This window comes from Calonectris borealis, chromosome 13, assembly GCF_964195595.1.
Source record: "Calonectris borealis chromosome 13, bCalBor7.hap1.2, whole genome shotgun sequence".
Classification (NCBI taxonomy): Eukaryota; Metazoa; Chordata; class Aves; order Procellariiformes; family Procellariidae; genus Calonectris; species Calonectris borealis.
In genome coordinates, this window is record NC_134324.1 from 9,804,271 (window position 1) to 9,934,581 (window position 130,311).

The 130,311-nt window shown below is 45.5% G+C and overlaps 2 protein-coding genes across 4 annotated transcripts; both read right to left on the minus strand.

Moving 5' to 3' along the window:
- Positions 1-9,898: 9,898 nt before the first annotated feature.
- IL13RA1 (interleukin 13 receptor subunit alpha 1) lies at positions 9,899-28,469 on the minus strand. The gene is made up of 10 exons (XM_075162066.1): positions 28,232-28,469; positions 23,578-23,735; positions 21,550-21,685; positions 19,584-19,704; positions 16,637-16,821; positions 16,111-16,262; positions 14,733-14,865; positions 14,173-14,269; positions 13,497-13,581; positions 9,899-11,869 (listed from the first exon to the last, which is right to left on the minus strand). Exons 1-10 carry the CDS (start codon positions 28,308-28,310, stop codon positions 11,750-11,752), a joined length of 1,266 nt encoding a protein of 421 aa, XP_075018167.1. The 5' UTR covers positions 28,311-28,469; the 3' UTR covers positions 9,899-11,749.
- A 3,179-nt stretch (positions 28,470-31,648) lies between these two features.
- Positions 31,649-118,362, minus strand: DOCK11 (dedicator of cytokinesis 11). Of its 3 annotated transcripts, none has more exons than XM_075162068.1 (54): positions 118,194-118,362; positions 99,280-99,396; positions 98,965-99,054; positions 98,158-98,240; positions 96,928-96,997; positions 94,315-94,410; positions 91,221-91,355; positions 89,798-89,975; positions 89,268-89,347; positions 88,627-88,710; positions 86,419-86,559; positions 84,535-84,744; positions 84,030-84,152; positions 82,990-83,072; positions 81,278-81,400; positions 81,020-81,096; positions 79,718-79,902; positions 79,543-79,608; positions 79,284-79,376; positions 78,756-78,879; positions 77,974-78,095; positions 77,426-77,509; positions 75,981-76,070; positions 74,367-74,485; positions 72,064-72,133; positions 71,861-71,986; positions 71,219-71,290; positions 70,683-70,829; positions 70,153-70,236; positions 69,602-69,713; positions 65,753-65,931; positions 63,761-63,877; positions 62,995-63,070; positions 62,590-62,693; positions 60,443-60,554; positions 60,248-60,314; positions 59,696-59,743; positions 59,416-59,493; positions 59,048-59,190; positions 58,267-58,382; positions 56,317-56,454; positions 50,548-50,730; positions 49,785-49,898; positions 47,833-48,048; positions 47,694-47,751; positions 46,123-46,229; positions 45,010-45,132; positions 43,994-44,107; positions 42,026-42,172; positions 40,750-40,960; positions 40,218-40,408; positions 39,454-39,554; positions 38,360-38,498; positions 31,649-35,758 (listed from the first exon to the last, which is right to left on the minus strand). In XM_075162068.1, the coding sequence occupies exons 1-54, from the start codon at positions 118,293-118,295 to the stop codon at positions 35,636-35,638; spliced, it is 6,291 nt and encodes a 2,096-aa protein (XP_075018169.1). In that variant the 5' UTR covers positions 118,296-118,362; the 3' UTR covers positions 31,649-35,635. The 3 variants fall into 3 exon arrangements, with proteins under 3 accessions (XP_075018169.1, XP_075018168.1, XP_075018170.1); XM_075162067.1 differs by having other exon boundaries at positions 77,426-77,512; XM_075162069.1 differs by lacking the exon at positions 59,416-59,493 and having other exon boundaries at positions 77,426-77,512.
- Between the last annotated feature and the right edge of the window lie 11,949 nt (positions 118,363-130,311).

Below are 130,311 nucleotides of genomic sequence, written 5' to 3' on the forward strand. Positions count from 1 at the left end.
GGGAGTAGGGGTCGAAGGTGGCTGCAAGAGCCCTCTCTGCAAAAGGGAACGTGGGTCCTGCTGCTGACACTGGATGACTCTTGAGTAATGCAGCCGTAGGCAGCTCTCACCCACTGCGCTCACTTAAAAAAAAAATTAAATTTCAGGAGATGGATCTGTAGGCAGCTCCTGGCAGGTGTACACCACAAGGGCCCCATCCACCCATCTGCTCCCCTCTCACCCTTGGGCTGCATTTTGCACCTCGGCCAAGCCCTCTTCTGGTCTCTCTGGGTTCTGCTCAGTGCCTGCGACAAGGGCTGTGGGCGAGTGGAGAAGTGGGAAGAGCAGGAGGACTCTGACACAAGAGCAGGAGGTTGGTGGGAGGCTGTAGACCAGGGACGTTCCCAGACGGAAGGTCCCTGTGCTCTGAGAAGTTCTTGGAGCTGTTAATCCCTCACAGCCAGACATCCCCCGGTTTATTCAAACACTGGAGGGATGCACTCCCTCTGCTCCTCCACCAAGCCAGGCACCCACCATCGGCCCCAGTGCTGGCCATGCCCTGCAATATGCACGAATGCCTTGGAGCACACCTGCATCCCCCCGGGCACTCTTGCACGCCCATGAGCACATTGGCCCCGGTGGCGTGACCGGCCAGAGGCTGCTGGGTGCCTGTGCATGCATGGGGTGGGGGGCCAGGTGTGCGCACACAGGGGGTGCAAGGGCACGTGCAGGGGCGGCCGGGCATGCATGGGGGGGGTCCTGGGCATGCACAAGGGCGGTCGGACATGTATGGGGGAGTCCTGGGCATGCACAGGGAGTGCTTGGGCATGCATGGGGGGGTGGCCTGGGCATGCCCGGGGGTGGCCGGGCGCGCAGGGAGTGCAGAGTGCAGCCTGTGCCGGAGGTGACAGGCTGGGAAGGGACAGGGTAGCCCAGGGAGGACCCGTTTGCGGGAGACTCCTGCCCCCCAGTGCCGGCTCCAGGCAGCGCCGGGCTCCCAGGGCCAGCCCCGCCCTGCCGCGGCTCCCGCCCGCGCCGGCTGGGGGGGCGTTGGCTTCGCAGCCAAATACCTTTTTAAACTTCGGTTTAACGAACAAAACCAAAACCCAACACCCCCCTCCCAAAACACCAAAACCGAAACAAACACCCAAGAACCGCCCCCCGAAAAATACCCCACAGCCATAGAAGCATCCCGAACGTGTGCGTGACAGGGACAAACTCCCCGCGGATGACACTAGCTCTGTCCCCCCTAAGCTGGCCGTGCCTTCTGGTCTCACGGCTGGTGACAGTGGCACCCCCCAGGCCTGTCCTGCCGCTCTCTGGTCATTAGTCACCTTTGCACTCAAGTTTTACATTTCCAGTTCTTGTGTAAACCTGAGGTTTTCGGCGGTGCGGGGGGTGGCTGAGTGCTTCCCCTCCTCTCCGGAGTAACTTCTGGACCTTCTGGCCACTTTCAGCTGATTTTGAGAAGCTGAAAAGGGTTCTCCATGGATCTGCTTCTACCAGCTTGTGAAGATGGGCGAGGGATGAGCGCTGTGAATGCATCCCAGGCAAGGGATAACAGCACATCTACCTGCCAAGGGGCCGTCAGGGAGTGCACAGGGTGAACCTGGGGGAATCAAGGCTTCATTCGTTTCAGTGCTCACAGCCTTTTTCTTTGGCATGGAAAGTATGACACCTTTCCCCTTGTCTACCCTCCGAGCTACGAAAATAAAATGTAACAGGAGCCCAAGCTCTTCCGAGGAGCTAGTTATCCTCCAGCATTAATAACTACAGACAGACATGTCCAAGTTGCAGCTGGCAATAGCATTGCCTCAGAGTATCTGTAAACAAGGTGCAGGTAACACCACGGCCTGCCAGGAATCTTGCAGTGTTTGACATTTTCCCAGAGCTCCATGTCCTGGAGACAAATGGCTACAGCCTCTGCCTACAAAGCAAAGCTTTTACCTTCCTTGTTATTAAGGGAGAGCCAGGAACTGACCTGATTGCACCAAAAAAGCAAAGAAGCCAGGAAAAAAAAAAGTATCAGTATGATGTGTCCCATCTGTATCTGTTGCATCAATCCTGATCAGTCAGTTTGGATTCTGTGCTTCTGGAGCTACAACATGCTAAAGCTTTCAATTTTACCCAGATTTAGCTTTAAAAATAGAAGCTTTTTGGTTTTTCTTTTTTTTCTTTTTTTTTCCTGGCGAAGTGGAAGGTTTTTCTCCTGCTACTCAGGATTCAAAACAGGACAACAAAATAAAATGCATTGTTTTAGCTTACACACAGCAGCGAGTTTCCTTAACTGTTTCTCTAGCATTCATTCAGAGGCATCTCACAACATTTAAGCAATGTAATAAAAGCATTAATTGTGTGCCAATTCCTGTAGAGGCCGCACACAACTCACTTATAATAGTGGTAAGGGCCTTGGTAGGAGGATCTGCTAACAAGTCTGTCCTTGTATCATGAGCTATGCATGCTGAAGAAAATGCTTCTTTTGCAAGCTTATTTCACTTACCTGACCTAGCAAGGAATAAAAGTGGAAACACAATTGCCAAGTCAGGAGATAAATGTAATAGAAGGACGATATAAGCAGAAGCACATTTATAAAATCATTCAGAAAATGCCTTTGCTTTGTCATGTCTGTTATTTAAATATGAAGAACCGTGGTCATATTCCAGATCATCCAGAAAGACACTTCATGCCCGTTACAGGAAGAAAATTTCCCCCTTGCACACTGGTGTTCAAGAGCTGGGTCAGTACAGACGGGAGGAAAAGCTGAAAGGCTGGGAGCAGCCCTGCCCAGGGGAGAGCACCCCAGGAGATGCTCGGGGAGGAATCGCGCGGCTGCAGCAAGCAGAGACCAGCTGCCTCCAGCTCCCTGCCCTGGCTGGCCCATGCCGCAGGCTGAGCGGAGCGGGATGTGTGCTGGCTCCTCGGCCGCTTCTCAGCTGAAGGAGCTGGGAATGCTATAGCTACTTCTGCTCTGAATCAGCCAGCATCGCACCCCTTTCTGGGCTGCCTAAGGGAAGGCAAATAGCTTGGCAAAGGTCTGCTCTGCACTAGTGACAAAGCTCTCGGCTGCTTCCTCTTCCCAGTTGCTTAAAAAAAAAAATATTTAAAAATTACATTTCCCAATCCCAGGCAGGGTGTTACATTTCCTCAAGAGGAAGCAACGTTGTATGACAGCTGAATCAGCTCTAGGTTGTGTAAACTACAACTCCGTCACCCAGAGAGAGACATCCACTCTAATCCCAGTGTTACTAACATTCACAAATCTGCATGGACCACCTCGTTGTTTGGTAAATTCTCAGCTCTGGAAGTCTTTGCTTAAATAAAATGAACACTACAAAACCCATGTGCATTAAGATGTTGTTGCTATACAGCTTTCGCACTTACAAATAAAATAAAAGGTTGCAGGTGTAAATAAGACCATTTAAAGACCAGTATCATGAAGTTGGGCCCTAGCAAGTTGAAAATGTCTTACTATTTACAGTGCATCTTACATGAGCACAACAGAGCCCTGAACCCTCTGGCTGCTGTTTGAATTTCAAAGTACACTTCCCATTTTTGTTCTACTTCAAGAGCACAGCAACAGAGCAAAAAATTTGATTACGTGCACTTTCAAATATTTTTTTTAAACATTTTTAAAATTACCACTGACAAGTGTGCAAAAATACATGGCGTGTAAAGAAAACAAGCCAATAAACTATTTAGGAGCGACATCGAGCCACCTTTGAGTGCAGTCTGCGCAGCAGAAAGCTGCGTGTCAGAATGGGTTGACGTGCACGCTGGCTCTGCCTCCCCACATTCCCACCAGGCACTTGTACCATATTTGGTAGAGTAATGAGGATGGAAGACCAGAAGGAAAAGCCTGGCTTGGCCGGCAGCTGACAATAAAGCCTGTTTTGTATATGATGTAATTTGTGGTCGCTGTCTTGGTGAGCGCTGATGCCTTTCATGTGCTCCGAGCATGCCTGGCCCTCCAGCCCTCACCCCACTGGGGATGAGGCTCTGAACCACGGCTTCCAGCACAACCGAGGGCATGAAAGCAACAAGCTAAAATGAGTCCTGATTAACAGGGGACAAAACAGACAAGAAAAGAGCCTTTGGATACCCTACAAGCTAAAGGAAGATGAAGTGCAGGCTCATGACCAGATGGGAAAGATCAGAACGAGCTGCAGCGAAGCTTGGTGCTGTCAACTTTTCTTTTGTTTTAGTCTTTACAAAAAGGATTATCTATAACCAGAGCAAATTAACTTTACAAGCAAACAAACATACATCCAGATGAACAGGCTGGAGAACATTCAGATAAAGTGGATGTCTTCAGGTGGGCAGGGCCTTATTAATCCTGCAGTACATAACGATCTAAACCCTGATGCAACCTGAAACCCGAGGAGTTTTCTTTGAGGCCTGTAGAAAACAGGAGAAGTCTTTAAAAACTGAAGGACAAACATCATGTTTGTCTTCAGAAAGGAAGCATCCAAGAAATTATTGGTTCATTTGTCCAGTTTTTATCCCTAGAGTAATTCTGGAACAAAGTAAACAATTTTTTTTTATCCCTTCTTCGCGTTGTTTACCAGCATCAAGAACAGTTTGTGCCAAACCAATCCAGTTTCCCTTTTTGATAGGCCTAACATGTGAGGCAACATCCTTCTAATCAGCTTGAGGAAATACAAGTTAATCGCTGAGATGGGTATGCAGCTAGCTGAAAAAAAACCTCTTAAAGAGCACTTGACCGCCCAGCAGGACGGCAAATGCTGCTCTTTTGCAGGAATCTGTCAGGTTAGCAGCTTTATTCAGAGTTTTAAACAATTTAATCATGTGAAAGAAGGCGCTCCATGGATTGTATCAAAGGAGGAATGGTTAGAAAGATGTTCAGGGACACAATTAGTGTATAAAAAAATCGCAGCAGTGTTCCAAATGGCACAGCAACACGAGCGACAAAAATGCAATCCAATAAAATTGTTAAAAGCATTCTTCTTAGGCCGGAGAAATCAATTTTGCAGTAAGGAGTGACTGACAGGGCAGCAGCGTTGCTAAAAAGCTCAGAAATCGTAGAAAGCTACAAACTGAGGAGCAGCTATACAACAATCCGTTGCCACAGAAAGAAGGAGAAGCTACTCCTTCTGGATGAACTTGGGGAAAGAGGACTGAGGGACAAATAAGGCAATTGTTCTGCTGGTTCGGGGATGATGCAGTCTGGCTTAGATAGCAACACACTTATCTCTAGGGAAGACCAACAAGGAGGATGAACGATTTAGAAAACATAACTGAGAAGATGAGGTTGAAAGATTCAGGCTTTTTTTTTCAAAGCAGAAAAGAGCAGAGACAGAAGTCAAGGCAGCGTGATCAGAGTGCAAACCAGATGCTAAACAACCGTGGTCGCTGGCGAGGGGAGGAAGGAGGAGAAGGCAATTTAATTTGCAGCAAGATCAATTTAGGTCAGTTGCTGGGGGAATTTTCTAATTAAGGAGAATACAGCAGTGAGACAGAACATTTGGGAGACTCTTTCACTGGAGATTTTTTTACAAGTTGGACAAACCTCCACCAAGAGCGCTCTGTCCTGGCACTGCTCAGCAGAAGAGCGCAGGGCAGGTGGTACCATGACAACTCTTCCAGCCCTACCTAAGCTTTAATAAACAGATGATCAATATCATTTAACATACATCCCAGAAACAACAAAAAAATAATGTTTCACACCTAATAAAAATTGCCCAGTGTTTCCAAGGCTGCAGGATTTTTGCTCCAAGCCAAGCTCAAACACAGCCCTTAAAGTCCCGCATACAGAAAGGCAGGTACCCTTCTCTCTGACTGATACGTTACCAGCTTTTCTACCTTTTATTCCCCCTAGGAAAACAAGAGACAAAGTCTTGTAGGCAATAAAAGCTCTATGAAAATCAGCTGTGGAAAAATGTCAACTAATGGCTCTGCTTTAGTACCTGCCGATGTAGTCAGGGTTATCTACAGTTGAATATTCTCCTAGAACATGATGGGATGTGAAGTTAAAACTAAATAGCCATACCCTGAATAACTTTCCCTGTAACCGACTTTGACATTTGAAGGACTGAGCAGTTTCACACCTTTTAAGAGTACCTAGCTGGCATTTGTGAAGTTTCTACACTGACATTTTGTGTGAAGGAAGGAAACTAGTGAGGCTAAGAGGCTTTGAAGTGCAGGAGGGAGAAAGGTTCCAACAAGCAAAACAGATAGACACAAGTTAATTTTGGTGCTCCCACTGCCATTGTCAAAAAAATCAATTTTTTGTTTCAACTTGCTACATTAAAACAGGTTCAGAAGAAGTGGCAATGACATAGCTAAGTGCCTTAAAAACACCTCATTTCTGGTATTTCAGACTTTACAGAACTACACGGTACATGTGCAGAGAGCTCTGAGACAGCAATTGCTGATAGCATGGGATCTAATCCATCTTTCATTAGATCTATAGGAAAGGATGCCCATTGCACACACCAGTTTGTTCCTAGCATGAAGCACATACTCAGTGGGGTATTCTTTTTAGCACAGAATATGTAGGGCCAGCTCTACTTTTAAAGCAAGACATTAGTCTAACTCCTGGTTCAAGCTGCTCCTAACTTTTGATCGAGCTTAGTAAATTCTGTCCCAGTTCCAAAAAATGACAGCACTTGAGCTTAACAAAACCTCTTTCTCACTAAGCTTTCAATCTCATCATGCTCTTAGCCAAGTCCATATTAGCAGTTTGAGCCAAATTAAATAGAGGAAAACTTCAGTGTAATAAGCTAAGAGTATGATTACTGGAAGTACTGGTTAACTGGAAAGCATCTCTTTGTAGATGCTTTGTGCAAGAGTCATCAAAATAATTGCAGTACTTTGGCAAAAGCCAAACAAGGAGCAGAGAGTATTACTAGAATACGCTGGCTGTTCTACAGCTCTGCGGTGACAGCAACGATCGTCTTTCCCTGCTGAGTTATTACCTTCAGAAGACTACTTGGCAATAATCAGAGTACAGCTGTAGAAGGTACGCTTCAGCGATAAACAACACAAGGTTTACGAGCAAAGAGAAAGGATTTCTTTAACCTAACCAACATAGTTGGGAACTGGGGTTGTTTAGCCTCGAGAAGAGGAGGCTGGGGGGAGACCTCATCGCGCTCTACAACTACCTGAAGGGAGGTTGTAGCGAGGTGGGGGTTGGTCTCTTCTCCCAAGTAACAAGAGATAGGACGAGGGGAAATGGCCTCAAGTTGCGCCAAGGGAGGTTTAGATGGGACATTAGGAGAAATTTCTTTACTGAAAGAGTGGTCAGGCCTTGGAACAGGCTGCCCAGGGCAGTGGTTGAGTCACCATCCCTGGAAGTATTTAAAAGACGTGTAGATGTGGTGCTTAGGGACATGGTTTAGTGGGCATGGTGGTGTTGGGTTGACGGTTGGACTCAAAGATCTTAGAGGTCTTTTCCAACCTTAATGATTCTATGATTTTATGATTCTATGATAGTTGGAGAACTGAGAGCAAAAAAAAACACCCCAAAAAACATCAGCGAGCTTTCAGGCTCTTACACGCTACAAACCTGAGGCAGAATTTCCGGACCTGAAAGAAAGTTTTTCTCTTTCCTGTGCCTCCCACCCAAACCCATATTGCTTTGCTGTGGTGATAGTGTGGATTTAGTTACATCAAAGTGATCTCAAATCTCCTACTTTCACCATGATTCAACACAGCTAGCAGGAAGCTCATCCAAATAGAGAGATTTTAATCTGGTTTTGCATTTGGATTTGAAGTATTATCTAGAAGCCACATTTCTACAGCTGGCAATACAACCGAGAGGGGTTGCTCCCATAAAACATTTTTTTGCAAATGTTGAGTAAAACTGAAGTATTTGAGAATCATCTTGATGAACCTTAATAACCCTGGCAGATCTGCTCCTCCCAGCTCCACCGTGCCCATTCCTGGACCTGAAGATCTCAGCTGCTGCCCGACCATGGTGCTGGGGTGAGAAGAAGGGAAGGAGGTTTCTGCACTGCCCTGACCATACCCGGGTTCCCACTCACCTACCTCCTGCTCTTGCTTGGGTGAAGGAAAAACCCTCCAAAACTGAAAGTTTCTTTTTTTTTTTTAAATGAAAAAATAAATCAACATTTCCCTTCCAGGGGAAATTCTGAATATTTGAAGTTCCAACTCAGAAGTAAGTTTATTGAATACTTTCCAGTGAATGGAAATACCCAATCTGTGAATAACTCTACCTAGTAAGCCATGAATCTACCTTGAATCACCATGGCTTACAATTCGGTGTGTTCATCTATTGATTCCTTTAAAGCTATCCAACTATGTCATGGCATTCCTTAATTGAAATAAATTAAAATTCACAAAAAAAAAGTGTTTACTTCTTCTAGCATGCCAAATACAGAAAACTTAATTTATATAACATGACATATTAAAATAAGAAAAGCTCACTTATGGGGAGTAATTAAAATCATTATTGCCACAAAAACTGTAGAATTGGAAAAGAAAAATCCAAATAACTTGCTTTTTAACTTCACAGTTTATTCCTTAATTTTGAATGATCTGCTCACTGAACTGAAGGGAACAAAGTATACTTTCTTTGAATCTTTCGAAGAAGCCATTTCTAATGTATTTATTTGGCACTTGAACACTTTGGGTCCAAGCAACTAGGTAATACCTTTCATCAGTTTAGCAACCTGGCATTTTCAATGACTTCAGCAGCTAACAGAGACATAAAATATCGGAGCCACGTTTGGTAAGGCTACAGCAACCTCAGTCAAATTCCAGTCTGAGAATTTATTAACTCTACAGTGTTATGAAAAAAACATGCCAATGTAAGAAAATAGCGTGGCATTGAGTACACACGGGGTGAGAGCACAAGTCTTGTGCACAGCTCCATCTCAGTTTCATTACCCCAGCCAAAAAAATTACAGTTGTACCATTCCCCACTGATGGCGTGGGCCGAGTTCACTTTTGAAAGGGAAGAGGGCAAAGCAACACTCAGCTTTTCTTCTCTGGGTTCTGCATGCCTCAAACATGGTTCCTCATTAACCCACTCCACCTCTTCTGTCTCAGTGTATTTTCTCAACCCAAGAACGAAATGCCATGCAATTATATTGAAAAACATTCAAACGTATTTATTCATTCTTTAAACAAACTTACAGATCAAGTAACTGCAGTGAAGAACAAACAAATGATAGCACAACTTGGAAAATTTCAAGCTAAAAAAACCCCCCTAACCATAAACAAGACACATTCAAGAAAATGTACTCCGACACTTACTTTACATGCCCAAACGCAGGCTCAAGAAATCCATCCATTAGGAAGTGTGTCAATCACTGTTCTTCAGGAAACAAAGAACTACCCACAACATTTCTATATAGTGATCTAAACCATCCTCTGCATTTAAGCGTTCCTTTTGGCCTCGTACCTTCCGCCTGTTTTTTCCACTCCTTTGGCTTTATGAATTTGAGTGTTTTTTTTTGTTTTTCAAACCAGTAAGCTTTGGTTTTATCATAAAGACCAAAACAAAAGTCAAAAGAATTTAAGGTAAAGTACCGAGGATCATCGTCGTAGATTGCTATACTGAAAGCCACAAAGTTTTTATTATACTGTTATGCTTACTTACCTTGAAATCATACATTTCTGTTTGTCTAGTGGTGTACGATGAGCAACATTCTAGATGAGGTAGATTTGAGAAATATTTATATTGCTGTAATGATATGAATGTTGTGGGGGACAGGGAGTGAAGCTGGCACAGGAATTTAATTACCCTTTCCCCCACACTATTCCTTTACCTCTGGAATATCAAATAGTGCTGCTAGCTGACTTTGTATAACCTGAGTTTTGTTTTATCTCACTGAAATCCCTGAGGCTTTATTCTTGTTTTGTCTCATTAACCAATTTTTATAATGTCTTTTTTTTTTTGCCTGATTGTAAGTAAAAGATTTAAGCTAATATGGGATCTGCTAGTTCTGCTACATTTCTCCTCTCCTTTCTACCACCCGTAATGAAAGGTAGATAAGAGATGTGGAAGAAAATGTGTATGAGAGGCTCAGGGGGACTGGGGAAAGAATTGGATTTATTAAGAGAGGGTGGGAATACATAAGAGGGTAAAGGATGTAAATCTGTAGCTAAAAAGCAAACGCCATTAGTTCTACTTCTCACAGAACAGTACGTTCTAAAAATGTACCATTTCATTTCAGGTATTTGATTGAATTGACTTTGAGGACAGGGCTGAACTTTAAAAGGTTAGTGACTATAGAGTTTGTTCCTAGCAAACTTCTGAGGAGGTCTCTTCCCAGTCTGCTAAGACCGTCTGTATCAACGACTGATGTGTCTGCACTTAGCTGGGAGGAGCAAGAAATTCCTCAACACTAACCATAACCAGCTTGCGTGGGTCCCTTTCTGCCCATGACATTACTTTCTGCCTCCAGCACAGTCAAGGTACTGCTGTTAACACCCTTGCAGCACAGGGTAGAAACTAATGCTCAGAATTCAGCGCACAGAAATGTCACAGTTGTGCCAGAAAACATCTGTTGAGCTTTGCTGGGTAAAGCAACCTCAAAACAAAACCATCAAAAAATGAACAAATCACTTAATGATTTTACAAAAAAAAAAATAGTCATCAAGCTGCTGCAGTAAAATACAGAAGAAATTCTTTTTTAAAAGTCAAATCAGCACCTTGTTTTAAATTGCTAAGCTCCTAGAGGAGAAGCTCACATCACAGCCTCATCACTATGGGAAGAATAACGCTTATCCCTTAGAAAGCAGGCCAAAGGTTGTCATCCTCTCCTCCCCCAAATCCATCAGCTCAGCAGTAAGGATGGGTCTTGAAGTCTTCTTTGAATTAATTTGGTTTCAGTGGTTTAGCACTTGCTGATCAATTTGATCACAGCTCCTTAGACTCATGCATCCATCCTGGTAATTTTGCTGGACAGACTCAGGATGACTTAGCTTCCAAAAATCAGGTGTTTTCGGGCCAATATGGCCAAAGTAGAATCACAGTCTGGTGAGACTCAATACAGTTATCTGCCACTGCACAACACAGGTAAAAAATTCTATTTATCATTCTAAACAAAGTCTAAGTAACTCAAGAAGTCCATGAAGGCAAGGCATCTGAGGACAGGCACTTGAAAGGATAAAAAACTAAGCCTTTTCTATGAATACCAGCTGGAAAGCGGAGAGGCTTTTCATACACATTTTTAAAGAAAAAACAACCCTCTTTTATGGGGTTTGACCAGGCCACAGCACGTCAACCAGAAGTGTAAGGTCAGTCCATAAATGCCCTCTGGAAAGTGCCCTGCCCTGGAGCGTACGAAACGGGCCATCCACAAACGGTCCACGCTCTGGCAGCCTACCTGGCAGCAGTTCCGCGTAGTAGCACTAACGAGCCATCTACTGTAAACGAGCCTCATCTCACCTGCTGCAAAATCGAGCCAAATACTTCAGAGAAGTCACAGTACTTGCTCCAAAGTACTCATTTACAGTCTAATGTGAGGCACAAACACAAGTGCAAATGACAAGTAATGGGGCAGAGCTGGCTGGAGCCAGAACGAGGGATGCTGCAACACAGTCAGGTGGAAGTTATGTACACGCTCATCTCAAATGATCCCAGATGAGTACTTCTAGCGGAGATGGAGGAATGGCCACTGTTAGTGATGTCTCTTCTGAGCATCAGAGAAGCAAGGCTCAGAAAGGACCCAGCGAGGTGACAGTTGGTGAATGTCTTGCCGGCCTCTTCACATCTACATTGTCACCTGAGGTACGGGAGCAGGAATGAAAGTTTCCTCATCTTCCACTGGTAAAGCAGAGTTTATCGGTTTTCTTTTTCAGAATTAGCACACTCAGGAGCTTCTATTACAATTAAAGAATGATTTTCTTCTTCCTTAATTAACCTGTCATAAGCATTCACAGAATCATCCTTTGCACAGCTCTGAAAGAGAACAACAACATTTTTAACAGCGCTTCTTCATGGCGAGCATTATTTTTTCAGCCCAATAAGACAGACCCGTTTCACAACGCATAGCTTATATTACAGTGAAAACGCCAAGGTAGCTGGGCAACAAATTGTGCTTATTAGGGTCATGGCTTAGGCCCGATTGGCAGAAGAGTTGTCCTCTCTGGAGACAAGGAAGAACTGAAGGTTGGCCCCCATCTTAAGAGTGCTTCCAACTACGGCTAACGGGTGAAGCTCAGGCAGGAAGATAGAGAAGTGAGGATAAACACGTTTAGTAGAGTTTTCACTGAGACCCTGAGCACATAGAGAATATCAAGATAATATTCAGAAGCAAGAACATAGCGTTACTTGGGGCAGTAACAAAGCACTTGTCAAAGCACGACAAACTGTTACAGCTACCATGCTTATGATCCTCATGGCCAAGAGTCCCATCTTAGTCCCATAATGACCAATACATGCTGAAATAGTTATCCAAAAGGTAGTAAACTAGGAGGCCAGATCCATGCTTTCCACATAGTTCTGGTTTATTATTAGGTGAACTCGGAACACTCCTGTGGAAAAAGGGAGTACTGGATTTTGGACTCTGACTCCATTTGCAATTGGGAGGCCACAAAAGGAGACTTATTTTCAAAAAGTCAGCGATTCCTTTAACTCCTGTTCAGCTGAGAACATCCAATGCACATGCAGCACCAGACACCCAGATAGTCATTATCCTCTACAAATGTTTCACAGGTGGCATCAATTTTGAGATGCCACAGGGAGTCAGAAGGTCCCTTCCATACAAGGACTCTGTTCAGAGAACAACATATATTGCCTCATGTCCAGGTTTGAATTAGGGCTTGTCAGTGTACTTCCCTTAGGATTTTTATAAAGAGCTACTGAGTTAGATTTGTTTAGAAATAAGAGTTTCCATAATCAGTATTATGTTTATTTTTTGTGAAAGAAAGGCCCATAGCAAGTCTTTTATCAACCAAAGCTTGAAGCAGCTATAGTTAGTTTTGTTCTTCAGCCAATGAGAAGCTCAGTGTCCTGATTTACTTCATAGCTATGTGACTGTGATAAATGTGAAAGTGCTAAAAATATAAGTTTCTGGAAGTCAAATATGAATAGCTTTATTTAGCATCATAATATAAGCAACTAGCAGAGAAAGACCTGAGCGTTCAGGAGAAGTAGTTTAATGGAGTTGCAAACAAACAAACATAAAACCAAAAAACCACCCCCCCCCCCCCCCAAAAAAAAAAACCCCAAAACAAAACACAACTTAACAACCAGAACCGCCCCCCCCCCCCCCCCGCAAAAAAAGCCAACCCTCAAACCAACCCAAAACACATTTAAGGGACTACTAGTCTGTGAAATAACAGAATAATGCAATTCTACTAATGTATCTAGAAAAGTATATGCAATTTGAGGGGAAAAAAAATACCCCTCAGGTTTGGGTAATTGTTTCTGAACAACTCTTACTATGGTAAATACTTAATCTTCATACGATATACTTACTTATATACAGTTGGTTTTAAGATAGACATAGGTACTAGGAAAAAGAAAATTGGAAGCCTAAGATTCCAATTCAATAGATTAGTTGGCCCAACAGCTTCTTACTAACCTGGGAATCCTCATTCTGCTCTCCAAACATGCGCTTAAGAATTTCTCTAGGGTCCGGGATTGGCGGAAGAATTAATATCTTCAGTCTTCAGAAAATTAAAAAGAAAAGCTTTAGATGAAAGATGCATTAATTTAAAAATCACCATTTCAATGTCATACTTGGGTGTGGTCAAGAAAATCTGTGGAATCAGCTTTGGCATCACTGGCCAGCTTTCATTCTCTGCAACTGTAGCCCCATTTCTCATTTTTACTCCCCAAACCAAAAGGAAATGGGAATATTCACACAGACAGATTCTAAATAACTTTCACTGTTGACAAAGACAGCAGCAAAAGTAGACTTTAAAGTAAAATATACTATATAAGCTTAATTTTGAATTTGGACTTCATTGCTTAAAGAGAGGGGATGCAATAGCTGTGCGACAAGAATCTACCTGTAAGCATACATAAGCAATGTTACCCAAGTGCAACCAGAGCAGGTGCGTGATCTATAACCTAATTCCAATGACTGAGGCACAACGGCGCTGCCGTTTTTGTTATGCAGTGCGAGTTACGGATAAAACAGCTGCTACTGAAACATGCCACATCACGGGCAGTTACCTGGAAGAGAGTTGAATTGTAACGTGGGTCAAAGACCAACCAGGATTAGGGATTGTAAGGAAAGAGAGATCGTTATTTACCTTTTTAGATAAACTAGTAGAATTATTGTAGATACTGCTACTATTAATGGGATGGTGATTATTAAAACCAAATAGAATGTAGAGTCCGCCTTCTCACCTGGAAAACAAAAATTGTACAAACTTAAGGATATTTTTGAAGGCTTTTTAGGAATAATGACAATGAATTAATTAATTCTCTAACTAATTCACAGACTGAATGTTTTTCAAATACACTAGCACTAGGCAAGGACTCATTTTTCAAAGCATGATACTATAACGTAGATACATTTGGCAAGAAAATGAAAACCAGCGAGACTCAGGGCTGAAAAACTGAGAGCACTGGAGAGGGGTTATTGCACAGCTACACGGAGGGCAACCCCATCAACGTATATATACCAGTACAGGCAGTAATTGATGGCACTGCTGAAGGCCTAGAGCTCTCTTGCCCTCTGTTCACATAAAATTAAATAGATACATAGGAAGATGATCTTCAACTCCCATTTACTTAGCAGACAAAAGGTATTAGACACCTTACAGATGAAGAATAAAGTGCAACAAATTGCAGGAACAATAGTTCTCACCAATACTCTTTTCTTCACTCCAGTCGCTACAGAGCTTGCTGCTGTAACACTCGGGCTTTGGTTTTGCTCTCACTTTGAAGACGTACTTGCTATTAGGATCAACGCTAGGAATTGACGTATAATTATTTTCAACCTAAGGTGAAAAGAAAAGGTAATTTGGCTTTGTTCAATTACCAGCGTATTCTCAGTCACTTACAAGCCCGTTTCCATTGTGCAGTTAATGTATTCTGAACCTTGTGACGGAAGATCTTTTTGTGAATTCTGAACTTCATAGAAAAGGACACCGTAGCATTTAACCAGCACAGACTGCCTAAACAGATTCCAAAGCTAAGATTTAAACTTATTCACTGCTACATCTATTATACAGCATTTGGCACCAATGATTAAACTAAGACTCAGAGTCTGGAACAGTGCCTTTTTTTTTTTTTTGGAGGAACATCTGTGATTTACACTGCCTTCCCCTCCCTGTCAGGGCAGCAATGCTGATGCAACTTTGGCCATGCAGAAGTCTTCTGTGATGCCTCTACAGACATGCAAACACACTAGCTGGGATCAAACTTCACTTATTTTTGATCCAAAATGCCAGTTTCTTGAGAAGTGTTGATATTACTGGATTTTGCTAAATTTGGGGTAGGACAAACAACTAAATATGCTCCGCAGGAGAAGACTGCCACCTTACTTTTAAATTTATCATGTTGTTTACCATTCTGACCAAACAGTACAGTCAGTTTGGCTACGCAGATACAGGCATGAGTACATCCAGACACTGAAGTCAATGCTTTTTATATGTACACTAAAATCAGTGTATCTAAGAGTGCACACCTTTTTCTTCCCCCGCATCCTCAGTCTTTTTACTCCCTTGCTTTTCTACATAACATTCTGTGTTCTTGTGTGCTCACACAATCAATTTTGCTTTATGGTAATCAAGTCACGTCATTCAAGAACATCAAGAACAAGGTAGTCATCTGACCGAGCGCAGACCAACGACAGGAACACCCAACACCAGCAGAGCAAAGTCCCGTATTGCTGAGAAGCAAACAGGTATAGGCACTGCAGCCCATTTCCTGATAAGCGTTGTTTAGTTTAGTGTATCTTTATCGGACTGTTCTTATACGTTACTGCTTTGCCACAAATGATGGCAAGGATTCAGAAGACTCGTATGAATTGCGTTGATATTACTACCAGAAACCTACTGTATGGGAGAAAAATCTTATGTCCACACAACACTTCCAGCTAGTGCACCAGACCCATTCACATGCAGCATAGATAATTTTTCAATTTTAAACAGCAAATATTTGAGTTACTGTGAATATCAACACAAATAATAAAAGATATATAGAAAAAAAAAATCAGTTAACTGTAAGTAATGAAAAATTACTCTAATTATCTGAGCTGTGTCCAAGTCACCGTTGTGATATTCAACTTCATAAAATAAACAATTTTCTGGAAAGGCGTCCGATTCACTCCATTCTACATATATTTCATCATTAATCTTTGACAGTGTAACTCGTCTTGGTGTAGCAGGTTTTACTGAAACGCAAAATGGAAGCATTAGTTAAAAAGTATATTTCACTGCTTATAAAAATTGTTCAAGTCCTGTATTGCATAATATTATACTTATACCAGTTTAGGAATAGAAAGAGGAAAAAGTTAGCACCAAAAAGTCAAGAAAGAATAAAAATAACCAAAGAATAAGAGTAAAAATCAGTGGAAAATGCCCCCCCCCCAAAAAAAAAACCCCAAACCCTGTCTACATAATTCCCAAATCAAAGATCAGTAGAAGAAGGGAGCGTCTAATCATGTTGTCTCATCCACAGCTTACGCGGTGCAAGCTTCTCAAACACAACGATATACTAGCAAACTACTTTTTTTAATTATTTTGTATAATGTGGTGTTAAACTTACCAAGGGTGGTAGGATTTTTACTTGCACACACAGGCCTAATTTCTTCAGAATCATCTCTAATCAAAATACTTATAGCTGGGTAAGTATTGGTGACTTTTGGGAAGCTAAGATTGAAAATGCATCCAAAGTTCCCTTGGTGCACAGAAAAGTTGTTGCACTTCTTACTGTTTTTCAAACCATCAAACCTATAAGAATAAAATTTTTTTTTTAAAATTCAAAAGAATAGGACAGCAAGGGGCAAGCTTGTTTTTAAACCTGTTACAAATTCTAAAGACTGATCTTGCATTAAAGCTGTGCTATAGCATATATAAAAGTAAAGCTAAGCAAAGTAAGCAGCTTCTCACTTATCTCAAGCTTTAGAAAGAATATTATTTTTGTAAAGAGTGTCAAGTAGCGGAAAGAGAGGCAGGTTTGCTTTATATCCAAGCACCAAAGATAACAGCTGCTTTCAGCTTTGGTTCATATTTTCCACATGGGAAAACAATTTCAAGGAAAGAAAAATCTTTAGAAAGCAAACTAATTTGGATCACTTCCCCTCAACAGAATTTCACTTCCATGATAGAATGAGCTGATCAATCTCCTTCAGCAATGCCTCAGGTATCGCAGCTCTTGCTTGAGACGGTCGAGTTTCTCCTATTGCCTGCATTTGCTTTTCAAAATGTCAGTATTCACTTCCAATAACAGAGAAGCTATGACAACCTTCTTCCTTGCTTCTCTTTGTTCCCCAAGTCCCAATAAAAATATGCCAGTAGCTTTTCCTCCCGAGAAAACTGATTATTTATTTATATATTTCAAAGTGATACAGAGTAAATCAGAGCTTTATTTAGGAGCGACTTCACATCTCAATATACAGAGGCTGAGGAAGCCAAAACTGCCTGTCCTTTTTTCAGGAGAGACCCCTTTTTTATCCACCCTTCTCACCTCCCTGCCCTGGGGCTGAGGAAGACGGGAGGCATTCAGAGCAGGCAGCACCCCGCCGAGGCATCGCTCCGCTCTCCTAAGCCTCCGTTTCAGCAAGTATTGCTGTGCACTGACTGGATTCGTTCGTTCTAAGCTAATGGCATATTCATGTTCACTATGCATGAAAAGATAGGGTTTTAGAGGAAAATATCAATGAAGAAAAATATAAAATGGAACTAAGCAATATTTTTTTAGGTCATTGTTCAGTCATATCTGGGGGGAAAAAAAAAACCCAAAATAAAGATGAAAAGCCCCAAACACACAACCAAAACCAAAACCTCACCTGCATTATGGAAAATGTATCTTTCAGTCCAAAAGTCAAGTGTTTCCTTAGTTCTCAACTTTAAAACTAGAAAAAAGAGTCTTTTTCTTTCTAAGCAGCATGAATCAAAACACTTTGCTGTCACTGCAGCTACATCTTTCATTAAAACTAAGGGGTAAGTTGAAAATATATAGCTCTAATTAAAGCATTATTCCAGTAAATATCCATATACCCAGAAATTCAGATCTTCAATGCCTCATTGGCACTGTTCTTGTAATAAAGAAAAAAATTATTTGAGTAGCAGTTTAGAGAGAGAACAGTCCTCCCTGCATTTAACTAAAGCAGCAAGTTTTCTGCTGTTTGCTGTCAAAATACGTTAAATCGAACAGTTAGCCTGCGAGACTGCCACTGGAAAGGAAGAGGAAAAAGTTTATTTAGTCAGTTCAGATAAGACAGAAAGCTGATGTAAAACTACAAGGGGCTTTCAGAAAGAAAACTTCAATATTTCTACAGAAGCTAATGCAATCTGGCATTTCACAAGCCCCGTCAACATGCAGAAGTATGCAGATTAGCGCGCGCAGATCTTGCCGCCAAGTTTGTGCTCACACCACAACTCTGTTCCTTTGGAACAAGAGTCTATTTACGGCAGTCAGCTGGCAAGCGTGGATGATGATAAAAAGATGTCCTCTATAACTTCCAAGGCAAATTGGTTATTTATGACACAGAAGATACAAACAGAACTACTGCTAAGTGTTATTAATGCTTTCATACCACTTTCCAATCATTTAAGAGCTGACATATACATTAGTGAGTGATTCTGACTGAAGTGGCCCATGTTTGTTGGGCTGCAAAGAAAGCAATTAATGTATTGATACTGATCTAGCTCAGTTCTTAATTCTTCCCTCTTTGAATCCACAATTAGAAAAAATTAGAAAGCAATAGCAGTTATTTTTAAATGGGCTACAGAAGCAGCCAGTGGTTCACATAATAGTTACATCAACGTCCCAAAAAGACTCAGCAACAGCAACCTCTTGACCCTTCAGCAGTGAAGTTTTCTGTCGGACAGGGCCCAACGCTAACTTGTACACAATGCCCTGGGACCTTTCAAAGCAACAAGCAGCAGACAAGCAGCTGTACTGCGCCCAGCTCTGGAGCCCTCAGCACCAGGCAGACATGGACCTGCTGGAGCGGGTCCAGAGGAGGCCACAAAAATGATCAGGGGGATGGAACGCCTCTCCGATGAAGAAAGGCTGAGAGAGTTGGGGTTGTTCAGCCTGGAGAAGAGAAGGCTCCGGGGAGACCTTACTGCAGCCTTTCAGTACTTAAAGGGGGCTTATAAGAAAGATGGGGACAGACTTTTTAGCAGGGCCTGTTGCAACAGGACAAGGGGGAATTGTTTTAAACTAAAAGAGGGTAGATTCAGACCAGATACAAGGAAGAAATTTTTTACAATGAGGGTGGTGAAACACTGGCACAGGTTGCCCAGAGAGGTGGTAGATGCCCCGTCCCTGGAAACATTCAAGGTCAGGTTGGACGGGGCTCTGAGCAACCTGATCTAGTTGACGATGTCCCTGCTCATGGCAGGTGGGTTGGACTAGATGACCTTTAAAGGTCCCTTCCAATCCAAACTATTCTATGATTCTATACAAGTAAAATGCGTAATGTAAAACTAAAAAGATTAGCGCTAAAGCAGTTCAGAGTTGGGAATAGAAAGTTCATACGAACCAGTAGAACAACGTATAATTGGTATCACTGCTTGCGTTCTCCCCGGGACGCCACGTACAAATCATGTACTCCAAATTGTGCCAAACACAGCTCAAATCAACAGCAGCAGTACCTGGAATACCTGCAAGGCAAGTTGGAAAGATCTCTTAAGATTTATTTTGCCAGCAAAGTCTTCTCCCCAATTTCCAGAAGTAAACCTTCCCTTTTTACATAACTGAAACTGTCTGGAAGGCAAAGATGGGTTACCTCTCAGCCTGCACTGCCTGTCTCAGCACAGCCAGTGATGAATTCCAGTTGTTTATCGCTTGCAATAGCCGAAATCTCAGCAGAGTAACTTCTAAATGCAAGCTAATCATAACAGTGAAACTCAGTTTCCACCATGTCTGAATTACTACTTAGCACTACCTGATGCTAAGGATGAGGTGTTGAGTCAGGAAACTGTTTTGTTCTGTTAAACTACAGATACTTTAAAAAAGAGTTAAAGTAACCGGCAATTATAGGGATAGCACTTAGCTTTGTTATAGTTATTACAGCCATCAACATTAAAAATAGTCAGCATTTAATTATAGTTGTCTTCTCCAGATACAATATTAGTTTCTCAGTATTCTGAATATGGAAATACCTGTAGATCTTAAATATGGACAAAAGGAACACTGGGTAAGTTGGATTTTTAACCAAGACCCATATACCTCTAGACATTCAACTTCTTCAACATATTGAAAACCCCAATTACAGAACATAAATACAGATAAGTACATAGCAATTGTGAATAGAGACATCAATGTATCTCCCAGGCAGAGCAATTTCAGAATAAAGTCTTTCATATTCAATCTTGCATAGTTCTTTATACTGTATTATCATTTTACAGCATATTGGATATTTTTTCCTTGTAACAAGTAGCAACATCTCCACTAACTAAAAATAAAATGCATGTCAATTGTATCAACAGTCCAGACTTTTATTGATAGCAAACCCCAAACCACCTTCTACTTCTAAGCTTGCATTCTCCCTGAAATATGTCTAAGAGTATAGGAAAATGAAACTAGTTTTCCTATTCCAAGAAGTATTTAAAAGTATTTTACCTGCAAGCAGACTTCTAAAAGCCACAGCCTGTTTAGTACATGCTGTCCTAATGATCTGCTTCCCTGACCTTCCAGAATACCCTTCTGACAGACATGCAGACAAGCCTGATAAGGTCTCAGATTCTCCTGTCCACATGCAGTTTTCATCCACATCGAGTCACGCTCCTGGGTTAGGCAGACTTTTACTACTCAAGGCAAGAGGCTCTATTTCCTTGCTGTACCTCCTAACCTCCAGCATCCAGCAGAATACATTATTCCTTAAAGTCTGCTTCCTAACAATTTTGCCATGGACCCCTTATTTCTGGATGTCAAGAAACAACAAAATATTTTTTCTCTATTCATTTTGCTATGCAGAGCGTTGTAGACCCCAATCATCTCTTTTGAAAAAGACAGAACCTTACTATAATTATTTAATTAACTTATTCAACAGGTTGTTAAACTTGCTAGATTCATCCCTCTAACATTTACAAGTGTAGGGTTATTTTAGGGACTTATGCTTGTAGAGAAAAATCATACAAAATAAACTGACTTAGATGTTAGTCATGGAGTCAGCAGGCTTAATACAACCTCAGTTATCTCTTATCCCACAACGACAGGACGGCAGGGAATGACAGGAATCACATCGTTGCCTTGGAAGTGCATTTACATTTTACAAGCTTGCCCATAAACTTTCAAGCATCAGAAGACTCCAGCTGTGTTTAAATGTAGTATAATCATTCTGTTTAAACACTATCAATTGAACTAGCCCTTGTGCCTGATATCTCCCTGTTTCTCTACGACGCATTTCTGCAATATTTTATTAAAATAGCAGAGAAAACGAGGCCGTGTCTCCTCAGGCCAAGCGGCACATCTGTCCCAGGTCTGGCTGCTGCACGTGGTGTTACCTTTTGGCAGAAGAGAGGTCTCCACCCATCGGCTGGGCTTGCTGGCGTTATCGTACTTGCATTCACTTCTCACTTTGAAACGCATTTCCTCATTCAAGAACGTATCCGTCACACGGAAGCGACTCTTACTCCATTCCTGGGTTTAGATGGGGGGGAAAGAAAACCAGAACATTTGGCATACCATATCAGACACGTGGGAATTACTATTAATGTAAGAATACGTTACAGCCCCTCAGAAAGGCTGCAACTCGAAGCCAAATGAGTGTCTGACAACGTGGGAAAGCCTCAGCATCACTTAGCTTTTCTTTTTCCTCATCAGGCACACTCAGAACTCACCAAAGGAAAACTACTGCCGCTCCAGTGACCTGTAGACATGAGCAAAGGCCACACAGAGATCAAGGAACAAGTATAACGTGGGAGCAAATGATCCTAGAGTAAGTCTTCACGGATAATGCAAAATAAGCATGTTTATACTACAGCTATATAAACAGGAGCTTACAGATCATCTTCATCTTTCTGTGTGTGTGCACATGAGCGCATGATGAACAGAAGAAAGAACATTTGAAGACGTAACCAAAAAGCAGTGGGAAGAGTTTGCAGGGATTTAAGGAGCAAAAGAAAAAAATTACCAATACAAATCCACAAATGGCTATTAAATACAGTGACACCACATCAGGCCCAAGTAGTCCATGAGCTTCCATTTTCAGAAGAGAGTATGTGTTTGTGTGAGAAAAAGGCTTATCCTTTTATTATACACTTTCTTGAGCTTGTTTTATTGGGCTAGGGGGGTGTCATTTACTCAGCTGGAAACAGGATACAAAAAAAATATCTTTGTTATGACCAACGAATGGTGTAATCACTTGTGTATTAAAAAAGAAAAATAAATATTGGCCCTAATGAGAGGGCAAGGAAATCAAACAGCAATGAACAGACCAGGTTCTACCAGCTGTAATGCCAAAAGATGCAGCAAGATGATACACAGTCTGGTTCATCCTGTCGTGTGAAACCACTGCCCCACAGCTCTTTCACGGCTGCTGACCTCAACATCCGTTAGACCCTTCCACAAACTCATTCAGCTCATTAACCAAGCAGACCTTCAACTTGTAATTTGTTAATGAACCCATCAGAAGAGGTAAACAGGTTTCTGCTGAGTTAGCAAGTTCAACTGGCTCATCTAAAGGTCCGATGAAGACCATTAGAGAAAAGGGTGTCAAAAATGAAATATCACCCCACAGTCGGTGCGTATTCAAGGCTTCAAATTCTCACCATTTGGAATTATGGACTGATAGCATATTATCTTACTGGCAATAAATTGTAAAAATATTTGTCCTACAGCCCCTTCAGTACCATGGCAATGCTGCTCTCACTCCTGACCAAACTGTTGTTAGTCCACACCAAGGATCACATCTGGGCTGCAAACCATCTAACACAGACATAAAAACAAAAGCCCAAAACAAAGAAGTTTTACAATTTCTGTTCCAGGAAACGAATGTGTTCCATGTTGTCTTCAGAACACAACCCCATGCCTAAGTGCAGGGACAGGGCAAATGTGGGAATATGTTAATACTTGGCCTTCCTCCAAAAGACGCTATGCTGTCAAATCACAGCTACACAAAGGTTAACGTGCAGCCTCTTTCTTAAATTGAGTTCAAAGTGAAGGAGGGCAGCCTTTGCAAATTCCCATTTAAGTCTTAAGGATGTAGACTGCCCTGTATATACCTCATTTTTTCCAGAAAGCTGCAAAAGCAAAGACTGAAACAAGTTTTTTCACATTATTATTATGGTACTTTTGCGTTATCAATAGCAGCTCAATTATCAGAGAGCGACAGACAGATTTTTCTGATCTGAAGATCCCACGTGTTGGTATGACTAATTTTTGAGGTTTTGATCCCATGACAAGAATTAAAGGCTATATTAAAACTGTATTTACATATATTTATATATGTATATATGCTTACACGCACACAGTTTTATTACAATAAGACATCTACTGGAACATAGCAGAGTTTAAAGAGGCGACGCACTTACTCTTTTGTCCTGAGGGACCTCATCAATCACAATGTCGCTGGAATACTCCAGGTCGCAGCTACTGCTGACGTTCTCTGGGGGGTTCCACGTCCAGTTTAGGGTGCAGATTTGGATAAATGAGTACTCCAGGTTGGATGGAGGTGGAAGAACTTTTGCTCCTAAAAGAAAGAAGTTATCAGTATAATAATCCTGTTCATCCACATTTTACCGTTAGCAATACTGACAGATTTTTAACTCTCCAACAGAAAAGAACACAAATGACTTCTCAACTTTGTCAGCTCGTATTTGTTATCAGATAAGTTACTGCCCACTAAATTGTTTCTACTATTCCTGTTATCTCAGTCCACCAATCATTTAAATAATTATAAGAAACACACACACAAAAAAAATCATTGAAAAAAGTAATTTTTAAGAAATCGCAGCATGCGACAATGTAGTGGTTGTGATAACGAAACTTATGCTCGGGGAGGGAAGATGAGTCTCATTTATCAGGTCTTTTCTGCTGCAAGTTTGCATCACGCATGCTAAATCTTTAGTAAAAATAGTATATACATTTTGTGGAGCAATTAATACTTTATTCTACCCCAAAATTATCCATCAATGCAGTTTTAGAGAGAAAACTTTAAAAAAGGCGATTACATCTTGCAAGCGACAGCAAGATAGAAGCGCAATTTAGCCCAATCGAAGCAAAACCAAGAACATTAAAAAACAACAAAGAAACCACAATGCTTTTTCAATTACTTACCTATTCAACTTTTAATGCTACGCTCTGGCACAGTGAGCAAAGCCAGTGTGGGATAAATAGTAATTTACTGCTGGTGCACTTCAGCGGTACATTTTTTGACCTCCCCAAAAGGAAGATAGAAGCAGAGAAAGAGCCACGACTCAGCGATAAGCGCTGGGATAAATCCATTTGTGCATTCACCCTTCCTTACTCTTGTGCACTGAGTCACAGACTACCCTATATCCAGCCACACAGCTTGAAGGTCACATTAGAAAACAAAGAAGCGAAATACGGTAGAAAATAGAAAACTGCCAGGAAAAATTAAAGTATGTGTCAGACTCCAATTCTAGAAAAGATTACCAATTGGTAATTCCCTAAGAAAATGAAAGTGAATTTTGTTTTTTTAAAGGGCTACTCTAATGAGTCCTAGTAGAAGATATTAAGTAAGAGGCCAAATGAGACGGCTTCTTAAGAGTATCTACGGGTATCATCACCGAGGCACCACCACCTATTTATCTGCAGAAAGAAAGTACCTTTGTTATGCAGTAGTTTCACAAACACTTCGAACTGACATCAACTAGAGCTGCAGGTCTTACTCATCCCAGGAAACCAGGCTCAACCCGCCCCAACATTTGGGAGAGCACATAAGGAAAGGGCAGAATAATTCCACCGAGATCAGTTTTCCCATCAAGGTCACGGTGCAGCCCCATTTCCTTCTGCTAGCGCAAGGAAGAGGGCAGACGGAAAGGCAAAACAGCTTCTTTCAGCAAGAATTCTGCTCAAAGCATCCATGACACCATTATCTTACATTTCCTGAGAGCCTTAGCTGCCAAAGCTTGAAGAAAATTCATCAAAGTCCTGGAGCTTTCTTAGGTCTTTGCATAGTTAAAGGACAGGCGACGGTAGAGATCAGACATTATTACCATCTGCGTGTCCGTGTGGATAACGTAAGCTCGCATGGAAAATGAGAATAATTACTAAGATTTACTGTGTTAGTCTGAATATGCTTAGCTTTTTTGAATACTTAAAACTTTTGAGATTTTTTTGTTTGTTTGTTCAGTTTTATAGCTGACCTTGGGAGCAGAGAGGAGAAATTTTTGTTCTTACAAGAATACAGTCTCCTCCGAGAAAACTCAGTCTAGCCAGAATATCTTTGCCTATTACCTGTTCCGCTAACAAAAACTTATGATGGGTTTTAAGAACAGCATCGGGGGCTTAAGTTTGGAAATACTGAGTCCTTCAGATCATGTAAAAAAGAAAAAAAAAAAAAAAGATTTAACAAGACTACACAGCTCCAAGCACTCTGTCTTTTCACGATCACACTTTTCATTACCTACAACAGCCACAAACCATTTAAAAAAATAGCATCATCTCTGATTGCCGTTCTGAAGTTCTAAACATTTCCTTTTAATAGGTTTGATTAGAAGTTATTGTGCTTAAGCTTGCAGATTTCTAACCTCACAAAGTAAGGACTGGGAATATTCAAGGTTTAGAAATAAATGAATAAATTGTATTAGCACAAAAAGCTTAAATCTAGTAGGTTTTAGCTTAGTCTATACAATTCTGAAGCTCATGCTTTAATGTTATACTCAGCTGAAGATTTGCTTTTATTCATAGGCTTGGCCAGTCTCATACTTTTGTTGTATAAAATATACATACAGTCTAATACTTTTGTTATTAAAATCTCATCGCTACAGCAATTTAGCAGAACAACTCAAAGACCAACTACAAAACATAGGCAAGACATTATTTCACTATTAAAAAACAAACCCACAGCGATGCTTCTAAGAAAATAAAGTGCAGCAGTAACTAGCAGAGATTAGCTGAGCAATCCTGCATAAAAACCATCTTATTTCTAAAAGCGATACTGTGGAAACATCAGCAAATACTTTGCATCAAGTATCGTAAAAGCGTTGTAAAGTATCATAATGTGATGGGTTGACCCTGGCTGGACGCCAGGTGCCCACCAAAGCCGTTCTATCCCTCCCCTCCTCAGCTGGACAGGGGAGAGAAAATACGAAAAACTCGTGGGTCGATAAGGGCAGGGAGAGATCATTCACCAACCACCGTCATGGGCAAAACAGATGCGACTTCGGGAAAAATTAATTTAATTTATTAACAATGAAATCAGAGTAGGATCTTAAATCTTAAAAACACCTTCCTCCCACCCCTCCCTTCTTCCCGGGCTCAACTTCACTCCCAAATTCTCTACCTCCTCCCCCCGAGCGGCGCAGGGGGACGGGAATGTGGTCAGTTCATCACACGTTGTCTCTGCCGCTCCTTCCTCCTCGGGGGGAGGACTCCTCACACTCTTCCCCTGCTCCAGCGTGGGGTCTCTCCCATGGGAGACAGTCCTCCACGAACCTCTCCAATGTGAGTCCCTCCCACAGGCTGCAGTTCTTCATGAACTTCTCCAACGTGGGTCCCTTCCACGGGGTGCAGTCCTTCAGGAACAGACTGCTCCAGCGTGGGTCCCCCACGGGGTCACAAGTCCTGCCAGCAAACCTGCTCCAGCCTGGGCTCCTCTCTCCACGGGTCCACAGGTCCTGCCAGGAGCCTACTCCAGCGTGGGCTCTCCAAGGGGTCACAGCCTCCTTTGGGCGCACCCCCCTGCTCTGGTGTGGGGTCCTCCAGGGGCTGCAGGTGGATATCTGCTCCACCGTGGACCTCCGTGGGCTGCAGGGGGACAGCCTGCTTCACCATGGTCTTCGCCATGGGCCGCAGGGGAATCTCTGCTCCGGCGCCTGGAGCACCTCCTCCCCTCCTTCTTCACTGACCTGGGTGTCTGCAGAGCTGTTTCTCTCACATATTCTCACTCTTCTCTCCAGCTGCAGGCGGTTGCACAGGTTTTTTTCCACCTTCTTGAATATGTTATCCCGGAGGCACTACCGCCATAGCTGATGGGCTCGGCCTTGGCCAGCGGCGGGTCCATCCTGGAGCCGACTGGCATTGGCTCTATTGGACATAGGGGAAGCTTCTAGTAGCTTCTCGCAGAAGCCACCCCTGTAGCCTGCCCCGCTACCAAAACCTTGCCACGCAAACCCAATACTTTGTATTTGTATTTTGTCCTCCTGTATTTTCTTAAGGTTGATTTTATAGTTATAAAATGAATTGTAGCCAGTTGAAAAATGACAATTCTCTAGTGTTTGCAACTGTATTTTTGCATAATGTTAGCAAAGACAGAACTAATAAGGCTTCGAGCCCCGTTTCTTATAAAACGCTCTCAGGCACACCCCCATCTTTCCTGAAACTAAAGTTCGTGCTTCCAAAAGCAGGGAAACTAAAAGTACCGGCAAACGTAATGGACAAAGCACACAGCAAGGGAAAGTGTTTCTGCCCAGAGCTCCCGCAATCGGCAGACCAGCTCCCGCAGTGCTGCCAGCGGCTGCCTTCGCCTTGCTTCCAGGAATCCGCCGCAAGACACACGCACAGAGAGAAGCCGGTGGGCTTCTGCTTTGGTTTTTAAGGCAGAGACAGTCTCGGGAACCGAAGATAGAGCTTAAAAGATTTCTGCTCACCCTGTCAAACGCTGCCTTACAGAGAGAGAAACGCAGATTTTTAAGGAACTCCGTTCCTCCGCCCGGCAAGAGGCAGGGCGCGCTACCGGCACTGCTCTTGCACACAGCTGGCGCGCTTCGGGCGATTTCTACTACAAAATGAAGGCATTTGACTTAGATACATGAAAATGTACGCACCGAGACCACAGCCGAGCGGGCACCGCAGCTCCCCCGGCCGCCCGACCCACGCACGGGAAGGTCCCCGCAGCGGCTCCCCCGCGGGTGTCCCAGCCCCGGCTCAGGCCGGCAGCGAGCGGCACGGCGGCCCCGGCTCCACCGGCCGGGGCGAGCGCCCGGGAGCGCAGCGGAGCGGGGCGAGCCCGGCTCGGGGCTGGCAGCCGCCCGGTGGTCCCGCTCCCCTTCCCGCTCCTACCTGCCGCCGTCCCCGCGGCGACCACCCAGCAGACGCCGAGGAGAAGCCGGCACGGCAGCGGGGCTCCGGGAGGACCCATGCCTCCGGCGTCCCTGCCGCCCGAGCGCGGCCCCTCGCTCCCACTTCCCGTCGCGGGGGCCGGGTCAGACGGGAAGAGCCGCGCCGCGGCCCGCCCAGGTAACCCGAGCCGAGCGGGGAGCGGCGGCCGGCAGCGGCGGCCCGCCCCCGCTACCTGGGCAGCACCGCCCCCGCACCGCCCCGCCCGCCCCGGGGCTGGGCTCCGGCCCCCACCGACCCCGGCACCGCTGGCCCCGGGCTGCCCGCTGCCGCGGGGCTGGGCTGCGTCTCCGCTGCGGCGAGGGGAGCTTCCCACGACATCCCCCAGCCCCGCGCTGCCGCCACCCCCTCCCTCTGTTGTCACCCCTTGTGTCACCCGCGCCTTCTTTCCGCTGGCTATCGCTGCCTCGGGCACCCACACCCCAGAGACGCTTTTCTTTCCCTTCTGTGCCTCCCAGGGGCCCTCCCCGGGATTCTTCTTTCTACAAACTTCCCCAAACGCCCTCTGCTTCAGCCCCTTCCAAACACGATATGGTCACCGGCAATTTTGCTCTCACTTTTATGGGTGTGATGCAGCAAGTAGTTTTCCCAAATTTTCACGGAAGTGGGAATATTGCGCAAGTGATATTTTGATACATTTCAGGATAAGAAAACATTTGGGATAAGGCTTTTTCTTCTGAACTAGATCTTTGTGGTAGCTAGCAAGCTTGCTGCTAGTTGCCACCCAAATACAGATAGTATAAAAATCGTGCAGATCCAGCAGAGAGGAAAATTTGGCGAAGTTTCAAGGCAAACCAAAATTCATTACTGAAAATCACTTATTCTTAAGCCAACGGAACATTTCAGTATTTACTCAGCTCTTCAAGGAGTTTTGCAAGAGTTCATCTGCTTTTTAGACGCTCATTTTAGAAAAAGGGAAGCAGGCCTTTTTATGACAGGGCGGGGAATATCCTGTGTTAATGTTGGTTTTTTTTTTTGCTTTTCTGTCTGTTTGTTTTTATACTCTTGGGAAAAGAAGAGGATTTAGCAGATTTCCTAGTTGCTGTTAGAAAGTGCCCAAGGGCCTGCAGTTATAATAAAATAAAAATTGTGGCTTAAAGCTCCAGGACGTGGAACGTTTAAGCTCTGTGACTGTGATCAGACTGTGCAACTACCTACAGCTGGCACGGACTATGCCTGCTAGTGATGACCTTTGTAGAGTAAAGCTGATCCGAGATACAGCGACTTCTCTCTTGCTTTCGGTTTCCTTGCTAATGTTTTCTTTTCTTCCTTCTTTCTGTTTTGTCCTCTCTTTCTCCTGGGAGAGCCAGTGCCAAACACACATCCAATGGTTCGCATGCTTTTGGCTGCCTGCCCATCGTCGGAGGCAGATGAAATGTTTTTCCCCGTCTCTCTCCCTCCTCCCCGAGCACTCGGCTTGTCATCACATTCCCATCCCGGTGCACGGCAATCAGAACTCCTGCCAAAGCCTTTGATCCCTGCCACCTACCCGAGACTTCCCGTTTCTCAACGTCCTGTCCTGCATCGTTCTGTTGCAAATCTCATGCTTGCTCATCATCTTCTCTGAAAATACGCCTGCGCTGCACTGACTAGAACTCATATAGACACACCTGGGGTATCTTTAAAATGATCTGTTAAATAAGTACATGTGGTATGGCTTCATGCTTGGTGTAAACTGATTTATGATCATGCTGGTGATCTGCCCTTGGCTGTGCGTTCCTGCTGTTTCCACCCATGCAACCAAAGCTAGTGATCGTGGGGCCGTGCAGCCCGTTTGCTGATGCATTAAAAAAAACAAACTAATAATTTTTTTCTGTACATGTTCTCTAAATCATATTAACAAATGACACTGATGCATGGTGTGGCTGCATGATTACTAGGTCGAACAAGAGGTAGCAGCAATGAGCAGCATGGGGCTGTGGGGAATTGTCCCTTTTGGGAGCAGAAGAGCCCTTAGTTGCCCCACACTGACGGTGAGATTCCTTCTTTATCATTTCTGATTTTGCAGAATTTTGCAGCTTCTGTGAATACTTTAGGTCTCAATTGAAATAATTATAGGCTCTTCAGAAGATGGCTGGGGTCAGTTCAAAAAAGGGCTCAGTCAATTAGAATGCAGCTGGATTTGAGGCACGAAAATCCAAAATTGTGAGCTGAAAAAACCCGGTCTGACTCACGGGGCCTCTCCCTTTTCGACCTCAGTGTTCTTTGGGGGACGTCTAGAGCTTTGTGATAGGTGTGTTCAAAACGGCCATGAACTCTGCAAGTTCTCTCCGAGCTGCTGCCCAAGCATCACTGGAAATCAGAAATTATGTGGAATAAAAACTACGTCCTTTGAAGAGCACTTCAGGGTAGATATGGAACCATGTATGCTTGTGCAAAAATGGTATCCCACTCCAATAAATTGCTACTGCAAGTCCATGATCAACTTTTCTGCTCACAGTTCCCTAAATACCAAGGTCTATTTAATTCATCTATTCGGCAAGGGAGTAACTCCTTTGCCTCTTATTACCCATGAAGGGAGGCAGGGCACAAACCTGGTTCTACAGCTGTTTGGCAAAGGCTTGCAAGAGCCCTGTACAGGAAGCCTCAGCAGTAGAAGACAGCAGTAAAAAAAGCAGTTTGTCCTTTATCCAATGGTCTGAGGTAAATAACAATAGTTATACCTGACTTCCATTACATCATGTAATAGCCAATACAACTGCCTGAGCATATATATTAGTATACTGGCCATTTAAGTTGAGTTAGTTGGAGTAGAGCGACAATAAATACATTCCCAAAGAGCGTTAGTCTGGGTTTGAAAATTGGAACTACAAACCAGAGCAAAAACCTGATCACAAACTTACTGAATATTCTTTAGGAAAGTAGGGTGATTTGACATTTCCTTACTAGTGATTCACATCTTATTTCTATTTATACATTTGTACGCACTCTATATCTGTCTCAGGTTTCCTGATGAATCGTATTTTTGGGATCCTCCGAGCTGGGTGTGTGGCATTTGTGCTCCTTCAGTATTTCTGAATCAACACCTTCTATTTGCCGCTGAATAATTAAGTGTTAACAATTTCATTTGGTGTACTTATATATTTGAAGATTCATTACAGTAATCTTCTTTAAAGGCAGCATCTGCGACAGCTCATTTGACCCCAGAACCTTACACTGGTATTAGCTTCAGATCACTCAGCGTGTTTTGAGAAGGGAAAAAATCTCCTAAGCAAAACATGTTTATTGCAACACTTATTTTTCCTGTTTTTGTAGTCTTTTATTTTAACCTGGAATAAACTTTCTTTTATCTGGATCAACTGAAATGTGATTTTGCCCTGGCTTCTTGTCAAAATCATTGATTCTTCAAGAAAAAGAAAATGAGAATAAAAAGAGCAATATAGCATTGTATTACTCGGTGTCAGAGGTACATCAGTTAACAACTGAGGCAAATGGGATGTAGCATTCTGTCGTCACAGAAGGTTGAAAAGGGCTTGTACAACACACGTATTATATACAACATGCACAATAAAAGCACTTCTGTTATGAATATGTAGTACCAGGTGTTAAATTTACATGAAAAGAGAGTAAATTACATCCAGAATAGCTGAAATATTATGTGTATATCATATTGGTTCACCGTTGCTTGACCCAAGCGTATTATTTAAAGGTTAAGTGAAGTCAAGTCTGTGGTTGCATAATAATTAGCTGTACACAGTATTCCTCAATCCAGTAAGAACCTCTTGTTTAATTAGAAGAACTCAGCTCAGTAAACATCAAATGAACACGTTACTCTCCCCAAGTGGGTAAACGGAGTAAGATGTGGTTTAATTTGTATAAGACTTTTGAGCCCATGACTTCCACTTACGTTTTCCTCCAGTCTTTTGGGCTGTGTTACGTCAAATTTTAGGGTATTCTGAAGCCTGCTGTGAAGTCCATGGGACTCTCTCTCTACAGGAAGGGAAAACAAACATATTTTATCTACTTTGAGACAAAAGGTGTTACGTTTATGCAAACTCTTATTCTGTATCAAAATACCATGTGGCATTTGTTCAAAAGGCTTCTGGAACAAAATAAACATGTTACACATTACAGATATTCTCATATCCATGATTTTCCCTTTCTTGGCCTATCTTATGAGAATTTCTGTTATCACAAGAAATTTAGAACATTGAGTAGTACATAGAAATATATCCTTGACTGCAATAAATTCTGCATTCCAGATTTTTTTTTGGGAAAGAAATGTAACTCTGAACTTATTTGTCTTAAAATACTACTTTCTAGTATATCTGCAGAGAGAGAAGCATTAAGTCAAAGAAAAGCATAAATGTTTACACTTTGCTTACTCTATCTAGGTGTATAAATCTCTAAAAGCATGTTCTTGTACATAAAGTGCTGGCAGACCCTGTGTTGCTTTGTATGTCCTGTTTGCAGACAGTCTGGCTCTAACACATACCATTCTCCAAAACAGTCCTGATACCGAGAGTAGCCAAGTGCTCTTGGTCTTCGTGGACAGATACTTTATCCTATTTCTTCTCTTTTTATGCAAACAATTGAGGGGTTGCAAAATTACCAGTGCATCCCTTCTAGAGACTCGACGTGTTATACAGCAATTTTGCAGCAGAAGTAATTAGAGGTGTATATATAATATATATATGTGTAGCTATATTGATATATAGCAAGAGTGCATGCCAGGTTGTAATTTGAAATATGTTTACTAATTTTTACAGACCAAAAAACTCCCACCATTCCTTAGGCGGTATAAGAAAAGCAAAAGTATTAATGAACAATAAACATTATATTCTTCCAAAAAAGGTAGCAAATAGGAAGTACCCAATGTGAGTATCACCTACATAAAACAGGCACATATATAGTATGCTCCCCAGATATATCTGTCAATTAAGCTATTTCAACCAGAAATAAGAAAAAATCTGGAGGACTTCTTTAAACTGGGACCATTACGTACGAAAAGGATAGGAAGAGAAAATGTGAACACCTTCTTGGCACCGTCGTCCAGATACGGAAGTAAAATATCTAATGACCACTCCCTACCATTTCTAGATTGGTGAAAATGTAAAGAAAAACCAAGCTGGTTTGTTACCGGTCTTTCTACAACCCATCTAAAAAGGACAAATTTTCCTTGTGAGATTTTTCTGTTAAAAATCCAGTCGAGTTATTTACCTGCAGGACAGAAGGCAGATCCTTAGGGCATGATCATTTTTGTTACTCTTCAAAACTGCATATAAGCATGTATTCTGAACTATACTGACTGTATATATTCTAATTGGACCGGTATTAAACACTTTTTTTGGCTGAATTACTGAGACAGCTTTCCAGTATATTGAAATGACAGGACAACAATACCAATGATAAATTGAGAAGTTCAGACAAAAATTCATCTTGGACCATTAAAGATATCCGAAGATATGAATAGGAAATTCACTGGAATTCCAGCAAAAATAAGGAATAACAATTGAAAATTCACCCAACTATGTTATTTCAGAACATTAAAGACATCAAAAAACATGAATAAGAATTTCACTGCAACTCCAGGAAAACTATTAGGTTAGCTGTAGTATTTAAAAGAGCTATAGTGCAAGAGCTTTTGGATGTCCACATCTCATCATTGCTCGTTTTATTCAAGATACGCCTTTAGTACCGATGTTTAGAGTTTAACTAGCTCCAAAAAAATCTTGTCATCTATCCACTATTAAACAGCTTCATTACCTTTTAGTAATCTGGAAAACTCTCACTATCTGCCATTAAATATTATTTGTTGAAAGATGAAAATCAGTATGGTAGTAACCATATTTAAACATACTAGTCTCTCTTCCTCTTTCTGCAAAGCTAAATTTAGAGCCTGCCTGGCATAAAAGCACATACAAGCAGAAATGTGGTCTGTTTGTTACTTAGGCACATCTATATTTTGCTTGCAACAGCTAATGGGTGAATTTATGGATCACAACATTATTTTCTCAGAAGACAATTAATTTTAGGTATTTAGAAGCATGCATAATAAACATTTTGAAACGTGGTTCAGTTACTATTTGAAGATAATTTATGTTACAGAAATTAGAAGCTTAACATTTTATAGACACTATAGCCAAGCTAAATACCCAGCTGGAGTCCTTTTATTATGCTATTTTGTTACATATCCTTAAAAAAACCCCACCCTTCCCATATGAACTACTGGAACCATATTTACAATTGATGGGATTTTGAAAAACACAGATGTTAAAAATGTTGCTGGGTAAAAGTATTACTGATCTGTTTTCTTCTTCCTGCATCTGAAAGTGTCTTATTAAAAAGAGAGATAATGTATTAAAGCTTTGGGGAGGGGAAGAAGGACTAAAAGAATTCTGGAAAATACATTTTCTCCAACCACCTGTCAGACAAAAATATCAGGTTTTCAGAAAACAGATCTGTTTAACAGGAGGGAACATGCATGTCATATGATGTTAAAAAACCCCCTCAGTTTTGTATGAGTTATTTTGATGCACCGCATTATTTTTTTTTAAAGGGCATCTCACAGATTATTAGAATTTTTCTTAAAGGTGTTAAAGCACTTTATAATTCCCAGCTCACTTTAAGGTGTCCTCAGAGTTTGTTTTTGTGTGAGACCATGAATGATAAAAAGAAAAACTCGTATCAAATGGCAAATCTTGTAGGTTGTCCTCAGTGAGTAAAATCCACCCTCCTGCCGTGAAAGGTTAGCCAAAATTGAAATCAGCTACAGTAAACTCAGCTCTCATGGAGGTTACTTTAGAATTATCTGCTCAGAGGATGTATGAAAATTATCATTTCTGACTTAGGTTTTAGTTATTTCAGACCAGGACAAGTTTACTCTCATTGTCTGAGTGCAACAGGGGCATCTGGACCCCAAGTCACTTTTTAGAAGAGGAAGGTCTCTTACTAGTGACTACAATTTCTCCTTCACGTTCCCTGTCCAACAAAGCTTTTAGCAGCAAATATGATATAATGCTAATTTCTGTATACTCTATACTCCTTCTATTTACAAAGTGGTTTTACATTTTATTATATTCCATTGTACAACTTTACATAGTACCGTTATCATTTCAATTCATAGTTCAGCAATTCAATACATATTTAGATAACTGCGTTTCCATGTCCTGTTATACATTTAGCTTAAAAAAAATAGTAGAAAACAAGCACAGTGGTGCAATGTCCAGGCACTTTCAATGTTGCTCAGCAAAATAAGCAAGCACCCTGTTTGAAAGCATGGCAACTTTTTTTGGGGAAAAAAAAAAAATTGAATCTTTGCTCATCATGGATTTTTTTAAACATCGTTTGTACAGTTCCAAGTTCCAAGTATTCCTGAGAAAGCTCTGTAAAATATGGCTGATATGTTTATATTTCAGCAGTGGGTCTGAGTGAGCAGTAACTTCCATCACCAGATGTTCCGCTGATCGCACAGAAGACATGTAGGGAGTCATGCACCCATGATGAATGCATTGTATCTTCATGGTAGATCTAGACAAAACAAAATAATCACAAATTCAGTAAAAGTTTCAGTTCATCATTATAACCAAGCTGTTTAAAAAGGTATGCAAAAGAGAGATCCAACCTTGTCTTCAAAGCTGTTTCGCAAAGGCAGCATAACAAAGAAATGAGAAAGAAGAGTAATTTAGCAATTTCTGTAGCATTCATATATACACTGTTCTGTGTATTACTGGATCATTTTTAGTTACAACTATCCAGCAGAGGAAAGAAACAATTCTCTGTATAGCAATTTTTTATTATATCTTAGCACTAACAGAATTCTAATAGTTTTTTTGGTAAGCCCAGGGAGTACCTGCAGCTAAATACAGCAAACACTCACTACCTCCACGCCACGTGGCAAGATTTTGTACTTTATAACCTGAAGGATGGTCTTACAGCAGGATCTAACTGGACTGGTAGAGCTGCTCTAGAGCTGACTGTGTATTTGTTTTTCACCCTGTGGTTCAGGGTGAAAAACAGTTCACCAGTCAACAAGTTAGTTAGCCTGAATTTACATTAGTGAAACTGAGATCACTGGCCATCATAAACAGTTTCTGGACATCCAGTTTTCTGCCGCTCTCTGAGGCTTCCTGTACCTGTTCAGCTGCAGTTTATCAGTTTTTTTGTGTTTACATTTCCCTAACTTAAAAGGTCACAGGCTGACCCAGGGAGTTACCCATCTGCCCTGCCATCTCAAACTAAGTGCACTGCCTGTGTTGGTTTGTGGCACTGACAATATTTAGAAAAGCGTACGTTCTTTGCAGCGAGAACCCTAAATTAATGTAATGTACTTTTTATGTTTAACTGAGTAATTCTGCAGAAGAGGAAAACACGTTCCATTAAGTTTAATTTGTTAGATACTTAGGTCATTTGATGGCAATACAAAGTTCAAGTCAGCTGTTACCTACATAATGTTGTACAACCATAAAGAATAGTGCTCGTAAACATGATCCTTCAAGGTGCCTTTTGATCTAATGCAAGAAGAAAGTGAAAAGTATATCCTTCCCAGCGAGCCCTTCACTTTGGCATTTCAGTTGCTGTAATATTTTGCCCGTTAACCAAAGACTACATGACAGTGGATATTTGTAAATCTATCAAGATAATAGGGAGCGTGCTTTAAGAATGCTTCTTTGTTCTAAGATAATCTTAACTATTGTACTGCGACAGTGCAGAACTGAGTGATTTGGTTTTGATTTGACTATTGCAGAATTCAGAAACCACAAAAGTTCCAGCAGCTGCATGCAAATTAAATGTCTTGGAAAGGTTTACTTGCAAACAGCTTAGAGTAGGCAGGTGGCAACTCCTATGAACGAGCATCTCTGAGCAAAATTCAGCAGTGGAGTATACATGGTATGTAACGTACATGAAAAAAATGAGTGCTGAATGTGCAAAATTAGTAGTTTGCACACTAAGAAAATGGTAGTCATGAACAGAATAGCAGGGAAATCTAATAAAAGCAAGGGGGATGCAGCGGTCACTTATTCTCAAATGGATCCTCCCTTATACTCCGACAACAAAATTCAGCCCCATCATGAGACTGTTTCCTTTAAATGATATTGTACTCTTCCATAACAAGACTCTGTCTGATTCCCATAAACATTATTTTATTGTAAATAAACCTAACTTACAAATAGCCTAGTGCAGTTGTATTATTTTGCCACTTGCACATTTTTGCCTTAGTTTGAACAACTGCTCAACTTATTGTGGAATTTGCCGACATATTTTTAGTGACTTAAAATTTTGCATTTTTAATTAAGTCACACATGGACTGTATGTTGAGTAACTGGGAGATTTTGAAAAAATTCTTCTAAATTTCAAGTACTATGAATCACAATGCAGTCTGTACCGTTCATTTTATGTGCTTTCTGCTAGAAATCTACCATGAGCTTTCTTTCGTCATAATGAAGGCAAAATTAGAGAGCAGAGGTATGGAGATTACTTCAGAAAGCCAGTTTTCACCTAATTTCACAGCATGATACTAGGTAGAAGTGCAACTGTTCTTTGAATCTCTCACCTCTCTGATGCTACTATTCAAATGCCTTTTCCTAGAAAGACCCAAGAAAATATTAAAACATAGGTCAGATAAATCAGCACAAATATTTTAACAGTGCATATAAATAGCATGTTGGCATTAGGCCAAAATTAAAAGAAAACATCCTTTAATGAAAAATAATTAAAAAAAAAAGGAACTTAAGCTGAATATAACTGAGGAAACAGAAATTTTGCCAGAGAATTTCGAGCTGTGACTTATCACAGGATTCTTACGATGTAGAAAATATGAGGCAAAACATGGCACAGGATTTCTGATGACCACAGCTGCCAGGAAACGAATGGTATGTGTCAGCGATGACTCCATGCTGAAGCACACTGTATACCAACACCAGGCTGAGACTTTCAATCAACAGAAACTGGTTTTAGGAATCCACCAAGTATATCATTTACTTCCCACATTCAGTTACTCGCCTTTTTATATTTAGCTAAATAACATGAAGGGTGATCAAGTTTTCAATTAGTTTTCAGTCAGTTTTCAGCATTAGCTAGTTTTCAAGCACAGAGAACCACCTCTGTGGGGTCCTGACGTGCAGTACGTGCCTGTTCGTGGATGATGTCAGAAAGCTCTTTCACCATATCCCGAAAGTTTGATTTTAGCCCCTCATGGTACTCCACTTGATCCTCCTTAATGAGTCGCTCGTTGAGCTCCAGAGCAATTCCACAGGCTTGTATAAACTTCCTGGGGAGGAAAGGAATGAACTTTGGGCATTACAATAGCCCAGTCTTCTACCAAAGCAAACAACCAAACAGATAGGCAAATCACATTTTTTTCCCCCTTTTTCTCCAACGTTTGGGACAAGTCACATTCTAGGACTGTGCCTAGAAATCCCTGGCACAGTGGATCCGGGAATGGGGAGGGACTGCAGGTGTTGGTTTTTCTGCTGGAGCTCCTTCGAGCCTGGATCCTCAGTAGATAGGACACGCACACCTGCAGTGCAACACAGTGGTCTCACACCTTCATCCCAACCTGTAGGATCACACACAGTTTGCAGATCCCAGATAAGCCCAACATGGACCGAGAGGTCCAGAAAGTAGCATGGCAAAGGCTCATCATTCCGAGGTGAAGCAGGAGGTGCCTGATTATATCTTGGGGGACATTTTCAAGTGGGAGGTAAACCTACCCTAAGGGACAGGAGTTAGAAAAACGCCTGTGCAAGTCACATAGTTTCAAAAATTAGCAACAGAAACAAGAAATGATGGTCCTCCATAAACTGGGAAGGGATTTGCTTTAAAATATTTCAAGTTCGTCATTATCTAGTAAAAAATCCCTTTGGAAAGACTGGGAAACAATGCACAATATGAAAGAACCCTGAACACAAGACTGTCAGACCTCTGGTTTTCAAACATACTTTCTTCACATGATAATCTCAAATACCCACACAAACCATTGAAGCAGGCGTTCAAGCAAATCTCCCCATGGAGAGCACAGCCCTGAGCTTGGGAACTCTTGACATACATAGTTACATTGGTTTTTTTCATATGTCTGAGCACCCACAACCCCGTGAGACCTGGATCTTTATAAGGCATACCTAAGCATTCAGCATCTGCTGATTTTGGAGATAGACAAAAACATAAGCAAAGCAGATACCATGTTCCAGCCAGCTGGCTAGTTTTTATTACATTAGAAATCCTACCTGAACATTTCTTTTAACTCATTCACCTTCTTAGTAGGATATTTGCTGGACTGGCTGTCACTTAGGAAAGCTCTGGCATAGGCCAAGGGACCAGCATTAACCTAGAACCAAAGAAGTAAGAAATCATTTAAGCTAGAACTTCTGTTCAGTTGCTAAAGGCAGTTGTGAAGGGAATAACAATTTTAAAAAAAAAAAAAAAATCACCCAACATTAGCATGTTATTTGAATGCCATAAACTGCATTACTAACGTCACCGGAGGCACCTGAAGTTTCAAAAGTTGAGTACTAGTTTTTCTATCTAGGTTTTTTAAGAACAAAAGTTAAATGGAGATAAAAAGAGAGATGCAATCGTTTTCCTCATACTTTCCTCTTATTTCCATTTGGAAAAGCAGTATCGTCTGAGTCTTAAAGTCATTTATCCAGCTTGAGAAGTCAGACTCACAAAAAGGCTGTTTGTGCCTGATACTTAGAGTACAACCTTCAAGAGTTAAGTATATTTCAGCATTCACCCATGGCCAACTATTGTGCAATTACACTTGGACTTGACACTGTAAACGCCACTGGACAAAATGCTTATTACCATGAGCCACCCGTTAATGTACCAGTATATGCGGCAGGGGAAGCTGTGCTGGCAGGTTGATGGCTGCAGTGCTGCAAACGAGGCAGTTAATGATTTCTGGAAAGTAAACGTGTTGCATCGTGAAAAGATGACTGACTCCGAAATGCGTGTATAAAAGTAATTTTGAATGGACATCAAGCCTTACCTGCACAGAAACACAGCCTTGCAATTTGAGTTGCAGCTGGATCATGTCAACATCACCAGCAGAGCAGAGTTTCTGCAGCTCTGCTGTCTTGTCTTTTATTTCATCAGTAGCGACATCAATTGGTTTTAAATTAACCTGATGTTCGTAATTGACTGGAATTCTCTTCTTCACGTATGGAAAGGAGTTCAGAGCTACCAGAAACAGCAAAGGAAATTTATAGATTGAAAAGTCATGCTGCAAATATGAGTACTCTTCAAAGAACATATACAGGCAGATCCTTGCCCTCAGGGTTTTACTCGGTGTGTGTGAAATCCCGAACAAGGCTATAATTTACCAGCACAATTTATTAATTTGTAAAAATTTGCACATAGAAATATAAGGTAAATTCCCCCTCCCAACCAGAATATTGTATCACAATTCTGATTAAGTATCTGAGAGAATTTCTGACTCTTTTGGTATGTTTTTATGAGCTAAAATAGTCTAAAACTAGTTGCTGATACATACTGTTTCGTGTTCAGACGGTTGTACTTACTAGTTAGAATGGTCCTTTTTTTACACTGTTCTTCCACACTGCCATGCTTTTTTCCAGATAAAGTGTAAGGAGTTTCAAATACAAATCTGTTGATGTTATGATTTCTTTCAAATTCAGTCTTTCTTTCAGAGATTTCTTTGTCTTCAAAATAGGGCTTCACATAAGTCACTTGAATATGGGCATACTTAGGATCAAGGTCTTTAACGTTGACCTGTGAAATAAGAGGGTTACTCACTAGAAAAGCAAAGGTTAATAACTTAACTTATAATTGGTTGATTTATCTACTGAGGTCTGATTTAAACTCATTCCCTGCTGACCCAGCCCCATTGCACGCAGGTGAATGACACGTAAAACACTCCCTTTGACCTCAGCTGTGATGTCTAGATCATCTGCTAGCAGACACACAAGACAACGTGGTGTGGCACAAGAAATACCTCATCTGGGTTAAACAAGCTGCATCTGGAACGGGTAGCCGTATTACCTTATCCATCAATGCAGCACATGCCTGAGCTACTTAGTCCTTATATGACCATGTTGCTTCCAGGTTATGAGCTAGCGTTCATGCAGTACTGTGGCACGCAAATCTGTGGGCTTGCACAAAGCAAGCTTTGGGGTCGCCGGTATTGTCTTTAGTAACCCGGACACATCTACAGTTGCAACCTAAGGGTGTGAACAGCCCTTGCAGGGAACATAAATGGGTATTCAGTAGGAAAGGGAAGGACCTACGGCTGCAAGGGCACAAAAGATTTTCTTTTAGAGTTGCGGTGTGAGAGCAACAAGAAGTAGCTCCGCTTCCAATCATCTGCTCCTCCGTGCTGGTTCCTAACATCTCCCAACAACAGGGCTCAGTCAGATGTGGACTGCAATTTCCCATTCATAATTCCCAATTCATTTATTTCCCCCTGGGAGCCACATCAGCCACATCAGCACCAAAACCTGTCAAGCTGTGCAAGATGTCCACACAGGAGGATGAGGATGCAAGGGGCAATGGGGCACAAGGTGCTTGTAAGAGGGTGGAAGACAAGGCTCACCCCCCCATTCCTACTGGCAGAAGGAAGGGATGCTCTGTCATCTCCCATCTTTAGCTCCACAGAGCAAAGCTCATCCTTCTGTACTCCCTTTGCACAGTGCTTAGAGCAGTGCAGTCCCAGGCCCTGAACAGTATTAGAATACAATTGATATTTTTGTCACACTCATCAGTGCACTCTCTAGTATGTGGCCCTGATGTTCACTGCTAATAGCATTTCCTTAGCTTGTTCATGCAGTTTAACTTTACCTTGTTAGAATCCTGGATAATTTTTACAGTCTCCGACCCAAATTTTTCTCCATAAAGTTTAAGAAGTCTGAAGGAGATCTCCGAGAGGCCTGTCAGCTTGGGTTCCTTATAGATGTATTCCTTCCCATCTTCTTCTTCAAAGAAAGTCTAGCATTAATCACAAACAAATAGTGAGGAATAGGTGGGTCTTTTCACTTGGAAAACTTTATTTTAGATTTGCTACTTCGAAAGCAACTTTCTACTAACATTTCAGAAAGTCAAGAAGGTTTAGAAGGCTATGGCTTGCATAAAGTCTGACTGAACTTGGCCTGTTTAACAGGTTCCTCCAAAAATTGTGTAAAAAAAAATCATAAAATTCCTAAACCAACACAAACACGTCATAGCTGAACACGAAGGCTTGACTATGACCAGTGAGAAATCTAAACAATGTGGAAGATGGGTTTGACCAGTGGTTGCCTTTTTGGAAGGCTGGAAAGAGGCAAGCAGGAGAAAAACCACAAGAACAAGGCATAGAGAAAGAGCAGAAAGTCACAAAAGTTGAGGAAGCCCTGATAGCAGAGCCACATGAACAGCCTGAAGAGAAGGATTTTGTGTAGGCTGAAAGGGACTTCAAGCAATAAATAAAGAAATGGGTTTCCTCTGCTTTGATTCCTCTTGTATTCAGGGAAGTGGAACTTGGTGTATTTGCTGTCAGTAGAGACAAAATTGCATTGAAGGTCGTGCCTGCATCACCAGTCCTCCCTGTAATGGAAACAGCATGAAAGCTTCCTGCTTTGGTGAGCTGTTCCAGTCAGAAGTCATGACAGAGTGTTAAAACTATCTCTGTGTAGCTGGCATATAAAGCCAGCAAAGCTTTAAAGTGCAAAACTGGATCAAGTATTGGTTGTCAGGATGATACGTTACATAGCTTAATTTTAGGGGCTGATCCCGTTATTTCTACAGCTTCTAGAAAACTAAGCTAGCAGTTGTTTCCTTTTATCTATTGCTAAGCTTATTTACTTCCTACATAACCGTATTTACTTTTTACTTTTGAAGATAAGATGAGGACAAAAATAAAATGTATCTTTGCTGCAACAAAAGTCAATGCTCCGATATGTTGCGCGTGTAATGACAGTGGTGTTCAAAGGTACAAACCCAAGATGGTTTCAGGGGTATTCATCATCTCCTCTAAAAGAAGGAACGAGGAAAGGCAGGGCTAATATAATTTACATAGCATTTCCTAAAGAGGGGTTCTGCATCTCCCGCATGGTTATGGGTCCACAAGCAGAAGCAGAGAGTATACAGGCACAAGGGAGATGAGGGGTAACACACTTCATTAGATTAACTGCTATAGCTGGAGAAAAAAAAAAAAACCACAACTGCTTTCAGGCTCAGACGACTTCATCAGATATGATAAGATCATGCTCCTTCTTGAGCCTCTGAGCCCCAGATCCTGTCCATTTTTCCAGCTACCTCACCTAACAAAAAATACTATCTATCTCTACAAGTATGGAACCAACACTGATACATATTTTGCCTCCAGTTTCTCCCATAACCTTTTACTCCACTAATATCTAGAAGGGAGCAGCAATTGTCTGTAGAAGAAAATGTCTGATATTACTACTGTTATATACTATGGTTATATACTGTTACTGGTTATATACTATACACACTAAATTGTGTTTTTGTAACTTATAGTAACTATAATTACAAAAAAAACCCTGGTGTTTTCTGAACCCCCTAAACCATTTCCTACCTGCTGAGTTGTTTTATGAAAAGCCCACCAGCAGATTCATAAACTTTATAATAAATCAGGTCCTCCTGGGGAGAGACACAAACCCTCGCCTCAAGGGTGCAATACCGAAATGCTGACGTAGACGCACTGGTGGCTGCACCAGAGGCTTTTCAGCTTCAGGTCTGGTGGAGCAGCCGCTTTAGGGGCCAGGATGCCTGGTGAGGGGTAGCTGGCAAGCCGGTGTATATACTTACTTGTCCATAAAAGGCCACTCTGAAAAAGGTTCCAAGAAGCCTCTTCCTTGTGTGCATTACTTCCAATATCTTAGCATATGCTCCGTGGAGCGTTCTGTACAGCTGAGTAAGTTTCTGGAAATCAAATCTTGACATCATTCAAGCAGAATTGTGCAAGCAGGAAATTCTAGCTAACACTGGAAGCTACCAAGATATCTGAACACAATCCTTTGAGAATTCAAACTTGAATTTCTAAAGAGGTTGAACTCATGCAGTTTTCTTTGAAAAAAACCTCAGTCTTAAGCACATGCTTAGCTTCAGGTCTGAACGGACACAGACTGCAATAAGACCACTACCCTTAGAGAGAAGGCTGAGCCTACTGTCTCAGCATGTTTCCTGACTGAGCCTTTAAGGGTAGAGCAGTATTTTACCCAGACATTCTTTTTTTGATTAAAACCAGCTTTATGATGAAAAAATAGATCGAGGCTTCCCCTAGCTTCAATTACATAGTTGGATGCAGTCCTGCTGTGGAGGAGGTCATGGGAAAGGGAGGGAAAGAGGAGCGCTATTCAGCAGTCGAGCAACAGCCTCACTGAAGCGTGGGTCACAGCAGGTTTTGGGAAGGAGGAAGGTGGAGGGCTGGTAACAGCTTCCTTCCTTCCTTTCCACTTGCGACTGAATTACCTGCAGATCAAGTCCTTTCTTTGAACAGTTCTTGCCCTGTTTGTAACCCTTAAAATGCTCAAGTCTCAAAAAGAATCTGGCTTTGAGCGTATAGGATGATGACAGCTTTATTTTAGGGGAAGGAAGGTAGGAATTATTCACTAAATATGAGACTGCTGTGTCTTTAGCTTTAATAATTACCCTCCAGACCATTGCTTTCACTAATTTGTTTAATGACCAGCAATGAAGCACAGTGTGTGCTTTACCGACACCAATTCATTAACTCGTAACTTCAAAACTAAAAAAGCCTCCTGTTTTTTTCTTAGCGATCTAGAAAATTATCTGATATATGCAAACTGGTTCAAAATACCTACCTCAAATTCACGCCGCTTTTCATAAATAGGAATGATCAGTTTGGAAACTTCAGAAATTGTTTCATAACGCTCTGCTTTCCACAGGCCGTCTACACATTGCTCCAGCAGCTCCACCAGGACTTCCTAAGAGAGCAACCAAACGGGTGTTGTTAATAGCAAAGTTAGAAGAGAAAACCATTTTAACTTCAGATACTTTAACAGGTCCCAGTATAAGTAACCACAGTTGCATAACTGTAAACCCTGTGTGTTCCTGGCCTTCCCAAAGGTGTTCTAAATTTTGGAATTAAAACAAAAAAAGAAAAAAGAACAAGTTATTCTTAAAAGTTCATTCATTCATAATAAATCATTAGCACAATAGCCAGCAAGTATGTCTTGGTTATTAAGCTACCTCCCCAGAAGAATGCCAAAACTCTGGGAGGGTATGGAGATGACAGCACTGGAAGTCACAGGTACATGTCTAAGAAACACACCCAAGGAACACGTGTGCAATAGCAGTGGGATGTGATGCTAAGGATCCTCAAGCCTAGTCTTGATGAATGGGCAATTGGGCAGCTGGGCTGCAGGGCCACCTCGCTCAGCCACGTGGCCCACCCAACGCAGTGGTACAGGGATGGTGCAGAAAAAATTGTGAGACTTTATGACTCACGGGAGGATCTACCCACTTCCCCAGTGCCCTGCTATGGTTTCTGGATTGTTCTGCTAACATGGTGTCCTGCAGCACAGCCCTAACTCAAGGGGAAACTAAGCTGACCTCTCACTCAGCAGAGCTTGACTTGCATTCTGTCCCTGCTTGGAAATACCACGCTGTGCTGCCCTGTGCTGGCAGAATTAGCATTTGCATAACATGGTAGGCAAAGATTGTGGTGTAGCTTTTTCAGTCTCAGTGCTAGAAAAGCCTTTCAATGGAACAAAGAACTTACACCAGTTTTACCTCTCTGAACTATACAGAGAAAATCCTTCAAGGCAGATTTTTCTTGGGAAATTGCTGTGGAACAGTCTTCCTTACAGATGCCAGTGCACAACTATAATTTGCTAGAGCTCAAGTGAACAAAGTCTAAAACTAAATCCTAATCAGCTATCGAATATCCTGTAGTCTATACTACAGGACCTCACCTCACTGTAATGTACATCCATCATCCCACCATCTTCTTTCATTGCACCTTCTTCATCAATGTTGGGAGTGATTTTCCTGAAGGCAGTGCATCCACTGGGGAAGAGTTCTGTAGCAGACAAAAGCAAATGGATTAGTGGAATAACATATCTCAAATGCATCATGATTTAATGGCCAGGGAAGCAGTCTAGCTGATAGCGAAGTCCTACAAGTATCAGAGGACCTGACTCCCATTTTTGCAACTGATTTGCTATATGAGACTGAAGACATCAGAACCTCCCCAGCCATTTGCCATGTGAGTCATTCCTAGTACGTAACTAACACCAAGCACAACAGATTTCCCAGTGTGCTATCTGGAAGTCATCTGTGACCAACCTAACTGGCTGCAACCAACTGAAAGTCAGGAGAGAAGGACAAGGGTATATCTTTGCATGGAAGATGCAAGAAGAAAGCTATTGCTGGATGCTGGAGAGCTGGGTGGTAAGTGAACAGGATTGTACACTCCTAGCAGAAAGCACAGTTATGTACCCCAAAACTTCGAGTAGTTCAGGCTTTACTGAACTCTTTCCAGCCTACGTATATGTAAAGAGTGCCAGTGACAGAGATAACTCAATGTATTCACTTGATATTCCTTTGGATTTGTTCCTCTTCTTTTTTAGAAGTTCTCCTTTACCACCGGTTGTGGTAAGCAGCCTCTGGGGTACAAATAAAGAACTGCCAACTTTCAATACTCTCCCCTCTGCAGCCATGTGAAATGTGTGTATGTATCAGAAAAACAAGTCCTGATTTTTCCCATTTAGCCAACACGAAGTACAGAATTTGGAGGGACTCCAAGCCCCCTGAGCAAGGCACTTAAGACCTTTCCGGCCAAGGCAGTGAATGTAATCAGCTTTTATGCAGCCTTAACTTTCTGAAATGTTAAGTGTCCATTTCAACAATTACACCCTTACATGGAAATGAGAAATGGGGTCAATATATCAACTGTGGAACAGATATTTGAAAGAAAACCTGCAAAGTGGTGTTACTTGAGAACACACAGGTCTGTCCTTCCTTCCTGTTTTGCATTAAACCACAACACTCTCTTTTTTCCTGATTGTTCATTGCATATTTGTATAGTTAAGCTATAGCCTCATTTTTTGACTGAATTTTGACAGGTTTATTCTATAGTTTTCTGTACTGCCTATAGTGATACTTTTGATGAACATATTAACAGCCAGTTTTTAACATGGGCTTCCCCTGTGAGCATATTTCCTAAAGTAAAATACAACTGAACATTTAAACCGAGACATGATGTGTCAGTTCTTATTTCACTCAGTAACGTACCAACATGACTGTCTAAGCAGATATGGCCAGCCTAGTAAATGCCTGTGTATGAACAATTGGATTCCTTTCTTAAAAACCCACTCATCTTCTTCTAGCTTTATCCACTGCATTATTTTTTTTTTTCCTTTTTAGCTTGTTTCTAAAATAATCATTCACCAAATCAAGAGAAACTTGTCTTTAAAAAGATTCTGATCCCCCAAAACCCACCATGCATCATCTTCCTCGTGCCTCCCAAACAGCACACACTTACTTTTCCTGTGCAAAAACTCTGCAACGAGGGCTGCTACATGCACATAACACATGGCTGCCTGCAAAGTACAAAGGGAAAATTAAAATATCATCTGTACATCTGTCTTGTTGTGCACCATGTTTTTAATTACATGAATTACCTCTGAAAAGTCTCCGTTTTTTACATGTATCTTTGCCATACTGTCCAGCCATGTTTTCCGGAGCTCTGGAGTACTTGCATAAGATTTGGCTAAACTGTACTGTAGATCTATCAACATTTCTGGATCCTTTTCATGTTCTTTCATTTGGGCAGTAGCCATAAGCACTGTACGGATTCTCTTTGTCAAATCTTTGACTTCGGAAGGAAAAGCAGTTGCCTGACACAAAAAAAATCTAATTAGAAGCAAATACAGAAATAAAAGGTGTTCCAGGCTTTGCCAAAAAAGGCCGTCGCTACCCTTTCAGCCAACACTCCGCTTACTGCCAATCTGAAAATGCCGAGATCGCAGGAGGTAAGACAAACTAGCTTTTACTTCTCGAGCTCACACCGCATAGAGTGTACAGCATTTCATAGTGAGAGGCATTTCAGCCTGGGCGTGCACAGGGCCAGGCTCTCCTGGTCACGCGCAGGATGCCAGGTTGGCTGTTCCCCTGCTACAGCGAGGCAGGTGCTTTGGCACCTTGCGGAGCTGCTGTGAGATCGAGACAGAAGTGCTCCGTGCATGAGAACGTCCCAGGATGGGACCGTAAACCATGCCTGAAGTATTTTTCAATGTCATTCAGCATCTAGCTTGTTAGTCTCTGATGTGGTCACTCTTCAATTCCTAAAGCACCGAAGGCATTTGTAGAGCTTCCCACCACAGGAATGTAATAAACAGAGAAAGAAACACAGGCTCCAGTCTGATCCCCTGCTCAGAGCAGGACCATCATCGAGTTAGAGCAAGGCTTCTCCGGCCAAGTTTTATAACCTCCAAGGACAGAAATCCCACCTCCTTTCTGGGCCCTGCCCCAGGGCTGCACTATGATCTTGGGAAATAATTTTTTTTTTTAAGTAAAGTTGGAATTTCCCTTGCAGCAACTTGTGCCCACTGCCTCTTGTCCTGCCACGCCACATCTCTGAGAAGAGCCTGACCTCCTTGTCTCTATAACCTCCCTTTTGGTAGTGGAAAGCAGCCGTTAGGTCCCCCCTCAGCTTTCTCTCCTCCATGATTAGCCTGGCTCATGTTCCCTCTCCTCGGGCTCCTGCTCCCTAGCTATCTGTGGCTGTGCGCAGCATCCTCTCCGGTGTACTGAAATCTCTTTTGTACTCTTGCACTTATATAAATACATATATTGGATATAACGAGGGTCTCATGATGTAAAATATGAGCAGCAAAGTATGGCTCAGTGAAACCCTTATAAACACCTGTGTTCAGAAGAGAACTGAGGTTTTTGCCAGGTATATCCTAACTGTAACTTTGTTATAGCCAAATTCAACACCTAACTGCGGTTCCCATTCCACCTTTAGGTCATAGGATAATCACAGAACTGTAAAAACGCTTCCCATTTTCCTCTATCCTACCTTGCCAGCTACACTGTATGCAAAGGAGCAAGCTGCAGTGATGATATATTGTTCAACGGGTTGGGAAGAAGCTGTTAATTCTAGCGCAAAGACAGACATTTATTTTTTAAAGACATACAACCATTAATCTCCATTAAAGAGTGCTTTCTTAATATTAATGACACTCAATTAACTAAACTTAATTCCTGCTAATTATTACCTTCAGGCAACAGAAGTATCAGGCCCTCCGTTGTCATTCCTCTCAAAGCTGGAAGTTCTTGGAAAGCTCTTTCAACACCCTTGCAAGCAGCACGCTTTGCAAAGCATAACCTGAATTGCAGAGCTCCTTCCTCTTGGTGTGAGGCCTCACTGATGGAGCATGACCTACCTGGGCAGCTGGCCCTATAACTGTTGGCATAATACTTGTTTACTGAGCAAACACAGTCCACTATGAGCTTATAAATCATAGTTCCACCCATTAGCCTTCCCCTTAAACATGATTTCCTTCAGTGCGTCCCCAGTCTTGCATTAATGGCTGACAGCACATGATGCGATTTAACGTCTCCAACTTACCTTCATAGGCCTGTCACTGTTTGCAAAGTTGTTAATGATGAGCAAGGAGTCCTGAAATCTTGTCCCACCGCTGAGTGCCACATCTGCTATTAATTGGCTCACTGCAATTATTATCTGTTGGGACAGGGTAGGGGCTTTATCTAAAGGAGCCCTATAGAGGAGCTTTATTGTCACAGTTACATAAAATGCTCATAGGAAAACATCACGTCTTTCCCACAACGTAAGCAACAGTTGCTGTTGTGGCTTTGCTGTCACATCTCCCAAGGACGAATATTCCCCAGAGGACCAAACAGCGAGTTCACAGAATGAACAATATAACCATTGTAATACAAATCCCTGTTTGTACACCTTCTTCTGTGATACATTACAACGCAGACGGTATTCATCTGCCCCACTAGGCATTTAAATTTGCTTCAAAAAAACAACGCTGCAAAAGCAGCTCCAGGAAAATCCCTTCTCCTGCCTCAAAGGCAGCTCTTCTTGCTCTCCTTTCTACCCCATCCCGGCCAGCCTCTGGGGCAGAGATGTGTCTTGTGTCCGTGATTTCAAAAACTCAACAGCCTGGAGTACGTGATGGCAGTGTATTTTACCCAAAGGGCCCTGGGCCAATCACTGGAAACAGGAATTAGACAAAGCCTGGAAATCAAGAGGATTTTTGTCCATATAACAATGGCAAGATCCTCTGCAGATATGAGGTGACATTGATACATCTGTTCATTAAATCTGAGGCGTCCTGCTCTCTAGCTTTTCCCCAGTCACTGACCTGAAGATGCGTTCTCAGAAACGTTCTCCTTTTGGTGAATTCAAAGTTATTTCTCATCAGGAGATACAGAAGAGCCGAGGCTTCGTTCCTCGTGGAGGACACCTTGGAAGTGCAACACTTCAGGATCTCGTAGCAGAGGGCAGCGCACATGTTCACCCTTCCCTTGAAAAACGCTGAGGGAAACTTCACAAGAGGCATGCAAAGATTAGAAAATACACCACTAAATTACACCCACAGGGCTCAGATGGGCAGGGGCATGGGGCAACACACTGGGCTCCAGCCTGGACCGCCTCAATAAAACGTCTGCCAGAGTTCTGAACCTGAAAATATTTGTGAGAATGAATTTGGGGTCTATTTTTAACCATGTTTCCTAGAGCAATATGAACTTTGCTGTCACCATTTTTGGGTTGTGCTTGTGTATGTCCGTCTATCCCCTCCCCCAACAACTTTTGGGTTCATTGGCAAATTCTCACCAAATTGGACAGACAGAAGTCTTATGTTCTTACAAAAGCCATAAACACCAGCAGTGGGGCAGAGATGTCCCATGGACATTCCCACCAAAGGCTGCCATCTGGGACATCAGAAAATCCGCCGGAACCCACTCAGAAGTCTGACCTTGCTGGGAAACATGACCTGCCATGCTCGCACAGCTACTTCTACACGTCCCCCGAAGAAAGCCTAAAATCATGCTTCCCCTCAGGAATGCAAACAAGAGACTTGCTTGTCCCAGAGAGCCTAAAATACACAGTGGCCTGCCCTGGCCCCCCAGACGGAGCCGGCCCCAGGGAGCAGCAGGATCAAACCAAACCGCAGCGTGAGCTACCTCGGTTAGCAACGGGGCTCAGAGATTTGCAGCAGGGTGAAGAAAAGCAGAAGGGGAAGACCAGCACCCCATACTGCTGTAGTACATCTATCACTTTACCGAACACCTACTTCCAAGCACGTCTGCGGGGGCAAGCTCAGCCGTGCCTGAAAAGCAGACGGCTGCAGCGGTGCCCTGCCCCGGCGGGCAGCAGCCTCCACGCAGGGCTCGCCGGAGCGGGGACCGCCAGTGTGCGTCCATCTGGCTGCGGTCACGCGTGGTGGCTGGCATGGGGGGACGACTGCACTTGGCTTCCTTCCACCCTGGCTGCAGTGGGCTGGGTGCAGGGAAGCAGAACAAGGAAGGGTTTTGTGCTGGCACGCAGCAGCCTCCGCAGCCACCGCAGAGACCTGGCTGGAGCGGGGTGAGACGCCAACACCTCCCGGAGGGAGCGGAGGCTGTTCGGACATCGCACAGCAGCACTCTGCTCCCTCTGCTGCAGATGGGAATCAGCCCCAGGGAATTTCCTGGCACAAAGAGGCAACAGAGACAACCATGGTTTTTATCTGTTCAGAGGAAAGATGCGCTCAGTTCATTCAAGACCCAATGGTCCTCATGGGGCATGGTCCATGAGCTACTTCTATCTGCTCCACTACCTTCTCCCCATGGGAGATGACAGTAAATACTGTCAGAGTATTCACTTACATCCTCCAAGTCAGAGCCTGGAGCTGTTACTGTGGCCCTCTACTCCTTGCATTAAGCATATATGATTCAGAAAAGTTTGTAGGTACTGCTGTGGCCACCACTATGGCATGCTGGTGAAAGGGTCTCAGAACAGGATTCTAGGAGCTGTGGCTAGCAAGACTACACCGTTGGGATTACACTGAGCCACACAGGTTACACGGCAGAATGAAGACACTTACCAAATACTTCGTGTTCACTGCCTCTGGCCAAAAATATTTTCATTTAAAAAACGGGAGAAAGAAAAGAAGCAAATAAACATCATAGTAACACAAGGCGAAGAGGATCATGTGCGCACTCGGGAAAGGAGCTATTAAGTAATTGCTGCCTGCTGTAATGCAATCCTTCTCCCATAGCGAGATGGGGTCATGCTCAGAACTGGGTTTAGCCCAGACTCGGCCACAGTGATGTGCGACTGGGCATGCATAGGCAGCACACGGGCACCCAAGAAGATATGGCTGGCACTTGCTTTCAGCAGGGACCACTGCTTGCCTGCAGAGGCTTTTCAGACATTTCCAACCCAATGCTAGGGAGAAAAACTTTGCCTGGGAATCTGCTACGGAAGAAGCCGCCCAAGATCCCTCCCTGTGTGCTCCCCTCCACACTGCACCAGCTCTGGAGGAAAACCTGTGCCCTGTTCATAGGGAACCTGCGTCCCCGCACAGCTCCTTCTGGAGACCAAGCACCAGGTTCCGGGCAGCAGACCCAAGGGTGTATGCCTGCTGGAGATCTGGCCAGGTGCTGCCTGCGGCAATCCAGCTGGCAGGAGAACACGAGCTGGGAAGAGCCACGAAACAGCACATGTGGCGATGACTCTGCGTGCGCTGGAGAAGCACATTTCTGATCCAGCCCTAATACGAAGGGCCAGAGCAGGAGTCAATGCAGTGAGCAGCTCCCAGAGAGGCCTCGGCACAAAAGGGACGTGAGGGCAGGGGAGCCACGGCAGCAGGCAGGACATGCTAAGTTGTCCTGGTTTCGTATGGGATAGTTAATTTTCTTCCTAGTAGCTGGTATAGTGCTGTGTTTTGAATTTAGCATGAAAATAAAGTTGATAACACACTGATGTTTTAGTTGTTGCTAAGTCCTGTTTATCTCATCAAGGACTTTTCAGCTTCCCATGCTCTGCCAGGTGCACAAGAAGCTGGGAGGGAGCATAGCCAGGACAGCTGACCCAACTGGCAAACGGGATATTCCATACCATATGACATCATGCTCAGTATATAAACTGAGGGAGTTGGTTGGGGGCGGATCGCTGCTCGGGGACTGGCTGGGCATTGGTCAGCGGGTGGTGAGCAATTGCATTGTGCATCACTCATTTTGTATATTCTATCATTATTATTATTTTCCCTTCCTTTTCTGTTCTATTAAACTGTCTTTATCTCAATCCACGAATTTTTCTTTTTTTTTGATTCTCTCCCCCATCCTACTGTGGAGGGAGTGAGCGAGCAGCTGTGTGGTGTTTGGCTGCCTGCCGAGTAAACCATAACACAAGTGCCCTTCACAGCTGCATGGGAGGCTGTAATGATGCTGCATCCTGAGAGCACTAACCGGGAGGGAAAGCACAGCTTGACATGGTCAGGGGGAATTGCTAACAGACAGGGAAAAGCTTCCCAAATCGGCTGTTGCAGGAAAGGAGCAAGGCTCTGCTGCCCTAGTTCTTCAGGGCCTGGGATTTGTGATGCCTCTAATGTGCCCTGCTAGTGTCAACGCACTGAGGGACAGGCAGGCATGGAGTGGGCAGCTACATGGGGTTTCCATCATTCTCACATCCACGTGTCTGAGCTGCTCTTTAATGCAGGGAAAATTACCTCAGCCCCCTCCTCTGTGCATATTTTCCTTCATAACTTTTAATTTTAAGACCATTCCCAAGCATGTATATATGTATTTATCTGCAAATGATGCTCTGAAAAGAAGGATTTAGTTGTTAAGAAAACCTAGAGGATAAAACAAGAGCAATCTAGCTTTTGTTGCTTCTTCCCAGCCGGTAAAACAGAGACAGCTTTCTTTCCAAATTCCCAGCACACATGCATGCAAGCAGGATTCATTCTAAAACCAAAACCAAACGTGCAAACAATTATAGAACTTGTTTGTTCTTTGCTTTCTTGCGACATTCCTTTTTTTTTATTTAAGTCTTTTGCCTATCAAGTAACCAGATTTAATGCAGAAAGCAAGCTATTTTTAAGACGGATTTTGGGATGCAGAATAAATCTCAGGAGTTTTTTCCCCTCCAGCAACCATTTGCTGTGACCCTAGATTAGAGGGGGATTCTTTTCATTGTAATTATTAGCTACAGAAACCCATAAAAATGACAAATTGTCCATTCTAGCTGCATCAAAGGTATAACTCACTTTTGGTTTTCTTGAAGTTAACACTAATTTATAGCTAACAGTGATATGCAGCCCAAAACAAAGCAGTGCAGCTTTCATATTTCAAAACAAACTTGCAGGAAAACAAGCCATCCTTGCCCTTGTCATGAAAGGCAGTGACCACCCCCCCGGCTATTTTATTGTCACTTTGGGCCTTAGAAAAGCCCTTCGGAGGACTTAAAAGGAAGTTTGGGACTCGTGGTTATGAAGTTGGCAAAGAAAACACTTCCTTATAGATACCATCTGCTGGGCTTATATCTTGCTTTTACAGAAGCAACACCGTGTCCTGTCATAGGGGAAATGTGATAAATTAACTGAAATCAATCCTTCATATCTTTGAAGACCCCAGTTGCCAAATTCAGTGTGGATTCAGGTTGGTATAAGTCCAAGAAAACGACCCCACTGCCCGTCCTCGCAGCAGGCAAGAACGCAGCCTGTGTTGCTGTAATCGGCATTTTGGAAAACGAGCGTGGAACCCCTGAAGGGCTCCAGGTTTTGAAGGCTGATGGTGAGATCAAATTGAGCAGGTGTGCAGGTTTGGCTTTGCATTTAAACAACCACAGAAAATCTGCCAGGGAGACAAGGAAGGTGTCTTATTTGCTATAGGCACAAACCAAATATTTCTGGCTAAACAAGCCTTCGACTAGTAAGGGGAGGAGATGTGCAGAGAGACTGTCTCTGAGTGGGGCGTGCGCAGATCTGCGGCAGGATGGATCTCAAGGCTAAGCAGATCACAGGCAAGCAGAAAACTCAAAAGAAAGGTAGAGCAATAAACATGTACCGGACCCTGTAGAAAAACTGAGTGATTCCTGCCAGTGCCAGTTGCCAATCTAGCAGGCTTTAAGAAGCCCCATGGAAAAACATCTCGTAGGAGACCACGCTGTCTGGAGCCAGATAGGTAGCTAGCAAGACTTCTTCATTTTCTGCTTCTCACGTGTTTGCTTAGGACAAACCAAAATCCAGCCCTAGACATACTCATACTAGCTTTTAGCTTCGTTGTGGGGTTATAGTAAAATGTACATAGCACAGACTTTTTCCACCTCTGAAAAACAGTTTAGCAGTCTCTTTCTTTAATCAAACTTTGCTCGGCAACTAGTGCAAGACCTCCTTTGCTGCATATCATTCACATACTGTGCTCTGCCTGGCTGCAATCTCACGCCACACGGATTTACCTCATTAATGAAGCGTTGCATTCAAATGATTTGACAGGTTTTAATTAATTTTGAATTTATGATAACCATGCAGCTTGGAAAGAATGGAGTTTGCATGTACATCTGGTCCCGAAAATGTACTTATGAGAAGTGGCAGGTTTTGACAAGCATGAAGGGAAATGTCAGCAATGGCATCAGTCACCGCTCTTATGTGGTTAGCTGCGGCTTTGATGCTGCTTGAGCTCAGGGGATTAAACAGCCTCGCTGCGTACCAGGGCTCAGAAAAGTGTAGAAAGAGGTTCAGCAATTAGTACCCTCTTTCGAACGCAATGGGAGAGAGTAGTTGTCAGTACAAGTATTATTCAAGCAATAGCATTGTCAGCAATGTTGACAGTTTGGGGCAAAGATTCAAGAAGCACCAGCTTTTGGTCGAACAGATACTAATCTTTAACAGCAGTTTTGTGACTAAGGCAAGTGAGGGAATTCCTCGCCATTTCTCCTTTTGTTTCCTGATATCCAACAGATAACAAGCAATTGTTAAAACAGATAACTTAACCTGGGCTGTTTTTTAAATCAGTGAAGAAGCTGTTTTCTAAAACACATCTCCAAACAGTACAAACTATCAGTTTAACAGGAGTTTAAGTGTACTGGTCTCTTCTGTCACACCTATATAAATTCTCCTGCACCTTTGGAGACATGTATTACATACCTTGCTAATGAAAGCTCTCAGAGAGGCGAACACATGCTTAAGAGCTGCTTCTGACTGCCCGTTTTTGAGAAAAGCCAGATGAATATCAAAAACCTTCTTCATGAGTGGATTGTGGCCATCGTTGCTTAAAAGCTGGGTCTGGAAAGCAACAAGAGAATTTATTTTGCAGAAATGTTGTGCCTGAAGCTGGAAATGACAGAGATAATTTTGCATAATCACTCACATCAATTCTTAAGCCAGGTAAGGAACAGGGCCTTCAGTAAAAATATAACCAATAAATGTGACAACCAATACAAACTGACACTAGTTGCTCAGAGGCTATTTTTATAGCAGAGAATAAAACAAAAATATTTTATCACTTTTGCATCTCTAATTCCAAAACCTAACGCAATAATCTGTACAACTTTCACCAGTTGCCTAGAGTTATTTTAAATAAAAAAGTCTGTTACCAACATAACTATGACACTATTTTTTCCATTTCTTTTAGATTTGTCACGAAGTGTGTTTCATTTGCAGCCCAAAAGAGAAAGAGAGGAAAAAAAAATAAAGACTATCACATCTTTTCACTAGACAGATTCATAGCTGTAGTAAGTCAGTACACTTCCCTTGTCTCCTGCAAAGTTTTGACAGTTTGCACCTTCTGGAGATACGGTAAAATGGAATTACTTGGAGAGGACTAATACAGTTTGGTGTCAGAGTTACCTTGCCTGTGCCTGCTGTCATCCTTGCAGCCAGGAAGCCTGGCACATCGTGGCCACCCAGCAAGGACATGGATGTCCCATATCGATAGGAGACAAATAGTCCCTATCTCCGATTTGTCTTTTGACATCTTATACATATCTTGTAGCAGGGTAAGTTTAGGATCCATACTTTTTAACTGAATTAATTTACTCCATCAGTGAGAACAGAGTCAGATCAGCACTTTTACTGCAGTACAGAGCACACTTCTGTGCGGTAACACCGTCTGACCATAAAAGCAAAGCAGAAGTCCATTAAAGCGGAAGGGAATCCAGTCTATCCTGTGGTTTCAAAATCACATTGTTTTGTGGTTCAGCCGTATTCAAAAAGAGGCAACTGAGAAACTCAAGCAAGTTTTAACTCTTGCATCCAAATCCTTCTGCTGTTGCCAACTTCTAAGGAGTAATTTAACATACGCTCCGGGATAGCTTTTTTGCTCTGTAACAAAGAAGAGCAAAGGATATGAAGCAGAGGATATGATGACCATTCTCTTCATGTTTTTCCATACAGCTGAAAAGGAAATCTTCATTGTGTTTACTCTGAAATCCGGAGTTGTTCTTGTGACATTACGCAAGACACATTGCTATTAGCAGGATTCCTCCAACCACACTTCGAGGAAGAGCTTTTCTGGAACAATATTTCAGTATTTTGCTGCCAGCCTGGGGTTCACTTCACCACAGAGGCTTTGATTCTTGTAGATGGCAATGACTGCTGGGAGTGTGAATCGCTATGTGGAGGAGAAGACTTCTACCAGTGGTCCTATCTGAACTGGTAACCATGGCTGGAATGCCTCAGCCCCAGAGACATTGATGTACAGTGATTCAAAGAAATCTGGGCCTCGCTTCTAGGCAATTTATGGTAGAAAACAGTGACTGTTCTAAGAATGCTAGACCTTCATTTCCCTTTCCTCTAGTCCCTCCTTTCTATGTGATGTACATTTCCTCTTATTCTATTTTTGTAATGCCTACACTCATGGTATAATGTTCACGTAATTTTCTCTGGTCTTGCAGTTTTGAAGAAATTGCAAGATTGCGTAAGTGCATAATTACTCTGAGACCTCGTGAAACACTCAGCGTTTTGGAAAAGAAACAACGTGCAAATTATTTGCTTTTGTAAAGCCCTCCATAATCTGCCACTCTAGGAGAATGGATCACCAAAATCAACACGCATACAGAAATACAGCAATACAGCACACTTTTCTTCAATGCTGACCTTGAAGCTCTGAGTGAAAAAAGAGATGGTGTCCAGGACTGTCAGGCACACTTCGGTGGCAATATTGCCCTCCAGTAATGCCTGGTGCACAATATCTGCTTCTGAGGTGCCTGCATCTGTGGACGGAAAGGAAATCAGGAGGAAAAGGTGTTCAACATTCCAGCTCCCAGATCTAAATGCTGATATAGGTAAGGTTATCCCCTTGCACTTCACTGGGTTTGGGAGATAAGGTAAGAATAGCAAAATGCTGAATTTGCCAGCTCCATTCAGAGAAGCTGCCTCAGCCTCTGCCAACTGAGAAAACCAATGATGTCAGTTATTTCCCTTTAATTTCGCTGTCTTTCAAGCCAGACAGAGAACAAGGTGTCCAAGTTGTATCTGCAGAGGGGAAACGGCAAGGTGCTTCAATGGGGCAAAATTTGCCCACGTGGAGAGGCTTAGAGCAGATCCCGGCCCAGGTGTCTGGGCAGGGCAGCTCTCCTGCCTGCCCTGCTCACTGCCCAAACCAGGGCATTGCCTGCACTCACGCCCAGCCAAGGAGCTGAGCCAAGACAGGCGAGAGGAAAAAGCCACGCAAGTCCTAAGTCCCAGGGGTGATTTTTAACCTGCTGGCTTAAATGTCACCCCCACCAATCTAGGAATGTTGCAGGGAGGAGTGGTGACCACTGTAATTCTGCAGATTTCGAATATTCTAAAGCAACAAGCAACAAGTAGAAAATGGCTACATGCAGTTTTCAGCAGGCTAATACTCCACAGTCCCATCTCGCTCTGCTGTACGTACTGTGGTTGAGCGTGAAGGAGGTCTCCAAGCTGCCCAGATGCTGGAGCCGCACCTGCATCCCCCCAGCTCTGCTGCGGAGTGCTGGCATCGTCTGGGATTTCCTATCGGCTCCCGTGTGCTTGGATAACCAGGCGTCGTGCACCCTGCAAGGGGAAGCGAAGGCTGCGGGTTTGGATGAGCAGCAGCAGCCACACCACTACAGGATTACATGAAGCACCAGGATGGAGACTAATCTGGTTTATCCCGGACAATCCCAGCAGGACTGACCAGGCTACCCTGGTCTCGCCTGCGCCAGATGGCCCTAGAGCTAATGAAACAGCAGTGCTGCTGCTCAGGGAGGAGAGGTGCAGCCGTGACTCGTGTCTCACCTGCAGCCGACTGCGGGGGACACTGCCAACCTGCGCGGGCAGCCAGGAGCGCCTGGGCCTGGGGGTCTCATGCAGGAGCTGGAGGGGAGGGAAGGGGCAGGGTGCTGAGACGAGGGGACTCTGCTTGCGGCATGGCGCTGAGCAGAGTCCCGGCCCCGCAGGCTTCCTGCCTGCTTGGGTTTGCCCGGCGTGGGTGTGAACGCTCCCTTCCTTCCTCGGCTGCGGCAGGGAGCACGGGGCCGGCCCCCCAACCCTGGCCCCGGCCGGAAGAATACAGTACCTGGCAATATTTCTCTTCCCCACGTATCTGAAGTGAAATAAACACACCCTAGAAAGAAAATAAAATATGTATCTGTTACAGATCCTGCAGATCGGGAACATTTAAAATCTACCCTGTCCTTGTCTGCAGACACACTCCACTGGGCATGAGCATTTGGGTCTGTATTTACAAGTCACTTGACCTCACACCCTCGGTTTCCAAACCCTATGGCACATCCTTGTCTCCTCACACTCTCCAAACCTGCTGCAAAGCGGAGGTTGTGCCGGTTACGGTGGGAGGCTGTGCCGTAAGCCCTGCTTGCCCGCGGGTGTTGGGACACCCTCTGCACAGCCCGGACCGAGCACAGGGCACCGCCACTTCACCGTGCTCCCTCAATATACACCTGTTTCTCCTCAGAGGGAGGAAAAGCTTTTCATTAGAACCTGGCCAGACACCTCTAGTGCTGCACAGGACCGCGTGCACCCTGCGAGGCAGCCGCACTCATGCCTTCTTCTTGGCTAACGCTGCCTGCACAAAGGCGCAGTGCTTGAATTGCAGCCTCGTGATACTCACTCCAGAAGCACAAGGACATTGATCAGCTCTTGGGGGGAGAATTTGTTCCAATAAGCTAAAAGAGTATCTGAAAGAAAAAAAAAAAAACAGCGCACTAAGATTTAAAAAAAATTAAAGGGGGACCTTACAGACCAACACTGCCAGTGATGGTTTCTTGTCTTTCTGGCTGCCCTCCAGTGAACAAGAGCCACCAACCTTCAGAGATCATCTTCACAATGTAGAGGTAGCACATCAGGAGTGTCCGGATCTCAAACTGGTCCAGCCGGCTGCAGTGCGACACGCTGCTCCTCGTGGAGCTTCTGCGGATCTAACGGGACACAGATGTGACGTGGAGGCCAGTGGCTCTGGGTGCCTGCGCCGTGCCCGAGCGGAGCACGGGGCCAGACACCGTGCAGCGTGGGCACAGCAAAGCCGGCACATACCAGATGTGCCAGCATTCCTCCCGTCCCCCTACATGTGCACCCCCACAGCACCATGCTTTGGAGACGTCTTATCCTTTGGGGTTGCTGCCCATCCAGTGATGAGCAGTCTGAAATCCTGGACACATGGCTGAACACTTCTCTGCCCAGAAAAAAAATGTCTGGGCAGAGAATGACGGCTTATCCAGCAAAACGCACAGCAGCCCTGCTTTCGCTTCCCCTGCTCTCTGCAGTGTCTAGGCTCACAGACATTTTTGAAGTCAGTTCTTGTCAAACAAAATAGTTCATTAGCTGCCACAGTTTAAAGCAAGAATCTAACTTTCTGTTGTAGACGAACACTTCAAAACAAAATGTCAGTTATTAAAAAAACAGGAAATTTCAGCTTAAGAAAATAACTTTTTTTCCCCCCGATTTTTGGAAGTGTCTCTTGGTTTTCATCCTACTTAATGACTTAGGCAAAGATAAGTGAAATCCTGCTGGTGAGTCAATCTGCGTGGGAAAAGCTTGGGCATTGTGTAGTGGGAAACACGACTTCTAAAGCTTTACCAAATCTTTTTGCATTCTCTGTGCTCGCCCTAGCTGTATCCTCCGACAAATGGATACTATTAAGCCCTAAGCAGGGCGCTTCTCTTAAAGCTGTGCCTCACATGTTCGGAGAGCGATCCACAGATCTTATTTGTTGTTTATTCTGGGACAAACTGTGGATGTGAGTCATAATAAAACAGAATTAAACATTCAGTTTAGAGTTGGAGATACAGTGCTATAGCCAGAGCTTTGCTGTTGACCATGCCAAACTATCAAGTCAGCACACAACTCACTCTGGGGGAACAGGCAATAAGCAACGTGTCTACCTCTGTAGAGCAGTGTTAAAGGTGTGCTCCTCCACGTGGCATTGCTTTTACATGGTTTTGTGGATATTGCATTCCCTAACAGAAAAGTTGTTTTCAACGACCCTGAAAAACGTACCTTCAAAGACACAGAAGAGGATGTCTAGCTGAGGGGAAGAGCTGAGCTGCACGCAATAACGCTTTCTGCAAACCCCGCCAGCAGGGTTAAAGCATATGCTCAGAGCTTTGCTGAATATGAACAGTTTGATAGTCAAGTGTTTGGCTATACTTGGTCTTGTAGCTTCATGATTCATGTGGGAGAGCTTGAAAGGCCCCACCTCTCCTAAGCATGTCAGGACACAGCCAGCAGGAGCCCAGACAATCTTTGCCTTGCTTGTTGTAAGGGCCAAAGTTTTTAAAGATGCATCAATGATTCACGCCAACCCAAGACATCTGGAAAGTGCCTTGAGGAAAACCAGGGGCTGGTTTGCACAAATACCTGATTTCCATGCGTGCAATCTGCCAACAAGGAGAGTACACCCTGTCTGAACAGTGGGGTCAGAGCTCTTTGTGGTGTGACCGCAGTCACCTTCTGCAAGTTTGGGGCTGTGCTCATTAGCCTGTGCTGATTTACTTACAAATACCTCATATTTCTCTTAAGTCAGTGGTCACTGGCAATCTCACATGATGGTGCTTTGCCTCCCAGCCATGTGTGGAAACCAGTTCCCAGCACCGTGCACTGGGCGCTGGCCAGGGTCAGACCCATCCACGCACAGGGAGCAGAGATTTGTCTGAGTATGGATAAACGTACCACGGGAGCAGAGATTTTCCCCACAGATTTTGCCTTTCATCCTTCATAAGTAATTTGTCAACAGTTATATTTTTGGCCCAGAGATGTTTGAAGAGGGAAAGCATACCAGACCCGTGCGTCTGACCACCTCTGTTAAATACGAATCTGTTTGTTCCCGAACAGAGATATTTAGAAGCTGGCATTTGAGGGCATTACCACGGGGAACTACTTTTCCCTCCCCCTTATTTAACACAGCCCACAGACTGGTGCACTGAGCACCGTTCTTTCTAACCCCAGATACGTTACATTTTCACTCTGATCCGGGGAACCAGTTGCCCCCTCTGAGTTCAGGGATCCTTTCGAGTCCTCTCGCTTTATTGCATGGCCATTTGTAAGTGCTGCTCCGCAGGCTGAAAAAAACCCAAGTCCCACAATTAACCCCTTTGTACCGGCATTCCTCAGCGCATCACGGACAGTGAGTGGAGGATGCGATTCGGACAGCACAGACGGGGCTTGCCAAAGCCCCATGTTGAAAGCTGATTAATCTGGAAAGGACAGTTGGGGTGACACCACGTCCAGGGAAAAGCATACAAACTCTGAGAGGTCTTTTGGCAGATGACTGTTTCAGGTTTTGGGTAATGGGTTTTGGGGGCTGGTAATGGTTACGTTCAAAATAAATGGGGAAGTTAAAGTTTAGAAAAATTAATTTACCCGGATCTTTGTCTGCAATCAGGCTGGATCTATTTGAGGGGGATGCAAAACTGCACATGAATTCATCCCTGGATGCCTGTAAAGCAATATAAAGTTTTTGTGACCAATGGAAGATAACACCTATTCTCTTATAGAAGAGAATAATGATATAAAAAGAGGCAAATTAGAGCAGCTTTTAAAATGCAAATGAAAAAAATTCTATTTCCTTACTTCCATAACAAGGGGACAAATGACCTGGGGAGGGGTACAAAGAATAGCAGAACATATTAAAGTAAGTCATAGCAGTTTTTTCCCTTTTGCTTTTCATCATTTGAGTTGAAATTTTGAATTGTTTTTCTCAAATGTCTTTTTGTTGTTGTTGTTTTGCCCGAACAAGGAGGAAAGTCTAGTCTGCAAGAGAACCACACCTCAGGCAAATGGACAACTCCCCGGAACAGCTGCTGGAGTCCGAGGCTGAGTCCTGTGGCAACTGATTGCACTTGGAGGGACTTACCTCACCTCACGACACTACACATACTGTAAAGAAACACATTAAATGATAGCAAGCAAAAGGGCAGGGACATCATACCCAGTGCTACAGACAGAACAAAGTCACAGGAAAAGCCGGATTAAAAGAAACAAGCACATTACGGGGCTGTGGGGAGAAAAGAACTACACTTATGTCTAAAGCTAAGCCTGGCTGCAGGCAGTGGAAGTCGCACAGGGGGTGTGCGGGGAGAGGAGGACCGAGGAGGAGGGCAAAGAGGCATCGCTGGGCTTTACTCACGGGGCTGGAGGCGGCCGTGCAGGAGTAGAGCGCCTCGCGGCTGGCCACTCGCTGGAGGTTCTCCAGGAGCAGCCCGAAGAGCGGCAGGTAGAGCTGGGCTATTTTTGCCTGCTGGTTCTGAAAAAAGACAGGGAGAAAAATGTAGGTAAGAGCCCAGGCTTTCAATGGAGTGAAAAAGGGAAACTCTTGAGCCAAAACACGTATACACATATATTTACACATTGTATATGGTGTCTGAGGACATGGGTTCTTTGGCTTCTCATCTCCACTTCTAGAGCTGCCAGGTAGGTATTACCCTTCTGGCAGCAAGCTTGGGGCACTCAGGGATTTTGGGAGCTGAATAATATTCCCAGTCATACAGGACGTGTGACAAACTAAATCCTGGACTTCCTAACTCTTTAACTGGCACTTCACTCACATGGCTTGATTTTCAAGTGCAACACCCAGGAGTAATGAAATAAAAACATTTGCTCCTCGCCTGGTGCTGGCTATTGCTTCCAGTCAGGAATTCTCCATAGCAAATGCTTCTAGTTAAAACAGTTTGTCGGAACAGATTGATTTGGATAAGTGATACAGATCAAAACTGGTGGTTGAGACTTTCTAAATGCAGGGCTTTCTTACAAGAATCCTATTTTTTATTCTGATTCAGTATGACGAAAGATAAAAGAAAAAAGAAATCTTTAAAATGCTCATGGGTTGAGAAGACCCTCTCTCAGCCATTGATGGAGCTGGAGTTTCCTTGGCTGGAGCGAGACTGCAGCAACAGACCCTGCCACGCTCAGCCTGTCCTGCCCGTGACGTGATTTTTTGCTTTGGTGTCTTGGGACACCAGCTGAGCACCCTGCCCGGGCTCCAGGCAGTTTCCTGGTCACGCAGCCTGGAGCACAACACATGTACAAAAATCCAGTGGGACAATTTTAAGACAGGTGGTGTTTTTGAGGAGGCAGGGATTGTGCTGCACGCCGAGGGGGCAAACTGAATTAGTGTGAGGATTTTCAGGCACCCAGAAGAGCAAAACCAGGCTGCCTCTGACCCAGTCTTGGCAGAAAGCTAGCAAATCTCTCCTGAAATATCAAGTCTTGCCAACTACCATGGGCTGCAGTTTTGTTTCCAGGCTGTGCAAGTCACGGGGGATCCTCACTGCAGAGAAAAGCAAGCCCACCTCCCACTCAGCCCTTCCAAACAGGCAGAGAAGGGAGAGGAGAGGAGCCGGCTCTGGGTCCACGCAGAGGGCAGGAGCCCTGGGCACATTCGGGTCACTTCTCCCAGCCCAGGAGGCTACCCACATTCCCAGATAAAACCCAGCAATGCAGCACACTAGGAGCAATTTGAAGAGCTAAACTCTAAACAGAGGCATGTTTTCAGCCTAGAGCAAGGACAGGTAGTGTCTGCACAGGTAGCTCAGCACTTTTAAGGACATATGGGTCAGCAGGGAGCAGCATCAAGAAAGTAAACAAGCCCATCTCCAGGCTCTTTCAGCAATACCACATGCTGAGTCTCTGACCGAAGAAAGCTGAGAAGTACCCAGCGGAAATCCAGCATCTCATGAGAATCCACAGATCCTCTCCTCTGATTCACTAATTAGTAAAACATGCAGCTGACTTGTAACAGAGATCAGTCCTGTTTCCTAATTATAGTATATTAATGCAGGATATTAATTTAAGCCCAAGACCAGAAGAACATCGACATTGCTTAATTTTGTTGAACAGCCTCTTGGCTAACGACACTCAAGTTCTTTAATGGCTCAGGGCTTTATTATCTAAATACTCAGCATGAATAAGAGTGCTGCAGTTATCTGACTGCATTGTTTGTGTTCCTAGGTCACTTCTCAGAGCTGTTACTGTAATGTCATAACTACCAGTTACTTACAACAGTTCCCTAAAAAGTAAAGAGAATACCCTTAGTGCACCATACAAGATTTAAAACTCTGACGTGTGTTTTTTCATAAAATTCAAGAACATTACTTTTAAAAGCCAAGAAAATATGCCTGACCTTGTGCTGGTATCTGTTGTCAAAGGCATGCTTTATCAAGAGATTTTTTAAGACTGAGATGGCCGTATATCTGATATCGTAGTTGTCCTGCAAGGCAACAGAGGCTTCTCTGAGAAGCATCCCCACCAGGAAATGATGCCTGCAATACTCATCAGTTAAACTGTATTCAAGATTTACATCTGAAAGAAACAGCAAGGCAATGGTTAAGGGAACTGTTCCGAGGATCTGTTCAGAGCAAGACATAAAGGTCATGTAAGCCACAACAGTCCGTGAGTACGGTTCACCACTCTCTCTCCTACAGCGCACTGATCTTTTAATAAAGCCTGAACTGACTACAGTTTTTTCCGCCACTGAGTTAAGTCATATCAAAGAACTTGGCATCTTCCAGTTCAGGCTAATCATTAATTTCAGCCCTCACCATTTCAACAGCAGCTAAATGAAGGATTTCTGCAGTGTGATGCTTTGCAAAGCTTAGCACTCCGAAGAGTAAAGTCAGAGATAGTTGAAACGGGGAAAGACAGCACAACTTATGGCCTGGGGGCTGCTTTGCTCCTGACTGGGGCTGATCCCGTAAATCCCCCAACTACGCAGGAATGGGGAGCTAACCTCCACGGAGCAGCTGTGAGGGTGGTAAGGGCCGTGGAGGTGGTGCGTTTATCACAGTCGCCCAGCCCTAGCAGTGCCGTCTCTGCAGCTTGTTCCACATCCTCTGTGCAATCTGCATTCCTTCTCGCCAGGTCAGAGAGCAGAGAAAAGGCAAATACTCCTGCTGGCATGAGGGATGCAAACAAGGACATGGTGCCAAGTGACCGCTGCTGCATCCTCCAGCAGTTTACACAGTCGGGGCTTTCCAGCCCCGCCGCAAGGACTGGGGAGCCAGGGCAGGGTTCCAGGCAGCTGCTTGCCTAAACTGTGAGACTCCCTTATCTTCCCACCAACAGATATTGAACACAGCTCCTTAAAAGCTGCACTGACTGCCAGGACAAAGGCAGCTCAGTACCTAATCACCTTGGTTAACTTAACTGCATCTCACATAGATTCAGGCTATATACTGTGATCGAAGGAGCAGCGGCTACAAGCATAAGGCATCATTTTCACTCACTTGCCTGGATCATGCAGCAGAGAAGCGACAGAGACAGAGATTTCAGTGCAGGGTGCGTGTGCACTCGGGCTGCTATGAATGACCTTGCCCTGACACTGTTATCTCTGTCAGGCAACCCATATGTCTAATCAGAGCTGCGGCAGGCACCGTTTGACTCTTGCATTATGGCACTAAGCCTCCCAGAGGGATATCTCCAAAGCTGTGCATTCTTCCCCCGAAGGGTACAAATGCTGTCTGCTCAGCTCAGACTTTTTTTTTTTTTTAAAAACCCACAGGTGTGAAAGTTTTTCTGTGGTAAGGCAGGGTGCATACACACAGCTTTGAAAATCCCAGCCAAAGAGTTCCAACAGTTCTGTGGCTGCAAAAGATATTTTTAAGTTTGTTGATTCATAAGTAGCATTTACTGGTTTGTGAAGTCTGATTCAGAGGAAAGAGAAAGCAATCTGGAGCATTATCTAGCTTTCATTGTTAGTCATGTTAGCAAATGCCTACGTGTGACATGTCATGGTTATTTCATTAGTTAGATGCAAGCAAATTGATTGGAAGCTGCGTGTTTAATTTGACATTAGAGGATTCAGTGATCCCAGTTGGACCTACCTACTGAAGTGAACCGTTCCACAGCAAATGAAAAAAAATCTAATTCATGTGTAAAAAGAAAAGGGACAAATAAAAAGACAGCAAAAATAAACAGGAATAAGTAATGCTCTAAATCTTGGAGAAACGGGACAGTACGTCATGTTTTAATATTATTTGTAAGGCTATTGCTTAACTCCCAGCTTCTGTGAATCTCTTGGGCTCTTTGCTATCACAAGGTTGCAAAAACAATTCTGTGCTGCTGGTTGTGAGGACAGGCTCGGGGGTTTGCTCTGGCTGATGAAACACACGTGTCCTCCACATGAGGCAGCAGGGATGCAGACCAGCAACCAGCCTTATTAGTTGAGATGTTTCAGAGAAACTGCTCCAAGATGCAACGCTCCAACTCAACAAGATGTGGTCGCAGGGACGTGCTCTGCCTGCAGGCCCATCTGCGCCAGCTTTTGCTGCAGAAGCCCTCTTTACCTACCTTCCTGGGGGCTATTCTTTCTTTTCCCAGAAAGAGAGAAGTAGGAGGCTGGGCACATCTCCTCTCTTCATTCAAGTACGCATTCAAGCACATCCTTGTGATGTGCACATCATACCTCCCCGCCTCTGAGCCCGCTGTCCCCTGTAATCACAGCTCTGTCCATAGAAACGGACAAGTTTGAATGGAGATGCATCGCTACGTGCCTCTGCCATGGCAGGCAGAGCACAGGCACCACTGCAAAGGCACTTCTGCTACCTGAGGATAGGCTGCTCTACTGTCAAGAGAGGTGTGTGAATGACAATTTCTACCACTTTTTTAAAATATATATCTTAAAAATAAAACCTCAACTAGGTAGGTCCTAGTCACAGTAAAACAGAGGAGGAAAAATGAGCTGTCTTACAGCTTTTTAGTTTAACCCTCACAAATGCAAAGGTGAATGTTAACCAAGAAAGAGCATCCTTATGTTATCATGCCACTAATAAGCAACGGGGAGGCACTGTGGTTGTGTTTTTTTTCCTCTTTCTCAGCCATTTCCAGCAGTGCACTTTGTTAAACTATGCCAGGCAAGTAGCCAAACTGATGTAAGTGTAAGATTAGCAGCTGGTCCAGAAAGCTCTGAGCGGTCAGAAATATACCAAAATAAGGGAAACTTAACAGTTTCTGCTGCTTCTGCCACCTGGGTGTAAAGGGAACCACTTTGGGATTTGTATGGCTGCACCCTGAGGCACAACTAAAGATCCCCTCGCCTGCAACTGAATAAGTCCATTGGGCTTTCAGACCGGGGAATCCCAAACCTCACTCTCCTCTCCGGTACTTATCTTGCCAGGCTGTTAGCACCCAAACCTGGCAGTCTTTACTGTATTTATCTAGCTGAGATGAGAAATTAGGACACAGAGAATGAGGCTATGTCTATAGCAATCTTAGGAGGCCGGCGAGGCACGCCGCTGGGCTCGGCGCTGCGTGTCCGCGCTGTCATCGGTAGCACAGTTGCAGCCATCCACGCTTGCACAGTGCCTCAGCTCAGCCCCTTGCAAACCCCGTCTGCCTTGTGGTGAGCAGCGTCAGGACCAAAGGGGACACGGTGTGACAGCGAGAGCAGCCTGGATACCTGGTGGTGCCACAGTACATGTGCCCTCACTAAGGATTGGCATGGGCTCAAGTTCTCCGTTGGCTGCTTTCAGCCCAGGATTGAGTACAAGCTTGAATGCACTGTGCACCGCCGTGCTCTTGCTCAAAATGAAAGCAGAAGGTAACCTAAATCACCTTCTTGTGGCCACAAAGAGAGCTGGCAGTGGCGCAGTGAATTCAATCTGTTCTCCTGTTTCTCCGTTCTCTACAGCACCGATCGATGAGACACCCTACTTCTCAGGGAATGCTGACACTTGTGGGAACAAAGGATTACACTTGCACAATTTGTGTATTTACTGAAATAGGGGCAGTTTCTTTTGGACATTGTTAGTCCCATGCAAACTTAAATATAGGAAATACTGAAAAGACTGATTACATACCGTTCTGGAGCAAAATGATATAAACTTGCCAGAACAGCATATTTTCCTGAGGTTAATGTAAATCAGGCTAACCAGGACATAAATTTCCTTGACACCAAACCAAATTCCATCTGGTCAGAAGTCATCAAGACTAATAAATTATAGCTCTCTAGCCAGTCTCTTGAGAAAGGACATACCTTGAACTCTTTGCAGCTTGGGTTTGGAAAAGGTCATTGGTAAGTTCAGAGGAATGTAGTGCTCGTGATTGCAAATGGTTTGAAGAAATTCAAACTTGTATTCAACTAGTAGCTGAGAAAAAAAAAAGACAAACACAAACTATGTTTTCAGTTTGACTCATTTGCTTCCAGTTCAATGTGTTTGTTGCAAAAGGATTGGGGAATCTAAATAGCATTTGGTGAAATTCAGTAATAATTGGCAAATTTTTGTACTGTTCCCCCTAAGTGTCAGTGCATGCGGCTGTCACTTGGGACTTCTTTACCTTTTTCTTCCAGACTATTAACCAATCTCTCCTTTAGTTCTGACTCTTTACATTGTTTTAAAGCTTAGCTGCATACAGTCTCTCAGCCCAGGCAAAGAGAAGGCCTCCAGAAGACTTCTGCCTCCAGAACACTCTGCAGGAACAGTGTCTACAAGACCTCCAAGATTTGTATAAAATAATCACTACAGAGCTTTGACTGACATAGATATGTACAACTGCAAACCACCTTTCAAGAAACATACTGCTTACCTTAGGGTCTTTTGGGCTGAATCCAGAAATGTAATCATTTATCAAGTTAAAAACAAATCCCCTGTCCATAAAGGTCAAACAACGCTGGAGAAAAAATAGCAATATGTGACCAATCATTAAAAATAAAAGCAATCATCCTAAATCATCTGCATACTACAGTCCTGCCAGCAGCCAGATTTGATCCTCTAGGCTGCTGCTGACTTTCCAAAATGTACTTGATCCTGTTTCTCTGAAATTATTTGAAAGACCTCACTTAAGTCTCCAGTGGACAACAGATATTTCCTCTAAGGTTTTGAACAGTTGCTAGGCATGACCGAAAACCCTAGATAGCATATAGAGTACCATAGTCTCTCTCTTGGAAAGCGAAAGTTTCTTTCCTAGGGAAGCTTATCCCCTCCAGAGTTTTCATCACTGAAGAAACCAAAGAGATGATAAAGTACAAACACATTTGTTTGCTTGCTGCTTATTTCTAATTGTTTTGTTTGGTTTTTTTCTGATAAAAGCCTGGGAGAAGGAAAGAAACTGCTGACCTTCAGGAAGTTAGCCAAGCTAAAGTTGACATTCCTGGACTCTTCGGGGATTTCGTTATAGCGAATGGTCACGTGAGGAATGATGGCGAGCAGCAACGAATGCAGGGCGTGCTGGTAGGAGTCGGGGAACCGCTGGCCTCTGGGCAGCTGAAACCAAAAGCACGTCGTACACTCAGTGCTGCACGCGAGCAGCTGGGGAGAACCGAGCGCAGGCACAAGTTCTCTTTAGCATTTGTTTGTGTTGTTTCCTAATAAAACATTGGCACAAAGCAAGCACTGGCTGAAACTGCAGTAGCTGGTAACAGAAAAGGAGGCTGCACGAGCCATAAAGAGATCTGGAATTTTTAAATTACAATTGAGAGTGAAAAGGGGAAGAAGGGAAAAGTAAAGAGGGAAAAAACCCAGGAAAGATCCGGCTAGCTGTTCAGCTTGTCAGGGTTTTTTAAATAGAGTTACATAGTTTTTCAGAAAAACTTTTGGAGGAGAGTTTGTTTGTGATGGCTCTGTAATGCAGCATCGAACAAATTTATTTTTACCTTGATTTTGTTTTCTTCCAGTAAGTACATTGCCATTGACTTCGCCAGTGCTTCAAAGAAAAACCACGAATACTAGAATGAACAAAGAATATTATTATTTTTCTTAGCAGGATCGAACATGTTTGATTATGTGGGGAAGCGGCAGTGTGGGAGGGACAGCTCACATTCAAACGGCATTTTGTAAGCATGGCTGTGCTTGCACAGCTAGCTTGGCATGGGTGCCTTTGCTACCTGGAGGAGTCCTGCCAGTCTTGGGGTGGGAATAGCTCCATCACCTCTGCACCCCAACGCACCCTGCAAGGAGCCAGCAGAGTTTGGGGTGCAAGTCCTGCAAAGGCCCAGAGAGGCAGAGACTCAATCTGCCTCCCGTGAGTCACGCCTCATGTGTGGCTTGAAGAAAATAGATAAAACTGGCAAAATGAAAAGCTTTTTGCTGTGTCCTGCCATGAGCCTTAACACAGCCAGGTTCCCTGCAAGAATTCATCTGTTTTAAGGGGAGGACCTCAAGGACATGGAAGCGAGGAGCTGCCCTGGTAGCTTTGCTCCTGTGGTGGGTTTGGATGGGTGAAAGTGTTGGGCTTTATACGAGACCCCCATTTCCTCCCTTTCACCCTTGGCAGCCAAGTACTGCCCATACTTCACCTTGAGTAGCTTATTGATGGCTAGAAAATCTGCCGACTGCTTCAGGATTGTGGCCATGGAAAGGACCAGGATTTCATGGGTCATCTTCGCCTGTGTGAGACTGGGTTTCTCAGCTCGGAAGACGTACTGAGGGAAGAGGAACAGCGTCAGCAGTGTGCCTGCTCCCAGCAGGGAGTTTTGCAGAGCGGTGTGTCATGACTGACCTTTATAAAGGAGCGCAAGTAGTGGTCTAGACCTTCTTCATGGCACTTGGACACAATGTGCAGAAGAACCCTGGGGAGAAATGTGGTTTGTGTTCAGCACGCAATGCGAGGGCAAGTTCCTCCAGCTCACAAAAGCAGACACTATCTGTGTCCTATCCTGCTTAATCTGAAAAGCCTCACCGCTGGCATGGCCTGATTTCCAGAGAGTCAGCACTTGCAGGCTAGCACCCCTCGCAGCTTCTGTGGCTGCACCATCCTTGCCACAGCACAGCCCCTCGACAGAGCACTCAGAGCTGAGGTGGCCAAAGCCTCTTCTCCACTTTGGTGCTGGACCAGGTGTTGCCCATACCAGCTGCCTTCAATGCTCGAGGCTCCCTGCACAAGGAGGTGAGGTGGAGCATTTCTCTGTGGGGGACACATCCTATTCTTTGGCCTCCATGCACGCCAGGATTAAAGCCTGCTGCTACTTAAATTCATGTTGCAGTGAGCATTAGGCACCTGAACAACGCTCAGGTGTTAGACAAGTTGAAAACAAAAATATTAAGCTAATCTGCTCTGCATCTAGTTCTCTTTGGCTGTGTCTACGGACCTACTATATGGAGAGCAAGCCCACTTGCCCCTCCTGCACATGCTACAGATTCATCCACGATGTACAGCTTATCATCTGTTAGGTCTGCCCTCACTGGGAGCCCTTTCCTAACAATAATACAAGTGACAATGAACAACTATACTACTACATCAAGTCTGCAAAATGAACACAAAAACCCCACAGAATCTCTGCTGAGAAGCGGGAAAAAAATTCTCCATCGTTGTTATAGTCTGATACCTTCCTGCATCCCCTGAATTTATTAGTTCTGGAAGGCTCTTTTTTACATCATATGCTCCTTGTTACATGCACTGGATTATTTTCGGGCTGTTGCCTTGCAGTTCACTGGGGACAGGCAGACCCTGGAGAACATGCCAGCCCTCTGGAAGCAGTCCAGGCGCTGATGAAGGCAGCAAGCGCCTGGTTTCCCAAGACAACATTGGGGATTTACATTCCAGTCCCAGCCAGAGGGAACAACAAACTATTGCACATTGTCACAGACCCCACAGGCCAAACCACAGGGAGGAGTTTACAAGCCATTTATCAGATAAAGCGGGTTTTAAATTCCACTCTGAAAGTCTGGATGAGAAAACAGTTGTCATTAAACAGACAGCTATTGACAAACAGCAAAGCATCAGGCCAAGCTTTGAAAAAATCTCTGGAAATGAAGGTGGGAGCTGGTCACCCAGCAGGTAGCCAGGGTCACTTGTTCCCCTGCCCTTGCCCTATGGTGATTCAAGCAGTGATTACAGTGCTCTGCGCAGGAGAAGTCCCCACAACCTGCACCCCACGGCGCAGGACTGTGATTGCAATGGGCCCTGCACCTCTGGGGGATCAGGGCTCAGCCTCTGACCTCCAGTTTCACGGGAGTGAGATGCTTTTGGTACATGGATGCATGGTACCTCCTAGAGTCAGAGGAAGATCTTCATGGAGCGGCATCCAGCATCCCCCTTTGCACTGCAGCACTTGACAGAGGAAGAACCACGGGAGGAAGATGGATGTTTTAATACATCCATCAGTTTAGGGGTGTCGGGGCCAGAGTTAGGCAGGAAAGGTGCTTTTGCACCTTTTGCTCCCTTTGGACCCTGCACAAGCCTGCAGGCAGCAGAAACGTTCTGCGGGGACCAAGCCCTAGTCGGTGCTGCCCTCTTGGGGCTGCAGGCACGGCAGAGCATCGCTAAAAAAACCACCGCCTGCTCCTGGCCAACATCCATATTCTGAGCCAACATGGATGTAGTGGCTACTTCTGCAGCGTAACACACCCAGCTCCAGGGGATTTTTAGCAATACTTCTGACGCAGGGGACTGGTGTGCATGATGAGGCTGGGGCATCGCTCCCGCAGGGAAACCACATCTGCTGCCTGCAGCTGGGATGTGTCCAGGGGCTCTGGAGCCTTTCGACACCCCAATAACTCATCTCCCAGAGCCATCCCTGCCAGCAAACCCTTTTTCTTTTAAAAAACAAAGCAGGTGTATCTTTAAAATACCACATTTTTCCCCATGCAGCTCCCAGGACAAGGGCCCCACACTGCCCATGCCACCCAGACGTGCCAGGAGAAGACAGCGGCTGGTGTTTCCCAGCATGGGAACAAGCAGCAGGGGACAGCCAATGCTGTCACTTAACACCTTGTACTGGGAAACCACACCCTGCTTTGCACTGTAGTTTGTGGTTTTGCGTTTGTAACTGAAGAAAATTAGATGGTTTACCAGACACTCACATGGTGCAGTTGACAGCTACTTCATCTTCCTGCGTCACATTTGTAAGGACTCTAAATAGTTGCATAAGAATTACAGGTAGAAACTGAATCATTACTTGGATCTCCATGGCGTGCAAACACTAAAACAAATGTTCAAAACACAGACACTTTTAGTTCAACATTTTGCAGATGTTAAATATTTATAGTCCACAGACATTTCAGTGGCAATAGGACAGGCATTAGCAAATGCTTCAGGCTGTGGGCTTCAGCCTGCCAGAGGACAGGAGAACTTGGACCCACAGCAACGCTTACTGCCTGCCTTCCAGCTGACAGATCCCAGCTGCATGCCTTCGGGGAGCAACATGAATCACTCGTGGCAGGTATTAATCCTCCTCTCAGATATGCCCAGACAGCTATGACTTAATTAGAGGTCACATGCTACGATTTGACCCCAATAACCCAGAATTTAAGGCTGAAGTTTTGCTCCCAATTCTTCTCATCACTTGTGACAGTTTTTTGAAGTGACTAAGTCCCATTGTCACAAATGCCTTCGGAGCACGGAAACCTGATGCCCAATGACTTGCAGTGAGACTTTCCCCCAAAGAGCACAGCTTGCTACTGGAAATGGGATTTAAGTGACTTGGTGAAGGTCAAGATCATCTGGTGCATATACTCTCCACTCATCTCATAGACCTTTTTTGCCTGAATCTCATGATACGAGTCTAGGAAAGACAGTGCGTTTCATTTTCAGTTTTCGAAGCTGCAAATCTAACTTAAATCTGTATCTAGTTATTTGAATTACTGAAATTATTGAGGTATTGGTGGTAAGAAGCCCTCACTTGTGGTTAGCATGTCTCCCTGTCTGCAGGCTGCAGCGAGGTCGCTGTGGCTGGGCAGGGCTGGGACCTATCCAGCCCCTTGACGAAAAGCTCACAACAAAGCAACCGTTCTTTTAGTGCTTGGCTTCAAAACCTGCCATTATTTCTATTTCTCAAAATATTTATACGTTATCTGAGACACACCCAGTAACTTTGTGATGATAAATGCCCACCACTGGAAATGGAGCTGTTGCTACGGCAGCACTCTCAAAAACAGGCAGTTATGGAAGGAAACAAGGACAGTAAACAGCCAAGAAATATATTCCCTGCAGAAGCCTTTGCTGGACCTGCTCCGAGGCCCTTACTCATGCCGCAGAGATTGCCAAAAACTAGGTCTGGGTCACAGGTCATCTGTGGTGAAATCTAACTAATTGATAATCTCATGGATCTTTTTTCAGCCTGAAAAAAAAATTCCTGTTTTGAATGGATAAATACCTGAAAACAAGGAACTGTGCTACAGTTTAAAGGTTTGAATCAGATCTAGGGCAGCAGGGGAGGAGTGCGCGAGCCCACCAGGAGGAGGGTTTGCCATGAGCACGGCAGAGCGATGCTGACTACTTGTTTCATCTGCTGCGAAAGGCAGTGGGAAGCAGCACGCAGACAGCGGACAGTTGTGTCAGCAAGCAGAGGTGAGGATCTTGCACAATGCGCCGGTCCCAGCACTGCAGCCAGTGTGTGTTCGTACACAGCAGGGCTCTGGGTATTTACTGATGGTCCGTAAAAACACAAACGAAGCCCACCAACAGGCACTGTTCACCTTTAGGTATTTAACAAGCTCTCCTGGGACCTCCTTAGCTCCCGCCTGAACCAGCTGGCAGTACTGGAAGAATTTGTGCAAGTGCATGTCCTGGAAGAGAAGAAAAACAAGTTCAATGCAGCAGCCTCAATATTTGTCAACCCCTACTCTGCAGCTGACACCCTAAAATCTGCTGTCATACCTGCGGCAGTGGGCCATGTCCCTCGCAAGCCCCATGTCACTACCAGCTTGGTCCCCAGCTGCCATCTCCCAGGACTACAGTACTGCTCCCTGCCTTTTCCAACGTACCCAGCCACTGCCCATCCCCTGACTCCCAACTAATCTCGAGATTAAGCACAAAACTGCCAGCAGTGTTAAAATTTTCCTGTGGTTGCGCTACCCTGAGCCCCAATCCCTGTCCAACACTGGCCTGGAGAAGCAGGAGCCCTCCTCTCCCAGCTGCGACTCTTCAAGACTGCCTCACCATCTGCCTCCTGACCTACTGTCCACCTGAGGCAGACTCTCCTTCCCGTGCTTCTCCATTCCTCTCCCTCCTCCTCCAAGGTTAGATTTAATTATTGGGTTATTTAACCCTGAAAAGCATCTGGGAATGTGATTTGGTGGGGAATGAAACTCCTGTGCTGCTCCCAGTCCTGTACAGAATCAGTAAGACCCTAAAACAGGTTTAGATGATGCTGAAAGCGAGTGGCTGTGAATGTAAATGCAGCTGATTACATCCAGCACAGGACAACAAGCCCTGCCAAGGGCACTTCCCCAAGAACACTGCTGACAGGAGGTGCCCCAGAGCATGTGCTGGGGATCTTTGCTGCACGTCACATGAAGCTTGGGGAAGTCCATCACTAACATAAGACCGCAGAACACACAAGGGCTTGGTAAAACAGCCTCAACTGGTTTCAAAAGGAAATAAGAACTCTTGTGACACTTGTTTTCTTGTGTCTGCTGTTGTTAGAAAACTTTTTTTTTTAAACTCAATGAACAGTCTAATATTTGGGGGAACCGCAGAAATAGCTGTCAGATTGCAGCAAAAATTTGAGCTTTAGTATACACTAAAAACACTGTGCTTTATTCCAGTTTAGATCCATGATTTAAGTTAGGTTGCTTTCGAACCTTTGAGGTTCCACCAGTTCTTCTCTCTTTTGCATCACCAAAGCAGCTCATTTGCTCAAATGTTTCCTTAGTCCTGCCAGTTACAGTGAAATTGGCCAAGAAAGCATCAGCCTGTCCCTAGGCTCATTCACTCACACAACTGCCTCATCAGATCCGGACAAAGGAGCAGATCCCTGCAGGTAATCCCAGACCTGCTGCTACAGAAGTATCTCAGTGCTGCCCTGCAAACACAGGTACCTCTTTCCCACAGCACCTATAGCATAGCAGTAGTAGAGATACAGCAATCGCTTCCTCTGCATTTGTGTTGAAAGTCTTTAAGAACGAGGTGCTCGACTTACCTGGGTGTAAATGGTCGAGTCCAAATGGATTCTGATTTTAAACAGTGGCTTTGCTCCATCCACCCACTTCGCATCCACGCCGGGCTGCTGTGAACAGACAACATTCAAGTACTTGGATTCAGACTGCGGTGAGAAGGTGGCTCTGTGCAGACAGACACCTGGTCAGAAGGTACAGGTTGGGGTGGAAGAATGGGTTCTCCTGCCCAGCACAAACACCAGTGACATGACTGCAGTCACGGCAGGGCAGAGAGGCCCCTGCAAGAACGTGCGCACAGAGCGTGTGCTCACTCTTCTGCTCTGCACCACCTGCAACAGCCCAGTCAAGCCTGCCCCAAAAATATTCTCTGAAACCTATATAACCATGGAAAGTGGAATTAAAAGTGTCCTGTCTCCCACTCCTAAGAACCTTAAGCTTTGGGGGCCGCCCTGTAGTAGGGATCTTTCCAGCTGAGCAGAGCACCAACAGAAGCCCAGAGCTTACAGTGGTAACAAAAGCTCAGCTTTCCTCTTCTTTTTATGTTTAAGCCCATTTTAAATGGCCTTCCTACCCGTCGTGACTCTGTGTCTCCGAGACCCAGGTAGCCAGGTGGAAGGTTGGATGAGACCGGCAAATGCTGCTCCAGGGTGACAATCCGTCCATCCTTCAGCAATGGGACCCAGGCATATCCCACTGCAGAGGCAACCATGGACCAGAGTTAGCAGACAGACAGTGATACGTCATTAGCTCAAGCTCCAAAAAGAGCTGTGTCTCACCCTGAGAAAATCCAACTTGCAGTTGCGCAAGCAGCTTCAGCGAGGCTGAGATCGACCATGTCAGCCTTGTTGGCACGTTTTACCCGGTGACTTGGTGAACGAAATTCAGACACAGCTCAACCAAGATCAGGAGTGGGTTTGAGGGGCGAGCCTTGTGCACCATGACGAGGGTCCTTCAGTGGCCCGAGGACCGGCTGAACGGAGAGGCATCCCAGCCAGTGGGACCTGGGTGCGCTCAGTCTCTTACACATGCCTAGTGTTGGCAGGATCGGCCCCCGAGGCCCTGATCTCGCGCCAGGTTTTTGTTGGTGACTTGACTGACAGTCGGCCCATTCATACAAGCCAAGTCAAGAACACGCAGAAATAGCTGTCAGATTGCAGCAAAAATTTGAGCTTTAGGATACACTAAAAACACTGTGCTTTATTCCAGTTTAGATCCATGATTTAAGTTAGGTTGCTTTCGAAAAAGAAAATTCAGATAGGCTAGTATTTTAATCAAATATTTTTTCATGTCCCTCCATTCATTTTATCTTGGATTCTTACACTCCAACAGAAGTAATTTAAGCGGTGAACATACCTTGAGTTTCAACGGTGTCCTGTTTTTTCGATGTTGCCTTTGTATTAATTTCACAGCTGACATGATAGAAGGTGAAAAGCAAATGATGCTTTTGATGGAGGTGAATTGGAAGCTCAATTTTAATCTAAAATGATGATATGATAGATAAGACTGTATTTTTAATTGTGGAGTAATATTTTAAGTTCTATTTTATTTCACAAATGCTATATTGTGTGCAGTTACACAAGACACATTCTTACCCATCTTAAATAACTCCTGGCTAACATTTTCATCACATTTGCACATTACTTATTAATGGGGGTGTGTGATTGGAGTGCACAAAGCGTGACAGTAAAGACAGCAGAAAACAAACTGGCATTAAAAATTGACAAAGTCTCTGCCTTTGCTGAGCTCTTCTACTGAGGCAAAGGGCTGACGATTATTTTTACCCGTATTTCACCCAGCCCTGGAAAAAAGAGATATCCTGAAAGGCCCCTTGGCTTTGTAGCATCCAGGAAAATCTGTTACTTCCCACCATTTCGTTTTTACCTCGTCATAGAACTCTGGACTCTGGTTGTGATGCAGCACGGCAGCATATGCGTTTGTGGTCAGGAGGTGGCCTCCAGGCTTGCCATATATACACTGGTAACACAAATGAAGAGCTGGATTCAGGGTTGCTGCCACCCTAAATTAGCCAGCCAAATTAAACGGCATGGAAACTCAGTGCTTTCTTACTGTCCTGCTCAGCCTGGCTGGCACACAGTACATAGCAGCGAGCCCCAGGTCCCTAGAAATAACAGGTACCCACCTTTAACGGCCTGGCATCAGCTTCATCGGAATCCCTGAACTCAACACAGACAGCAATATTCCTTGCCTGAAATGGGGGAGAACATGAGGACGGGCCATTGCTACAGGTCAGCAGCATCACCCAGACCACGCCGAGCCTGGCTGCAGCCAGACTCTCGGCTCTCTGGGTCGCTCACCTTTGCAAACACCTTCTGGTTCTCGTACTTCAAATGCAAGGGATAGATGTAGAGGTGGTTTTTGTAGACAGTGAAGGGATAACAGTATTTTGTAACTTCTGGGACCAGCTCCTCCACTTCAACTGCAATGTCCTCACAGCTCTTCTCAAAAGGCTTTATAGGAATATAAGAAGCTGTGACACAATCTAGAAGAGAAGGAAAGCTTGGATAAGTGCACACCCCACAAACATGGGAAGTACAGCCCACGGGAAAGGAAATTCATGGGTCTGAACCTCTGCCATTGCTCTCGAGCATCCGGTTCTCTTCACATCAGAGGATCGTGTGTGTTGACCAGGCAGCAGGACTTGGATCACTTCCATTGAAATGATAAGGGGAAATTCTCCCCTTGATCATGCAACATCTGTGGTCCTCAACTGCATTAGCAATACCAGGAAAAGATGGGTGCACGGGCACCATGGGGCTCTGCTCTCCTTGCCAATGGGGACTGCAGAAGTGGCACCTTCCTGTAGCTCTGGGCAAAGTCATGTGAATGACCCATGTCTGGGCAGGGATGGCTGCTCTGCACAGGACCCGCACCTTGAGTCTTCCAGGAATTTGACCCATTAAGTTACTGTTTTATAAATCATGCAAACATCACTTGACTGAAGCAGACAGGCTACTGAGATGATGACTTGACACTGATGTCTCAAAGTGCGTCAGTCCTACTACATCAGTCCTTTTCCACTCTCTGCTTCCGAAGGATGTTTGTCAGTTATGCTGCCTCCAAATATCAACGTGCAAACTAATTCACTGAGACTCACGTCCACCATGAGGGAGAGTTCATTTCAAGTGATGGCCTTTCAAAGAACAAAAGAATTAAGTCCACTAGAAAAGCCTTTTGGACAGGGGACCGGACTGCCAAAGGCAGGTGACACTGAGCACATCACGAGTCCTTTCTTTGCCTCAGTTTCTTTAAATGCAAAGTGAGGAACCACACTGACCATGTTTGTCAAGTCCTCTGGTGTTATGGATCAAAAATGTTATATGAGATTGGTGTAATAATAACAGCAAAAGCAGGCAGATGGCTTCCTTTAGATTTAGGATGTGATGGCCAAACTGCAAAGCAGATGCAGGTAAACCTCTGCACTTGGATCACATTCCGCCACAGAATCCATCAGAAAGACTTAAAAGCCAATGGTTGTGCTGAATTTCTCACCGCAGCCCCGAGATACCCTTGTTAATGAAACAGCAAAACTCCCCCTAGAAGCACTAACTCCTGAGGCTAGAGCCATCAGCATTTATTTTAAGATCCAAGATCCTTACTTGTGAAGTCGAGCGGGATGTCTTTGATGATGATATTCAACTGGGCTGGAATGACCTGAAGTTTTGTTTTCTCTGGTCTGCATTAGGGAGAAAGGAACAAGAGTGTGAACCTTGAAAACTCAGATGCTGAACACATCAGCAGGGCTTTTTGTTACCCTCTGAGTATTTTAGAAATTGTCATCTCATGCTTATGCTTAACTGTTTAAAAATGTATATTAAAATGCCTGCTCAGCCTCTGCACCAGTCTCTTACACTTACTTCTTATACTCTGCTAAAAGCTTCAGCATATCTTCATTCGACAGTTTGCTGCTGTCCTGCTTGTACAGAGGTGAGAATTTTCCTTCAGCATCGAGAGTGCCCTGGGAGTCTTTGAACACTGGTCTGCAGAAAAAAAGAGACACATTTCTTAAATGTTGGTAAATATGCAGACACTGAGGTCTTTGACACGTCAGGCTGAAGGGCACTTTGTCAGGCAAGAGGTTCACTGGCCTGTGACTGCTCCGAACACCGCCAGACCTCCTGATCACCTCCTCATGTGGTGCTTAGACCGCACACAGACTACAATCCACCGTGTCACATAAAATTGGATAGGACATCACCCATTTCCCTTCTCTCCAGCCAGGTGAGAAGTACACACCCAGCCCAGCTCCAAGCCTGGTCCACAATCACAAACGCCCTTCAATCCCCTCCCACTAACACCAACTGGTAAAGTATCTTCCTAGTTGCACATGGGATCAGAGCATGGAAGTCCTCTTAGGAGAGGAGTGGGCAATGAAGACCAGTCTCAGGACATACATCAGCTTCCTCCTGAACCCAGAGCAGCAGATTGGACTCTGCCCTGGATGAATACCGGCATCTTTGCCCTTGACTATCAAGGCTGCAGGTGTCTGTGTACAGCAGGAACATTAAGGCATCCGTATTCCCTTTCTGTGCAAACAGCTTCCTTGGAAACCCACAGGGAAACTGTTCCAGGGACATAGAGCAACACAGCTCCCCACACCAGGCTGTTGGCCACTCAACTCCTTGGTCTCCAAATGCAGCTTTTTACCCAGTACGAACAAATCTGAAGCTCGTCAAAGCCAATGCACACACAGAGCCCGCCGTGGGGCTGAGGCACCACTTGAAAGAGGGCTGAGGCACTGCGCAGGCTGTGTGCTGGCTCCCAGGAGCGAGCTGCATCCCAGAAATACCATCTTGAAGCTGAGCAGCCAGTGTCACAGCAAAGTCCAGCTCTGCTCTATTCTGTTCTATTCTATTCTATTCTATTCTATTCTATTCTATTCTAAGAATACATGTTGCAAGCTGTATACCACCAAATCCCAGCCCACTGTGACAGTCATGGTGTTCCCATGTCACTACTATCGCTTTTGTCAGCACCAAACAGCAATTTAGCAATAGGAGGCAGTGGCAGAGGGATGAACTCACCTTCGTCTGACGTGAGATTTAAGAGAGTTAGCACTGATGTACTTTATCAGTCACAGTAAAAGAACAGTGAGGGAATGGGATCACTACCTCCAGTCTTTCCCAAGAACATTAATTAAAGCAGAGTCTAAGATGGGAGACAAACCCCAGCTGATTACCACCGCCAGGCCAGGAGGTCCTCCACTCTCATCCTGTCCCTGGCAATGGCTGGTGCCAGGAGGGAATTTCTGCACCGATTCCCGCAGTAGCACGGTATGGGGTAATTCATCCCCAGGAATGTTCTGCCCTGACAGCAGTAGCTACAGGTCAGCAGGAAGGTTACTGTCTTCCCAGCACTGTTTACTTTTTAATATTTTGTTTCTAATTCTAGATAGAGCATTTCAGGCCAATCCCCATTCTGTCTTGGGAATCGGAGCCAGATTCTGCCCTCGGCTGCGACTTCACTGACTTCAGTCGCTTGGCCCTTCGCCCTCTCGGCCGGATCGTCTCCTGGATAACTCGCAGCAGCAGCTCCCGCCCTGGCCGAAGCGCACTCCGAGGTGACTAACCTGGCAGCCCAGCCGAAGGGCATCCTGTACTGCCCCAGACGGCTGCACACCTGCTTGGCCACCTTATGGACCTTCTGGGCAGCCTGCAAAACACAAGAGAGGTTAGCGTGTGCCACGGCTTCCATGCTGCCCTGGAAAAGGAGTACAGAGCGCTGCACTCTCCAGGGAGAAGAAACTTTCCGTACCCCACAACGCACAGCTCCTCAGGCACACAGCACAACAGTCGCCGAAACAGTCGATAGACATCCCTGTCACTTCACACCGTGCACATTTATTACTTTTGTAAAGCAATAGCCAACATGTTGTGGGCACAGTCATATTAAAACTCCCCTTGATTCTGCATTAAACTGTCAGGGTATTAGTATTTTATTTTCCAAAGGGTATTAGTAGTTATTTTCCAAAACTGACTGTAATTGGCTCATCTGTACAGGTTTACAAAGTGTGCCGAGGGAATGCCATCACACACCAGATTTTCCATACACTGATTTTCCAGGGACTAATTTTGACTGGCTGCAGCAAGGCAGCGTCAGCTCCACCTGGCATGCAGAGACTGACGCCAGCAGGACCAGGACAATGACCACCCTTTGCATAAGTTGCCCCATATCATCATGGCACTCTGCACGGAACAAGAAGAGGCAGTGCGAGCAGAATAAAGGGTGAAGCCCATGTTCTGCTGCTACTAAAACATTGCTGTTCCCAGACGGTGTGAGCCCGGACCAGTCCAAGACACTGTGTGTAGCACCATGTAGCAGTGCAGCCCCTTTCTCTGGGGATGAAGCGTCCCACTTTTTTGCTGCCAGCCCAGGCTTTGCCTTGTTGAAGTGTAACGGGGAAAGGTCCCCCTGCCCCAGCTGCTTGGATCTTTCTAAAATCCTCTGCCTCCTTCCAGGGGAACAGCGTAAGTAGCAGAATGATGAAGACCAGTATTTGCCAGAAAGCAGCTAAAGAGCAGCAGAAACAACCCATGTTTCACACCACACTACTCCCCGCAGCAGCAGACAGCATCACTAAGCAAATACTCTCACGGCCCCATCCAATACCTTCCCCGGGTCCGAGTTTTTCATGTACGGCTCTGCACAGTGCGTAATGCTGCCCTGCAGCACCTTCTCCACGCGGGCCACCAGGAAGATCTCCACGTGTGGGTCGGTCACGGAGAAAACCCCCTGCAATAGATAGACAGTAGGCTGTCAGAGAGCAGGACACCCTACCTGCACTGCTGGGTTTGGCCCCAATCATCTCGCTGTCCCCTCTCACAACCCACACAGACCCCGCTCTGGTTGCTGCTATGGGTGGGCCATGGGGCTCACAAGGCTTGAGCATGGTCAAGTCACAAAAAACTCTACCTGGTGCTTTGCCTATCACTGCCAGTGAGCCCGAAGTGGTAATCAGCTTGAGACACTGACCAAAACACGACAAAACCCCACAGCTCAAGAGAAAAGCTGACTTCTGCTTCTCCACACAGTGGATAACACCACACCGCAACGCTACTGAACAGCCACAGCCTCAACGGAGATACAGAACGAGAGGAGAAGGTCAGTTCTTCACCCGTTTTATGTAGCGCAGGCAAGACTCAGGGACTCCATGCACAAGGCTCTCGCCCGGCGATCGTCCTTTGGTGCCCTCCGCTCCGCACGCAGAGTTATCCAGCAGCATGTCACGGACAGACGGAGGGTTCAAGTCCACGTGGAAGTCAGCTGAAATCTTGCAATTATTTTTCAGGTCAAATAATGCCAAGCTTAGGAAAAAGGGCTCAACCTGGAAATTTGATTGAATACATGTGTCAAAAAAATGCATGGTACAGGCTCAAGGCTATTCACATGCATTGCCTTCCCTGCTAGGTTTGCATCCGTTTGTTCCTTTAGTTTTGTACATCAGCATTCTACAGAATTCTTACAGATAATCCGTGTTTATTTGCTTTATAAATACATAAAACCTTTTTTTTCCTACATCTTCTTGCATTTTGATCTAGTCAATTTGAACAAAGCTACTTTAAAACCATCAATGGCATATAATGAATGAAATCCATAGGGTTTTTTATATAAATTATAAACTATGAAGTTAGGAAGAAAAGACGACCCCAATCCATCAGTTAGAGCTGTTTATCTTTGCAATGAGAAAGAAATCAACTTCAGAATGTTTATGTTCACATGCTAAAGACCACTTCACTTATTGTCCAAAGTCAATCAGCTCTGCAAGACACTCAAAATGTTCCTCAGCTGCTGTATGCCGGGCGGCACAGGAGCACAGTTGGCTCTCCCAGCCACGAGAGCTCAAATCAAGGCTAACACTGCTGAGGAACTGCGTGTGCAAAATCTGCCAAGTCATTCGTAGCTATTGACCTTGACAGCACAAGGCAAGTGGCAACAATTCCATGTATTTTTAATTCAAAGATCCTAGCAGGCATGCGTCCATGTAAAGATAAAAGCAAAAGCCTAAGGATAAGACTGTAGTGTGTCCGAGACGTTACAGCATAACTTGGAGGCCTTACATCAATACTAAAAATGTGCTGATTAGGTCTGACTCTGGGCCTGATTAACAATGAATAACAAGCATCTCTGCTATCAGCAACACATTCATCTGCTGGGAGTTACCGAGGAGGATGAGCCTGGTGTACTACCTGTGAGCTGCCAAGATGAAACCATCACAGGGCAGCCTTTGCAATTCTAACAGGCATCAGACAAAGCACCATCAGCAGAGATCGGTCAGTGCCAGTGCTGCCTCCCGGCGATGCTATCTGCTGCTCTGGCACCCTTGCATAAAGCCTTGACTCCAGCCAGAGCAAACGCAGGACATGATAATAGGGATTATGTTTTGGGAGGAAAGACTGGAGGAGCCTGGTCTGTTCAGCCTTGCAGAACAAAGGCTGAGGAAGAGGTAATAGCTGTCTACAGACATCAGAGGCTCAGAAAATACAAGGAAGAGCTTTTTAGGCTAAGGCACAACTTTGGCACAATAACAAATGCATATAATAAAGTGGCTGTGAATACAGTTAAGCTGGGAGTCAGAAGAAGGTTTCAGAACAGGGAAATCTCTCCCATCAGGGGAAAAGAAATAAAACGCAGCAGTGAGTGGTTTGGAGATGGAGCTTAATCATTTACCAACAGGACTTTCACAGGGACCCAGAACGTAGCAGACACATGCTCCCCATTCCCTATGCCTCTGAACCGCTGGTTTCCCAGCAGTCCCAGTTCCTGGCAGGCTGAGGCACATCAGGACAGACCCTGTCCCCAAACGCATTTTTGGAACATCAAAATACCAAGGCAGACAAATCCTGCAATGACCCTGGGCCAACAGCCACCACCTGCCCAGGTCCCATCAGAGCTCACGGCAAAATGGGATGTTTTTATCCACTCAGATTAATCTGCCGAGGGTTTTTGTTGCCAGTGAGGAGAAAGAAGACAAAGCTGGACATGCCAGAGCTCTCCTTACGTTGGTGGGTCCTCCTTCCGACTTGTCGCTGAGCTGAGCGAGGAGGTTGAGGGAGAAGTCTTGGCAGCACACCACGAAGCGCCTGCTGCACTTTTCCTCAAATGGCTTCACGTCTGGCTCGATCCCCGAGAAGTCTAGCCTCTAGACAGCAAACAAACAAATCTGGTCTCATTAAAAAAGAAAATAACCCCCTGAATAATGTTAAGGGATCACATTACAGCCAATGCTATCTTAACCAAATTTTATTTTAAAGTGGTACAAAAGGTACAAGACATTCACAAATGAGTGCCATTTGGTGATGTTACACAAATGTGTTCAAGACATGAATTAATGGGGATGTATCAATTTTTAGCAATCTGGTTTGTAGAGCACAGAAAACTAAACCTCAGTATGATTTCAGTTCCTTCCTGCTTTGCTGTAACCCTGGGGATCTTCCCAAACACCATTTAGAGCTTGGGGAAGAAAGTGGAATATAAGCCGTCGTTACACTCAGAAAAGTATCTTCCACTCTGAAGATTTGACTAGCTTAAGAGATGTCCCTGTGCCTGAAATAGAGACAAGGCACACGCTGTTGGGATCGTGAACAACATCTTGAACTGGAAGGCATTTCTAGACGCACAGCAATAACCGGCATGGTTAGAAACAACAAAGACTGTCTGCAGAGCCGTCTGGGAAATCCAAACAGCCTTGATTATAATCACCTCCTTCATAACCCAGAATACCCATGCCTGGTCTGTGCCTCGATATCCGCCCTTCCCAGAGAGCAGACACGTATGCAATCAGAATACCATCAGCCAGATAAGGACCCGCAGCCTTCACCATACCCATCACACCGGGCACTGGGGACACAGAGCTGCCAAACACCCCTACATATCAGCACATCTCTCAGTAACAGTCTCGCACAGTCCTGTTCATTCTTCCCCCTCAAATCCTGCAGAAACCTGCATGCCAAACTTAGGGCGTTGATATCTCACGATCAAGTAATTTCAGCAAAATAGGCTGCAATTGTTAATCCGATTCTGGCAAACTCTTCCCATTGTTTCCCCTATTTCCTTTCAAAGAGGAAAGTACGTCGCAGGTATATGTTCCCGTTCCCAGTTTCCTTTGCACCAGGCATACAATCATGCACGTACGCACCAGCATTGACTGGGGCAGTGACTTTGAATGCCCAGTGTTATAGCAGGTCTGACTGACTCACACCAGAATGAAAAGCTCTGGTTATAGAGGGAGGGCAGTGAATTCAGCCTAACCATTTGGTTAGGTAAAAAAAGATATCTTAGATGCTCTGCACTGAATAATACTTCCATTTTTGTTATCTGACTAGAAATATAGGAAACTTCTCAAAACTCCTTTAAAAAAAAAAAAAAAAGCCTCCTGGATGCTTATCTTCTTCATGTTAAAGACCTTAAAAAACTGCCAAGAGAAAAGCTCATTTTGTACAACTAAACCTTTTAAAGACTAACTACATTTCCTTGTTAAACCAGAGTGTTCTTTTTCACAGGTGTGAACAAGCCAAAGCATGCCAGAAGGAGAACCAGAAACTATGAAATAACTTGGAACAATTCTTTAAAACTGTGTTAACAATTGCAGCTCATTCCACTGAAATCCCACACCTGGACCTTGGCAGACAGCTCAGCAAAGACGTCAAAGCCGAGAAGAAAACAATAGTTGACAATTGACAATAGTCAATGAAACCCTACTCCGGTGCATTAGAACATCATGGGGTGTTTTTTTCTGTTTGTATGTCCCCTACATTTGAAAACTCCCTGAAGACTGTAAACCCCTATCATGGTCTTTAACATCACTGCTCCCTAGTCCAGACATGCTGAGCCCACGCAGCGTTGCAGGTGTCCTTGCAATACCACTTCTACTGCTTCTGCAACCATGAGAACCTCCCAGAGGCCCAGATGATGGGTTTGAAATCCAGCAACATCAAGATGCACCACAGAAGCCAGCAAAGCTGGAGGGAGGCCATGTGTGGGGCTGCTGCGAGTCCTCCCTTTATTTGGGTATCACCTGAGCACTGACATCTTGTTCAGCTCTCACTGACAGGGACACGGGCTGCGCTTCTGTTCTCCAATCCACTGAAAAACACCCTGCCGCTGCAGGCGAACGCGGTGGCCATGCAAGGGAACAGGAACAACGGGAACACCAAGAGAGCTCTTACAGAGAGCAAAACCTGACATTTGCAAACATGGGAATGTTTACCTGGACTTCTGGGTCGAAAGAAAAGAGGTTTTGTCTTCCATCATTTCTGCTCAGTTTGTTCAGCTGATCTGTTTCTCTTCCATACTAGGACAAAGGAAAGCATTGATATTACTGCCTGGCCACACAGAGGCAAACATTTGTTATTTGGAAAGAACGGAAGCAAAACAAAATAAATATTTTTCAGGTTCCCTTCGTGATACATGAGACGATGCAAGGCTTCTCAGCTATAGTCACCAACACGGTGCAATGACAGTAAAGCGATGTGGCTCTGCCAAATGAGAGAGCAGGCAGAAGTAGACAACCCCACTCTGGATCACATAGGAGGTGGCTGTCACCTAACTACCCCTCGGCCAGGATGGTCACCCCTGCTGAGCAGGAATGAGCAGTACCGACCACCACGGCCCTTCATTTGCTCTAAGTCTGGTTCTTCCTTAGGGGCCCCACACTTGGAGGTGTGGAGCGTGCAGCCTCAAACCATGGAGCTCCATGGCAGGCAGATGAGATAACAGAGACCCCAGCAGCACTTGGTGCCTGCCCAGCTCCCCCAGAGCTGAAGACACAGAAAGTGGAAAACGCCCTTTACAGACATGGTGGAGAGAACTAGCTATGGGCTGGGAGAGCCATCTCTGCAAACACGGTACCTTCATCAGCTCCGGATGCATGCTTCTCTCCAGGCTCTCCAGGATGTTCTCTGATTTTCCCTGCGTGCTTGATTCATCATCTGCAAGGACACAAAAACCAGATGTTCAAAACAACTGCAGGAGCACCGCCCGGCCAGAGAGCATCCTGCAATATTTGCTTACAATAGCACAGAAACAGTTTATGGAGACTTTCCCATTCCTCAGGAGTAAGATTTTTCCATACATTACTAGTACCAGAGAGTACTATTACAGCCTGCTAGGTCTTTCCAAAGCAGAACTTCAGCACAGAGCCAATTTTCCAGGAGTCTTGAAACTTTGCCATGGATTTCCCATCCAGAGGAAGGGTCACGTTTCCCTCCACTTTTATTCCCCAGACTATTGTCTCCATTATACTAAGCCCTTTTGCGCGATATCATGTGTCAGCCACAATTCTTGCTATTAATCCAGAAAGAAAAGTATACACTTCTCCAGGCACACTGCTTGCATCCTGCTGGAGAAGGGTGAAGGTAGGTGTTTATTTACAAACTGACCTTGCGCAGATTCCACAGTATCTTTCTTCTCTTGCAGCAAACTCTCGGTATTGCTCTGAATGATCTTTCTCAGAGTTACCAGCCACTCTTCCATCTCCTGCTCAGTTTCAGCTGCAAGATAGTGGCTGTACTTGTCTATTGTCTTGAGTTCAAATGCGTAACGGCGCATTTTAGGACACTGAACAAAACCAAGAAAGAACAAGATTTGTATTACACTTTCCTCAACGACTCAGCACAGCACCTGCCGTAAGGCTCCTCTCTGTGAAAGCATCCTGAACTGAAATACCACGAAATACAACGCAAGCACCCTCCTTGACACAGCGCCTCTCCTGCAGTAATCACAAAGGGCTTCACGGCTGCGATCAAGCAGCACGCAGCTCCACGGTTGCCAGCTACTCTGAAAGCAGAAGAAAGCCAGACTGAGCCACAGACATTGCACTGAGGAGCAGGAGCAAGCGCCTTCTTATGTCATCGGACCTTTAATATTTACCCAGAGAAGCCAGGAACTGGATTTGTCTGACACAGTAAGTAACCTCGCACTCCAGGACAATTAGAGGCATCTATCTTAAAAGCAAGTGGTTCAATGCAACTTTTCTGAGCTCTGCTGGCCTTTAAACAGCATTTTCCAACCAGAAGCCAAGGCAAATCTGATGCAACTTGGGAAGTACATGCTGTACATCATGGAGGCGTGTGCACTACTGCTTTTACTTGTTCAGAAAGATAAACGGAAACGCGCAGCTCTGACTCATCCATGCTGAAGCAAACCGCCGGAGTAATTTAAGCTGCCCTGTACCAGCTCCACCACACTCAGTGCTTGAAGCTTCTGCAGAGACAGCAACGGCAGAAGGCACAGCAGCAATCCACTGCTGCACTTCACTCTCAGCATAACAAAGCAAACCCAGGTTTAAGCCCTGTACAAATACCTGCTCCTAAAACCTTACAAGCCCTTTGCAGGTCATAAGTCCCAAAGGGCTGCATGTTTGCATGGACTTATCGGGATGTAACTTAAGAAACAAGAAGCTGGTGTGAGCAGCAAACAGAGGAGGAAGGTGCCCAAGACTAAGTCACACCAATTACTTACCGGCTTCAACCCTCAGGGTGTCTTGGAAGGCACCTGACCTACGATAACCAGGTAAAGGAGATGGACAGAGCAGGGAGACAGCAGATGAGGTAACGATGAAATGCTTCCATATTACTCTGACAGCAGTTCTTCCACTTGCTGTCTTCCTGGCCGAAAGCATGGCACCTTTATGAAACACCTTGCCTGCCTTTTAATCAGATTAGCTGACAGAGCAAACCAGCTCTGGGTTAGTTGGTAAATCCATGCCTTCGCCCCTCAATGGCACAGACCTCAAGAGAGCATGCCTGTCTCGGAGCTAGCAATGCATAACCCCATGTACAGCCATGCAGAAAGCACACCTACCTGAACAACGTCATTGCAAGCATCCAAGAAAATACAGCCTTTGGATTCTTTTGAAATTTTCTCATCTTTGTAGGAATTAAGAATATAGGAGCCATCTGTGAGTTGTGACAAGTAAAAATACCTCCTCTTGAATACCTGCAAAAGTACGAAGTCTTGCTCATTCAAGTATTCACTCTGTTGTATATCACAAACCACAGCCACAGTTTCAGTATCTGCCCTCCTGCCATTGAGAAAATACTGTAACAAGAAACACTGACGACCCTAGTGTGTTGCAGATTCACCCCTTTGAATATGACTTGTTTTTATAAAGACAGATTTCATCATCTTCTTTAATTTTAATGTCCTTGTTGTTATTATAAGTTTGCCCATCTAAAGCAAAGCCCCAGGGCTTCCAGCTTGTCTCTCAGCTGGCTCCAGCCTCATTTATGTTTACAAAGTAATGCTGCACAGTAAATTCAGATCAGCGCATCGCTTGAAGATTCATCCCACCCTAGAGCAGGTATTTCCAGAGCCTTTTTGATGAAGTCCTCAGTTAGAATTACAAAGCAATTCTCCGGAAGACTTTGGAACAGACATGTGGAAATTCCTAGCACTAAAATGCAAACCAAGGGACACTGTAATCCATTCAACTCCTTGTTTTTTTGTGGGTTTGGTTTTTTTTTTTTAATACAAACCTGTTTTCATGAACTGGCTTTGGCTTAGTGTTCAATTCTCACCTCAAAAAGCAGTACATCAGGGAGAAGTGTTCCTATGTTTGGGCTACTGATTTTTATGAAAAAAAGCTCTCCAGTATCTCAGAACATCTTCCTTCATGTTTGTCAGCCAAAAGGCACTAGACTATAATTCTGGAGAACATTTTGGCAGCAATTATGGTAGCACCACATGCTGTCAGGTCTGTAAGGAGCAGGGTGCATGTCACAGTTGCTGGATATCTGTGTTCCGACAATCATGAAGGAAGCCGGGGCAAGCGGCACTGTGAGTATTTCCACGGTTCTGCATAACTGGAAGATCTATGAATTTTTCATCCCAGATGGGAGACTACTAGTAATTTCCTGCTCCCATCATTACTGACACTAGCACATGTTCAATAAAACCGCTCACTTGCACAGAACTGGAAGGGAGCATTGTGCCCTCTGAAAGGTAACCTCTGGCATCATTTAGATGAGTTGTTAGCTGTAAAGATGCTCCAAGGGGTGTCGAGCTTTAAGTTTTACAAGGTTTAACTAAACCTTAGTTCAACAAAGCGTAAAAATACATGGAAATCTCAGTATGCTAAGCGTTAAGCCAGCTTAAACACTGATTTAGCACTTCACTGAATCAATCTCAGAAACTTTGAGAGTGGATGCTACAGAAACCCATGATAGACCTCCCTCTACATATTACAGGGTTGATATCCTTCGTGGATTTCATGCTACACCATTTGCATCTTCTGAATTCTGTTGAAAAGGAGATGCAGAAGCAAGCAGCAAACACTATTCCTATGATCTTCCCTCCCTTGTAAGCACTGCTGTCAGAAAGAACTGTCAGAAGACTATGATCATTTGAAACGAATACTATAAACCTAGGAGCAGAGGGAACATCCCCTCTGATCAGGCTACAGACACTGATGGCGAGCGTTGCAATTGCAGAGGGATGGCTAGAGAACTGGGGAAGTCCATTTGGGCAGAGATGAAAGAAAGAAAGAGAGAGAATCTTGACACCATGGTTGTAGTGCAGCATACTGACACGCTGCAAAACAGACAGCAAGAGTGCTGGGCCAAACCAAGGAAGTTCTCTGCAAAGGAAAGGTTACTCTGGAATAAAGGTTGGCAGCTGTAGCCTAATTACAGTTTGCTCATGGGCTGGCTCTCCACGAAATACACTCTGCCCATGCTTAGCAGCAGTGTGAGCACATCACAGCAAAGAAAGAACCAGCACTCAAAAGATGGGCACGTCTGCTTCTGCAATAGCACAGCGGCTTCTCAAAGTGGTGATAAGGCTGAAGACATTCAAAGTCCTCAGATTTCTCACACATGCCTTAGGACGTGTTTTGTAAGACACAGAAGTGACCAGGACCAGCTCAGAAAATGGCTACTGATTTTCAGTACTTTGATTTCTGAGTTTCACAAGAGACTCTGTGGATCTTATTAATCGAACTGAAGCCAGTCTGAGGTGCTGAGCACTGAGGCCAACAGTACCACAAGAGGCTCAGCCAAGAATGGACCCAACTAACTGCTTCGAGCGTGTATGATACCTCCTCCAGAAGTTACAGGAGCAGAAATGGCTTCAACCTTGCTGCTTGGAAAAGCAGAGGATCAGAAAACTCTGTTCTGTCTACCACATTCAAGCTGACGAGGAGTCATTTTAAAACTGAAATTAAAATCGAGCCTCAGAACTGAGCTTTTTGAGATTTACTAATATCCTCACAAAGCAGCGAGCCTCACTGCAGCCATCCTTCAGCTGCACAGTTGAGCATAACTCCCTAATATTCTCTCTATGCCGTAACAAGGCAGCTGCGTGGTGGAACAACAGACGGGCTCATTACCACAGCAAAAACCTGCAGTGGAACTATTAAAAACCTCCATTGCAAAATCTAAGCAATGTCACGCCAGATCACGTACAGCGGAGAACAGGAGACAATGCAGCTGTTGCTTTTAGGTCAGTAATGCTCCATCTCCTCAGTGATATCACCCCTGCTTTTAGAGCAAAGACTTGTCATTTCAGTTGAAAGCTGGCCTTTCCTACCAGCAAGGAAACTATCAATTCACAAAATCTTTTTTGCAGGGCAGCTGTTTCAGTTATTTAAATTGCCTTCCTCTTCTGGGCCTCAGCTGCTCATTCAGAAAACAAACGTGCTTCGCTTTTTTGTTCAGCTTGCCTGTCATGATTTGGAGTGCATTGGTCTTATATTCCGGGGAGGGAAGGGTCAAAGGCTGTGGCCAGACTGGGTTTTTTTCCCGTCCACCTTGGGATACTTTACAAGAGGGATGGATGCCCATCCAAACACAAACCCACTCGTTGCACTCCTGCTAGCTTTAGAGATGTGGTCTGAACTTAATCTCGTGCCTCACCTCTAAACTTAATGACGATTGACATAACACTGGATCAAACTCACCTTCATGGTAACAGTGATCGTGCTATTTACATTTGCTTTGTGCAGCCAGCCTTGCTTTATCACACCACCCTTCTGGGAGCACAGGGATGAGGAATCCTGAAAGAGAGCAAAAGATGGGGGTCGGGTGAACTGCCTCCCACGCAAAATTCCCCTTGGACACACGGGATATGTCCACCCTGGAAAGCAACACTGTTTTAACTACAGCAATACAGTAACAGGTAGAATGTACACGTAACACGTACAGCTGCACGTACAGTGTTACCACAAAAAATTTCAGGGTTATCTCTTTCCAAGAAAGAGGCAAAACAAGCTAGTTTGAGTCACCTTTGAAAAGAAAGATTACATCTACGCTGATAGAGCTGCACAGCGATTTTGCAATGAGGAAATGTCTGTTGGTTCTTAGCGGTATTTCAAAAACCTGGGGAAGAAGGAAATTTTCAAAATGGTCTGTTTAGAAAGTTGCAAAATGCAGAACTCCTGACTTATATCGTCATTTCCTTTTGTATAAATCAATTCTCCATTTTAAATTTAGGTGAAAACCACCAAACCCCGATAGCTGAAATGTAACCGACTTGTTTCACATTTATCAAAACAAAAAGTTTCAGGTGACCCAACCAGGCTGTTCTTGGCGTACCAGCCGGGATTTCCATCTTTGCTCCTGTCCCGTGGTCCCAGAAGGGGAGAACGGCTCTCCATCCATACCTAACTGTGATCTCCGCTGGGGAGGAGGGAAATGAGATCCCAGACTGATGAAAAAACCTCGCCCTGGGACTTCCAGTGACTCAGCAGCAGAGGTGGACCTGGACTGCCTGCGGATGAGCTACAAAGGGAGTAGTTTGTATCGTCTCCTGCATTCTAAATGGCAGGTTTTCACTCTTTTCTTGTCAAACTTCCAATGACAAACTAAATCGTCTAATGCTTTATTTGCTTGGGTAAAACAACCCATGATTTCTCCTTTATAATCATTCACCTTTTTTCCAGCAAGAGATTTCTTTTACTTGAATTTCCATTACATAATTCTAATGTAAATGCTCCATCAGGAAACTGTAACAGAATCCTTCAGATATGGCCATGCCAAAAGAGATAAATGCCAAAATATCTGCCAAAGCACTGGGAATACTCTTCCACAGCCAACTTCCGTAACTTCACTTGTTTGAGTATTTGGGACACTGACCAGAAGCAAAAAAGGTCTCCATCAAATTTTGATAGCATATTTTCGTCCTTTTACTTTTTTCAGAGGCGTGCTGATAACATAGTGCACAACTCTGTCTCCAGCCCAAATTAGGTATCATTAAAGAGGTAACAGCTCAAGTTAATGATGTAATGCAAACCAACAACACAGCCAAAAAAATTAAGGCCAAACTTGAAAATACATTTCCATTTACGAAGAAGCCATCCCAGTCCAGACCTGAGGTGTGCTGGGACATACACAGCAATTGTGAGAAATGTGCATGAAACAGCCCCTTCAAATCTTCACCTCTGCAAGAAACTTCCCTTTTCCTCTGTAAGCTCCTCAGCAGCAGCATCTTGGTGCCATGTGGATTTTAAACAGTTCGCCTAAACTCTTCCCAGCGTAAACTAAAACTTCTTAATGTCACGTGCGTGAATTAAGCTTCACATAGTCCTTGAGACAGAAAAATGCTACCCCTCCCTTTTGTAGAAAATGCTATATGCACAGGGAAACCCGGCATCTGCATCGTCCAAAATGACCACCAGGTTTGAGATGTCCCAACTGTCACAGTCCCCAGCTCACCCCCATGGAAGAGCTCCAGGGCTGCAAACCTTCCCTGCAGCAGCTGAGCACAAACACGCCAACTTCCAGAGAAAGCAAACATTTGCACAGTGTATACAGAACGGGACCGACACACTGTGCGTATTTTGGGTAGAAGTGACTGATTAAGAATTGCAGGTTATCTGGCAGAGCAGAGAACTTTTTAAGAGGAGGACCCCGATATCGCAGGGTGGTTGAAAACCAAATTGCCCCCTTTTAATTCTGGATATGAAGAATTTTACTTAGTAATTGTTTGTCTTCCTTTTTTTCTCTTCCATTGCTGCACTGTTTCAAGTGAAAAAGCCATGAGAAATATTACGGCTAATCTTACAGATAATTTAGGAGACCCTTGGCTCCAAGAGATTATCTTGTCATACTTTGAAATAAATCACTGTCTCAGTTTTGGTCCCATCTTCACAGTATGAAGCATCTCACCAGAAAATCATTCCTGGGAACTGAATTCTGACTTTGCCTTGTGAAATCTGCTTTTTAACAGATCATAGAGAGGAATATGTTCTTAACAGCCTCCAAGAGGACAGGATGCTGTGTAAGACAAACAATAAATTCTACTCCTGACCTCCTGCCAGGAGTAGAAATCCATCGTGAACTGACTTACCTGTGCTTGTCAGTAATGCTAATTGTTTATATGAGATGTTTAAATTGTTTATCCTCACCTAGTCTGTCTTGGCTTTTGAAACTGCCTGAAGCAACATGCTGTGCACCTAAAAATGGTGCAGCTTCCCATCTATGCCAACAATAAACAACAAAATTGACTCCCTCAAGGGCAGAATGTATACAAAGTACCATGTTAAAAAAAAAAAAAAAAAAAAAAATCTCCTTACCTCGTCCTTTTCAAAGTCTTCATCAATTTCAAACACGTGGCTTGGAATCTTGTCTGGCCTAAAGGATTTGCTGAAATCACAACATATTTTCATTTTTAATGACTGGGAAACGAGGGTCCTCTGAGCCAGCAGCTGATGCTGGATCCAGAAGCAATAGCCAAGCTGCAGACTACAGAGCACAGCAGAACTGTCCTCCTGCAGAAGATAGGTTTCAAGAGACCTACAGCCCCTTACAGCTGGAGAAAGCTAACTTTTGAGTGCATTTCATGGAAATTAAGCACAAGCAGCATGTAATTAGCTTTCTCCGTGTTAGCTGTCTGATTCTGCAGAGTTTTTGCTGACTTGCATCCATGCAACACAGAGATGCAGCAGGCCAGTGTATCTTCCATCTTGCTAAAAAAGAAGCAAGATCAGACTGCAAGGTTATTAAAAAATTTTAATACGATTTGATTAACAGTGTTGCCCCATTGCTGCTTCACTTCCCTGCGAGATCCTCAGAACAGACCCATTTCAGCCAATTAACAAGAAAAAGCATTTAACAAGCTGCCAGCACACGAGCAGTCTGAACAGTGGTCCAGACATGCACGGAGCATGGAGAGCAAGAGCAGAGCAGGCACCACCACTGAGAAAATAACAAAAATTTTCAGCAGAAATCTGAGCTCTATACACCCATCTGAAAGACCCGATTAGCTTTGGGACTGGAACTGGCACAGCCCAGAATTTCAGAGCACATAACCCTCCAGCCAACATTAATAGCGATACCTCACCACCGGATAGAAGTTGTATGACAAGTTCTCTGTGACAGGGGGCACAAAGAGGATCTGCTCAGCACGGGAACACCGTGTCTAGCACACAGAGAACATCAGCCCAGGGGGACAATAAGGCTCCTGATTCGGGGTGAGCAGACACTGGCAACACTATTTATCCTACCACGTGCCCAGACCGTAGTCCATCCTCATCCTAGATGGAGGGGGCTGTTTGCACGCTGGTGGATAGGATGTGAAGTAATGACCCATGCTGGCAATATTGTCAGCATCTCCCTGATGCAGCTGAGCGACAACAGCATAACACGAGCCTCTGGCTCTCAAGCTTTCAGAGTGACCATACCTCTGGAGGGGAGGCTGCTTGTGGGGCAGGCATCAGGAAAAAGGGCAGACTGTTCCTCCTAAGCCTGATCAAACCCCAGCCCTGTGACCATGTATTAGTATTCCAAGGGAGCGCGACACTTACCATGGCAACATCCGAAAGTCTCCTGAGTATTCCTCATACTTGTAGCTTACCACGTGCCAGTCTGAGCTGTAGGTTTTAATGCACTGAAAGGAAAACAATACAGCTCTTTGAAAGCTACACCAAGGAAGAGAAAACCATGCACAAGTCTGAAAGGTTACAGACTGCTGGGTGAGGTAAGCACAAACGGAAAGGGTATGAACAGGGCTGCTTCACTTCTTTTGCATTGCAATACAGAATTTCATAAGGAAGCTTTTCAGCAGAGAGACAAAAAGCACACAGCATCTGGCCTGCCACACAGCTACTGATTTTGTATTTACATCGTTCCAAGGCTTTAAAAAAGGAGTAGTGATTTGGGAGGGGACTGTTTTCCAGAAACCATCAATTTTCTGCCCTCGGAAATGTAGTGCCTCTAACTCAACATCGACCATCGCCTGGCATTTAGTTTCACTGCACGTGGAGGGAATGGTCCTAGAGAGCAGCACTGTACAGAACAAACCCGTGGCACTCAGGATGCTCCGGGCAGGCTGTGTAGTCCACCCCTCGCCCTGCTGCACGCCCGCACCTTGCAGCTCAGGCAGGCGGTGCAAAGCCACGCACCCTGTCTGCGTCCAAAACCCTCTGGAAAGAAGCACCGCACAAGATACACATGCGAGAACTACCTCGTGCGGCCAGTCTGCCAGTGACCAGTGCTTCCCACTCGGGAAAAACCAAGTGATCTGCAACCTCGCAGACGAGGAGCTACAGCAGAGCATCTTGCCTAAGGGAGAAAGTGCCGAAGGCAGGTGATGCATGGACTTTTGCTCCTACCTCTTTGACAAAGAGACTCTGAGCTTTCTTTAGAGCATCTTCTGGCACTGTAGACTGGACAGTCCTTCTCTGTCGACTGATGACTGAGATCTGCAGGGAAAAAGAGAAGATGGTTTCAGTGCAAACTGGGTCTTCAGGCCATGATACTTGCTTTAAATAAATGTGGTGGGCCCAAATCGCCAGTGGGTCATTTTGGTTTTATGTGTCAGTAATGCAGCCAAAATCAACATGTGGTTAACAGTGGAAATTTTCCAAGGGAAGCAGGACTGGAGATGAGTGAGCCTCAAACATGAGAAACAGCCAGCGCAAACTCACAGATACATCTTCGATCGGAAATATCAGCAGGTCCCGGAGGGGATCACTGTAGATCTGAACTTTGCGTTGAAGGATCACGTTCTCATAGTCCAAGGGTTCAACCACTTTGGTTTTTTCCTGCAGGAAAAATAGAAGATGATAAAATTTACATATATATAAAATATATAAAATAACCAATATCTTGTGCCTAATGTAGCCTGACAGTTTCAAACCGTGTTACCAGTGGACTGCTCGTTAATTCAGCAATCTGATACTCGTGATATAGGTAACCACCGATGTGCGTGTTTTGCAGAGAGGGAAATGAGGGGTTAAGTTATTTGTGCCTGGTAATAAGCTATGGGAAGAAACAAAGCACTGTGCTGCTCTGGTCCAACCAGAGTCTCTAATTTCTTAATGGAGCAAGAAATCCTCCTGGACAGGCCACAGCTTTAACAGCTGCAAACTTCAGCGTCTTTATGTACGAGCAGCTCATCCGAGCAGCTCAGAAGAAATACGGCCTCCCACACTGGCTCCACTCAGCCTGAAGCTGGTTTTGCTCGAGGAGCTGATGAGAGTCGTGCTCTCTCTGGAAACGTGCGGCTGGCAAGATGAGAGCAAGCCAGCTACGACCTGCAGAGCAGGAATCTCGCCCCGTGGAAGGAAGAGCGGCATCCCTCTGGAAAGGCAGGAAAGCCCTCTCCGTAAATCACACCTCAGCCACAGCCAAAGGCTGGAAAAATCTGGGGCCTGGTTTTGCTCTGACTTACATTTCTGGGAAGCAAGATGAACTTCTCCAAAATCCCTGCAGTCACGAGTAAAAACTATTAGGAGAACGCCATTATGTTGGCTATTGCAGTATTTTTGTCTGTGTTATAAGTCCAGAAAACAGAACTTAAAAACGTGAGAAAAACACAAACTTCTGAAGTAGGAAAACGTCAGCTCAGCTGCCCCAATCTAGACTTCAGATTTCATAAGCGAGAGTCAGGCACTTAGCACTGCAGTCGTGAAAATTAAACTTTACACCAAAAGCAAACCCATGATTCTGCCTACGAACAGTCTTAATAAAAGGGGAAGCAAATTCGGATACATCAACTTTGCCTTGTTTTGAATTTTGACCACAAGGCAGTTGATGCCTGGCCGTGCCACGGGCAGGGTTTACGAGACCCTTCCAGCAGCCTCGTGATGCCTGGATGGCGCGTGCCTCTGGCCATGACACCCGTGCAGGATGGCGTGTTTGGGCTCTCCGCCTCGGAAGAGGAACATCGGATGCTTCCCCATCAGCAGCAAACTTCACCCCCAGCTGAGTGGTTTTGCCAGCGTGAACTATTCATGTAGCACGCTCCCCGCGTTAAAAATGAGACCAGTACAAGGTCTCTCGCTGAAGATGGCAAAACCTGCAGCCTGAGAAAATGAGTCCAAAATGAGGATCAAATGCTCAGCACCATATAACACACGGGGTAAATCGCTGCACCACCAAGCGTCCAAACAGCCCAATATTGCCTATGACGTGCGAGATAAGCGTCAATATTGCTCTTCCAAAAACAATCATAGCCAAAGGGTTTCTGTCCTGTGCCTTTGGCTCCTGAGTCTCTGGGATGCATTAAGTAATGTTTTCAAGCCCTTTGCAGCAAATGTGAGCCAGGGTTTTGCTTTAATGACAGCTGAGCATCTCCTGCGTTGAAGTGGAGCTGGTGCTGGGACTTTGGGGAGGCAGTTGTCACGCGAGGGGGTTACAGCCCCAGGCAAGAGCTATTTGGGGACAGTCATATTTTAATCTTGTTTTAATATTTTTCTGTTATGTTGCAGAAAATCTTTATACGATATCTTCTCATACACCAGCACCTTTAAAAAAAATCAAAGATTTGAAAAAAAATTTTCTTTCCTTTTTTGTCTTGTACATGGTAAAAAGAGAATAAAAATCCAGGGTCTGTAGCAGACCTGGATGGTCCATTGGGCTGGAACAGCGAAGGCAGTTGCCTATCTTAGACTGCCTCTGGCTTCTCTCAGCCAAAGGACCAGCTCCACCAAGCAGAGGCCATTCCTCTGTCCCAGATGCACGACTGGTGAGCTTTTAATACATTCAGAAAGCAAAACCAAGATGAAAGCTTTTCCCCACAGCACTTCAGAAATGCAAGGCGGGTACCTTTCACGCCGTGTTTCCCAGGACTGCATCCCAGCAATAGAACGACATCCCAGCATCTCTCTGATGGAGGACAGCACAGAGCCTATGTGCAATTAAGGCCCGTTTTACTAATGTAAGCGATGCCTGGGTCCACGCAGAGCGATTTCTGCACAGCCTTTTGCCGAGCACACGCTCTGCCGTGCTTCTGGCTGTCCACAAAGAAGTTCTTACTCTTGGCTGGGGAAAATATACCTCCTGCCCCAGACAGTTTTGCATTCAAAATGTCTCTTTTCCATGCTGCAGGAATCCAGCATGGATTAGCTCAGATATCTGAAGCAGTTCCCTCTTAATCGCTTTCTGGAAACTTTGCTTCACCGCTCGCACAGCCCTGAAAGAAACCTCAGTGCTGCGTTAGCACCAGCAGAAGCACTGCAGCCATCGCGGGAGAAGCCCACCAGATTACTGGTGGGAAAGACGAAGGTCACTCGGCAGAGAGCCCACGCTGGGTGCCAGAGCGGCCGGGCGCTGCTGCCCGGCTCCCCCAGCCACGGGGGATTTGGGGCATGGGGTGGTGAACGCTGCCAGCCCCAGTGCTGCGTGCTGCCAGCCTCACTGCACGTGGAGCACCTCTTGCTCCTGCATCCAGGACCTGAGCTGCACAGGAATCTCATAAAAAAGAAAGAGATCATCTGCAAAATAGGAGTCCCAAAAACCCAACAGGTAGATGACAAAAGGATCCCATTTTCTCTCAGTCTCATACTCTTTAAATGCTTAATTGAATTTGGTTAATCATCTGAAACACTGGTCTTATTTCAGGATAACACTATGTGCTTCTGAAAATTTGCCAAGCTTTGCAAATTAATATGAATTAACAGGAATCACAAGCTGCTCTCCCATTTGCAGGTCTGGGGCCAGGCGTCCCCAAAGCTCGGCCACCCCACGAGACCATGCAGGACCCTATGGACCAGGTGTACGTCTCTCTGCCGACCTGTCCGATTTACTTTTCTCACTGCTAATCACCGCGGCAAGCCCAGCAAAACTCAGCAGCATAAGCTGGTTAAAGCAGCACCACGAGCCCGAGCACTGCTTACCCCAACTCCCCGTCTCACCTCGCCCCGGCAGCAGCTGTAACAGTAAATTAGATTCCCTCTAAGAGCCTTTCACATCGCTATGGCATTAAATAGTGGCTTTGGGTACACAGAACTCAGGCCTTCCGATTACACAATATTTTTAGTCCTTTTTTTTGTTTGCAACGTGGTCCTGAAATTGGGACTCTGTTTCTAAAGTTGCTCTTTTTTAAAAGTTGGGTTTTTGATAACATTTCTTTTCTAGCTTTGACATCTCTGATGACCAGCAAGACAAAGTCCTGGCAGTGACCCTCGTGGGATGACAATTAAAGGGTAAGGACTGAAAAGGATCCCACATCCTCACGAGAGGCTTCAAAACCCGTACAGCACTGCCCACCGCAGATATGAAAAAGCTCCTTAAAATAACTCACTACAGCCCTTCCACTCTTGTGGATTTAGTGATATTGGACAAAACGCATTGTGCAGGCTGTTGCTGTGATCTGCATCCCGTGAGGCCATGCTGAGCCCCAGGACACGCGGCCAACGACCCAGGGAGCTCCCGGAGGTGAGGGATGCACGCCTGCAGGGCTGCAGAGAGCTGTCACCCAGACGCGCTTTGCAGCACCCACGGATAGGCATTTCTCCTCCAGAGCTGTTAGAACTGCAGTCCCTAGAGCTCTCCTTTCCCAAGCTGTGTGATGTCCCTGTCTCAGCACACACCTCCGTCACCTGCAGCACGGCGTTACGCCGGCCGTGCTCGCACCCAGCACGACGCGGCCAGGCTGTCACAGGAACCACAGCAATGTCTCTACAGTGAAACCCAAAGATGTAGGTCAAGCTGTTTGCAAGCAAAGCAGCTGCTCACGAAAGGATGTGGCCTGTCCCCTGCCCGCCATCGAGGAAACACAGACTCCTCTGTCCACCCCAAACCGTGCTGGCTGCCCAGCGGGGCCAGGCATGCCCATGCCCCTGCAAACAGACCTGCGGAGTAAGGAGGGAGCCATCACAAATATTTTTTGCCTTTTGGCCCACCCCAGTGCCCAGTGTCCCAACAGGGCTGGAGGTAAAGTTTTAAGCCCTGAAAATCAGATTTCAAAGTCTTTGTTTTTCTGACGAGCTTGGTTAAAGCACACACCTCCCGTCATCCAGGGCTCAGCCTCGCACTGCCCGGTGCTGTCACAACAGCAGATGGCACCCACCAAAGTCATTATGAAAGCAGAGGAAAAACTATTATACTAAAGCAATTAGTGTCTTAGAAACCACAAATTCCTCCACAGGGAAAGCCAATATTGAAGTACAAAGAAATGCTGCCAGCATTTGTCCAGCAACAAAATCAACCCATTTCTGCAGAAAAAAAAACGTGCAGTGCTGTCAAAGCAATCCTGTTCTCCGGCATACACACAGCAGCTATTTACCCAGGGCAGGCAGACGGGTGCACTGTGATGCTCCTCGGGTTCCTCCGACCTCTTGTACAAGAGCATGTGGGCAGGTTGGGGTGACCTGCCTTCTCCTGCGGCCCCCACAGTTGCAGCACCCCAGCTGCAGCTCCCAGCCCGAAGCACCGCAGCCCACTGCACTGGGATAAAAATCACGTGGGAATCACCTCTTAGAGGAAAACATAAACATGATTTTAAACAAAGATAACAGGAGAGCAGTGTACCCTCCTGGATAAGCCCACTCACCTCTCTTATAAAAAAAACACTGGTTCAAGCACCGCACACCAGCCTGTTCCCAAAAATGCATGTCGCACTGTCCGTCCCTCTGCTTCTGCCCTGAGACTGCTGCTCCCCTGAGCACGAGGAAGGGGTCATCTGCCGTCCTCGAGCCCCCGTCCAGGCTGAGTCATGAGGCTCCCCTTGGACAACGGCACAGGCGAAACAACAGCCTATCTATTAGAGTATTGACTCTCCACCAACAAACAAGTTGGCTGGCATTTTAACAGGAAATTCAATGAAATTACTTCAACAGAAACATGCCCGCAAACACCAACGCAAGGCTCTGTCTTTGGCCAAGCGCAAGCCCAAAGAGCCCGGCACAAGGAAAACCCCAAGCAAAGGTCCTCATCCTCAGTGCCCTCCTTGTCCTACCGCCCTTTGCCAGCCCGAGCCCAAACCCCCACTGGAGAGAAACCACCAGAGAGGGTCTGAAGGAAAGGTTTAGCAGGGGAATTACCCATTAACCAAGAGGGGAGAATCTTAAGAAGTCAGCTTAAATTGTCACCTTTCTGTATCCATTTGCAACGCTTATAAAATTCCTTATATTTGCTTGTTGTGAACAAAAGTTCACAACGACAGCTGGAGATATTCATGTGGGAAAGTACAGGAAAGGCCATTTCTATTTTAAACTTTTATTGCCTGAAAAACAGTAGCCACCTGTCTTCTAGTGTCCTGCGTTTGTATACCATACAAATGTGCCTATGTTTTTATTGTAAGTACATGATTAATGTTTTTCTGAGATCCTTTTCTCCCCGAATGACAACAGGTGTAATCCAAGTGATGTGAATGTACAGACAGTGAAGGAAAAATGTTTCATTTGAGGATTTTTTTAAAACAGTGGCCAAAGGAAAACTATCAGAAAGCTTTTGTAGTCTCAGTCCTTTCAGGCTGGCTCTCATTTAAAATAGTATCCAGAGAAGAAAATGGCAAACCCAGCTGGTTTGGCTCCGCTTTAACCCGTTTGCTCGTCCCTTTGCGTGGCACGAGCCCCATGTCGGCTGCCAGCGCACATTTCCCGTTGCACGGCGGAAGCCAAGCCCAGCGCAACCCCCAGCCCAGAGCAAGAGCTGCACCACGCTCGGCTTTCGCTTCTCACGGCGCTAACGGCCAGCACACGCGCACACACACACACGCACACGCACACACACACACGCACACGCACGCTGCTCCTTCTCCACCCGGCGCAGCCGGCCCTGCAACGCTTCCTCCGTGCCTTCCACTGAAAAACTTGCGGGTTCGGCAGCGCCCGGGACATGGTGATTTCTCACTTCCTCAGAAATGAAGCTCTACCCAGTGTCTGCATCCACACTCGCAAAGCAGCTAGAGAGACACAAGTGATCCGAATATTAAAAGTGATGGTTCTTTAGCTAAAGAAAGAAGAGGAAATAGCACCGACCACATGTACGTGTAGATGTATTGCCTCAGACTGTACAACTGTTCCCCAAAATTTAGCGAGCATTTTACAGCCTATCTATTTACTGCTTCATCTGTTGCAACCCTGTAATACATTTACGTGGAAAGCCTGGCAAAGCCTGAATTTTAAAACAAATCCCAAAGGACCAAGTAGGTGAATTACACAGAAAATAGGAAGCAAAGTCAATCTGGGGTCTTGATTAAAAGCTAAAGGGGGAAGAAAAGGAAGCGTACAACTACCCTTTGGACATACTAGTCACGGTCACATCAATTCTGAGACTGGCAACAGCCCAGGGCAGAGAAGGACCGCTTCCCACCGCAATGCGCAATCTGGAAATGCAAAGATATCTCGCAGACAGTGAAGAGAGCTCCCCATTTTTTATTTCGCTCATGAAACCTGACAGTACATGGGAGAATTTAAATGGCGCCTGGGAACTGAGAAAATTCACTTGGCAGCCCGTATGGGCACATGGAACGGAGGAATTTCTATCCATAGAAAAGCTTTTCCAAAGCCAAGGATTCAAAGATCTCAGGTCAGGGCTCTCTCAAATTGTGTGGCCTTTAATAGCTTTTTTTTTAAATAGCACATTTGTGACTCTTCACTTTTCCTGCCCCCAGTTCCTGCACTGCCATCTGATCCCATTTACACGCTCTAACTCAAGCTTGCAGGAAGGCTATAGAGCTTCATTTTAAAAAGCTGAGATTCACACGTAATTCATCATTCCAGGAACCTGGGCATAAGAAAGAACAATGAAAAAAGGGAAACCCTGACCTTGGCTATCCAGCGCCTGGAACCGCCATAACCCTGTGCAAAGCCAGAATAAAGTCTCTGCCCCAAAGACTTTGCATTCAAAAGCACACGAGAGGGGGCAGAGATGGAAACAGAAACGGGGGAGGAGGGGCAACAGGGAGGCAGTGTGAGTCAGCACACATGGCAGCAGGCACAACACGACGCAGCCTTGCCGCTGCCAAGAGGTTTGTGGGCTTCTTGGCAAAGCCACATTTTGGGAGGAAATCAGAAGAGAGGCAATGAAGCAGCTGTCACCAGGTGATGGGGAGCTTGTGCCCATGAGCCTGCTGCAAACCCAGCACTCAGCTGGAATCACAGCAGGGCCCAGGGCAAGATGCAGAGATGGGCTGTGGTAAAACCACACGGATGAAAAATAGTCAATAAAGCTGGGTATAAGCAGACTAAAACTATTTTTACACTGGCCAGAGAGAAGAAAGTTTAAAAACACAAGAGGAATGCCCTGGCTATGCTGAAGGCACAAAAATGCAGAGCTTGAGACGACGGGGGAAACGTCTGCACCTGGGACAGGGGAGAGAGAGAGGCTGTGGGATGGGCGTACAAACACACTGGGCATTTTGTGAAATGCCAAGGCAGGAAAACCTCCCGAGGAGGAGGAGGAGCAGCAGGGGAAGCAGGGAGAGGGAAGGGTGTCAGGAGCTGGTCCAAGGTGGTGCAGGGGCGGGTGGGATGGGGGATGCGGGTTTTGCTCAGCTGGGGATGGGGCCGTGCTGGAGGCCGGTGAGCGCAGACGCGATGTCATGGGAAGTGGGGCTTGTGGAAAGGCTGGGGCTGTGCGGCTGTGAGAGGTGGGAAGATGGGGACAGGGAGGCCGAGAGGCGATGGCGGAGTGGGTGTGCACTGCAGACAGGAGAGAGGAGCCCTGCGGGCAACCAGGAAGGGACAAAGGATGAGGTGAGGAAAAGGGGCCTGACAGGGAGAGATTGGGTGCCAACACGGCTCAGAGCAACACTCTGCCCCTCCCATGGGCAGCGAGCTAGCAACCTCCGAAACAGCACCATTCCTGACAGCTCCAATGTGTCTGCCCAGTGGGCACTGTCTGCTGCAGGACAGCCCGTCCTGCACCCCACTCCCTGCTCACCCAAATCCTGCATCCCAGAGCAAAGCTGGCAGCGCTACCTTGCATGGATGCTCACAGCACACGGATGCACGTGGATGCTCTGTAGCCCAGAGCAGAAAGAGGAAAGCAGGACACAGGCTTGCCCAGGCTGGACCAACACACAGGAGCAGATCTATGGCACACCAGTCCTCTGAGGGCTCTCCTCTCCCAGCAGCAAAGAGATCCTCCCTCGGGCAGCGTGGGCTCCCCAAGGAGTTAAGTGATGCCTTCAGCACCTCCTTTTTCCCCTGCAGTGCTCATGCTATACCCTGGAAGGAAATGTTTCCCCAGCTGCGGTCCAGGCAAGCAGACTCTCCCTTCCCCAGTCCCCAGCACCCCCACAACAAGCTGCAGGACTCGCTTTGTCTCTTTTACACCCCGAAGTGGGTACACGGGGCTAAGGGAGGCCAGCGGCTGGACAGCAGGAGACACAGCTGCAAGTGCATCACTTCCAGGGGTCTGATTAGATGGGGGTCTGTGTGAGAGCTCCCACGCTCCCAACTCCATACTGGAGTTATGTGCCAGTCTGCACCACACTCCAGCTCTGAAACACAGTGCAGGCAACACAAGGCTGCTGTACCCCTCTCTCCCCCTGCGTTAAATAGAGATGGCTGCGTCTGACAGGAGCTCTCAGAGAAATAAAAAGCTATGTGGCGGGGAAGGGGAAGGATGGGTGCGCAGTCCTGGCACCCTGCAAGAAAACACTTGCAGGGAAAATGACTCACACTTTCCATCCGAAAGCGCGGAGCAAGGGCCTGCCCCCTCTCCTGCCCTTCCCTCCACCCCACTCAAGTCCTGCGCAAAAGCATCTCACCGACTCACACCTCCCTCCTCCTGCCTCGATGGCCTCGGCTGGCAGCAGAACCTCAACTGAGCACTACGAAGGGCAGACTGGGCTCTGGGTATTTTGTAACTTGGATGCCTCCTTTTTCAATGTAATGCCCAGTTCTCTAGTGACAAAGCAAGCGTTTGCAGTTATCAGCGCTGTCTCCGAGAGTGGCGCAGCATCAGCGCAAGACACCAGCTTGAAGAAGCAGTCAAAAAATTGATGTCAGTGTAGACATACAAATATTTACCTGTCATTACTGGTTAGAGCTGGCAAATAAAACTAATTCAGGCCTTGAAATGGCTTAGAAATTACAGGAAGTCAGGATAATCAGCGTATGGCTCTTCATTTCCCTTCCACTTATTTAGAAGTGGACTCCACACTTCACAGCCTTCAGCAGATCACATTTTGAAACTTAGTTCTGCAGCCACAAGGGCCAGGAATGCTGTTTTTTCCTGAAAGCTTAAGATTCTTGCATAATCACTTAAGCAAAGGAAACAGCCGTCAGAAAGAAGCTGCGTTGCAATGCAGCCGTGAGGGTTCACAGCCCACCTGTGAGTGGCCCAGGCTGCCAGGCAGTGCTGCCGCCCCAGCCCATGTCACCTCACCTTCACACGTCACCTCTGAAAACGGTGCCCTGAACAAGTGCAGAGTCAATAGGAAAAGCACCGTCGGAGGCAAGCGGTAGCTGGGGGCATGGCCCATCTCTGGCATAAGCACACGCTCGAGGTGATCCAGCACCCCTCCTGCACAGGGCAGTGAGTTCGGGCAAGGATCTGAGATTGCTTTCAGTACCTTGTCCTCTGTGCCCTGACCTTCCTCAGGATCACCCAGTGCTCTGCGTGAGAGACATCAGTGACAGCTCAGTACAGACTGCCACGGCGTCTCCAGTCCCCAGACACAACACCTGAAGTCCCCTGTGTCCCTGCCCGCACAGGTACATCCTGGCTCAAATCCAGCCCTTCTGCACGAGGAGCAGAGGGAGGGACCACTGTGTCTCTACGTCAGCGGAGCTGCACCTGCATCCAGCTGAGCATCTGCCGCAGAGCATGAGAGATATGAAAACACAGCACAGCTTTGATTTTGTCCTCTGAAAATAATAGCATTAATAGAAATTGGCAAAAGGTTCTGGTTTCTATGGGACAGCTGAATTTCTGCCAGATATGACTTCTCAAAACATTCTGTAAGCACAGGCATGCTAAAAAAGGAAAATAGTAATTACAATGACAATAATACATGTTATTTATATAAGTTCTTAACTGGAGCATCCCAAAGTGCTTTTCAGATGTCACTGGTATTTCATCATTTATTTATGTAGTATCAGTTTTATATTTAGCATCCAGTTCCAGAATAGCCAGCTTCAGAACATCTTAAAGCAATTAATTCCACATAAGCAGAACCCCTCCCTTTCCTGCCTGCTCTTAAAAACTCTTGTTTTTCTCTCAAGAAACCACTTGCGCACGGGGCCAAGCCAACTGCGCAGCCCCTCCCCGAAAGCGAGCAAGCGAAACGCTCCTCGGCTTCGCTGGGGCACGAAGCAAGCCAAGCAACGCTGAAGCGACTTGCCCAAGCTCATACAGCAATGCCGGGGAAAAACAGAGCAGGAAGTCGCAAGACGGTTTTGGGTTGCCTTAGCAATACAGCAAACACCCCCAGCAGTGAAGTCAAACCCAGAGATGTCAGTGGTGGTTTAACCAGCTCAGGAAGTGTTTGTCTCAGCCCCCATCTATGCTCCGTCTTCGGGCTGCAGGCATCGCACGCAGGTGCAGACGGCTGCGTCGGCCGCAAAGTTAAACTCTTTTCTCCCCAGCAAACGCAGGAGGGCCTGTGGACGGGCTCTGCAAGGGACGGGCTCTGCAAGGGACGGGCTCTGCAATGCTTCAACCCACCCGCAATCAAAATGCCATTGTCGACAGAAGCACCTCAAAGTTTCCCCCAAATGACGACATCCGTACAAGCTCCACCATTATGAAAAGGGACAAGGGAGTGCTTAGGGCTCCCCAGGCACAGAGGAAAAGGCAGAACTGCGAGGGAAACCCGAGTCAAACGCAACTCTCCTGCACCCCCAAACTGCCACAGAAGGCGGCTGTCTGTTGGCAGCTGGGTTTGCCTCTCTGAAAACCAGCTTTGTGGGCGTTCAGCCCACCCCAGCCAGTACCATCATCTCCCTCCAAGAGATGGAGGCTCCTTTCTCCTCTCCTGACAGTGCCTTTCCTACCTGCCCCTATCATAAACCCAGCCCCTGCCAAGCCTCTCGTCTCCCTGTGCCCCTCCATCCCTTTCCAGCTGGCACAACGCTTCCCTGGAGTCACCGCTCCAGCTAACCTGGTGTCCCCAAGGGCCAAGCCGCAGAGCCGCCGGCTTGGCAGGCTGGCAGAGCCCTGGCGGGCGCGGGGCCAGCTGCCATCCCGAGCCGTGGCTTCCTCCAGACCTGCCGGGAGATGTGTCCTGCTCCACACAGACACTGCAGTGCAGCTCCCACCCACACCCCAGGCTCCTGACCAAAATACAGTTATATATATGGTTGTTACAGAGAGCAACGTATGGCACTTTGAAATCACCAGGTCCTAATACCGCACAGGACAGATGTCCTCTTTCTGCCTGCACCCGTGCAGTGTCCCTGCTCTGGGGACGAAGGGAACGGGCTGTGGTGGGGATTTCACCCAGCACGGAGCCAGAAGCAGGATGATGGAGCAGGGAGCACTCTGGACCAAAACAGGCAGGGTCTCCTTCCAGCTGCAGCCACTCCCCAGGGACAGCCCCGTGGCAGGAGATATTAATAGGGGAGAGAAAAAATTGCATTTCAGCAAGAAAGGAGAGAGGGGTGAGAAAGGGGTCAGGAACGAGCAGACCTGACCCCATTAGAGAAGCAGTGGGAGGCAGGGAAAAGCTGTAAAGATAAGTCAGGGCTGTGCTGAAGGAAAGAGAAGCCAGCAAGGGAGAGCTTTGATTTGTACTTTTCAAGGGAATGAAAGAGATGGAAGGAGATGGTGGCAGGGAAACATACTCCAGCATTTCTGAGATGACAGCAATGCCCACAAAGGCATATGAAACTACCCTTTTCTTCCTTGGACAGAACAGGAGTGAGGAGGCCAATTAACCAGGGAAGCTAAAGCACACGTGAGCCCCAAGCCTGGCTGCTGTTCAGCTGCTGTGTGTGACTGTGACTTGCATTCTCAGGCCACAGAAATGTCAAAAGCTTTGTATAATTTTGCATCATTAGCGATAATAAATCAGTGTGCAAAGGGCTAAGTGAAATGCTGTAAGAACCACCAAGCTGCATATATAAAAGGATGCTACAATATGGCTACAGCAGGTAGTCCAGGTTCAAACGCTCCTGGTCCTGGGTGGGGGTCTCTGCAAATATCTCCAAATAGCAGAAACAGCTGAAGCAAAGCCCGAGAGCCATCCCCTCGCTGGATTTTGAGTGCACCAAATCCCCAACCGCATTGCTGGCATTAGCTGCAGGCACCACCAACAACCATCTGTTCCAGGCGTTTCACTGCATTGACGGTAGCAGGTCGGGGCAGATGTGTCAATGCAGGGACACCTGCATTTTCATGACACTGTCCCTGGCACAGAACAAACCACACTCAGCCTTGCCCAACAAGTGCTAAAACCCCACTCACAGGGCTAGCAAAATATAATAGGAGGTATACGCACACGCGTGTAAGGGCTGGATGCTTTGCTCTCTTCCTAGAGCTTTCCTATAATGGACAGGAGGACACATACATTTAAATGATGCCTTAAGAAGGATAAGGTTTAGTGCCCGTCAAAAGCTTGTCATAGCCTCCAAAAACCTCAAGAAATGGACACATTGACTACAGCTCATCCTATAGTACCCATTCCTCAGCGCACAGGCATGCGTGGAGCAGCAAGGTATTGCTTCATCTCTTCTGGACTGGGTATTGGCAGGAGACATGCCAAAGACTTGCTAAGTGGCCCCAAATAGCTGCACAGTGTTCTTGGGGCCCTGCTCCTCTCCGTAAAAAGGTGCCCTTCATCCACTGCAAAACCGGTGTGTGCTCAGGCAGGAGCAAACCAGGCACTTCCACGGCACGCGCTGCCCAGGGCCACGCCGCGGCACTCAGCCAGCGCTGAGCTAAATTCAGCCCCTTACAGCACACGAGCCCCGATTCAGGAAAGCATGTGATTAATTTTAAGAATGCGTTTAAGTGTTTTCTTGAATAAGCCCCTATGAGCAATAATCACTCCGTAAGCACTTCCACAGAAGTCACCCGAGCGAGGTGCGGTGGCCGACTCCGGAGGCACCCTGCCGCAGCGGGCAAAACCTGCCCTGGCTGAACTGACAGAAAAACTCCCACCCACTCATGCAGGGGCAGAATTTCCTCCCATGTCTCATGTACGTCTCTTTTTCTATGTAAATTATGCAAACACAGCATATTGACTACACCCGAGGGGGAATATGCATATATTCTGTATCTCTCTTGAGCACCAAGATGACTACAAACGCTGCATATAAAGTCTTCACATTGATCAAAGTGAATTTAGCTTATTAAAAGAGGATTCTATGCAGAAAGCTGATTTCCTCTGCGTGAGTATAAATTCATACACTAATAATATAGTTTAAGCTGAAAAAAACCCACAGAAAGAACAAAATGCCTTTTTGCCTCCAGTCAAAACCTTCTTAATATCATCGTTAAGGAGCTTTTTATCTCCTTTTTGCATCTGCCTGAAACTGAGCCACCCATACAAGCTCAGCCCAGCCAGGATCAAACAAACCCATCTTCTCCTGGCACGCTGCCCACTGTCTCACGGGGCGGTTTCAGGGAGCGCATCCCACAGCACCACGTAACACAGGAGAGCAGACACTCGGTTTGAATACCTCTGTATGGCAAGAATCGATGCAGTTGTTTACAGGCAGAGGTTCTCTCACACTGCAATTGCTGGGAGTTCACGTGCGGACAGATGTGTGGCCGAGAGCTGTGAGCGTGCCTGGGTGCCACCGAGCTGTGCCTTGGGGTGCCCGGGGATGCACCACTGGGCTGGCTGGCCCTCCATGTGGGCAAATCCTTTGCAGCTGCTCCTTCTCAGATAAGATGCTCTGGGTCTGCATCCTTTGTAAATCTCTATGGCGAAGCAGTAAATGTATCTTCAGTTAATCTGTATAGAAATGACCTAAAGAAAATCAGAGTAATTGTGGGAGACTTAAAATTGCCACCAGATGACTTGGCAGCTCTGTGGGAAAATGGATTGTCTGGGTTTTGTCAAGTGCTTGCTCCTCTGAGCTCATGTCTCCCACACATTTTATTTCTCTGTCACGACACAGAGAACAACACCTTTGGAAAACTTGCAACTGCCTTGAGACACAGCCCTCTCCTCGCGGGGGCCCAGCCGCTGCCGAGCACATCGCTCCCAAAGAGAGAGGGGAGGCGCAGGGAGCTTGGCTCAGCCGTGGCCTTACATCCGCACAGGGAAACAAGTGACCACGTGCAGCTGATTCGGGTCCTGAGGCAGAAGGCAGAGCCGTTGCTGTTTTCCTGGCAGTGCCACAAGGCCCAAGATTACAGATCTCATTCACACACATGTGTGCTCTTAAGCTGCTCAACTCTACAATGCCCCACAGCACTTCCAGGGGAAGAGCAAAGACGGGGTGAAGGAGAGGTGCACAGGCACCTCCATCAGACCAGGGGACCGCACACCAGAGCACGCGCGTGCATCATCCTAGCAAGGCCTGGGCTCCGTCTTGCAACGCTCCCACGGCTGCCCAGGTCCCGTGTCGGCCGGCGCCTCGGTGCAGGTTTCTCCTGCCTTGCCACGCGACTTTCGCATTAATACTCAGCAACATCCTGAGTGTGGAGAGGATGGGAGGAGGGAGATTGCACTGAAGGTCTGAGCCAAAATCGCCCATGTCTATCCACTGCCAAAGGTCTCTGGCTGCTCTCCTTGAGGTCTAGCCTAGATATCTCTCCCAGGTATCATCAGCACTTTGTAGTCTGGCTCTGAAGTTGCACTTCCAGCACAGTATTTTACTGTTGGTGCCCCAAGGTTTAAGCTGCAGGTAAGCTCTTGGTTAAGAATGGTTTAAGTTATCACACTTAGGCTTTGACTGTTCCTCTCTTTAACCTAATCTTTTAGCGTGTCATTTATCCCACCTGCCAACTTAATGTTTTTGCTAAATATGTCTGTTTATTTAAACAGTGACGTTTGTTTGTCAGTTATTCTGCCAAAACTCCGTCCATAAGTTATAATCAGTAGCACACATCAGAGACCATTCAAAGCTAAAATTGATACAATCTGCCCTACAGCTTTGCAAAGAAAAGTGCACAGAGAGAACCAGGGTTCCCACACACCCTGGCTGCCCGCGGCACCCCGATGCTCCCAACTCCGCTCCGCAGGGCTGTGCGTGCTTTCAAGGGATTCCTGCTAAACTCTTTTTCCTCGCTGAGACCTCCCTTACACAGCCCGTCTGTGAACATGATGCAAAGCCAGAATGATAGCCGGGTCGCTGGGAACACCAGTGCAGTAAGAGGAAACAAAAGAGCCCCAAGTGAAAGCTGCACTTCACCCTTCCCCATCCACGGGGACCGAGAGTGCCTCTGAGCTCCCCACCACAGCTTATGCTTACTTTCGCTGCTACAGCTCCGGATTACAGCTCCGCTTATACCATGGCAGGAACAGCACTGTCTATATCCTAGCAGCTGGTCCAAAGGTCAATGGGTGGGACGTGGGTACCCCAGTACACCTCGGAAAGGGACACCTCCCTTTGCTGCTGATGTCCGACCACCACCATATCCAATGCTTTCCTCTCACAAGCACAAAGGAGCAAAGCCCTGCCAGAAGTCACCGACCAAACTCCCACCAACTTCACTCCAGCTTTGCAAACCAAAGAGAAGCGTAAATATTCTCCTATGCTAGACAAGCATAAACGGAAAACCAGGAACAGAAATAAGACGACATGAGCTTCACTGCACCTGCAGGACAGCAGTTTTGGAGCTGCATCATACCAGACATCACACTTGCACAGGCTGGCCACGCAGGAGCACAGCGCTCCTGGCTGGAGATGCATCTCCTTTAATGCACAAATTATGGCTTCATACAAGCTGACCGCTTCCATGACGTTAAAAGCTTTCCTCACTGAGACGTTTTCATTTACTAGTATTTCATTCACTGACTACAAACGGCTTCTTGCTCCAGACAGTTCCTTGTCCTGAGGGAGTGCCTTGAATGCCCAAAATGCCGAGCTCAATCTACGCATTGAAAGAGCCCTATAGAGCCCACTCCTCCTGCAGATGAAGTTGCATGTTCTGGTACCCGCAGCATTAGCTCTGCTCCCCACCCCTTCACCTCATCCATCCCTACCACCACAGATACCCGTGGTTTCAGCTATGATTGCCCCAAGGCAAGCAGACAGCCAAGGTACCTGACAGGAACACCGAGGGACAGGCAGGGTGCCCCCAGGGTCTCGGGGAGTATTAAACTATTCACATGCTTTTATTGACTTAACATCACCTGCTGTGTCCTGGCTGCTGGAAGGGGATGAGATCCTGCCAAGCAAGGTCCCTAGCGCGACTCCAGTCTGCCAGAAGGCCCCAGCTCCCGACACCCCGGACACACCACACCACACACTGCCAGCCTGCTCCATCCACTTACCGAGCACCAGCCCCTGCTCCCCATGTTCCCATCGACCACCCCCTGCCTCCCAGGGGCACCGGTGAGCTCGGCACTGCCCCAGGGTGAGGCAGAGCTGGGACTGCAGCCTGCTGGCACACCCCTGATGCTGGGGCCTTTGGTCCCCCCCACTCTGCCCGTGGCAGGAGGGGGCAGACGGGTAGGGGGTGCGCTCACACCGCGCTCTGCAGCTGCCCTGCTCATCTGCGCCAAGGCTGAGCCTCGCCTTGGGAGCAGGATCAGAAACTATGGCTTTTCAGTCTCCCACGCTCTCCATCACTCCCCACCATCGTTTCCCGGGATGCCCTCTCCACCCTCCCGACAGCCAGCACACCAGTGCACAGACATCCCTTCCTCATAAGGATGGCCTGGTAGATGGAAAGGAACCACCTTTTTCTTGGAGCAACCTGGAAAGCATGAACCTCATCCTTAATCACTGAGGGCAGCCATAGTGCCATCTGAGACAGCCTTATGAGCTTATGCCACCTCCTTCCCCGCTCTCTGAACACTGCAGTATCTTTATGGCTCTTCCTAGTGATGCAGAAGTACTAGGATTTATCCTTTGCTGCTGAACTGTCGAAAGCAGGAAACTCTGCCAAGACCTAGGAATCAGAGACACCTGCCCTCACCCTCCTCTGGCGCTTGGCTGCAAACACACGAGGCAGCGCAGCGGCTCTGGGGGATTTGCCTGGCAGAAAGAGAAGTTGGCAGGGACAGTGTGGGCAATGAAACCCTAGAGAGGATCAGAAGGAGAGCAGCTGCTGATGGATGCTGGACTCTGCCGGCTCCTTTGGGTTGCTGTCAAGGTTTTATTTATTTTCATCTGCAGTCCCACCCATCCCTTCCCTTTCTGACAGAAGGCACCTGGCGCAGGCACTGAGTAACCATTTGCCTGTAGGATACCAAAGCTCTTCAGGTCCTATACAAACAATTTCATTTTTAATGAGAGGTTCCATCAGCTTGTACAAGGCATTTTTCCCTATGTATTGTTGATGAAAGAGGGAAAGCAAATCACATGGAAGCCCGTAAGGATCCTTGAACAACTGCACATAGGAAGCAATAGCCACGGCACTAGGAAATCAGACTGGATTATCACCATGGCTTTTTTCAGCTTTAGAAATCAGTAAATTTACAAGAAAACTCTGTTTTTAAAAGAATTATTTAAAACACTCCATTTATTTAACAGCACATGCCATTTAATCTGACAGTAGAGAACTAATAGGAATTATTCACTGAACTTGTACTGCACTTTCTGCATATCCCATTGACTAACCTTCCACCAAAGTCAAGGTCAAAGTTGATTACATGCTAGAGTAATTCCATGAGCAGCAGTGAAATACATCCAACAAAGCCCAGGGAAGCTTTGAACTGACCCCAGCATCCACCCAGGGTACAGCAGCTAACGTTTGCACAGCTGTCAGCACAACAAAGACAACCTGCTGCAGCATCCCACATGCAGGGATGAAATGCATCTGATAAAGCACGTGACTTTCGCCCCAGACATTTGAGCGTGATTCCCGGGATACATTGGACTCGCAGCTTACGCCAATGCCTATGTCTCTCTCTCACCTTGCCAGGCCGTGGCCTTCAGTCCTGCCCTATTTATTTGCCAGTTTTACGTTGCCTGCACCCTATGCAGGGTGAGCTCCGTTACCTGTTTGCTCAATGCCCTGCACAGGCAGATTTTCATTAATTCCTGCTCTAACTAACCCCTGGCAGTAAAAGTGCCGGTTCCCAGCGATCCTCACCTCTCTGAACTGCGCTCAGATGGGCATGGTGACGGCAGGTGGCAAGTGGGGTGGAAGGTGGGATGGCGTGACACAACACATACAGAGAGGAACCCAAAGAGGGGATTCTGCCCCTGTCCTGCCCTTCCCCATCCCCTGCCTTGCCCAGCCGCGCCCTGCTCATCCCTTGCCCAGCGCTTCCCAACCCCTGCCCAGCCGTGCCCTGCGCGTCCCCTGCTCTGCCCAGCCCCGACCTAGCTCTGCCCCTTCTCCATCCCCTGCCCAGTCCCTTCCTTTTCCTCCTCCCTCGCCCTGCGCATCCCCTGCCCAACTCTGCCCCTTCCCCAGCCGCCGCCGGGCACCTCCCCGCTGCCCGCCCAGCGCCATGCCGCCGCTCCCGCGGGCCGGGCGCGGCCCCGCCCGGGAGCTGCCCAAGGTACCGCCGGGCCCGGGCGCGCTGGGCTGGGCCGGGCGGGGCTCCCGGCCGCGGCGCCCCCCGAGCCGCCCCGAGCCCCGCCGCGCTCACCAGGACGAAGGAGCTGCGCACCGCCTCCGAGACGCTCTGCCGCAGCTCGGCGGCCGTGCCCGGCTTGCTGAGCCGCTTCGTGAACTTCCTCACTTCCGACATGGCGACATGGTCCGCGCCGAGCGCTGCGGGGCCGCGCCGAGCCGAGCCGAGCCGCGCCGAGGGCTGCTGCCTCCCTGCCGGCGGGCGGGCGGGCGCGGCGGGGCCGGGCCGGGGGCGGGCGGAGCCGCTGGGCGGCGGGCGGGGCCGGGGAGGGCCCTGCTCGGCCCGCCCCGCCCCGCCCCGCCCGACCCCCGGCCCGGCCCCGCTTTGTCCCCGAGCAGGTGCCGCCCCGGGGCCGGCTGCCCCGTGTGCCCGCTCCCCCGCCCCGCCGGACACCCCTCCGGCTCCGGCACACGAAGCCCGGGCTGGGGCTCTGCGGGGGACAGCCGGCAGCCCCCGGGCTGGTGCGGTGCCACAGCCTGGCGCTGCCAGACCGTGCCTGCTCCGGGGAGGTGCTCCCCGGCCCCACCACAGCTGCGGGGGATGCTCCCTCGGTGGAGCTCCAGGGACGCAGCAGCAGTTTGCCCAGCAAGGGCACGCTGGTGCTGGGGCTCACCCGAAGGCAGCCAGCCTCTAGACGAAATTACTGGACATTTATAGCAACACTACGCCGAGGAGGCTCGGTGCCAAATGGGCCACCAGTCCCTTTGGATTGGTGGTCTCCATGCAGCTCTGCCCGAGGTGTGTCCCTGCTATACCAGCTGTGTTCCTGTAAGGCTAAGCTGGATCCAGGACAAGATCTTATTCCTGAGCATCTCCAACCTATAGGGTTTGCTGTAGGAGAGCACTTTGATTATAGAGGCCATGATCCCATTTGCCTGCCGGCTGCAAAAGCAAGAAGTAAGGATGTGGAAGGAAGGTTCCTTAGGACTGAAGTTAATTCCTAGTCCTTGTCACTTTGTTATTGTGCACTGTTTTTAAGGATGGTGATTTTGAAATTATAATAGAGATAGAGCGAGCCATTGGTCCTTTATGTTTTGTACATTAAAGCATTACTTTGAAATCTTTTTCCTTATTTTATTGTGTGCTGTGTCTTTCAGCAAGATACTGAATTGGATAGAGTTGCCATGTAATCATACTCTTAAGGAATTTACACATATTGTGCCATATGGCTGATTGAATACTATCTACAAGGACCTCATTGGAATTATAGGCATGCCGTAAGTCACACAACATATAGAGAAATTGTTTCGATTACGAGAGCCAATCTGTAGGGGGTAATGAATACAGCTATTATGATCCAAACCATTCAAAATGTTATTTGTGACTTCTAAAGCATGCAAGCCAGTTATTGTTCTGCTTTTTAGCAGTTCACTGAAGGGGCAGCAGACACCATTTCATATTAAACATTGCTCTGATTTTTTACACCAGAGGCAAAACAAATCTAAAAGTTTATTGTTAATTATCAAATATTTATTAGATGAGGGACAGGAAAAAAAGAGAGTTTATGAGCCGGAGAATTAGTATATTCATAAACACAAAGCTTTTCCAAATTTGTCTAAATTAAGAAGCAAAAAACCATTGTGATGCACAATTCCAGCTGCAGCGCACTGAGGTTCACTTCCTTATCCCCATACCCATGCACATTCTTGCAGAGATTTTCAACCACTTCAAATACAGCTTCAGCTGGGCTCTGGCTTATTGGTAAGTAAAATCATTAGGTCTCATTCACCTGGCCACGAGAGGACAGGTAACATAAGATGCTTGTCACAGAATGGGGTAGCCCCGTTCATCCTCAGCAGGCTGGGCACTGCAGGAGAGCACAAGCCAGCACCATACCAATGACCAGAGACCAACACTTCTGGCCGTGTCATTTCTGCCTTCCGTTTGCTACATTAGGAACAGCTCCGAGAACCGGAGTGTTTGCCAAGGGGCTGAGGAGAAGAGTGCTGTGACAGGTCACCTGACAAGAAATAAAATCATCCCTAGAGCACCCACCCCTTGTTTATCCAGTCAGAAGCAAAAGGTTCCTACTAAGGTTATGACCTTGGTTTGGTGCCAGCGAGGGGCTGCATCTGATCAGCTGCCCGTCAGCATCCCACTCAACTGAGCTAAGCAGCCATGGAAGACCAGTGAATAGCGAGGCTGTTTTTTGGAGCTAAGCGTGAAAACAAAAGGAAAATAGAAGCAATGGGAAGGACACATCACATGAAAACAACATGCAGAAAGCTGTGACTCCCTCTCAGGAAGACCAAATATCAGAATAAGAGTCTCAAGCACAAGGAGTACTAAGGCAAGACAACAGCAGCCACAGCATCACTGTGACAAGACAAGCTGAAAGTTGCAAGGATTGTGGTTTTCATTTCCTTTTTCATGGGGAAGAAAGGCCAGTAATGGTTTATCAGTATAAGAAAGGCACCCAAGAACATGCAGGGGCATTCTGGAGGTGCTGAGGAATTGCACTGCCTCAGATAGCCAAACTTTCTTGAACTCAGCCTGCCATGGGGAACTCACAGACCCAGCTGTGCTAACATTTTCACCTCTTTGTCGAGACCAGAGCCTCGAGCTCCCCGATGTCATTTTCATCCCAGGCCTTTCCAAAACATAAGCATTGAAATCGCTTCCATTCTCTTCCCATGTACACAACTGCAGCTTCTCTTTTGCCTTTAGCAGATTCAATCAAGAACCCTGAGCACCAAGCGCTCCAGCTGACGGGCTACAGCCGACGGATTGACTGCCCTTTTCCCAGGCACATGCATTTATTGGAAGCCCAGAAACAGCAAAGAACACCAGACTCTCTGAAGAAAGAACGAGTCCTTGCTGCAGGCTGAGACTGTCTTTAGGACACGCAGCTCTTCCTGCTTCCTTTGTCTGTCACCCTCTACTCACTACGTTCAGACAGGGAATTCCTCTTTCTGGGGAAAGAATCAAATTCAACAGAAATGTGCTCTGCTACTGGCCAGGCTTTATGACCCACCCAACCCATAAATAGCAACTCAGGAAGAGAGGAGAGGAGAGAGGGGAATCTGCTGAAACAACATGGAGTTCACAGGCAAGAAGGAACTCTTGGCTGACCCAAAACTCCCAGCCTGTAGCAGCCTTTGACTTTGACCATCTGCTTTAAAAAATCTGAACCATCCTTACAGCAAGCATGGAATTAATGACATGACATTAGAAAAACTGGAAATTTCAGTGTTTTTCATTATGTGTGTTGATGGTGAAAACCCATAATATCAGGGTGTGGGCGAAGAGCTGTCCAGGTTACTTCAGCCAGCAGCTAAAGAGGAGATTTGAAAGGACGGGAGGGATGATGCCACACTACAGACAATCTTTTCACTCTGGAAATCTTAACGTTCCCAGAGAAAACAGCATAGTCAGGCAACCCAAGATAACTGCAAAAGGAGACATATGCATCTTTACACAAATTTCTAGAAAGTTAAATTCTTAACCACACCCATTCCAGCCTTCAGACTATCTGGGGTTTGCTTCCCAAGGCATCAGGGGCACCCACACCTGCCTGGCTGATCAGAGGGTGAGCAGCAGCACCAGCTTGCAGCGACCAGTGAGGAAACATGCGGGAAGGTATAGCCAACATGGGCGAAACAAGACTCCTGCCACCTCCTCCCCAGAACTGGTGGCCAGCACAGACTACAAGAAAACAAAGAGGACATCGTATTAGACTGATAGTGGAATCCTTCCCACTTACCAGTAGCACTTTAGCACAGAGGATGCATTAAGGAAGAATCAATTTTTTTGGCTAACATCTATCAGTCTGCAGCTGATGCTGATATAAGGGGGCTCCTGGACCAGCTCTGAAAACCTCCCAAACGAGTTGAAGGGTTAGTGGCAGACTTAGGATTTCATTTCTCACAAGCCATCCAAGATAAAAAGCACTTAATATCATTAGACAATAATCCTCTGTTTTGCACTGCCTTTGCTGGTTATCTGTGGGCCTTTTTATCACCTGCAAATGGGCCTATCCCAGAAAAACACTTAACTATGTGATTAACCTTAAGCAGGTGATTAATCCCAGTGCTTCACTCCATTGGATAGGGGCCTGCGTTCCTGCAGCGAACCTGCAGGACTCAATAACCCAGATCCAGACATGCTTTTTTGCTGGGGAGGGAGAGGATTATAAATACCATTACATCTTCAGTTTCTCAGCTTCAAAATTCCTGTGAGATACAGCTGCGATATTTTAATGTATTTAAAATACTTCAAGATTTAAAACAACAATAAAAGTGGCCTTATAATCACATCTGCACATTTACGTCTTGATAACAAAGCCAAGACAGACTGCTCCAGGTCCACAAGCAATGCTTTTTGTGTCGCTTGTGCCACCTGTCAAGGCAAGGGAAAAGCTATGTATTTGGGTAATCCGATCAGACATCGCTCCTTAGCTACACACGCAGCCAGCCAGCACTTCTGGTGCGCTCAGAAGTCCAGTTGTGGCACCAGGACAGTTATAAACACTGTGCAAGGCTGGATATGGCAAGAGCAGTCGTTTGGACTCATAGCCACTGCTGTTACTCCCTGTGTGCCGTCTGTCCTGCCTACTGACTCCTGTCGCTTACCCTTAGAGGTGTCCGTGCGACTGCCAATAAGCAGCTACTTACTGCGGCTTCCCTAGGCCTGTGGAGGAAGCATGCTCCAGCCGCGCAGCAGGAAACTGATGCTTAACTCGGGGCTACAAAGCCCTTGCTGTTACAGGGCTGCCCTCTGCTGACTTACCCAGGATTGCACGGGCACAGCTGCTCGAAAGCGGGAGGAAAGCCAAGTCCAAGCACTGCCTTTCCCAGAAGGGCACCATCCGGGTGAGCACTCAACTCAGCAGGACCAAGCACCGCTGCACTTCGTGCCAGGGCTGCTGTGCTTCTTGCGTTCACCTGCCTCAGCTCCTGGGGATGGGAGTCGCGGCAGCCGCACTGCGTCCACGGCTGCTGGTGCATCCTGTGAGCTCCCACCAGCGACCACCTTCATGGAAGAGCATACGAGGGTCTGCAGGGACCATGGGTAAAGTCCTCCTTGCACTAAGGCTCAGTGAAGTAGCACTAAAAGGTACCACCAGTAATGGTGAATCCCTTTGACGTGCCATGCTAAGGAGCATAGCTATAAGCCTTAAAGAGACAATATTGGCCCAGTGGCCACCAGATTTTTGTATTTTGTTGAAGTACAATAAATAAAAGTCCTCCCAAGGTTTAGTTACTGGAAAATAAGATACTTTATCATAAAATGTGATTTAAGGAAATGAAACCAAGAGACATGCTGCTTCTGAAACACCTGGTGTCAATTATTTTCAGATACAGAACTTGATTTGATGGACCACAAATTTGATGGATCGCTACTCCAGTACATCTCTAAATCCCCCCTTAGTTTTTCTTAAGAGACTTTTTTTTTTTCCTGCCACAGAGAACTGGACAGAGATAAAACCTCCCCTAATCACTTCAAGTATTCTGTACACCCAGACGGTGGAAGGGAGAGGGGTCAAGACATGGTTGTTGGTGAGGGCCGTAGGAACCTACTGGGCTTACTGTACAAGTGGAGAGCGTCGACAGCTTCTGCAGAGCTGCTGCCTGCACCAGAACTTCACGAACGTGGTCATACACAGCAGCAACAGCGCTGCCTCGGCGGTCTCACTGCCCGTGCAGCTACATCGCTAACCCTAGTGAGCAGAGCATTGCAAAGACACGCTTTCCCTGGTGTGAGAACAACTTCTGGTAAATTGAGCCCACCAGAGAACACTTCAAGGGGCAGAGGTTTGGGTCTGTTCTAGTGTTTGACCACCCTGACAGGAAAAAAAAACCAACCCATTTTTTCCCATGTTTAAATGAAATTTCCTATATTTCATTTGTGCCCATTGCCTCTTATCCTTCTTGGATACCACCAAGAAGAATATGCAGTAGTCATCTTTATCCCGTCAGGAATTTATACACGCGGGTACGATCCCCCTGAGCTGCCTCTTTCCAGGCTGAACAGCCCCAGCTCTCTCAGGCTCTCCCCATGTGTCAGATGCTCCAAGCTCTTCATCATCTGAGTAGCCCTTTGCTGGAGTCTCTCCAGTATATCCATGTCTCTCTTGTACTGGGGAACTCATCAGTGCTGAAGAGAGGGGAAAGATCACCTCCTTTGAACTGCTGGCAATGCTCTTTTTCGTGTTGGCCCTCTTTTCTGCATCCTGGATTACAACTGAGCAGATGGGAGTGATGGTATGAAAGTACAGGGTTTGGTTTAAGAAGTAGAGCTGTACGGTAATGAAGCAGAATCCAGCTTTTGAGTACTCCCCTATTTACCTTCCTCTGCTTGAGGTCTTTAAAATCATTTACAGTAACTGCCACACAAGAGGATTATTAAGTTCTCGCACAACTCCCAGGAGCATCTCTCTAGCTTGGACAAAGACAGCAATTAAGAGGAGGATATACACAGCTGCTGGACATCCCACTTAAGGTCAAAATGCCATTGCTGTCTGGTCTCAGCCCAGTATTTTACAGTGTGAAAAGGCAGAAGAAAAAAGTGGTAAAACCTTCCTTGCACAGATACGCTAGGCCAAGTGGAAAACAGTATGAAGAGGTCACCATCATTCAAATAAATCTACTTCGCAATATGCTCTACAGCATGAAGTACTGCACTTAAATCAGGCCAATATAAGAATCTGCTCTTGAATATGTTTCCAGACAGCAAAAGCAAGGAGCTACAAGGGCAGCTGTATGGAACTCCTGCTCCTTGTGCAGGAACACATATGCCAGGAGTGGAGGTTGTGGCCATGGCAGGTTGGGGAGTGGTCTGGGCATTTCCAATTCTGTTTTCTGAATGCCTTGTGTAAATGTGACCCTCCAGGGTACGTGTATGACACTAGATCCATTACAGAGCTTTCCCCTGCCAGAACAATGCTTTGTCTTCACCTTGAAGACAAGAAGGCAGGAACAGGGCTGAAGTCCTGTTTTGAAGGGGATGCTTCCATAGGCAAATGTTTGATCAAGCCCAGAAGCAAGACAGGTCAAATAGGCATGAAGAACTGGTTGATTTAGGGACCTGGCTCTATCACAGTATTCAGAAGTGTGCTGATCACAGACGAGAGAACTGTAGGCAGAACAGGTTGCAGCACGATCTGGTCTAAAAGAAACTCTAATTGATACTTATTCTGGAACTCCGTGTCACTCCTGAGCAACTTTTCCACATGGAGGAATGAAATCTTGGCCAGCACCCCCACTACCCTCCCAAGTTTTGCACATCTTTCCTCAGAGGTAGAACAGTGATGGCTGGTTGGGGTTTTCCTATAGAAGGCAGTACAGTGAATTCTTCCAGGCAGCCGTCTCTCCTTCCAGACACAAAAGCTTCCCTAGCTTCAGCGACATCAGCAGAACTGACGCTGTCCTAAAGTAAAGCAGAGCACTTTTCCAGGTATGACAGCACCTCCCACCCATGTCTCACAAGACGTTCTCATGTGAGGAGGTCTGACGAGGTTAAGTCTACCTGTTGATAGCACTGATGTGGTTTTCTTATTTTTTGCCCATGACCTTTCATGCTTCACTGATGACAACATGCTTACTTCAGTTCTTCAGGATTCGGTAGGCAGATGTTATTCTCAAGGCACCCAAAGAGATCACCGTAACTGAATTGGATAATGTAACCACAGGATTTTCACACTTGTGAAAACACAGATTCATGGATTAGATTCTTAATCAAGGAAATCAAAGGTTAGCTTAGAGGAGAGAGCCTGCTGTTGCCTGACATTAAATTCACATTACAGAGGGGTTGTCAAATGCTACCTGGATTCTGAACATCTTGTAAGAATTTCCTGGGTTGGCATCGGAGCCAGAGGTTAATGGTCTTCTGTCATAAAAAAAAATCTGGGTTTGAAACAGAATGATGGAATAGAACAATGCCAGCCTGTTGTCTGGGTCTGGACTTGACTTAAAAATTATTCAGTGCTTTGAATTAGTCCAGCACCCAGTGGCTGCCCCCTTCAGACTGTATCCTATGCCACAGAAATTTATTTATGTTTACAGGCAACAGCCAGGTGCACCAAAAATAAAAAATGTGTTTTTTTTAAAAAAAACTTTTCTGGTTTAACAATAGCATTTCAGTATCAGGAAAGGTCCAAATGAGCAAAAGTGCCCAGACAGCAGATAGAAGCAATGGCTGGACAGAACTGAGCAAAGATTCCATTTTGATAACAACTTCATCCCTACGATCAATTTTCTGTATAGTTTTCCTCAGCTTAAGCTGAGTACCCATTTTGAAGTATGAGCTGTCAAGGTTACTGGCTGTTCCACAATGGATCTATTCAGGCCATGATCATTGCTCCTCAGGCAACCACTAACTTCCAGTCCAGTGCCCGATTCATTTTGTTTATCACAATGAGATCCAAAAGCCTGCCCTCCTATTGGTTGCCATATCTTTTGAATAAAGAAAAAAGCCCACCTAATCGTAATGATTTTTAGAACATCCAGCAATATTTGATAGGAAGTGTTTCTTATTCTTTCTTCAAAGCACGACAGGTCTTTAAGGTCTGTTTCTGCTCTGAATTAGCCTATTTCTCATTTGAAATCACATTTTTTCCAAGCTTGACTGCTTTAAACACAAATACCCAGTAATTTACTATGAGAAAAAAGAAAAACAAATTTAAATTTAAGTAAATGAACACATTCACTCATCAATTATTACTTGTTTCTATTATAGAGGAAATTAAAAGTAGAGAGCCAAATAGTAACTGGGAATATACTGACATGGTTTGTGGCAAGTAAGAAGCATCTTACCTACACCTGTGACAAATGACAGAAGTAGAGAAATATTATGCATTTTTGGAGGAGTCTATGTCCTCCTCAGACAACCCTAGCATCTATAGCGCACACGCTGGGGAAATACAGAACATGTTTGACACTGTGCTCACCTCCAGTACTAGAAAAATCGTCACTATGGGTACAAGCATAAAACCCACCAGCTCACCATGTAATTTGGGGAAAAACAACTCCACTGCAGTCTCAAAACCCACCTTTCACAAAATTCCCCAAAGCCAATCCAAGTACAATCTGAGTAGCACTGTGGATAATGCAGTTCAGAATATATATCTATAACATCTTGCAAGAAGTGTGACCTCAGTAAGAACTTACTGAATTTGTAGTAAGTTTTAGAAGAGTTTTTCCTGAGCAAGTACATACTGTAATAGTTAATGAGGCCTCCAACTGTCGAACCCTTTAATTGACAACAGTTTAGAGGAAGCTCCAGCAGTGCTGAGTTTGAGAAAATATTGTGCAAGGTCTTTCAGAGATTTCCATGAATCCAAGTCCTGAATCCAAGGCTAAAAGCCAGAGATCGGTGTTAAAGACACCGACCAACACTGATCCCAGCTTTGTGTCAGACCATTTAGCAGTTACTTTCATAAAAACAGAGCCTGTTGAAGAACTGAACAATTTAGACACAAATTCACCTAAGCAAAGCCCACTAGGACTAAGACAGAAATGGCATTGGGACATTTAGATATACAACCAGAGGAAGAAAGCGGAAAAAGAATGAAAGACTACAAGAAAACACTTCCTGTGAGGCTGGTCAAACACTGGGACAGGTTACCTAGGGAAACTGTGGAGTGTCCATCCCTGGAGATATTAAAAGCTCAACAGGACATGTCCATCCCTGGAGATATTAAAAGCAACTTGCTCTGACCCCGGTTGAGCAGGGGGCGTGGACTAGAGCTCCAGAAGTCTCCCTGTACCTTGAGGATTGCGTGATTCTGTAACAAACTGTTTTGATAATCACCATAATATAATGACAGCTTTTATTTCAGGAAGGTACTTAAGGATATGCTTAAATTTACGCATGAACCCTAGAAAAGTCAAAGGGGTTACAGTTACTGGAAGCACAAACTTATTTGCACAGCTCTAAGCATATGCTCATCTCTTAACTGCAGTTAAAGAAAAATTTACCCACAGGCTTAAACAAGTACTCAGGTCTTTTTCTGAATGGCCTTTTGTCTGTTCTTTTGTACGTAGCACTTGGCTTCACCAGTTTTTTGTGCTCCATTTACTTAGCATTATATTCTGATCCGATTTCCACACAGAAGCCTGAGACACTGTCACTAAAGCACATACAGGAAAAAATGACCATTTTCTAATTACGTGTAGCATCTTGGCAGCAGGCCAACGCCATTAGCAAAACACTAGGAAAGCAGAAGCCGCTATAGCAATTAGCATAAAGAACCTGGAATCACAACTCCACTACCACGTCCTCAAGAACTAGTCAACAGTTCCCTACAGCCTTCCAGTTTGTTCCCACATTCACAAAACGAAGCAATGTGCTTATATACAGTTCTCAAACAACATATATGTAACTAGAGAGAGAAAACACATAGAAAACAGACATTGACAAAACACAAATAAATTTGCATTGCTTGATATTCCAGTTAAAAGCAGCATGCAAGTTTTCTTCAGAGGATAGCAGCGTAGCATTCACTTACACTTGCAAGTTCACTTTGAATCGAGTTTGAAGAGTGGCCAGTTTCCAGCATTTTCCTGAACACACGTGCAGCAAATTGCTAATGGCAGGCATAAAAGCATACAGCAGCTTTCCCTGTTGCTGATAAGTCGATTCTGCTGTTTCTATGTCTAATGTTCTTATATTTAATAGTGTTAGCATCATGTCAGTGGCTGAGTTCAGCATTGCTTTCAGTTAAAAAATCAAAAAATCTCACCAACCAAAAGAAACAAATACCCCCACCCTTTTTAACTTGAGAAAACATGACTTGTGCAGCATTTAAAGAGCCCATTTTAGCATTATTCATCCACTTGAACTGTTGTTTTTGTCCTCTGCACATGTACTGGGCTTGATGCCCAGCACTGAAAGAGACAAAGGTAGTAGAGAAACAGCTTTGTTTCCATTCATAGCTGCTTGCTGCCAGAAGTAGCTGACAGGAGCTGGTTACAGTAGAAATTAGGCGTTGAAGGGAAGAGTTCAAGTGATCTATGACACTCCAATCAGCTCATTTTATTGATTCTTGGGAAGTGACTGAGTTAATTCAGACATCTCCTGCACTAAGGTCCTGTACAATGGCAATTCCTCACTTCTGCCTCCTGGGAATTGTCAATCATATTCTGTAAGCAAAATTTTGATTACATGGATGTCAACAACTTCTATTAAAGAACAAAAGGTTAAGTAGGCCCTGGGAAGAAGCAGTCCAGAGAGGAACCCTCCAACACAAGGGAAGTGTTTTATTTTAACAGACCTCCACCCATGCTTTGCTTGTGTTCAAAGGAACATCACTTCCAGTGCACCACCTGATGTACTTACAGGGAAGGCACTTGACTGAACAAAACAGGCTCAGCAGAGTAACTGACATTTACCTGCAACGTAACATTTACCTGCAAGGAGAACTTGGAGGCTCTAGACAAAAGCAGAACCCAGTTGTGTAAGGTACCAGACAAGCCTTAAGACCCAGTAGTGGACGAGATTAGACAGGACACAGCACCACTCAGACTGGAGTACCACTTAACTAATGCAACTTTTGGAAGGAGAGGGAAAGAGGCACTGATTTCTGAACCATTAAAAATGTGCACATAGTTCAACTGGGGAAAAAGCATAGAGAATACTAGATCACTGCAGAGGAGCACCAGAACTGAGAGTGCTAGAAGCTAAATATTGAGACAAATGGAAGTCAAACTTTGTTTACTGCCTGCAGAAGACTCTGGATAATGAAAAACAACAATAACCTTTTTTTATGATCATTCGAGTGCTTAAGGTGTTGTGTTGGACCTGTTGTTAATAGAGCTTCTGGCACCTAAAAGGAGAAACTACAGTTCAACATAGGTCTCCAAAGCAGTCATGATTTGGATCAGATATTCAAAAAACCCGAAACATTCCGATCATTAAGAGGTTACAGAGGAGACTGTTTGCATAGAACATTTAAAACAACCTGCCAAGAAGCATGCCATTAACGTTGCAGGATCCCTCCCAAAGCCCACTTAGTCCCAAATCTACACCAAACACTGCATGTTGACAGGAGCTAGGTCTTCAGTCACTCTGAAAAGCTGGGCTTGGACCCATCCTCTTATTTGTATTTCTTACCAGCTAATTAAATGCTCCCTCCTCTTGTTACTCATTACTAAATTTTGCCATTGTTATTTTAACTAAAATATGGGGAAAGCAG

Coding starts and splice junctions, on each gene's coding strand:
- IL13RA1 (XM_075162066.1), bottom strand. CDS start 28,310: ATGGGTCCTCCCGGAGCCCCGCTGCCGTGCCGGCTTCTCCTCGGCGTC. Junction 23,736..28,231: donor CGCCGCGGGGACGGCGGCAG/GTAGGAGCGGGA, acceptor TCTTTCTTTTAG/GAGCAAAAGTTCTTCCACCT. Junction 14,866..16,110: donor ACACAGCTCAGATAATTAGA/GTAATTTTTCAT, acceptor TTTTCACCTTAG/GTTGAAAATAATTATACGTC.
- DOCK11 (XM_075162067.1), bottom strand. CDS start 118,295: ATGTCGGAAGTGAGGAAGTTCACGAAGCGGCTCAGCAAGCCGGGCACG. Junction 79,377..79,542: donor CTGATGCCAGGCCGTTAAAG/GTGGGTACCTGT, acceptor TTGTGTTACCAG/TGTATATATGGCAAGCCTGG. Junction 49,899..50,547: donor TTCTGAGAACGCATCTTCAG/GTCAGTGACTGG, acceptor CTGTCCCAACAG/ATAATAATTGCAGTGAGCCA.